Raw genomic sequence first — 144179 nt, 5'->3', positions numbered from 1 at the left:
TGTCATAGTATGACTCACTCTTATTGACACTAGGCAGGATCATATGTGCAGGCAGTCATCCGTCTTCAGTAGCACTCTCTTCCAGGGAAGACCCTTTCCTCTCATAAGACTAGTATCATTACTACGTCAAGACCAATGAATGTTAAATTTCTGCAATTAAGACTTTATCCTCCCTGCTCCTCCCTGCCCAATGCAGAATGCCCTCCAAGTTTACCTTTCAAGATCCATCTCTAATTCCTTCTTCCCATGATGCTTTTTTCAACTACTCCAGACAGTAGAGATCTCTCCAATTTCTCCTAGCTCATGGAATTTATTGTCAATATCACATGAGCTGATACTGTCAGTCTTACTGTCCCCACCCACTCTGCTCAAGTCCATTCTCTAATCATATCACTATGGCCATAGCTCAACTCCAAAACGAGTCTCTCAGAAAAAAATTGGGCTTGAAAGTCAGATTGATGTATCTTCAACTTAGGACTTCTCCACTTTCTACCTGTGAGGATAGTTTAAACACCTCTCTAAGTCTCTCTCAGTTTCTTGATCTAATAACAACAACGGTATCTATTTCTAAGGAGTGTGGGAGAACATTTGCAATATGGCACATAATAAGAAGGTAGTAAATAGTACATATGTATGTACTTCACAAACCACCACTCAGTGCAGAGCACATAATGGGTAAAAGATCATGAATTGATTCAGTAACACATTTTTAATGCAGTATCCCTGAGAATTGGATAATATAGTAATAATGGTAGAGTTATAAGGCTGGGAGAGGTTATTAAAAGCCATCTTACTAGAAGGTATTTATTGATATGGAAATATGTCCACTATCTATTATTAAGCCAAAAAGCCAGCTTCTGAAATAGGATATTTGCGGTCTGTATGTATTTGTGTGTGAGTAGTAGTAGTAGTAGTTTATTAAATCAGGAAATCCACATTAAAATGCTAATAGTGGCTATCCAAAAGATTCAGAGTTGTTATCTCTGATTGGTGAGATTATAGACAGTTTCAATTTTCTTTTTGATTTTCTATATTAATTTTTCTGTTATGAATATATGTTACTTCTGTAAATAAGGCATAAATTATTTTAAAACATAATATGTGTATATAATAAAAGTATGAATATGGATCAGGACTGGGAGGAAGGGAAAATGCAAAAATAGAAAAAAACAGGGTGATGGGACATGGGTATTTTTTCCCCAAAATTTGTTTTTTTGTTATGGTTTCATTATCATTAAAATAAAGTTTTTCGTTTATAAAAAATCATTTTTTATGCATTTATGCTGGTCAAATTTATTTCAGGTCAATAAATGATTAGGCTGTTCTTTTTTTTTTTTTATTGTTGTAAGTATTACAGATGCCACCCTTTTAAATCCATTGACCCCATTCTTACCCCTTCCACCCCCTCCTGCTTTCCCCAACCTAATGTCTGTGACCATTAGTTGTGCATATATGCATATAAGTACTTTGGTTTATCCCCTCTGAACCCTCCCATCCCCCATTCCTCTGAGATTAGCCAGTCTGATCCCTACTTCTATGACTAGATATCTTTTGGTCAACAGCTTATTTTGCTCATTATGTTCCATAAATAAGTGAGAGCATGTGGTATTTGTCTTTCTCTGCTTGGCTTATTTCACTTTGTTTTCTCAAAAGATAAGAGATCTTTCTTTCTTGCAGCTGCATAGTATTACATTGTGTAAATGTACCACACCTTTTTCATCCACTCGTCTAATATGGACACTTGGGCTGTGTCCAGATCTTAGCTATTGTAAATAGCGCTGCTATGAACACAGGGGTTCATATATTCTTCCTGATCGGTGTTTCAGGCTTCTTGGGGCCACTTGGTCAAATGGCAGTTTCATTTTTAATTTTTTGAGGTAACACCATAGTGTTTTCCATAGTGGCTGCACCAGTCTGCATTCTCACCAGCAGTATGCTAGAGTAACCTATTCTCCACACCCTTGACAACATTTGTTTGATGATTTGTTGATAGCAGCCATTCTGGCAGGTGCGAGGTGATATTTCATAGTCATTTTAATTTGCATCTCTCAGATGATTAGAGATGTTGAGCATTTTTTCATGTCTGCTGGCCATTTGTATGTCTTGTTTGGAGAGGGTCTATTCAGGTCTTTTCCTAATTTTTAATTGGATTTTTTTTTCTTGACTTGTATGAGGACTGTATATACTTTGGATATTAACTGCTTATCTGATGTATCATTGGCAAATATGTTCTCCCAGAGAGTCGGTTCTCTTTTTATTTTGATGCTCATTTCTCTTGCCACGAAGCTTTTTAGTTTGATGTAGTTTTATTTATTCATTTTTTCTTTGTTTCTCTTGCTGTAGGCAATGTATCAGTGAACATTCTGTTACATATGATGTCTGAGACTTTTCTGCCTACATGTTTTTCTAGGATTTTTATGGTTTCATGAGTTAAATTTAAGTCTTTTATCCATTTTGAGTTTATTCTTGTATATGGTATAAGTTGGTGGTCCAGTTCTATTTTTTTTTTTTTTTTTTGCATGTAGATGTCCAAATTTCCCAACACCATTTATGGAAGAGGCTGTCTTTACTCCATTGTATTCTCTTGCCTCCTTTGTTGAATATTAATTGTGCATACTCTTTTGGGTTGATGTCTGGGTTCTCTGTTCTGTTCCATTGATCTATATACCTGTTCTGTGCCAGTACCAGGCTGATTTGATTACGATGGCTTTGTAGCATAACTTGATACCTGGTATTGGGATCTCTCCCACTTTGTTCTTTTTTTTCAAAATTGCTGTGGCTCTTTGGGGTCTTTTATGGTTCTGTATAAACTTTTGGAGTATTTGTTCTAGATCTGTGAAGTACACCATTGGTACTTTAATAGGGATAGCATTTAATCTGTAGACTCTTTTGGGTAGTATGGACATTTTAATGATGTTGATTTCTCCAATCTATGAGCATGGTATATGTTTCCACTTTTTTATATCTTCCTCTACTTCTATTTTCAATGTCCTTTGGTTCTCTGAGAACAGGTATTTTACCTCCTTGGTTAAGTTTATTCTTAGGTATTTTCTTTTCTTTTTTGTTGCAATGGTGAATGTGATTGTTTTATTAGTTTCCCTTTCTGAGTGTTCATTATTGGTGTATAAGAATGTCATTGATTTATGGATGTTAATTTTGTATCCTGCTACTTTGCCAAATACATAAATCTAGTAGATTTTTAATGGAGTCGTTAATGTTCTCTATGTAAAATATCATGTCATCTGCGAATAATGACAGTTTTACTTCTTCCTTTCCAATTTGGATCCTTTTAATTTTTTCTTGTTGTCTAATTGCTATGGTTAAGACTTCCAATACTATGTTAAATAAGAGTGTCAAAATTGGGCATCCCTGTCTTATTCCTGTTCTTAAGGGAAATGCTTTTAGATTTGCCCATTGAGTATGATTTTGGCTGTAGGTTTTTCATATATGGCCTTTATTATGTTGAGAGATGATCCCTCTATTCCCACCTTGCTGAACATTTTTATCTGAAATGGATGCTGAATTTTGTCACATGATTTTTTCAGTGTGTATTGATTGCATCATATTTTTTTTTATCTTTCATTTTGTTTATGTGGTGTATCACATATATTGATTTATGAATAGTGTACCAGCCTTGCATCCCTAGGATGAATCCTACTTTGTCATGATGAATACTCTTTTAAATGTATTACTGAATCCAATTCACTAATACTTTGTTGAGGATTTTGGCATCTACGTTCATCTGGGATATTGGCCTGTAGTTTTCTTTCTTTGTAGTTTCTTTATCTTGTTTTGGAATTAAGATTATGCTGTCCTCATAAAAAGAGTTTGGAAGTCTTCCTTCTTGAATTTAATGAAATAATTTGAGGAGAATGGGTGTTAGGTCGTCTTTGAGAGCTTGTTTGGAGGTTCTAAGCAGTGGAGTGCAGCTACTCGTATACCTTTAACTAAAGACCGGTCCTCTCCTCTGTGGGGAAGGTTGTCCTCTTCGACCGGGCACACAGCTTCAGGAGCGGTGCACATGAATCAGTGATGGAGGATAGGGACACCCGCCTAACCAGACAGATCACCCAAATCAACCCTGGTGGTCCATGGGGTAACAGATGTCGCAGCCAGATCACCCTCACATCCTGTTGAATCTTGGGTAAAACTCCCCTATGAAGCCGTCTGGATCCAGGCTTTAGTTTGCTGGGAGTTTCTTGATTACATCTTCAATTTCCTTAGATTTTATTGGTCTGTTGAAGTTTTCCGTCTCTTCCCCATTCAGTTTTGGTAGACCATGTGATTCTAGAAAATTGCCCATTTCACCTAGATTGTCCAATTTTTTTGCATATAATTGTTCATAGTATTTTCTAACAATTCTTTGTATTTCTGTGGTATCCATTTTTACTTCTCTTTTATTTCTGATTGTGTTTATTTGGGTTCTCTTTGTTTTGTGTGTGTGTGTGTGTGTGTGTGTGTGTGTGTGTGTCTGGCTAAAGGTTCATCCATCTTGTTTATCTTTTCAAAGAAACAGCTTTTTGTTTCATTGATCTTTTGAATTTTTTTTTAGTCTCTATGTCATAGATTTCTGCTCTGACGTTTACTATTCATTTTATTCTACTTGCTCTGGGTTTTTCTTTTTGTTTACTTTTTAGTTCTTTAAATTGTAGTGTTAGATAATCTATTAGAAATTTTTCTTGTTTCTTGAGGTAGGCTTGTAGTGCTATGTACTTCCCTCTCAGGACTGCTTTTGCTGCATGCAATAAATTTTGTATTGTTGGGTCTTCATTTTCATTGATTTACAGGAAGTTTTTATTTATTCCTTATATCCTTGGTAATCCATTTATTGTGTAGTAACATGCTATTTAGCCTCCATGTGTTTGAATGTTTTTCAGTTTTTTTATTGTAATCAATTTCTAGTTTCATGCCCTTGTGATCCGAGAAGATGCTTGACATGATTTCAATATTCTTGAACTTGTAGAGACTTAGTTTGTGTCCTAACTTATGGTCTATCTTAGAGAATGTCCCATGTGCACTTGAGAAGAATATGAATTCTGAAGTTTTGTGGTGTAATTCTTTGTAGATGTTTATTAAATCCATTTGATCTAGTGCGTTATTTAGAGTCTCTGTTTCCTTGTTAATTTTTGTCTAGAGGATCTATTCAGTGATGTCAGCAGGATGTTGAAGTTCCTTGCTATGATTATATTGCTGTTGATTTCCTCTTTGAAGTCCTACAGAAGTTTTTATTCATAATCCTCACTCGAGGATACCTCTTCCATTTATTTTTAGTCAGAGTGGGAAGGAGGGAGGGAAGGGGGAGAGAGAGAGAGAGAGAGAGAGAGAGAGAGAGAGAGAGAGAGAGGTGAGAAGGACACATTGATCACACAACCCCGACTAGGACTGGGACCGAACCACAACTAAGGCTCATGCCCTTGACCAAAATTGAACCTGTGACTCTTTGGTCCACAGGCCAATGCTCTAACCGTGGAAACAAACTGGCCAGGGCCTCCAGAAGTTTCAAACTATATTTTGGTGTTCCTATATTGGGTGCATTTATGTTTACCAAGGTTATATCTTCCTGTTGGATAGATCCTTTCCATATTATGTAGTGGTCTTCTTTGTCTCTACTTATGGCCTTCATTTTGAAACCTATTTTGTCAGATGTGAGTATTGCTACCTCAGCTTTTTTTTTTTTATTTGTTTGGAAAATTTTTTCCATCCCTTCACTTTCAACCTGTGTGAATGTTTTGTTGTGAGGTGGGTCTCTTGTAAACAAGATATATATGAATCATCCTTTCTTATCCATTCAGCTACTCTGTGTCTTTGGATTGGAGTATTTAATCCTTTTACATTTGAGATTATTATTGATATGAGCTTATTTATTGCCATTTTTCTTTATTATGGCTATGTCTTTCTCTCTTTTTCTCATGCTTATTACAGCAGTCTTTTTAAGATGTCTTGCAGTGCTGGTTTGGTGTTAACATATTCTCTTACCCATTTTTTTTTTTATTGTCTGGGAAGCTCTTTATTTCACCTTCTGTTTTGAATGATAACTTTGCTGGATAGAGTAGTCTTGGATTCAGATCCTTGTTTTTTGGTACCTTGAATACTTCATGTCATTCCCTTCTGTCTTGTAGTGTTTCTGTTGAGAATTCAGCTAATTGTCTATGGGGTCTCCTTTGTAGGTAACCTGCTCCCTTTATCTTGCTGCTTTTAAGATTCTCCTTTTGTCTTTAATTCTTGGCATTTTAATTATGATGTGTCTTAGTCTGGGCCTCTTTTGGTTCTTCTTACTTGGGGCTCTCTGTGCTTCTTGAACTTGTATGCCTTTTTCCTTCACCAAGTTAAGGAAGTTTTCTGCCACTATTTCTTCAAATATATTTTTACCCTAACTCATTTTTTTCTTCTTCAGGAACTCCTATGGTGCAAATGCTGTTATGTTCATGTTGTCCCACAGCTCTCTTAAACTGTTCTTCTGTTCTTAATTGTTTTTTTCTTTTTTTCTTTTTGGTTCTTGGATTGGGTGATTTATTTCTACCCAGTCTTCTAATTTACTGATCTGATCCTTGGCATTCTCTTATCTGCTGGTTGTTCCTTCCAAAATGTTGTTTGTTTCTGCTATGTCATTTTTTTTATTTCCAGTTGGTGGTTTTTCATTTCCAAATGTTTGATTTTCCTTGTTTCTATATCTTTACTCATGCTGTTGAACTTCCTCATAATCATTACTCTAAAATCTACCTCTGGTAACTTGCTTAACTCCATTTCATTTATCCCTTCTTCTGTCAAATTCTCTTGTTCTTTCATTTGGGATTTGTTTCACCATTTTCACTGTCTTATCAGGGTTTGGAGCCTGCCAAATTTTCCCGGTGAGTATCAGTGTTCTGTTGATTGTGGCTCCCTCTGCTGGGTTTGGATGAGTATGGAAGGTGCCACACCAAACACTGATGTCTAGTCTTACTTTCCTGGGTAGAATTGCAGGCCAAACTAAGATTCAATCATTCCAGAGGTTTTTCCTGCAGGCTATTAGTCTGAGTTACTTACTGATCCTCAGATTGTAGTCTTCAGCTGAATGAAAAATCCCTCAGGTCGGCAGGGTAAGAGGATTTCCAATGGGTGGAGTAATTGCTTTCCCCTGGGCTAAAGTTACTTTGAGAAGAAAATGGTTTCTGCAGTGTGGGTTATGGATCAGTGCAGGAATCCAGGCCTCAGCCTTCACAACTCCATCTCCAGAACCAGGGCACCCAACACTGAGAGTCATGCCCCAGGCTCAAAGCCTTCATAATCTTGTCTCTTCCTACTGGCTTGCTGGTAGTCTCTGGCTGTTAATGAGCCACAGGTTGCACTTCTCTGGCCAAGTGGTGTTAAATTTCCAAGGGAGGGGCATTTGCTTCTCCCCCAGACGAAAGGCACTCTGATGGGGCTACTTGACAGAGATGGCTACTGAAGGATGGGGAAGTGGCTCAGCATAGAGACTCAGGCCCTAGCCTTTACAATTCAGACCCCAGAGCCAGGACCCCCAACACTGAGAGCCAGATCCAAACCATAAACCTTTGAGAGGCTTTTCTCTGCCTACTGGCTGGCAGGTAGTCTCTGCCTATTAATGAGCCTCAGGTTTCAGTTCTCTGGGCAGTGTTAAATTCCTGAGCTACAGCTGCCTTGGGAAGGAGCTTTTTGAGGAATATGGCTACTGTCCTGTGGGGGAGTCACTCAGCATACAGCTCCTGATGGCCTCCTTCCTAGCTCTTTCCCCAGGGCCAAGAACACCTCGACTCTCCTCACACAGTTCCAGTCCAGTCCACCCTCCCTCTGCTGGAGCCCTAGGTGAGTGGCTGTAGCTGATTTAGTGCACTGACCCTTCAGGGAAGTGTAAGTGTTCCCTGAGCCTCTCCTCGATGGACAAAACTTCTGTTCTGGTGATTTTTCTGAGCAAGGTGTTATGTGGGTGCCTTTTCCTGTTCCACCACTCTGTGCTGGGGAGCTGGCTTGGGGTTGTATCCCCTGACTTCTTAGAGGGAACTGCTCACAGCAAAGACAGCACTCAGATGTTGCCCATGGGCACCTAGCCAGCCTTCTTGAGCCTCCACAGCTCCTACCAGTCTCGATTGGGGGTCCTCTTTATGTCCCTAGTTATAAGGGTTCTCTCCAATTGCCCTTCACTTGGTGTTTCTAGATGACTTGTCTCTATTTTTGTTGTAATTCCAATTTTTCCTGGGAGACAGTCTGTGTAGCTACCAGTCACTGCCACCATTTTGGATCTCTAGGCTGTTCTTTTTTTTTTTTTTTTTTTTTTAATATTTTTTATTTAATTAATTTATTTATTTTTGTTACAAATGATTCTCCTTTTCCCCCCACTGATTCCACCTCCCCTTCCCTCCCCGCCCTGTACCCAGCTTTGTTGTCCATGTCCATTGTTCATGCACACATGCATATAAGTTCTATGGTTTATCTCTCCCCCACCACCCCCTCTTCTGGAGATTGTCAGTCTGTACACAATATGTTTTTATTAATTTTTAGAACGAGAGGAAGGGAGAGAGAGAGAAAAATTGATGTGAGAGAGAAACATTGATCAGCTGCCTCCTGCTCACCCCCTACTGAGGATCGAGCCCACAACCCAGGCATGTGCCAGGACCTACCAATTCATGGGATGACGCTCAATCCACTGAGTCACCAGCCACCAGTTAGGCTAGGCTGTTCTATTTTTTAAAAAAATATTTTTATTGATTTATAAATAGAGAGGAAGAAAGAGGGACAGAAAGAGAGAGAAAAATGGATGTGAGAGTGGAACATTGATTGCCTGCCTCCTACATGCCCCCTACCAGGGATTGAGCCCACAACCTGGGCATGTGCCCTGACTGGGAATGAAACTGGTAAACTTCTTGTGCATGGGACTATGCCCAATCAACTGAGCCACACCACCCAGGGCTGATTAGCTTGCTCTTGACAAACATTATTCCAAGAAGGGAATCTTTTTAGCTTCTAGAATTATCTAAATATATGAAATGGACTACCTATGTCTTGATCAATCTGTTAACTAGTTTCTTTTTGGTGAACACCAATTTTTTTGACTCTGGTACTCAGTGTCATTTGGATCCTGCCAAGACTTTGAATTGTTTTGTGGCTCAAGAAATTAAGAAGCTTTTGTCCTGGTGGCCAGGGTGGGGGTTCTGCTTGTGTGCATCAGCCAATTTGGGTTGTTCTTCTGTAAGGCTAGAAGCATAGTGTCTACCAGGGCTGTGAGTATCCTTGGGAGGTAGTCTGTCCTTTATCTCCATCATCTGCTTTCTTGGCAAATTTCCTGTCCTTGGCAGTGCCTCCTCCTCCATACCACCTTGTCATGGTGGCCAGCTAAGGACTGGGATGTGGAGCTCAAACCCACTTTCCATATTATCACACAACCTGGATTTGTGGCAGTGGTAGAAAAGTAAGTGGGGCCAAGACTAGGGGACATAAGATTGGAGGAGTCTTATTCCTTCCTCTGTTGGTTTTAAAAAATAGCTGAGCATATGCTTATAGTCATCACCTGGATTTTAAATTGATATTGCTTTCCAGTTAACAGAATAAACAGAAAGTATTTATTGAGTGCTTACTATGTGTCAGTCACTTATCCATGCCTTGGAACTCACCAGTGAGAAAAACAGATAAAATTCTTTCTAAAAACTTTATATACTCATTGGTGAGACTCTTTCAAACCTTATGATGCCTTTCCAATTCTGATCAAAAAGAAAATATGACAGATGAACTCTGAATTAAGAACCAACTGAGTGGGGAGTTCTGAAGATGGTGGCATAGGTAAATGCAGTATCGCATCCTCCCACAACCACATCAAAATTACAACAAAACTACAACACAACCATCATTCAGAACTGCCTGAAATCTAGCACACTGGAAGTCCTACAACTATGAAATTAAAGAAACCACATCGAGACTTGTAGGAGGGGCGGAGGAACAGACGAGCTGGACCCACACCCACGTGTGTGGGATAAAAATCAGGAGGGCCACCTCGACTAGGAAGGTCCTCTGTGAGGAGTGAGGAGACCCCGTCCCACACCAGGCACCCAGCTCAGTGTTCCAGTGCCGGGAAGAAAAGTCCCCATAACTTCTGGCTATAAAACCAGCGGGAACTGAGGCAGAGGGAGGCTGCGGCTGCAGAAGCCCCAGCAGTTCCTCTTAAAGGACCTGCACACAGACTTACTCAGACGTGCTCCCTCTGAACTCCGAGGGGAGGCAGCTTGAGGGGCACCAGAAAACAGGGAAGAACTGAGCTGTTTGGTCTCCAGATGAGGGCTTGAGGGGAAGCTTTCTCCTGGACAGATGTGCTGGTGGAGGCCGTTTTTCCTTTAGTGAGCCCTACCCACACAGGGCAAGCAGACAGCTGCCATATCTGAGACTCCAGCAACCTGGCTCACACTGTTGGCCCTGCCCTGGTGATTCCCTGAGGGCCCACCCTACCCAACTTTTGGGCCCACCCAAGCTGTTTCCAAAGGCTTTACCATAAGATTGGCCTGTCTTGGATCCTGCTTCAGAGTTTCTGAAAATCTCTGAAACAAGCAGCATCTGGTACCTGAGCCCACCAGTGCACCTGGCACCATTGGGCCAGTGGACACCCTGTGTCAACACAGACCAGGGCACAGTAGTGAAGCTGTCAAGGTGCTGGTTGCAGAAACGGCAAATGGCCGGGAGCCCAGCACCATCCCCCACAGTAGCAGCCTGATCAGAGTCAAGATATACCCCCAGCAACAGAGGCTGGGGAGCAGACATCCATCCCTAGGCAACAGAAGCACAGACCAGCAGCAGCAGAGAACTATCCCCTACAGCAAAGGCTGAGCATGAGCTGAGCCCCACTGGGCAGCAGCACTCCCCAGCCACCAGCAGCGAGGCTGGGGGCTCCATAGGTCCCTGTGTGACCCAGTGGCCCATAAGAGTGGTGCGGAGCTGGGGTTCAAGAGAAACCAGGCTCAGCGAGCCCATACCTCTCATTAATTGGCCCCAGGCCTGGCACTAGAAGCAGCTAGCCTTGGTTCACAACTTGGATTTTTCTGGACACCTCCAAGCCCAGCACAAGAAGCAGCCATCTGTAGTTCACTTTGTAGCTTATGCCAGGTGGCCCTGGATAGAGCACAGGCAGTGGCTGACCTTGCCCCAGAACCAGCACACCTGGTGGACAGCTTCAGACCACATCAAAACACAACCACCTCCACAAGTGACACACTCAATGGGTGGACTCGGTGGGTACCAGAGCCCTGCTGAAGTATGTTGCTCTGTGTGGTGGGCCCCTACACAGCTGATCCTCCAAGGTAGTGGCTAGTGGGCACAGCCAGTCCTTGCAGCTGACCAGCCTGAGTAAACCCTTCCCACTGATGTGCCAACAGCAATCAAGACTCAATTACAAGGGAAGGGTGTACAGTCCACACTAGGGGTACACCGTGAGGGCCCACTTGGGATGGCCAGGGATACTGTGCCACTGGATCCTACAGGACACTTACAAGAGTAGGCCACCCTACAAATCCTAGGAGGCATAGCAACTCTGCCTAATACATAGAAACAATCACAGGGAAGCAGCCAAAATAAGGAGACAAAGAAACATGTCCTAAATTAAAGAAAACAACAAAACTCCAGGAAAAGAACTAAACAAAATGGAGAAAAGCAATCTAACAGATGCAGAGTTCAGAACACAGGTAATAAGGTTGCTCAGGGAACTTGGTGAGACATCCAAGGGACTTAGTGAGACCTTCACGGAACTTAAGGAGACCTCTGAGGAAATTAGTGAGAACATCAACAACATAAAAAAGGGCCAGTCAGAAATTAAGGAAGCACTAACTGAAATAAAGAATAATTTACAGGGAATCAATAGTAGAGTAGGTAAAGCCAAGAAGCAAACCATTGATTTGGAGTATAAGGAAGCAAAAAACACTCAACTAGAACAGCAAAAAGGAAAAAGAATAAAAAAAAAAAAAAATGAGGATAGTGTAAGGAGCCTCTGGGAGAAGTTCAAGCGTGCCAACATTCGCATTATAAGGGTGCCTGAAGTAGAAGAGAGAGAGCAAGAAATTGAAAAAACTGTTTGAAACAATAATGACAGAAAACTTCCCTAACTTGGTGAAGGAAACAGACATACACGTCCAGGAAGCACAGAGAGTCCCAAACAAGTTGAACCCAAATTGGTCCACACCAAGTCATCATCATCATCAAAATGCCAAAGGTTCAAGACAAAGAGAGAATCTTAAAAATATTGAGAGAAAATCAGTCTGTTACCTACAATGGAGTTCCCATAAGACTGTCTGCTGATTTCTCAAAAGAAACTTTGCAGGCAAGAAAGGAGTGGCAAGAGATATTCAAGGTGATGAAAAGCAATGACCCACAACCAAGATTACTGTATCCTGCAAAGCTATCATTTAGAATCGATGGCCATATCAAGCCTTTCCCAGACAAGAAAAAGCTAAAGGAGTTCATCACCACTAAACCAATACTATATGAAATGTTGAAGGGTCTTCTTGAAGGAGAAGAAGAACAAAAATGTGAACAATAAAATGGTAATTAATACATATCTATCAACAATTGAATGCACAAACAAAATAAGCAAGCAAAACAGAAACAGACTCATAGATACAGAGAATTTTTTGTTGCTTGCCAGATGGGTGGGAGCTAGGGGGATGGGTGAAAAAGATAAAGGAATTAAGAAGTACAAATTGGTTGTTATACTGATGAACCTCAAAGGGAAAGGGGGAGGGAGGATAGGATGAGATAAACAAAAGAACTTCTATGCATATATGCATAACCAATGGACACTAACAATAGTGTGGGGAAGGCAGGAGGGGGTGGGAATGGGAAGGAGGGGGTCGATGGGGAAAAAAGGGAGAAACATCTGTAATACATTCAACAATAAAGATGAGTTAAAAAAAGTAAAAATAAAAAGAACCAACTGATTAAATTCCATATTTCTCAGTGGAGTGGCAGATCTCTGGGGACTTATCTCCTTTTTAAATTCAGATTGTATTTTCGCCAGGAAATAAACATTTTTATTATGAGCATTTGGTTAAATTTACTTTGCATGATCATTTCTGAAGGTAACTCCAGAGGACAAGAATTCAGCTTTTGGAATAAGGGTGAACACTAGGAATAGACATAATTCCTAACTTTAATAATGAAGTAAATGAAAGTGTAGTCCATCTTATTATATATAGGTATACTACAGGGAATACAAATTCTAATAACAGTAAAATAGAATGCCGTAGAAGTAAGATATACTGTCTTCTAAAGGATAATTATTTTATATAAAATGTGACTATGATATGACATGATTCTTACACAATGTTTTGATTATATTTATATCTTGATTTTAAGACTCCCAAAGAGTGTGGGAGTTTTCATTGGATATTTAGCTAAGATGATTTACAGTTTGGCTTGAAAAATGATGGGTCAAAAGGTATAGAGGTTCATCCATTGTTCAGTTTTCTTTGGTGATGGTGTGTGTATGTGGAGTCTCCAAGAATATGGAGAGTCATTTTGTTTAGAGAAAAGCCTGGATTTTATAACAAAGCCTTCACAAAGCTCCTGGCATTGGAATCCAAGCACTGATTTTTATTAAACTTTGGAGCACTGAGGTGAAGTAAGGGCCAATGAAGCACTGCCCAGCTTCATGCCTTAATAACCACAGCTTCTTACTATATGGTCTTAAAGGCCAGTGGAACCTCCTCCTCTTCCTCCCCACTGTGAGTGTCATTGCTTTAGAAATGCCTCAAAATGGCACTAAATGATGTGCAAACACACCAGATAGATTGCTAATCTCTTTTCAAGGCTTCCTTAATGGTACATTTATAGTCCCTTGGGACAAACTCAATTTCTCTCTGTGCACTATATTTCTACTTTTAAAATTCTATGAGAAATCATTTTGGCAGACATATTTTGTGACTTGGATGAGTGGTAATTTATATAATTGCTTACCTAATATGACAACGGGCAGCAACTCCAGTCACAAGAGAATGGATAACTATTTATCAGTCACAGCTGAGATACACAAAGGGACTTGGAGTTTTTTATGAAGCTTGAAGTCATTAACTTGGGCTATTTCAGGCAAATCATGTTTCTTTGGAGGGCGCAGGGTATAGAAAACAAAAATCAAATGTTTGCATCTTCACCTTTACAATGATCAAGCAATCTTACGAGAGCCTCAAATGAATCCAATAGAGAGAATAAATCTTGAATGATACAAATACCAAATGCCATGGATGGACACTGCCAGGTCATCTAGATGTACCATAATGTAGCTGTGGTCCTGATCTTTGTGGGTAATTAGGCAAATGAATAATGAGACATGATGATTTAACTCATTGACCCCTTTTGTCTTTTCTTTTTTTTTTTTTTTAACTTCTCGCCTGAGTATATGCTTTCACTGATTCAAGAAAGAGAGGAAGGGGAAAGGAGAGAGAAAGAGAGTCATCGATCAGTTGCCTCCCTTACATGCCCCGACTGGAGATGGAATCTGCAATCCATGTTTGTGCCCTGTATGTGATATATATCACATTAAAATCACCTGAGAAGCTTTTAGAATTCCCAAATGTCCAGGCCCACTCCATGTAGATTGTATCACAATTTGTAGGGGTGCTACCCATGAGCCAATATTTTTCTGAGCTCCCCAGGTCATTGCCATGCACAGCCAAGGTTGAGAACCACTGTTTTAAGCAATTAGGCTGTCAAAGGTAATGGGTCTCTTACTTTGGTACATATTGGAATCACCTGGAGAGCTTGGTATACTATAGATTCAGTAGGTCTGGGTTTGGGGCCTGAGATCTGTATTTTTAAGAGCTCCTAGGTGATTCTGAGGCTTGTGGCCCATGGACCACATGTTGAAAACTCTAGCTAGATAATTCTACTCTGGAAATGGCATGTTTCCCATGCCTCTTTTATTGTTTAATTTCACAATGGTCCTCTCCTCTCATACAACTCCCTCTTCTGCCAGCGCATATCTGGGAGGTTATGGTCCCTAGTAGTAATTAGGCTGATAAAGTCAGATACTTTACCTTGTCATCCTCAGAAGTACCAAATCAATAGATTAAAGAGATGCTGAAGTAGAGGGTGGAGGGTGGATGTGGACAGAGCATGAAGAGAGAAAATGGATTGCTTTATTCTTAGATAGCCAGAATTGGAATTATCAGGCTTGCATTATACCCCCTTAAAGGTAGGATACAGTCAACCTTGGCCTAGGAAAAGACATCTAGACCAATATTTCTTGTGTATGCCTCTTGAGTTGGTCCAAGCTATATTCATCTTTGCCCCCAAGCATCTCCTTCCTATACAGCCGCTACCAGTACAGCACTGTTTTCTTGCCTAGCCTTATGTTTTGCTGACCTCCAGGAAGTGAAGTATTGGTGCTGCTGAGTTACTATAAGATAAGGGAAAGTGATGGAATGAGAAGTAGCAGAGCAACACGAAAGAGATCTAAAGTGAATCTCCTAGTTGCCTATGCTCAGTTAGATAGTTGTCCATTCTCTCTACTTTACTCTCATTGTACAGACTCAACTGATGTGGAGTTGGAACACACAGCCTTTGATGTCAGGTAATAAGCACATTGTTACGTGGAAAGTGCATGGATTTTGCAGTTAGACTAGGACTCCAATCCCACCTCTGCCATTTAAGAATGATAGGGACTCCCTTTATCCCCTGTCCTATGGTAACATCTCTGTTGGTTAACACTGTTGGGGGTGGGGAGCATGACATTAGGGAAGATTTCAGAGAGGAGGGCATATACGCCTGGGCCTTGAAGGCTGGGGCAGGAATCCATAGGCACAGATAGAAGGAAATAACTTTATAGAAGGAGGCAATAATATGTATAAAAGGGGAAAGAGTGGTTGCTGTATTGTTTGCTGAATTTGATGCTGGAAGCAATTCTCATGGATGCTGTGAGTTACTTTGTTATTATTTACCAAGTTTGTTTTAAACTTGTAGTTTGCATTTAGCCTCCTTTGAAAAATCAGGAGACAGGAATGGGTTACTTTGTTGTTTACTTGTCTTGGACTTTCCAGAATATCTACAACCTTGGCACAAATGAAAGACCTCCCAGTATAAGCCTTGAGTACTTCCCATTGTGTCCAGCTCAGTGGCTAATTGATCCTAATGCCCCCAACAGTCCCTGCACCCCAGTTCTGATGTTTTTCCATATTCCCCACTCCATAACAGCAGGAGAGAGTTGATCACCTGTTGGAATGGGAAAAGGGGATCAGGGATGCTTAATGCAGGAGGCTTTGTTTGAGCTGGTTCCAGAGTGGTAGGCTTTGGATGGAAAGGACATTCCAGTAAGAGGTAACCACACAAAAGGCATGGTCATTTTAATATAGAAACCTAAAGCATAGGCATTGACACTAGAGAGTCATGAGTTCAAATGAGTCTGGCTATTTCCTAGTTCTTTCCATGATCCCATCCCTCAGTCTTCTCTTACCCCACACTCATCCTCTCTGTTGCATAAACAGTCTCCTACCTGTCCATGCTCAGTTAGTTTCCTGTTCTGTGTATCTGGTCTTCAGTGGCTCCAAAATCTTCCCACATCCCTCTTAAGGCACATAGTAAAAACAGTCAGACCATGACTTGCTATCTTTGAAGTCTTGGTTAAGTTGCTTAACTTTTGTGAACCTCAGTTTGCTTATTTGTAAAATGAGGATATTTAAAATGCTCCCTTATAGGGTTGTTGTAGGGATTAAATAAAATACCAAGTATAAAATTTTTAGCATCATGCCTAGAACATAGTAAAGTCTCAACATATTTTCTCACTATATTGTAAGTTTTGCTATTAAATTTTTACAATATGAGATAGATGCATTAAAGTTTGCATTACTCTGTGAAAAATAATTTGAAAACAAATTTTAAATCATTTAAATGTAGTAGGGTGCAGTTTTTATTTTTTTACATGCAATATTATTCTGTATTAGTTTCAGATGTACAGCATAGTGGCTAGACAATCTTGTATTTTAGAGTGGTCCCCCCACTGCTTCAAGTACCCACCTGGCCACATGCATAGTTTTCACAATACTACTGACTATATTCTCCATGCTGTAATCTAAATTTCTGTACTATTCTGTAACTACCAATTTTTACTGCTTAATAACTTCACTTTTTTCACCCAGCCTCCAATCCCCCTCCCCTCTAACAACTATTGATCTCTTCTCTGTATCTATGAGTGTTTCTATTTAGTTTTTTTATTTATTCATTAGATTCCACAAGTGATTATCTTTCTTTGACAATTTATTTCACTTAGCATAATACTGTCTAGGTCTATCCATGCTGTCACAAAAGGTAACATTTTGTTATTTTTTTTATGGCAGAGTAGTATTCCATTGTGTGTATGTACCACAGATTTTTTTATTCACTCATCTATTGATGGACAGTTGGGTTGCTTCCATAGCTTGAAATTATAAATAATGCTGCCATAAACATAGGGGTATTTTGATTTAGTATTTTGGGTTTCTTTGGATATATTCCCAGAAGTGGAATCACTGGGTAATAAGGCAATTCCATTTTTAATTTTTTGAGGAATCTCCACACTGTTTCCATAGTGGTTGCACAAATCCACATTCCCACCAACAGGCCCTAGGGTTTAGAGGCAGTTTTGAGAACTCTAAGGGTCAACCCATTTTATAATTAAGTTCTCACCTCTTATATTTATTCTGCAAATATTTGTGGAGGACCTATTCCATGCCAGGGATCGTAGTCATTGCTGGGAACATTATAAATAAAACCAAGTACCATCTTCCATCCACATGGAGCTTACATTCTAAAAGAGAGAGTCAATAAATCAGTAAATATACATTAAGTCTAGTGGCAACAAGTTTGAAGGAAAAATTCAAGCAAGGCTAGGTGGATGGGAATTTTGGGAGTTGGATGTGAAGTAGTCATGGAAGACCTAACACAGGAAGTATCATTTGAGCAGAGACCCGAAAGTTCGGAGAGTGTGAATGAGTCATGAAGATATTTGGTGAAAGAGCTTTCCATGCAGAAGGAATACCAAGTGCAGAGACCCTGAGGCTACAGAGTGCTTAATATTTCTGAGGAAAAGCAAGGAGGCCTTATCAGATTTGTAAACGCAGGTGTTTTCTTTTCTTTTTTTTTTATGAATTATGTATTTATTTTTTTGTTGCAGATATTTTACCTTTTTACCCCATTGGCACCCCCCACACCACCCCACCTCCGCCCTGTCCCCGGCTTAGTTGTCCATGTCCATTGGTCATGCATACATGCATATAAGTTCTGTAGTTTATCTCTTCCCAGCCCCCACACCCAGAACCCCCTCTTCTGAGGGATGTCAGTCTGTGCCCTACTTCCATGTTTCTGGGTCTACTGTATTCCTCAACTGTTATGTTCATTATATTCCGTATATAAGTGAGATCATGTGGTATTTGTCTTTTTCTGCTAGGCTACTTTCACTTAGGATAATATTTTCCAGGTCCCTCCATGTCATCTCAAAGGATAAGAGATCTTTCTTTCTTACAGCTGCATAGTACTCCATTATGTATATGTACCACAGCTTTTTTATCCATTCGTCTACTGGTGGACACTTGGGCTGTTTCCAGATCTTAGCTATTGTAAATAGTGCTGCTATGAACATGGGGGTACATATATTCTTCCTGATTGGTGTTGCAGGCTTCTTAGGGTATATTCCCAGCAGTGGGATCACTGGGTCAAATGGAAGTTCAATTTTTAATTTTTTGAGGTAGCACCATATTGTTTTCCATAGCGGCTGCACCATTCTGCATTCCACCAGCAGTGTACTAGAGTCCCCTTTTCTCCACACCCTCCACAACACTTGTTTGTTGATTTCTTGGTGGCAGTCATTCTGACAGGTGTGAGGTGATACCTCATTGTTGTTTTAATTTGCATCTCTCTGATGATTAGTGATGTTGAGCATTTCTTCATATGTCTTTTGGCCATTTGTATGTCCTGTTTGGAGAGGTGTCTATTCAGCTCCTCTGCCCATTTTTTAATTGGGTTCTTTGTCTTCCTTTTGTGGAGTTGTAGGAGCACTCTATATACATTGGAAATTAACCCCTTATCTGCTACATCATTAGCAGTGATGTTCTCCCATACAGTGGGTTGTCTTTCCATTTTGATGATTGTTTCTTTTGCTGTGCAGAAGCTTTTTAGTTTAATGTAGTCCCATGTGTTCATATTCTCCTTAATCTGTTGCCTTAGGTGATGTTTCAGTGAAAATTCTGCTCCATATGATGTCCGAAATTTTGTTGCCTACATTTTTATCTAGAATTTTTATGGATTCACGGGTCACATTTAAGTCTTCTTTCCATTTTGAGTTTATTTTTGTGTATGCTGTAAGTTGATGGTCTAGTTTCATTTTTTTTTTTTGCATGTAGCTGTCCAATTTTCCCAACACCATTTATTAAAGAGGCTGTCTTTACTCCACTGTATGCTCTTGCCACCTTTGTCAAATATTAATTGAGCGTATTGCCTTGGGTCCATTTCTGGGTTTTCAGTTCTGTTCCACTGGTCTATATGCCTGTTCTTGTGCCAGTACCAGGCTGTTTTGGTTACAGTTACTTTGTAGTATAACCTGATATCTGGTATTGTGATCCCACCTACTTTGTTCTTTTTTTTTCAAGATTGCTGTGGCTATTCGGGGTCTTTTTTGGTTCCATATGAACTTTTGAAGTATTTGTTCTAGTTCTATGAAATATGTCGTTGGTATTTTGATGGGGATTGCATTGAATCTATAGATTGCTTTGGGTAGTATGGACATTTTAATGATGTTAATTCTTCCAATCCATGAACAGGGTATGTGCTTCCACTTTTTTATATCTTCCTCTATTTCTTTTTTCAATGACCTGTAGTTTTCTGCAAATAGGTCCTTTACTTCTTTGGTTAAGTTTATTCCTAGGTATCATAATTTTTTTTTTTTTTTTTATCCTCACTCGAGGATATTTTTCCATTTATTGTACAGATAGAGTGGGAGGGAGAGAAAGGAAGGGAGAGAGAGAGAGAAACATCGACATGAAGGGACACATCGAGTGGCTGCCACCCGCACAACCAACAAGGGCCGGGGACAAACTGCAACTGAGGAACGTGCCCTTAGCGGGAACCAAACCCGGGTCTCTACGGACCGCAGGCTGATGCTCTAACCGCTGAGCCAAACTGGCCAGGGCGGTATCGTAATTTTTTTTGGTGCGATGGTAAATGGGATTGTTTTTTCAGTTTCTCTTTTTGTGAGTTCATCATTGGTGTACAAGAATGCCGTCGATTTCTTGACGTTAATTTTTTATCCTGCTACTTTGCCAAATTCATTTATTAAGTCTAGTAGACTTTTGATGGAGTCTTTAGGGTTTTCTATGTATAATATCATGTCATCTGCAAATAATGAAAGTTTCACTTCCTCCTTTCCAATTTGGATCCCTTTTATTTTTTCTTCATGTCTGATTGCTGTGGCTAAGACTTCCAGTACAATGTTAAATAAGAGTGGTGAAAGTGGACATCCCTGTCTTGTTCCTGTTCTTAATGGAAATGTTTTTAGTTTCTCTCTATTGAGTATGATGTTGGCTGTAGGTCTTTCATATATGGCCTTTATTATGTCGAGATATGATCCCTCTATTCCTACATTGCTGAGCGTTTTTATCAGAAATGAATGCTGGATTTTGTAGAATGCTTTTTCAGCATCTATTGATATGATCATGTGGTTTTTATTCTTCATTTTGTTTATGTGGTGTATCACGTTTATTGATTTACGGATATTGTATCAGCCTTGCATCCCTGGAGTGAATCCCACGTGGTCATGGTGAATAATTTTTTTGATGTATTGCTGGATCCGATTTGCTAATATTTTGTTCAGGATTTTGGCATCTATGTTCATCAGGGATATTGGCCTGTAGTTTTCTTTCTTCGTAGTGTCTTTTTCTGGTTTTGGAATTAGAATTATGCTGGCCTCATAGACGTGTTTGGAAGTCTTCCTTCTTCTTGTATTTTTTGAAATAGTTTGAGGAGAATGGGTGTTAGTTCTTCTTTGAATGTTCAGTAAAACTCCCCCTTGAAGCCATTTGGGCCTGGGCTTTTGTTTGCTGGGAGAGACTTGATTACCTCTTCAATTTCCTTAGTTGTTATTGGTGTGTTCAAGTTTTCTAACTCTTCCGGGAATAGTTTTGGGAGACTGTGTGTTTCTAGAAATTTGTCCATTTCACTTAGATTGTCGAATTTGTTGCCATATAGTTGTTCATAGTAGTTGTTAATGATCTTTTGCATTTCCGTGGTGTTGGTTGTTACTTCCCCTCTTTCATTTCTGACTTTGTGTATTTGGGTTCTCTCTCTTTGTTTCTTGGTGAGTCTAGCTAAGGGTCCATCAATCTTGTTTATCTTTTCGAAAAACCAGCTCTTTGTTTCATTGATCCTTTGAATTGCTTTTGGTCTCTAAGTCATTTATTTCTGCTCTGATCTTTACTATTTCCTTCCTTCTACTTGCTCTGGGGTTTTCTTTTTGTTTGCTTTCTAATTCTTTAAGTTGTGAGGTTAGACAGTCAATTAGAAATTTTTCTTGTTTTTTGAGGTAGGCCTGTAGTGCTATGAACTTCCCTCTCAGAACTGCTTTCGCTGCATCCCATAGATTTTGTTTGTTATGTGTTCATTTTCATTGGTTTCCAGGAAGTTTTTAATTTCTTCCTTGATCTCCTCGGTGACCCATTCATTGTTTAATAACATGCTATTTAGCCTCCATGTGTTGAAATGTCTTTGCATGTTCTTGTTGCAATTGATTTCTAGTTTCATGCCATTGTGATCTGAGAAGATGCTTGATATGATTTCAATCTTCTTGAACTTGTAGAGATTTAGTTTGTGTCCTATCATGTGGTCTATCTTTGAGAATGTCCCATGTGCACTTGAGAAGAATGTGTATTCTGTAGTTTTGGGGTGTAATTCTCTGCAGATATCTATTAAATCCATTTGGTCTAGTGCTTCATTTAGAGTCTCTATTTCCTTGCTAATTTTTTGCCTAGAGGATCTATCCAGTGCTGTCAACGGGGTGTTGAAGTTTCCTGCTATGACTGTATTGTTGTCGATTTCTCCTTGGAAGTCCTCCAGAAGATTTTTAATATATTTTGTTGCCCCTATATTGGGTGCATATATGTTTATCAATGTTATATCTTCCTGTTGGATAGATCCTCTCAATATTATGTACTGGCCGTCTTTGTCTCTAGTTATGGTCTTCATTTTGAAATCTATTTTTATCAGATATGAGAATTGCTACCCCAGCTATTTTTTGCTTTCCATTTGCTTGGAAAATTTTTTTCCATCCCTTCACTTTCAACCTATGTGAGTCTTTTGTTGAGAGGTGGGTCTCTTGTAAACAACATATAGATGAGTCATGCTTTCTTATCCAATCAGCTACTCTGTGTCTTTTTATGGGAGCATTCAATCCATTTACGTTTAAGGTGATTATTGATATGTACTTATTTATTGCCTTTTTTGTTTAGTGTGGGTCTATTTTTCTTCCCATTTCTACTGCTAATACCAGCAGTCCTTTTAACATTTCTTGCAGTGCTGGTTTGGTGTTAATGTATTCCCTTAGCCTTTTTTTTGTCTGGGAAGCTCTTTATTTGATCTTCTATTTTGAATGATAGCCTTGCTGGGTAGAGTAGTCTTGGATTCAGATTCTTGTTTTTCATGACTTTGATTACTTCATGCCATTCTCTTCTGGCCTGTAGTGTTTCTTGTGAGAAATCAGCTGAGAGCCTTATGGGGTTCCCTTTTTAGGTAACCTGTTGCTTATCTCTTGCTGCTTTTAGGATTCTCTCTTTGTCTTTAATTTGTGGCATTTTAATTACTATGTGTCTTGGTGTGGGCCTGTTTGGGTTCTTCTTACTTGGGACTCTCTGTGCTTCTTGAACTTGAATGCCTTCTTTCTTCACCAAATTAGGGAAGTTTTCTCTCACTATTTTTTTGAATATATTCTCTATCCCTTGCTCATTTTCTTCTTCTTCGGGGACTCCTATGATGCGAATATTATTACGTTTCCAGTTGTCCCATAGTTCTCTTAAGCTGTCTTCCTGTTTTTTAATAGTGTTTTCCTTTTGTTTTTCTGATTGGTTGATTTTTTTCTACCCTGTCTTCTAATTCACTGATCCGGTCCTCAGCTTCCCCTGCTCTGCTTTTTAAACCTTCCAATGTGTTTTTCATTTCTGATATGTCATTTTTTATCTCTTCTTGTTGGTTTTTAATTTCCAATTGGCTTATTTTCAGTGTCTATGTCCTTACTCATGCTGTTCAGCTTCCTCAAGATCATGGCTCTGAATTCTAGCTCTGTTAACATGCCTAATTGCTCCACATTGATCTCATCTTCGGTGGAGGTCTCTTGCTCTTTCATTTGGCTTCTGTTTCTGTGTTTCACCATTTTGGCTATCACTGTGGGCTTTGGAGCCTGTCAAGTTTTCCCTGTGGTTGTTGGTGTTCTGCTATTTGTGGCTCCCTCTCCTGTGTTTAGATGAGCGAGGGAGGACCCACGTTGAACACCACTGTCAAGTCTTACTTTCCTGGTTAAAGTTGCTAGCCCAGGAAAGGTACTGTTATCCTCTAGCTTTTTGCCTGCAGGCTAGCAGTCTAGGTTACTTGATGAGTTTTGGGTTGTCAGTTGATTGAAAGGCTCCCTCTGGTCCTTAGCACAAGGGGATTTCCCGAGGGTGGGGCAGATGCTGGTCGTTAGTGAGCCTCAATTAGCACTTCAATGGCCCACAGGGTGGGGTTGGATCTCCGAGGGAGGGGCTGCTGCCTCTCATGAGAGCCCTGGAAAGGAGCAATGTGGCCACTGTCCTGAGTGGCTGCACTCAGCCAAAGCTCTGAGCGCCCCCCCAAATCTCTAGTGTCCCCACAGAGTTCCAGTCCAGTCTGCCCTCCCTCTGCCGGAGTCCAAGGTGAGTGGCTGTGGCTGTTTTAGCCTTTTTCCCGGCTCTACCCTGTGGAGGCGCTTGGGAGTGTAACCCGAGGGCGCTGCTCCCAGCTAAGGCCGCTGCCAAGCTGCTGACCATGGGTTCCCAGCCCCCGTCTCGCGCCTTTGCAAGGCGGAGTCAGTGTCCCTGGTTATATGGTCCTCCAGGCTGCTTTTCTGTTGGTTTTTCCCGTCGATTTGTCTGTGTTTTAGTTGTAATTCCAGTTTGGTTCTGGGAGAATGTCTGTGTAGCTTCCGTTCATTCCGCCGCCATATTTTCAAGTCCCCAGGTGTTTTCTTAAAGGTATACAAGGCTGTTGATATTTGTATGTTTATTTGAAAGTCTTAATACTAAAAGTCATGGAGAAGAAAGCTGATTGTGGAGTCTTATTATTATTTGTGGTTTCTCCAATCTCTGGCATAATGAGTGCTCTTTTCCTCTGCCATCAATCTTTGAGTCATGCCTGTCTTTGCTGTATGTATTTGGCCTAGAGTACTCTTAGAAGGTAGGAAGTTACTATAAGGCTAGGAATCCAAATTAATATATTGGATTTTTATGGGTCAGTGACTCACTCCTTTATTTATTCCTCCATTAAATAAAGTAAGCATTTACAGCTTACTATATTTAGGTATAACCATGCTAGAGTTCTGTGAAAGACAAATTATTCAAAGACAGTAGGCTCATCCATCCTGAAGCATTTTTTTTTTTTTTTAATATCTGGGATAAACCACAATTTTCTACAATTATGAAATCCCAGTGTTTAAGAATTAAATGGAGTAAGAAGGCATACATATATGAACAGGTAGTGAAATAGTGATTAGTGTTAATAGCAGCCCTAGGCAATTGTAGAAACATCACAATGCAGTAGATGATGACATGCTAGATAAGTTGTTCAAATAATGAAGACTATAGCAGTTGGTCAGAGAAAGTTTCCTGGAAGTAGAGAGGCTCAGATTGGGCCTTGAAATAAATGCAAAGGCAAAGAGGAAGAAAGAAGAATCAAGAGAGCAAAATGTCAACCCTTTTGACATGTATGCTAAATTAGTCTTGCTAGCCAGCCCCACTCCCTCTCTACCATGATAATCCGTAGTGTAGAGTTGATCTAACTTTTATAATACTTCCATTCTCTAGAGTCTTAAGTTTTTATATATTCCATGTAATAGGTGAACTCTCATTTGCAAAATAATAGTATCCCAAATTTCCTGAGAAACCTGGATCTACAATAACAATTGGCCTCAATCCTAATTTGCTTCTAGTTTATATAAATGATATCAAGTTATCATAGGAAGATGGATGGCCTTTTCCAGCTTGGATAGGCTTTGAAGGCAGAAGTGACTAGGGCATTTTTTCAAGTTTGAGCAGAAAAAAAATTTACAAAGGCCCATATAGCTAGGCCAAATGTATTTTATTGGCTTGATGAAGTTGTTTCTCTTGTTGACTTCCAAGCTTGGTGGGTGTAGTGGCTGTGTCTGGTGACCTCAGCTCTGGTTGCTTTTCTACAAACAACACAGCAATCTTGTCTCTTGGTCTAGGCTAGATATTTGTTTTTAATTACAACAGCATATTGAGAATTGAAACGATTCTTGCTTCTGCTTTTATGCTAACTCATACCATTCCTTTAGTTTCTTTCTCAGATCTTGTCCTAGCAGATACTTTTGAAAGTGTCTTCGATAGTACAAAGAGTATAGGTAGCTCATCAGTATTTGTCTTGTTAGTATTTGTGCCCAATGGTTTTTAACTACCCAGCCTGGGCAAGGAAGTCAGGATCTACTGATGACTCCTGAAAGTGAAATCTTAGTGCTGGAGAATCTGATCATGTTAATAAAATTAATGATAGCTGTCATTTGTTGAATTCTGACATGGCAGGAGGCTGTGTGCTTATCTGATCTTTCCAACAAGTCTGAGATATAGATACCATCATTATTCCCTTTGTATAGATAGGGAAACCTAGGGTCAGGGAAGCTAGGTGACTTGCCTAAGTTCTTATAGCTAGTAAGTAACAAACAGCCTTTCTAGTAGTTGGTCACATTTTAGGTCTGAGTCCTAGCTTGGTCATTCTAATTTATGTAACAGCTTCATCCCTTTTTCTGCAAAATTACGGTGTAAAGGCCCTACCTCATGAAGTGGCTATGAAGATAGAATTAGAGAACATTTGCCAAATGTCTCATGGAGCATGGCATGTAGTAAGTGCTTAGTATATGACAGTTGCCCTTATTAGGCTCTTGACCTTTAGGTTTGGAGACTTAGTGCCACAATTATCTCTATTCTAGACCATGTGCAGGTTTTGCTGAACTTCCAGAATGCACATCTGTTTGTATCATCTTCATTTGATGGCGCAGTGTGCATGCTCCAGTTCAAACACTATTTCTATTAACTTGGGTAAATTGGGCTGGAGCTCTTGACAATTCAAAATATCCTTGTAATATTCCTATTGGAATTTGTTGCATGTTTGCAAATTGGTCCTATGGAAATGTCATTTCTTCAGAAATCCAATGGTTGATACAAAGACACTGGGTTCTAAATAGCATTTGGTGATTCAGATTGTAGGCAAGAAAATGTTCCTAGCAATGAGATATAAATGCCTTTTCATATAACAGGTTTGGTTGCTTTGATGGATAGTATCTGGCCCACACAGTAATAGGCCTTTTTTCTTTTCCATGTCTCACTCCATCATGAAAAACCTGTTATGTGGCACATGGCACTTGTCTCCAGACCCATAATACAGTGAGTTTGCAATACAGCTAGTACTAATTCTAGAACTGTTGACTCTTACACACCATGGTGATTGGGGCATCAAACTCCTGTGCAGATGAAAATTTATGTATATCTCCCTGGAAAAGAGAATGAAGACTCACAATCACAGTTTTTCCTCCAGCATTGAGATCTCACATGATGAAAAACACGGGAGTGATCCATGAAACTGGGAAAAACAGAATGAATCATTGAAACCTTCTATTTATGATCTCGTCCTTCTCCTTGCTTTCTCCTCTTGACTAGTCTCTCCTTTATGTCAGGTACATTTTCCTAAAACACTCTATTTAACAAGTCATTGTTCTGTTCAAGAACTTTCAGTTGCTACATGTTGCCTCCAGCACCAAGTCCAAACACACCAGCCTATCTCTTTCTCACAATTGCACTCCCACCTCACCAACTAATTCATTATTTTTTTCATCAAGTGCACATTTATTGTGCACCTGCTGTGTTCCTAGCACTGGGATAGGTACTAGGGACATGCCTGTGAACCAGTCAGATGCTCTCACAGACATGTTGATTTAATAATCACGCTCTTCTGGTGTACGGGACAATGCTCCAACCAACTGAGCTGCCCAGCCAAAGCAACATTTTTTAAGTTTTTTTTTTATTTTTTTATTGATTTTAGAGAGAAGAAGGAAGAGGGAGAGAGAGATAGAAACATGGATGAGAGCCCTGGCTGGTTTGGCTCAGCGGTTAGAGCGTCAGCCTGCGGTCTAGAGAGACCCGAGTTCGGTTCCCACTAAGGGCATGTACCTTGGTTGCAGTTTGTCCCCAGCCCAGGTTGGGTCATGTGGGTGGCAACCACTTGATGTGTCCCTTTCTTTTCTTTTCTTTTTCTGATTTTACCTTTTTTTTTCTTTTTAATTTTATTTTATTTTTGTTACATATGTTTCTCCTTTTTTACCCGATTGACACCCTCCTCCCTATCCACCACCGTGCCATCCCTAGCTTTGTTGTCCATGTCCATTGGTTATGCATATATGCATATAAGTTCTGCGGTTTATCTCTTCCTTCCCCCCACCATCCCATCTTCTGGGGATTGTCAGATGGTACCCTACTTCTGTGTTTCTGGGTCTGCCCTAATCTTCAGACTGTTATGTTCATTATATTCCATAAATAAATGAGATCATGTCATATTTGTCTTTTTCTGCTTGGCTAGTTTCACTTAGAATAATACTTTCCAGGTCCCTCCATGTTGTCTCAAAGGATAAGAGATCTTTCATTCTTACAGCTGCATAGTACTCCATTGTGTATATGTACCACAGCTTTTTTATCCATTCATCTACTGATAGACATTTGGGCTGTTTCCAGATCTTAGCTATTGTAAATAGTGCTGCTACGTATATGGGGGTATATATATTCTTTCTGATTGGTGTTTCAGGATTCTTAGGGTATATTCCTAGAAGTGGGATCACTGGGTCAAATGGAAGTTCAATTTTTAATTTTTTGAGGTAACACCATATTGTTTTCCATAGTGGCTGCACCAGTCTGCATTCCCACCAGCAGTGTACTAGAATCCCCTTTCCTCCACACCTCACCAACACTCGTTTGATGATTTGCTGATGGCGGCCATTCTGACAGGTGTGAGGTGATACCTCATTGTTGTTTTAATTTGCATCTCTCTGATGATTAGTGATGTTGAGCATTTCTTCATATGTCTCTTGGCCATGTGTATGTCCTGTTCGGAAAGGTGTCTATTCAGCTCCTCTGCCCGTTTTTTAATAGGGTTCTTCCTTTTGTTGAGTTGTATGAATACTCTATATATTTTGGAAATTAACCCCTTATCTGGTGTATCTTTGGCAATGATGTTCTCCCATACAGTGGGTTGGTTGCCTTTTCATTTTGATGGTTGTTTCTTTTGATGTGCAGAAACTTTTGAGTTTGAAATAGTCCGATGTGTTTATTTTTTCCTTTGTTTCTATTGCCTTAGGTGATGTATTAGTGAAAATTCTGCTCTGTATGATGTCCGAAATTTTGTTGCATACATTTTCTTCTAGAATTTTTATGAATTCACGGGTCACATTTAAGTCTTTTATCCATTTTGAGTTTATTTTTGTGTGTGGTGTACGTTGATGGTCTAGTTTCATTTTTTTTGCTTGTAGTTGTCCAATTTTCCCAATACCATTTATTAAAGTGTCTGTCTTTACTCCACTGTATGCTCTTGCCACCTTTGTCGAATATTAATTGAGCATATTGCCTTGGGTCCATTTCTGGGTTTTCAGTTTTGTTCCACTGGTCTATATGCCTGTTCTTATGCCAGTACCAGGCTGTTTTGATTACAGTCGCTTTGTAGTATAACCTGATATCTGGTTTTGTGATAGTACCTGCATTGTCCTTTTTTTTTTTCAAGGTTGCTATTGCTATTCGAGGTCTTTTTTGGTTCCATATGAACTTTTGAAGTATTTGTTCTAGTCTGTGAAATATGTCATTGGTATTTTGATGGGGATTGCATTGAACCTATAGATGCTTTGGGGAGTATGGACATTTTAATGATGTTAATTCTTCCAATCCATGAAAAAGGTCTGTGCTTCCACTTTTTTATATCTTCCTTTATTTCTTTTTTCAATGTCCTGTAGTTTTCTGCAAATAGGTCCTTTCCTTCTTTGGTTAAGTTTATTCCTAGGTATCTTAAATTTTTTTTGCTGTGATGGTAAATGGGACTGTTTTTTTCAGTTTCTCGTTCTGTGAGTTCATCATTGGTGTATTAGAATGCCATCAATTTCTTGACTTCAATTTTGTATCCTACTACTTTGCCAAATTTATTTATTAAGTCTACTAGATTTTTGATGGTGTGTTTAGGGTTTTCTATGTATAATATCATGTCATCTGAAATTAATGACAGTTTCACTTCCTCCTTTCCAATTTTTATTTTTTCTTCATGTCTGATTGCTGTGGCTAAGACTTCCAGTACAATGTTAAATAAGAATGGTGAAATATTTTGTTTCTCTTCTTAACGGAAATGTTTTCCATTTCTGTCCATTGAGCATGGTGTTGGCTATAGTTCTTTCATATATGGCCTTTATTATATCGAGATATGATCCCTCTATTTCCACTTTGCTGAGTGTTTTTATCAGAAATGGATGCTGGATTTTGTTGAATTCTTTTCCAACATCTATTGATATGATCATGTGGTTTTTATTCTTCATTTTGTATGTGGTGTATCACATTTATTGATTTGCAAATATTGTACCAGCCTTGCCTCCCTTGGATTAATTCCACTTGGTCATGGTGAATAATTTTTTTGATGTATTGCTGGATCCGATTTGCTAGTATTTTGTTCAGGATTTTGGCGTCTATGTTCATCAGGGATATTGGCCTGTAGATTTCTTTCTTTGTAGTGTTTTTTTCTGGTTTTGGAATTAGAATTATGCTGGCCTCATGAAACAAGTTTGGAAGTTTTCTTTCTTCTTGAATTTTTTGAAATCATTTAAGGAGAATGGGTGTTAGTTCTTTTTTGAATGTTCGGTAAAACTCCCCCATGAAGCCATCTGGGCCTGGGCTTTTGTTTGCTGGGAGAGTCTTGATTACCTCTTCAATTTCCTTAGTTGTTATTGGTCTGTTCAAGTTTTCTCTGTCTGCCTGGTCAAGGTTTGGGAGATTGTGTGTGTTTCTAGAAATTTGTCCTTTTAGCTTAGATTGTCTAATCTGTTGTCATATAATTGTTCATAGTAGTTGTTAATGATCTTTTGTATTTCTGTGGTGCCAGTTGTTACTTCTCTTTCATTTCAATTTTGTGTATTTGGGTTCTCTCTCTTTTTTTCTTGGTGATTCTAGCTAAGGGTCCATCAATCTTGTGTATCTTTTTAAAAAACCAGCTCTTTGTTTCATTGATCCTTTGAATTTTTTTTTTTTTTTTAGTCTCTATGTCATTTATTTCTGCTCTGATCTTTACCATTTCCTTCCTTCTACTTGCTCTGGGGTTTTCTTTTTGTTTGCTTCCTAATTCTTTGAGTTGTGTGGTGAGACTGTCAATTAGAAATTTTTCTTGTTTTTTTTGAGGTAGGCCTGTAGTGCTGTGAACTTCCCTCTCAGAACTGCTTTCACTGCATCCCATATATTTGTGTTGTTGTGTGTTCATTTTCATTGGTTTCCAGGAAGCTTTTAATTTCTTCCTTGATCTCAATGGTAACCCATTTATTGTTTAATAACATGCTATTTAGTCTCAATGTGTTTGAATGTTTTTGCATGTTGTAGTTGCAACTGATTTCTAGTTTCATGCCAGTGTAATCTGAGAAGATGCTTTATATGATTTCAGTCTTCTTGAACTTGTAGAGACTTAGTTTGTGCCCTAACATGTGGTCTATCTGTGAGAATGTCCCATGTGCACTTGAAAAGAATGTGAATTCTGTAGTTTTGGGGTGTAATTCTCTGTAGATATCTATTAAATACATTTGGTCTAGTGCTTCATTTAGAGTCTGTTTCCTTGATAATTTTTTTGTCTAGAGGATCTATCCAGTGGTAGTGAAGGGATGTTGAAGTCCCCTGCTATGATTGTATTGCTGTCAATTTCTCCTTTGAAGACCTCCAGAAGATGTTCAATATATTTTGGTGCTCCTATATTTGGTGCATATATGTTTATCAAGGTTATATCTTCCTGTTGGATATATCCTTTCAATATTATGTAGTGGCCTTCCTTGTGTCTAGTTCTGGCCTTCATTTTGAAATCTATTTCATCAGATATGAGTATTGCTACCTCAGCTTTTTTTTTTCTTTCCTTTAGTTTGAAAGATTTTTTTCCTCCCTTCCCTTTCAACCTATGTGAGTCTTTTGTTGTGAGGTGAGTCTCTTGTAAACAACATATAGGTGAGTCATACTTTCTTATCCAATCAGCTACTCTGTGTCTTTTTATGGGAGCAGTCAATCCATTTACATTTAAGGTGATCATTGATGTGTACTTATTTATTGCCGTTTTTGTTTAGTGTGGTTCTATTTTTCTTCCTATTCTTCTACTAATTACAGTAGTCTTTTTAACATTTATTGTAGTGCTGGTTTGGTGCTAATGTATTCCCTTATTCTTTTTTGTCTGGGAAGCTCTTTATTTGACCTTCTATTTTGTTTTTTGTTTGTTTGTTTTTGTTCCCCAACTTGGAGTATTTTTATTTATTTTTTTTATTTATTTATTTTTTAAATTTATTTATTTTTTATTCATTAATTTTTCTTACAGATGTTTCTCCTCCCCCCCCCCACTGATTCCCCCCACCCCCTCCCTTCCTGCCCTGTCCCCAGTTTGTTGTCCATGTCCACTGTTCATGCATACATGCATATAAGTTCTATGGTTTATATCTCCCCCAATGCCCCCTCTTCTGGGGATTTTGACCTTCTATTTTGAATGACAGCCTTGCTGGGTAGAATAGCCTTGGATTGAGATCCTTGTTTTTCATGATCTTGATTACTTTATGCCATTCCCTTCTGGCCTGTAGTGTTTCTTGTGAGAAGTCAACTGAGAGCCTTATGGTGGTTCCTTTGTAGGTAACCTGTTGCTTCTCTCTTGCTGCTTTTAGGATTCTCTCTTTGTCTTTAATTTTTGGCACTTTGCTTGCTATGTGTCTTGGTGTGGGCCTGTTTGGGTTCTTCTTACTTGGGACTCTCTGTGCTTCTTGAACTTGAATGCCTTCTTTTTTCACCAAATTAGGGAAGTTTTCTGTCACTATTTTTGTGAATATATTCTCTAACCTTTGCTCATTTTCTTCTTCTTCAGGGACTCCTATGATGCAAATATTATTATGTTTCCAGTTGCCCCACAGTTCTCTTAAGCTGTCTTTCTGTTTTTTAATAATTTTTTTCTTTTGATTTTCTGATTGATTGATTTTTTCTACCCTGTGTTCTAATTCACTGTTCCGATCCTCTGCTTCCTCTACTCTGCTGTTTAGACCTTCCAATGGGTTCTTTATTTCTGATATGTCATTCTTAATTTCTTCTCGGTGGTTTTTAATTTCCAATTGGTTGATTTTCAGCATCTCTATGTCCTTACTCATGCCGTTGAGCTTCCTGAAGATCATGGCTCTGAATTATAGCTCTGTTAACTTGCTAAACTCCTCCATATTTTCTCAACTTTGGTAGAGGTCTTTGTTCTTTCATTTAGCTTTTGTTTCTGTGTTTCATCATTTTGGCTATCACAGTTGACTTTGGAGTCTGCCAAGGTTTCCCCGTGGCTGTTGATGTTCTGCTGTTTATGGCTCCCTCTTCTGGGTTTGGATGAGCGAGGGAAGACCCACGTTAAACACCACTGTCAAGTCTTTCTTTCCTTGTTAGAGTTACTGGTCCAGGAATGGTATAGTTATCCTCTAGTTTTTTTTGCCTGGAGGCTATCAGCAGAGGTAACTTGAAGAGTTTTCGGTTGTCAGTTGATTGAAAAACTCCCTCAGGTGCTCAGTGTAAGGGGATTTCCCGAGGGTGGGGCAGAAATTGGTCGTTAGTGACCCTCAATTTGCATTTCAATGGCCCACAGGGTGGGGTTGAATTTCTGAGGGAGGGGCCACTGCCTCTTTTCAGAGCCCTAGGAAGAAGCAAGTTGGCCACTGTCCTGCGTGGCTGCAACTCAGCAAAAGCTCTGCACCCCCTCTATATCCCGAGTGTCCCCACACATTTCCAGTCCAGTCCACCCTCCTTCTGCCAGAGCCCAAGGTGAGTGGCTTTTGCTATTTTAGCATCTGTCCTGGCTCTGCACTGTGGAACCGCTTGGGAGTTTAAGCCCAAGGGTGCTGCTCACAGCTAAGGCTGCTGCTGTATGTGGGATCCCAGCCCCCTCCCGTGCCTCTGCAATCCTATCAGGATCGAGTCAGTGTCTCCGGTTATATGTTCCTCACAAGCTACTTTTCTGTTGCTTTTTCCCGTTAATTTGTCTGTGTTGTAATTCCAGTTTGGTCCTGGGAGACGGTCTGTGTAGCTTCCATTCACTCTGCTGCCATTTTGGAATCCTCCGATGTGTCCCTTTCACGTCAATGTATCTCCCTCTCTCTTTCTCTCTCTCCCTCCCACTCTATCTGAACAAAAAATGGGAGAATGTCCTCAGGTGATGATTAAAAAAAATAAACATCGATGAGAGATAATATTGATTGGCTGCCTCCTATATGCCCCCCACTGGGGATTTGGCCCACAACCTGGGCAAATGCCCTGACCGGGATCTAACCAGCGACCTCTTGGTGCATGAGTTGATGCTCCACCACTGAGCCACACCAGCTGAGCAAGCTCTTCTGCTTCTTAACCTTCACCTGCTACCTGTTATTTTCCCACTGCATCTGTGCACACTACTGTCCTCTATGAAAAGTTTTTCCTCCTCCTCTCTGCCAATGTGTGCTTCTCACCACCTCTAAAACCTCTACTAGAATGCCAGCTTTACACATGCTCCATACCTAGAAGTAGTCAGCAGGAGCCTAGGAGGTCGTGCCTTGCACAGAAGGCTATAAAATCTGAAATCAGGAACCATATGTCTAAAACCTTTGTATGCAAGTGAAAGTAAAAAATTCCAAAGACCTTACAGGTACTAATTGATTTCATAGAGGGTCATAAAATAGGATGAGAAACCCAGTTGTAGGTAGCACAATCCCCGAAATGAAAGTATAGGAAGTACTGCAACATTTTTGTTATTATGTATTTCCTGTGTATCTTGGGGGTGGTGATGGGAATATGTGGGTTATATTGATTGACCAAAACTTTAGACATCTTTAGTATGCAATATTAGTGATGTGAATTTCTTTGAAATAAGTAGATAGGACTTAATGTAATAACATTTAGGTTCAGTAATAGAAATATAAATCTGAAATGAAAATAGCACGCTATGATATTTATTCAGCTGATTATGTATTGAATAGCTACTATAGGTCAGCCTGGCCTGCCCCTAACATGTGGGGCCTAGGGCAAATGTACAAAGGGAGTCCCACATACCATACATGTAAAGATTTACAAGTTATAAACTAAGTTCATATTGTTTAATAAAATGTGTTCTGTCCTCTTACCTTAACGAGTAAAACATATCATCGTAATGATCTGGAAGTCAGGTTTAAGTTTAAAATTCTTATTGTTTTTTAGTGTTTTGTGCTGAACATGACAGCAGAGATAAGTCAGCTGTAGGTCCCCAGTCCCCAGCCTGACCTCCTTACTCCTTTTCCCATGAGGGGCCTCGGTCATGTAGGTGGACTTCCTGGCCCTCATGTACAAGTGTTTTCACACTGGTAATATGTTCTACACTTAGGAGAATGGATGGACAGGAACAAGGCCACTTAGGTGGGAAATTCCTGGGCCCTGGGTATCCATAGTATTGGCTAGAAGGGAAAAATGTAGATTCTGGTTGGGCAAGTTTCTTTGGTCCAGTGTATTTCTGCTCTTGGGAAAGGTAGAGACAGAGGAGGGCCAGAGTGAAGTTCCTAAAGTGTGGGACCAGGTATCTGTCACATACTGGGTTTAAGATTATTGCCCTGGCCAGTTTGGCTCAGTGGTTAGAGCGTCAGCCTGCGGTCCAGAGAGACCTGGGTTCCGTTCCCACTAAGGGCGTGTACTTCGGTTGCAGTTTGTCCCCGGCCCTGGTTGGGACATGTGGGTGGCAGCCACTCGATGTGTCCCTTTCACGTTGATGTTTCTCTCGCTCTCTCTCTTCCTCCCGCTCTATCTGAACAAAAAATGGAGAAAAAGTCCTCGGGTGAGAATAAAAAAAAAAAAAAGATTACTAAAATATGCTCCCTGTCCTCCAGGAACTTACAACCTGGTAAAATAGGCACAGAGGCAAATAGCCCACTTTAATGTAGTGGGGCACATACAGGGTGGGGCAAAAGGAGTTTTACAGCTGTGAGTACACGAAACACAGAGGTTATACTTTTTTTTAATTTATTTTTTGTTACAGATGTTTCTCCTTTTTTACCCCATTAGCACCCCCTTCCCCACCCCACCCCCGCCCCATCCCCGGCTTTGTTGTCCATGTCTATTGGTTATGCATACATGCGTATAAGTTCTGTGGTTTATCTCTTCCCTCCCCCCACCCCCTCTTCTGAGGGATGTCAGTCTGTGCCCTATTTCCATGTTTCTGTGTCTACCATATTTCTCAGACTGTTATGTTCATTATATTCCGTATATAAGTGAGATCATGTGGTATTTGTCTTTTTCTGCTTGGCTTCTTTCACTTAGGATAATACTTTCCAGGTCCCTCCATGTCATCTCAAAGGATAAGAGATCTTTCTTTCTTACCGCTGCATAGTACTCCATTCTGTATATGTACGACTGCTGTTTTATCCATTCGTCTACTGATGGACACTTGGGCTGTTTCCAGATCTTAGCTATTGTAAAGAGTGCTGCTATGAACATGGGGGTACAGTTTTACTTTGGATTTGCATTTTATCAGTGCTTTTTAAAATCTGTGGTTCAGCCTGGCCGGTGTGGCTCAGTGGTTGAGTGTCAACCCATGCACCAAGAGGTCACTGGTTCCATTCCTGGTCAGTGTACATGCCCAGGTTGTGGGCCAAATCCCCAGTGGGGGGCATGCAGGACGTGGCCTATCAATGTTCTCTCTCATTAATGTTTCTCTCTCTCTCCCTCTCCTTTCCCCTCTCTCTAAAATAAATAAAGAAAAAAAATTTTTTTTTAAATCTGTGGATCATAATTTCCAATTGCTTCACTAGTTTCCAGAAAGAGGTATATAGCTCCTTAGATCTCTAATCAGATTTTCTTATTGAAATTCCTTTCATTCCTTCTAGATTTTCAAAGCCGTTCTTCTTTCTGCCCCTTTGAAATGTAGGAAAAAGTATCTGATTTTTCCCAAGCCTGCTTCTGCTTAGCCAGGACCATCAGAGGCAGCATGGATTTGGGTCTTCATGAGCCTCTTTCCAAATGAGCTGATAGTAGGACTGACAGTGAGGCTATTATACCTACAACCTGTAGTAGGTAAAGGGCTGTTTATAAGCATCCAGTGACAAGAGATCAACCACCACACACACTTACACACACACATGTGCATGTATGTATAAACTCGCAGAGAGACTAAACCTGAACTTATGAGGACTTTAATGCAGACACATCTATGCTTTAGGTAGCTTCAATGCAAAAATGATTAGCCACAGAAGCTTAATCAGAAAATTCAATTAATGGCAAGCCATTTAACTGCTGGATTACTGTCTATATGTTTTGTGTACCTCCCACACTCACCCTTCCCACCTCAACCCTATATTGTAATTCTGTTTACTTCATTTCCCAGAATATATTTGGGTTCACATTTTATGCGTTGGCTCATTAATGCTCCTCATAGTTGCATGTCACCAGATTAGAGTTTGCTCATAGGATATTTTCTACTTTAGAATAATATGATGGTCACACTGAAAACCTACTCATTTCTGGCCTGATTTTTCTTATCTGCCACCCAACACAATAGGTGCTAAAAACACAGTAGACTCTCACTATATACTTCTTGCTGGGTGGAGGCAAAATACTTAGGCCAAGAGGAAAACACAATAGACTGTCGATCCTTTGGAAATTTTTTCTTTCCCATTATACTAAAATTCTATCACTGTTTGCCAACCCAACAGCATCCCCAGCTTTTTTACATTTAATCCATATGTTTATAATGTATGTACGTTAAAATTACTAAAAGGCAGATTTAGAGGGGGGAATCAGTGGGGAAAAAAGGAGAAACATTTGTAACAAAAATAAATTAATAAATGTTTTTAAAAGGCAGATTTAGAGAAGCAATTCATTGTCAAAGATCCCTTGATATCCATCTTATTTAACTCTGAACCAGATGTTTCATTTTCTCCAGTAGGAAATAGACTTTAAACTTAAAAGTTTACATTCTGTTTTCTATTCATTTCAATATAGTGAGAAGATTTTAAAATTGGTCAAGTGAGCTTCTTCTCTCGAAGTGCAATGAAGCATGGTTTGCATTTGTGTGGGCTATCACTGGCATTGGGGTGTGAGTCAAGAAATGTGTTCTTGCCCTGGCCGGTTTGGCTCAGCGGTTGGAGCATCGGCCTGCGGTACAGAGAGACCGGGTTCGGTTCCCGCTAAGGGCACGTACCTCGGTTGCAGTTTGTCCCCGGCCCTGGTTGGTCGTGCGGGTGGCAGCCACTCGATGTGTCCCTTCACATCGATGTTTTTCTCTCTCTCTTCCTCTCTCTCCCTCCCGCTCTATCTGAACAAAAAATGGAAAAATGTCCTCGGGTGAGGATAAAAAAAAAAAGAAATGTGTTCTTCAAGTTCCCCTACACATTCAGGATGACCTCTAGGAAGTCACACCTTTTGGGGACTGTAGTTTCACCACCAGTAGAAAACCATTCCTTGACTATAATGTCATATGATAGAAAAGAAATCTGCAAAATGTTTTGAGCTTGCTGAGGGAAAGATAATCACATAACCCCAAAGTAGCATGCCATAACAGTAATTTGATTTTTTTAATTCCTTAAAATGAGTCCCTATGAGACTGAGCATACTTAAATTTGATTGTGTCCCATGCATTCAGATAGATTCGTATGGTATTAGAAGGATCTTTAGGGAGACCGTCTATCCCAACTGTCCATCTGGCCAGCAAACTTTTTAGTAGCCTCCTAACAGATAGACACAAGACCTCTGCTTGAACACTACCTGCCCAGGGAGATTAGTACTGCCTGAACAGCCCTTTTATTTGTTGAACCACTTTTGTCATTAGCAATGTCTTTCTTAAATTAAGCTAGAATCCATTTCTGTGTAACTTCTGCCTGCTGCTCCTAATTCTTTCCTTGGTAATCACAAAGATTAACTTTGTGTTTTCTTCCACAGGATGGCTCTTCAGATGTTTGAAGACAGCTATCATCAAGTCTTTTTTTCTGCAGAGAAAATTTATTTTCCTTAGCGTCAATTTCTACCCCATCCCAGAAACTCTTGCTGAGATGATAATGTCAGGACTCAGGAGACCTTGGACATGTTCCTTGATATCACACAAGGGGAGCTCAGAAATCTCATACAAATAATCTCACATATATAATCCTGAGCCAAAGGGAACAGAAGGTGAGCCACCTAGCAGGCCCTCCTTCAGCTCTCCTTCATGTACCCTGAAAGGCCAGGAGGATTTTGTGTTGACAACTTGCATTCTGTTTGAATCCTGTGGATTCCTGGGAATTCTTAAAATTCTTCTGAGGAGAAGTTAATAATGGCAGATATTAAAACAAAAGTTAAATTGATAACCAAATGAATGGCCACACTCTTTTTTTATTTATTTATTTTTATTTTTTTTTATTTTTATGAATTTTTATTTATTTTTTTGTTACAGATATTTTACCTTTTTATCCCATTGGCACCCCCCACCCAACCCCACCTCCACCCTGTCCCCGGCTTAGTTGTCCATGTCCATTGGTCATGCATACATGCATATAAGGTCTGAGGTTTATCTCTTCCCACCCCCCCACCCCCTATCCCCTCTTCTGAGGGATGTCAGTCTGTGCCCTACTTCCATGTATTTGGGTCTACTGTATTCCTCAGACTGTTATGTTCATTATATTCCGTATATAAGTGAGATCATGTGGTATTTGTCTTTTTCTGCTTGGCTTCTTTCACTTAGGATAATACTTTCCAGGTCCCTCCATGTCGTCTCAAAGGATAAGAGATCTTTTTTTCTTACCACTGCATAGTACTCCATTGTGTATATGTACCACAGCTTTTTTATCCATTCGTCTACTGGTGGACACTTGGGCTGTTTCCAGATCTTAGCTATTGTAAATAGTGCTGCTATGAACATGGGGGTACATATATTCTTCCTGATTGGTGTTTCAGGCTTCTTAGGGTATATTCCCAGCAGTGGGATCACTGGGTCAAATGGAAGTTCAATTTTTAATTTTTTGAGGTAGCACCATATTGTTTTCCATAGCGGCTGCACCAGTCTGCATTCCCACAAGCAGTGTATTAGAGTCCCCTTTTCTCCACACCCTTGCCAACACTTGTTTGATGATTTGTTGATGGCAGCCATTCTGACAGGTGTGAGGTGATACCTCATTGTTGTTTTAATTTGCATCTCTCTGATGATTAGTGATGTTGAGCATTTCTTCATATGTCTCTTGGCCATTTGTATGTCCTGTTTGGAGAGGTGTCTATTCAGTTCCTCTGCCCATTTATTAATTGGGTTCTTTGTCTTCCTTTTGTGGAGTTGTAGGAGCACTCTATATATATTGGAAATTAACCCCTTATCTGATACATCATTGGCAATGATGTTCTCCCATACAGTGGATTGCCTTTCCATTTTGATGATTGTTTCTTTTGCTGTGCAGAAGCTTTTTAGTTTGATGTAGTCCCATGTGTTCATTTTCTCCTTTATTTCTGTTGCCTTAGGTGATGTATCAGTGAAAATTCTGCTCCGTATGATGTCCGAAATTTTGTTGCCTACATTTTTTTCTAGAATTTTTATGGATTCACGGGTCACATTCAAGTCTTTTATCCATTTTGAGTTTATTTTTATGTATGGTGTAAGTTGATGGTCTAGTTTCATTTTTTTGCATGTAGCTGTCCAATTTTCCCAGCACCATTTATTAAAGAGGCTGTCTTTACTCCACTGTATGCTCTTGCCACCTTTGTCAAATATTAATTGAGCGTATTGCCTTGGGTCCATTTCTGGGTTTTCAGTTCTGTTCCACTGGTCTATATGACTGTTCTTGTGCCAGTACCAGGCTGTTTTGGTTACAGTCGCTTTGTAGTATAACCTGATATCTGGTATTGTGATCCCACCTACTTTGTTCTTCTTTTTCAAGATTGCTGTGGCTATTCGGGGTCTTTTTTGGTTCCATATGAACTTTTGAAGTATTTGTTCTAGTTCTATGAAATATGTCGTTGGTATTTTGATGGGAATTGCATTGAATCTATGGATTGCTTTGAGTAGTATGGTCATTTTAATGATGTTAATTCTTCCAATCCATGAACAGGGTATGTGCTTCCACTTTTTTATATCTTCCTCTATTTCTTTTTTCAATGACCTGTCGTTTTCTGCAAATCAGTCCTTTACTTCTTTGGTTAAGTTTATTCCTAGTTATCGTAATTTTTTTGGCGCGATGGTAAATGGGATTGTTTTTTCAGTTTCTCTTTCTGTGAGTTCATCATTGATGTACAAGAATGCCGTCGATTTCTTGACGTTAATTTTGTATCCTGCTACTTTGCCAAATTCATTTATTAAGTCTAATAGATTTTTGATGGAGTCTTTAGGGTTTTCTATGTACAATATCATGTCATCTGCAAATAATGACAGTTTCACTTCCTCCTTTCCAATTTGGATCCCTTTTATTTTTTCTTCATGTCTGATTGCTGTGGCTAAGACTTCCAGTACAATGTTAAATAAGAGTGGCGAAAGTGGACATCCCTGTCTTGTTGCTGTTCTTAATGGAAATGCTTTTAGTTTATACCCATTGAGTATGATGTTGGCTGTAGGTCTCTCATATATGGCCTTTATTATGTCAAGATATGATCCCTCTATTCCTACATTGCTGAGCGTTTTTATCAGAAATGGATGCTGGATTTTGTCGAATGCTTTTTCAGCATCTATTGATATTTGTCTTTGTTTGGCTTGTTTCGCTTAGGATAATACTTTGCAGGTCCCTCCATGTCGTCTCAAAGAATAAGATATCTTTCTTTCTTACAGCTGCATAGTACTTCATTGTATTTATGTACCACAGCTTTTTTATCCAATTGTCTACTGATGGACATTTGGGCTGTTTCTGGATATTAGCTATTGTAAAGAGTGCTGTTATGAACATGGGGGTACATATATTCTTTGTGATGGGTGTTTCAGGCTTCTTAGGGTATATTCCTAGAAGTGGGATCACTGGGTCAAATGGCAGTTCAATTTCTAATTTTTTGAGGTAACACCATATTGTTTTCCATAGTGGCTGCCCTAGTCTGCATTCCCACCAGCAGTGTACTAGAGTCCCCTTTTCTCCACACCCTCGCCAACACTTGTTTGATGATTGGTTGATGGCGTCTCTGCCCATTTTTAAATTGAATTTTTTGTCTTCCTTTTGTTGAGTTAGATGGGTCCTCTATATATTTTGGGAATGAACCCCTTATCTAATGTATTCTTGGCAATTGTGCTCTCCCATAGTGTGGGTTCCCTTTCCATTTTGATGCTTGTTTCTTTCACTGAACAAAAGCTTTTTAGTTGATGTAATCCCACTTGTTAATTTTTCCTTTGTTTCTCTTGCCTTAACATTATATTAGGGAAAATTCAGCTGGGTTTTATGTCTGAAGTTTTGTTACCTACATTTTCCTTTAGGATTTTTATGCATTCACGAGTTACATTTAAGTCTTTTATCTATTTTGAGTTCATTTTTGTGTATACTGTAAGTTGGTGGTCTAGCTTAATTTTTTTGCATGTGGCTGTCCAATTTCCCCAAAACCGTTTATTGAAGAGGCTGTCTTTACTCCACTGTATGCTCTTGCCTCCTTTGTCAGATATTAATTGAGCACAATTACTGGGTCAATTCTAGTTCTCTGTTCTGTTCCATTGATGTATCTGCCTGTTCTTGTGCCAGTACCAGGCTGTTTTGATTACAGTGGCTTTGTAGTATAACCTGATAACTGGTATTGTGATCCTTCATACTTTGTCCTTTCTTTTCAAGATTGCTGTGGCTATTCGAGATCTCTTTTGGTTTCATATGAACTTTTGAATTATTTGTTCTAGTTCTGTGAAGTATGTCGTTGGTATTTTGATGGAGATTGCATTAACTCTATAGATTGCTTTGGGTAGTATGGACATTTCCGATCCATGAACAACTTATATACTTCCACTTTTTATATCTTCCTCTATTTCTTTTTCCAATGCTTGGCAGTTTTCTGCAGGGGTACTTTACTTCTTTGATTAAGTTTATTTCTAGGTATCTTATTTTTTTGTTGTTGTTTCTTTTTCTGAAAGTTCATTGTTGGTGTATAAGAATGCCGTTGATTTCTTGACGTTAATTTTGTATCCTGCTACTTTGCCAAATTCATTTATTAAGTCTAGTAGATTTTTGATGGAGTCTAGGGTTTACTATGTACAATATCATATCATCTGCAAATGACAGTTTTACTTCCTCATTTCCAATTTGGATCCCTTTTATTTTTTCTTCATGTCTAATTGCTGTGGCTAAGACTTCAGTACTATGTTAAATAAATGTGATGAAAGTTGGCATCCCTGTCTATTTCCTGTTCTTATGGGAAATGCTTTTATATTTTTGCCAATTGAGTACGATGTGGGATGTAGGTTTTTTATATATGGACTTTATCATGTCAAGATATGATCCCTCTATTTCCATATTGCTGAGCATTTTTATTTTATTAATGATTTTGGCATCTGTATTCATCAGGGATCTTGGCCTGTAGTTTTCTTTCTTTTTAGTGTCTTTATCTGGTTTTGGAATTAGAATTATGCTGGCTTCATAAAGTGAGTTTGTTAGTCTTCCTTTGTCTTGAATGTTTTTGAATAGTTTGAGGAGAATTGGTGTTAGTTCTTCTTTGAATGTTTGGTAAAACTTCCCCGTGAAGCCTCTGGGCCCGGGTTTTAGTTGTCGGGAAATTTCTTGATTACATCTTCAGTTTCCTTAGTTGTTATTAGGCTGTTCAAGTATTCTATCTCTTCCCAGTTCAGTTTTGGAAGACTTTGTGTTTCTAGAAATTTGTCCTTTTCACGTAGATTCTCCAATTTGTTGGTGTATAATTTATTTATAATATTTTAAATAACGTTTTGTATTTCTGTGGTATCAGTGTTACTTCTTTTTCATTTCTGATTTTGTTCATTTGGGTTCTCTGTTTATCTTTCTTGTTGAGTCTAGCTAAGGTTCTGTCAACCTTGTTTATCTTTTCAAAGAACCAGCTCTTTATTTCATTGATCTTTTGAATTTTATTTTATTTTTTTACTTTCTATGTCGTTTATTTCTGGTCTGACCTTTAATATTTATTTCCTTCTGCTTGCTCTGTGTTTATCTTTTTGTTTACTTTCTACATCTTTAAGTTGTAGGGTTAGAAAGTCAATCAGGAATTTTTCTTGTTTCTTGAGGTAGGCCTGTAGTGCTGTGAACTTCCCTCTCAGGACTGCTTTCATTGTGTCCCATAGATTTTGTGTTGTTGTGTGATCATTTTCATTGGTTTCGAGGACTTTTTTTACTTTCTTCATTAATCTCCTTAACCCATTTGTTGTTTAATAACATGCTATTATCCTCCATGTTTTTGAATCTTTTTGTGGTCATTGATTTCTAGTTTCATGCCACTGTGATCTGAGAAGATGCTTGAAATTATTTCAATCTTCTTGAATTTGTAGAGACTTACTTTGTGTCCTAACATGTGGTCTATCTTTGAGAATGTCCCATGTGCACCTGAGAAGAATGTTGATTTTTCAGCTTTAGGGTGAAATTCTGTAAATATCAATTAAGTCCAACTGATTTAGTTTGTCTTGTAAGGACTCTATGTCCTTGGTAATTTTTTGTCTAGGAGATCTATCAAGTGGTGTCAGTGGGGTATTAAAGTCACCCACTATGATTCTATTACTACTGATCTCTTCCTTGAAGTCCTCCAGAAGTTTTTAAATATATTTTGGTGCCCCTGTATTTGTTGCATATATGTTTACCAGGGTTATATCCTCTTGTTGAATTGATCCTTTTACTATTATGTAGTGAATTTCTTTGTCTCTTATTATGCCATTGTTTTCAAGTCTATCTTATCAGATATGAGTATTGCTACACCAGCTTTTTTTTCATTTCCATTTGCTTGGAAAAAACTTTTTTCTTATCCCTTCACTTTTATCCTGTGTGAGTCTTTTGTTGTGAGATGTTTCTCTTGTAGACATGATATATATGGGTCATGTTTTCTTATCCGATCAGCTACCCTAAGTCTTTTGATTGGAGCAGTTACGTCATTTACATTTAAGGTTATCATTGATAGATACTTATTAGTTGGTATTTTTATTTTATACCTGTGTTCTTCTTTCTCTCTCTGTTTCTTCTCCTTACAATAGTCCCTTTAGCATTTCTTTTTTTTTTAATTTTTAATTTTTTTTTTTGTTACAGATGTTTCTCCTTTTTTACCCCATTGACACCCTCCTCCCCATCCCCCCCACCTCGTCCCCGGGTTTGTTGTCCATGTCCATTGGTTATGCATACATGCATATAAGTTCTGTGGTTTATCTCTTCCCACCCCCCCACCCCCTCTTCTGAGTCAGTCTGTGCCCTACTTCCGTGTTTCTGGGTCTACCGTATTCCTCAGACTGTTATGTTCATTATATTCCGTGTATAAGTGAGATCATGTGGTATTTGTCTTTTTCTCCCTTAGCATTTCTTACAGGGCTGGTTTGGTGGTGGTAAATTCCTTTAGCTTTTTTTTTTCTCCGTGAAGCTCGTTATTTTTTTCTTCATTTTTGAATGGCAGCCTTGCTAGAGAGAGTAGTCTTGGATTCAGATCCTTGCCTTTCATTACTTTGTATACTTCATGCCACTCCCTTCTGGCCTGCAGTCTTTCTATTGAGAAATCAGCTGTCAGTCTAATGGGAGCTCTCTTGTAGGTAACTTTCTGTCTCTCTCTTGCATTCTTTAAGATTTTTTCTTTGTCTTTAATGTTTGCCATTTTAATTATGATTTGTCTACCAGTGGTTCTTTTAGGATTCATCTTGCTTGGGCCTCTCTGTGTTTACTAGACTTCAGTGGCTTTTTCCATCACCAAATTAGGGGAGTTTTCTGTCATTATTTCTTCAAATAAGTTCTCTATTCCTTTCTCTAATTCTTCTCCTTCCAGTACCCCTACGATGTGAATGTTGTTACCTTTCATACTGTCCCAAAGCTTCCTTCACCTCTCCTCCTGCTTTTTAATTTTTTTCCTATTTGCTGCTCTATTTGGGTGTTTTTTTCTACCTTGTCTTCTAACTCACTGATTTGGTCTTTAGCTTCTTCTAATCTACTATTGAATTTTTCTAAGTTATTTTTTATAACTGCTATGTCATTCTTTATATCCTCTTGATTTTTATTCATACCTTCTACCCCTTTTCTTTAGGCTGATGTAGTTCCCACTGAGCTCTTCATAATTCTTATTAAGTTGCTTGTAGGTCTCACTAAATTGTTTGAACACCCTTAAAATCATTGCTTTGAATTCTCTGACAAGTTTTTTTTCTTTCTTTTCATGTAGTTCCTTTTCTGATGATTCCTTTTTTCTTTCATTTGGGTGTTGTTTCTTTGTCTCACCATTATAGCGATCTGGTAGGTCTAGGTCTAGGAGAAGGATGTTGGACTATGTAGGCAGCCTTATCAAATAAGGCTAGTGTGCCTCCAATACTGCTTTGGTGTGTGGCACCTCTTGCCTGCTGTGGGTCCTGGAGGATTGACAACTGGTGGCTGGTATTTGTCTGTTGTGTTAGGCACTCTTGGGGTGCGTGGGTCCAAGTGGTGTTCTGCTCAGGTTTGTGGGTCCTGCTGGCATGCTGCTGCGGTGTGTGGGTTTCACTGGTGTCCTACTGGGGTATGTGGGTCCCGATGGTTTCCTGTTGAGGTTCATGGGTCCTGCTTGTATGCTGCTGGGGTGTGTGGGTCCAGCTGTGGCACTGCTGTGGTGCATGGGTGATGGTGTTGTGTTGCTGGGGAGCACTTCTGCCTAGTGGGGCTCAGCTCCTGATCAGTCACTGCTGCGGGCAAGTGTCAGATCCCAGACTACACTATTACTGCTGCTGTTGTTGCCAGGGGGTTCTCTCAGCTCTCAATCTTCTGCTGTTGTTGGGAGCTGAGGATGCTAAGCTCCTGGGACTTTGCTGCTGCTGGAGGAGGGGCTCCACTCTAAATTTGCTGCTGCAGTTGTCAGGGGAAGGTCTCGGCTGCCCAAGTCTTGCTGCTGCTTGAGCTGGGGCACCGCTCTTGATCAGCCTCTGTTGATGCTGCTGGATATTTGTCTCAGCTGCCGATCTGTGTGCTGCTGCCTGGGGCTGGATGTCCGCTCCAGAGCCTCTGCTGCTGGGGGTGTATCTCAGCTCCCTAGCCTCAGCTGCTGTTGGGGGTGGGGCTCCACTCCAACCTAGTCACTGCTGCTGTGGGACAAGGTGCTGGGCTCCCAATTTGGTGCCACTGCTTCTGGGTGGAGGTGTGTTTCAGCTCCTGATCCTCAGTTGCTGTAGGGGATGGTGTTCGGCTGTGATCATGCTGCTGCTGTGAAGAATGGTGCTCAGATCCCAGACAGTTGCAGCTGTTGCAGTAGGCACCTTGATAGCACTGCTACTGTCCGCTGGTCCACGTTGACACAGTGGGGTCCACTGGTCCGATGGTGCAAGACAGTCTGGTGAACTCAGGTCACTTAGCCCTAGCCTCTCCCCACTGCCTCCTCCCAGAGAAGACCAGGGATCTTCCAAAATGGCGGGACCTACCAGCCATGCAGGAAGAAGCACCCTGACAAGCTACTTACCATGGTAGCGGGCTGCTCCCATCCACAGCACATGAACCCTCTGACTCACGTTTTTGCACTGCTCAAGGTTGTTCATCTATACTCACATCCACTCACACTCTCTCTCACACTCACTCCCACACATTTACCCTCCCTCTGGTCCTGCCTGTTGCCATCTCTAGTCTCAGTTATTTGATGAGCCTCAGGTTGGGCTCTTGCTTCTCATTAAATTGAGCTGTTAATAAGCCTAAATTTGCATTTCTCTTGCCTGGCCTGGTGGTGTTGGGTTCCTGCGGGAGTGGCCATTGCTTCTCCCCAGGGTTCTGGAAAGGGGCTCTTTGAATAATATGGCTACTGTCCTGTGAAGGAGTGATTCAGTACAGAACTCATGGCATCCACCCCTTTTGAGTCAGGAGCCCTGGAGTTTCTCCACTCAGTTCCAGTCCAGTGTGCCCTCCCTCTGCAGGAGCCCAAGGTGAGTGGCTATAGCTAATTGGCAGATGAGGCACTTGCTAGCTCATTAAATTGAGATGTTTATAAGCCTCAATTTGCATTTCTCTAGCCTGGCCTGGTGGTGTCCAATTCCTATGGTAGTGGCCATTGCTTATCCCCAGGACTCTGGAAGGGGTTCTTTGAGTAATATGGCTACTGTCCTGTGAGGGAATGATTCAGTAGAGAACTCCTGGCATCCACCCCTCCCTAGCCAGGAGCCCTGGACTTTTTCCACTCAGTTCCAGTCCAATCTGTCTTCCCTCTGCCAGAGCCCAAGCTGAGTGGCTGTATCTGGTTTGGTACTTTAAAAAAAACAACAACAACACTTTTTCAGTGGGAAGTGCACACCACTAATACCACTTTCTGCTTCTGTCCGTGGACTCCCTGCCTGCCTTCACATGCCTCCACAATTCCTACCAGGCTCAATTTGGCATCCCTGGTTGTACTGGTTCTGTCCGGCTGTTCCTTAGTTGGCTTTCCCTGATGATTTGTCTTTATTTTAGTTTTAATTCCACTTTGGTCCTGGGAGACAGACTGTGTAGCTTCGATTCACTCTGCCACCATTTTTCTAATCCAGGTCTAGTAAAATAATTTTAATTTAAAGTTTGATATTAATTACTTATCATCTATATTTTGCATTTTTATTTTTTAAATTTTGAATATTTAAGAAAAATATCTTGTTCAAAACATGAAAATGTTTTAAAATATTTTTATATTTTTGAGAAAAAAATATGTTCAAGTTTTGTACATTTCATGCAATTGCATCTTATTTTTAATCTTTTATCAGGGATTGACAAACTACTGTCCATGAGCAAACTGCATGGTTCTATAACTAGTTAAGATAGAGACCTTATGGTCTGTAAACCCTCAAAATTTTACTATTTAGACCTTAACAGAAAATCTTTGCTGACCCCTGCTTTAGATCATAACTAATAATTCCCCAAATTATATTTTAAAAATATTGAGTATAACATATAGTACAAATGGTGATTTTGTTGTAATGAAGACAAGAAAAATTAATTTTATGGAATAAGTACAAGATAATTCCTGAATTATTTAAATTCTTACATTATTATTCATCCAAATATTGTTAACCCATCAAAAGAACATTGACAGCCACATCATAATGAAATTCAGTTATCTTTGATATTGTGCTGACTTTCAAAAGTATAGAAATAGCCCAGCCAGTGTGTCTCAGTGGACTGAGCATCACACTATGGACTTAGAGGTCCTGGTTTGGTTCCTGGTGGGGGCACATACTGGGGTTGTGGGCTCAATCCCCAACAGGGTGTGTGCAGAAGATAGCCAATCAGTGTTTCTATTTCTCCCTTCTTCTCTTTAAAAAATCAATAATGACATATTTGAAAAAGTATAAAAATAATCACTTTACACATATTCATTGATTTTGTTGTTATAAAGGTATAGTTATCAAAATAGGATATAGAATATATTTTAATAGTTTATTGCCTTGACTCATACTTTTTAATTATTAGTCATATTGTAGATGGTTCTCTATTCACATTCTTGCTCTAGGCACCACAAGTATTAGTGGGGAAATGGAGAGGCTTGGTGGGTATGTCAACAATTAGATGTCAGGAGCTTTTTTTAAGTATACTGGGGCCTTGTTCTCTTAGCAGACTCTCTGAGAGGTTCTTCTAATGAGTACAGCAAAGCACATCTGTCTGCAACCACCACAGGGCACTGAGAGAGAACCCAGTGGAGCACCTGCTATGGACTGAATTGTGTCCACTCAAAATTCATATAATGAAGTTATAACCCCCATGTGACTGTATTAGGAAATGGGGCTTTTAGGAGGCCATTAAGTGACATCATTAAGGGTGGAGCATAAATCCTATAGGACTATGGCCTTATAAGGAGAGAAAGATCTCTCTCTCTCCCTCTCTCTATCTTGCTCCCCACTTCCCTAACTCTCTCCCTGCCTGATGAAAACACAGTGAGAATGCAGCCCTCTGCAAGGCAAGAAGAGGGCTCGCACCAGAAACCAACCCTGTCAGAACCTCAATCTGATACTTTTCAGTCTCCAGAACTGTGAGAAAATAAATTTATATTGTTTAAGCCACCAATCCTATGTTTTTATTTTTGTTTTTTGTTATGGCAGCCACAGCTGAATAAGACAACACTTCTGTGTGTGCAGGCTGAGGTGTATGTCCCTTTGCACATACGTACACATTGCCAGAGCTCAGCACTACAGGAAGATGGTGCAGAGTGCAGAATCCGGCCTGAAGAGTGAGAACTTATACAGCATGCTTATTAGATTATTAACACTCTGGGTAAATAGGCGCAGTTGAGCCTAGAGGTGGGAGCGAGAGAGGCTGACACTGGGACTCTGCTACTGCTAGGCTTTGTCTTTTTCTCTCTCTAGTTCTCTTTCTCACTGGCAATATGTGTAGTTTCCAAAGGGAAGTATCATGTGTGGCCTTAGTGTATTAATTATCCGGCAGCCCTTCTAATACATGATATTGTATGTTGTTAACTCCTTTTTCCCATCTCCACCCCACCATCCTTCCAGGAAGCCTTAGTACCGGTATTTGGATTGAGAGAAGAAAACTGAATTCTTCCACAGCAAACTTCTTGACCAGAAGATGAAGAAAGAATTTTTGCAGGAGCCCACATCCCATTTTTCCTCCTGGGACAATGGCTGAGAAGAAATGATAGATGGGCTTACAGGGACAAACACATCTGCTTCTCATCAGTCCCCTCTGAATGGTTAGAGGCTCCTAGCTTACAATCAGGGCTTGTCTACCCAGAAACTTTTTGCTACCTGAAGCAAGATGGGTATGTTTAATTATTTTTAAAATAGGAGGAGGAAGCTGTGATGGAATCTATGAGGATGTCATGGTGTGGTGAGAAGAAAGTAGGTCAGAATTTAAGTGGGGAGGTCTTGGTTCATCAGCAGGAGGAGATTGCACGAAAAGCACATTGAGCTGTTGCTTTTTTTGAGAACAGTCTCTCAAAATGGCATCTCTACAACCATATGCTGACCTGTCAGCAGTTAAAACTATGAGAAAGGGGCATAGAATAATCAGTGTAAAAGAAAGAATATCATACCCATAAGAGAGAACAGGCAGGTAATCACAATGAACATTGAGATACCACTTAATACCCAGTAAAATGGCTATTATTAAAAAAAAAATAAACAGAAAATAAGTGCTGGTATACATGTAAACTGGTGTAGCTGCTCTGGAAAATAGTATGGTGTTTCCTCAAAAAACTAAAATTAGTATTACCATATGATCTAGCAATTCCACTTCTGGGTAAGTATCCAAAAGAATTGAAAGCCAGGACTCAAATAAATATTCTACAGCCATGTTCATAACAGCATTACTTACGATAACCAGAGCTTGGAAGCAACCTAAGTGTCCATTAATGAATGGATAGCTAAGCAAAATGTGGTATATGCATACAATGGAGTATTATTCAGCTTTAAAAAAGAAGGAAAATCTGACTTATGCTACAGTATGAATGAAACTTGGAGATATCATGTAAAATAAGCCAGTCACTAAAGGACAAATACCCCATAATTCCAATTATATGAGATACCAAGAGCAGTGAAATTCATGGAGACATACACTAGAATGGTGGTTTTCAGGGGCTGGGGCGGGGGGCAGGGAATTGGGAATTATTGTTAATCGGTACAGAGTTTTAGTTTTGCAAGATGAAAAATGTTCTGTAAATGGATGGTGGTGATGACTGCACATGTACTTAACGTCATTGAACTGTTCACATCAAATGGTAAGTTTATGTTCTGTACATTTTAACACAATTTTTAAAAATTAACAGAAAAGAACTGTGTCTAGGTAGCTCCATTGGTTATAGTGTTGGCCTAATATGCCAAGGTTGTGGGTTCAATCTCTGGTCAGGCCACATAAGAGAAGTAATCAATGAATGCCTAAATAAGTGGAACAACAAATCTCTCTCTCTCCCTCAAATCAATAAAGAAAAAAAGAAAAGAGAGAGAGTGGATTGGCAGAGGAAAGAAGTACCTTTTTCACATGCCATAATACCCTCAGCTGGCTTCTCTTGATGTTAGAAGCTGCTGGAATCTTTGAGTTGAACCCTGATTACAGTCACCTGTGTAATTATTAAAAATACCAGTGATTATTAAATCAGAATCTCTGGAGTTGGATCCCTGGTCATTGATGTTTTTAAAAGCTGCCGAGGTTATTTTTATGTGCAGCCAGGGTGGAGAGCCACTGCTTTAGATATCCTCTACAGACCCACGCAAGTCAAATTTACTGATTTTAAAAAAAGGAAATATCTTTCTTTATTTTTAAAAAATTGTTTGTATTGATTTTTAGAGAGAGGAAGGAAGAGGGAGAGAGAGACGGAAACATTGATGAGACAGAAACATCGTTCGGCTGCCTCCTGCACACCCCCTATTGGGGATCAAGCCTGCAATTTGGGCATGTACCCTGACAAGTAATTCAACCAGCAACCTCTCAGGACATGAGTCAAGGTTCAACCACTAGGCCACATCAACTGGGCAATTTGTAGATTCTTTTGTGGTATAATATACACAACAAAGTTTATTTACCATTTAAACAATTGTAAAGTGTACAATTCAGTGGTACAAAGTACAGTGGTACAAAGTATGTGGAACCATCATCACTATCTAGTTCTAGAAATTTTCCATAACCCGAAAAGGAAACTTCAAGACCATTAGAAATCATTCTCTATTCACCCTCCCCCCAGTCCCTGGTAACCACCATTGTACTTTGTTTCTCTATGGAATTTGCCTATGCTAGATACTTCATATATGGGAAAAAATACAATATCTGCCCTTTTGTGTCTAGCTCATTTCACTCAATATAATGTTTCCAAGTTTGAACTGCAATGTAGATTGTATATTTCATTCATTCATTTTTATGGCAGAATAATATTCCATTGCATGAATGTACCATATTTTTATCCATTCATCCATTGATGGACACTTTGGTTGCTTCTACATTTTGGCTATTGTGAACAATGCTATAATGAACATAGGTATACAGGTATGTTTGAGTCTCTGCTTTTAATTCTCTTGTATTTATACTTCAGGGTGGAATTTCTAGCTCACATACTAATAGTAACTCTACATTAATCCTTTTGAGGAAACACTATGCTGTGTTCCACAGAGGTTGTATCATTGTATTTTATTTTATATTTTCATTTTTTTTTTATCTTCACTTAAGGATAGTTTTTTGCATTTATCCTCAGATAGAGCAGGAGGGAGAGAGGGAGGAAGAGAAAGAGAGAAACATCAATGGGAGAGAGACACATTGACTGGTTGCCACCCACACAACCCCAATCAGGATCTGGGACGAACTGCAACTGAGGTACTTGCCCTTAGTGGGAACCAAACCCAGGATTGTCTGGTCTGTGGGCCGATGCTCTAACAGCTGAGCCAAACCAGCCAGGGCGGTTGTATCATTTTATTTTATTATTATTTTTTATTTTTAAATTTATTTATTTTTGTTACAGATGTTTTTCCTTTTTCCCACACTGATTCCCTCCTCCCTCCACGCCCTGTCCCCAATTTTGTTGTTCATGTTCATTGTTCATGACTACATGCATATAAGTTCTGTGGTTTATCCCTCCGCTACCACACCCTCTTCTGGGGATTGTCAGTCTGTAACCCACTTCCACGTCTCTAGGACTACCCCATTCCTCAGACTGTTATGTTCATTATATTCCACAAATAAGTGAGATCATATGATACTTGTCTTTCTCTGTTTGGCTTGTTTCGCTTAGGATAATACTTTCCAGGCCCCTCCATGTCGTCTCAAAGGATAAGAGATCTTTCTTTCTTACAGCTGCATAGTACTCCATTGTGTATATGTACCACAACTTTTGTATCCATTCGTCTACTGATGGACATTTGGGCTATTTCCAGATCTTAGCTATTGTAAATAGTGCTGCTACAAACAGGGGGGTACATATATTCTTTCTGATTGGTGTTTCAGGCTTCTTAGGGTATATTCCTAGATGTAGGATCACTGGGTCAAATGGCAGTTCAATTTTTAATTTTTTGAGGTAACACCATAGTGTTTTCCATAGTGGCTGCATCAGTCTGCATTCCCACCAGCAGTGTACTAGAGAACCCTTTTCTACACACCCTAGCCAACAATTGTAGTTTGATGATTTGTTGATGGTGGCCATTCTGACAGGTGTGAGGTGATACTACCTCATTGTTTTACTTTGTATCTCTCTGATGATTAGTGATGTTGAGCACTTCTTCATATGTCTCTTAGCCATTTGTATGTCCTTTTTGGAGAGTTGTGTATTTAGTTCCTCTGCCCATTTTTTAATTGGGTTCATCTTCCTTTTGTTGAGTTGTATGAGCACTCTATATATTTTGGAAATTAACCCCATATCTGATGTATCGTTGGCAATTACACTCCCCCATAGAGTGTGTTGCCCTTCCATTTTGGTGGTTGTTTCTTTTGCTGTGCAGAAGCTTTTGAGTTTGATGTAGTCCCATGTGTTCATTTTCTCCTTTGTTTCTGTTGCCTTAGGTGATGTATTAGTGAAAATTCTGCTGCATTTGATGTCTGAAATTTTGTTGCCTACATTTTCTTCTAGAATTTTTATGGATTCACGAGTCACTGTCCACCGTCCTTTGTGGCCACAACTCAGCAAAAACTCTAGTGCCCTCCAAATCCCAGGTGTACCCAAAGAGTTCCAGCCCAGTCTGCCCTCCCTCTGCTGTAGCTCCGAGGTGAGTGGCTGTGGCTATTTTAGCCCTCTGTCTGGGCTCTCTGAACTGTGGAGTGCACTTGGTCTTTATTCCCCAAGGGTGCTGTTCACAGCTAAGACTGTTGCTGTCCCTGGGCTCCCAGCCTGCCACCCTCTCACACCTCTGCAGCTCCTACCAGTGTCCCTGGTGATATGGTCCTGTCCTGCTGGTTTACTGTTGCTTTATTCTGAGGATTGGTCTTTATTTTAGTTGTAATTCCAGTTTGGTCCTGGGAGATCTTCTGTGTAGCTTCTGTTTTCTCCGCCTTCATTTTCACATCCTCAACGCCTATCTTGTTTGCAGCTGGGTGGCACAGGCCTCTCTGGTGCTTCAGCACCCTGCAGGGCCACGGGTAACTGGATGGCACAGTCCCTGCTAGGTCGCACAGGCCTCTCTGTTGCCCCTGCATCCTGCAGGTCCAGTGGGCAGGCAACTGTATCTCACCACTCCCTCTTGGGCTCCAGCTTCCCACTGCTCTTGTGAGTTGCTGGACTACACAGACCTCTGTAGAGCCCCATGTCCCACTGCTGGTGACTGGGTAGTGCTGTTGCCCCCTGGGGCTCAACTCCTGCTTAGCTTTTGCTGAAGTTTTTGGGGATGGGTCTCAGCTGCTGGTCTGTGCTTCTGTTGCCTGGGGATGAATGTCTGCTCCCCAGCCTCTGTTATTGGGGGTATCTCTGCACTTTGATCGGCCTGCTACTATGGGGGATGGTGCTGGGCTCCCGCCTATCCATGGCTTCTGCAACCAGCACTTTGGCAGCTCCACTATTGTGCACTGTTCTGTGTTGACACAGAGTGTCCACTATTCCAATGGTACCAGGTATGCTGGTGGGCTCACGTTGCTGGGCCCTAGCCTCTGCCACTGCCTCCTCCCAGAGAGGACCCAGGATCTTCCGAAATGGTGGGACCTCCCCAAGGCGCAGGGAGAAGTGCCCTGAAGGGCCACTTACCACGATAACTGGCTGCTCCTGTCAACAGCCCAGGAACTTTCTGCTCCGCATCTCTGCACTGCAGGAGTTTGGTCGCCCACCTACACATTCACTCACACTATCTCCCACACTCCCTCACTCTTTCACACACTCACCCTCTCTCCGGTCCTGCACGCCACCATCTTTGGTTGTACCATTTTAAATTTTCACCTAAGATGGCTTTGATTAGTCCTGGGAGAAAAGAAGGCACTAACAAGGTCACCTGTTTATAGGAAAAGAAACTAACTGTTACTTATTTTTGATCCAGGTCCCCTGTATTCTGTCTTTATACTTTAATGAATTGTGCTGATAAACAAGCCCCCCCCTTTTTTTTTTACCAAGGCTTACCATGGTGACCCCACCTTGGAAGCCTTTCAATCCTTAAAATATTTCTGAGGAACCTCATGGTGCTGAGAAAGTTGCTCCACACATGTGAGGGCCATGTCAGCCCCACTTGTTAGACTCTTACTCAAAGAAAGGGCAGACTCTGTGTTGCCATGGTGCTCAGCCTTTCACCTAGCTTCCCTTTGATACTGGCAGTGAAAGCATCTGAATGAACTGTCTCCCAAGGCCTGGAACAAAGTCTTCCCAGTCAAGTGCACCTGGCAGCCCTAGAAGACACCTCCTCTGACCATCAGGCCTCAGAATATGCTTTGCTTTAAAATACCCATTTTGGCTGTGCCTTTGAGTCAGTTTTCAGGGAACTATAAAATATGAGCCATTAACATGTGGTCCATGGACATATAGTGGATTGAAAAACAATTACAATTCATTCATTTCAGGCCCTTTGGACACTTTTTCCCCCACACACTAGCATTGCCTGCAGTGATGTGTGTCCGGGTTCCAGCTCCATCACTAACTGAAGGCATAATTTTAGCAAATTCTTTCTCCTCTATGAGCTCAGTTTCTCTATATAATAAATGAGTAGAGAGTCTCCAAGGAGCTCTTCCAACTCTAAATATTTTATGATTAATATTCAGATAGAGCTTGGCTTTAACAAACACACTGCACATCCACTCTGTGCAATAGAATCATGGGGAACACTTTGAAAGATATTTTCTTTCCTGGGTGAAATAGTATAAAACATTTTCCTTTATAATGATACCAGTTTCGAACTCTCCAAAACCTAGCTCCACCTTTGGATATGTTGAAGGACAAGGTTTTATTTGCAGAATTTTAGTGTGACCTTTTCTGAGACAGAACATTGTGCTGCGGGGGGCAGGGGAAGGAGAGTTGTAAACAGGGGTGGGACATGCTAGATTGTGATTAACCAGATAATGAACTCCATCTGCTTTTAATCAACCCCTTCCTGTTCTCCCAGACCTCTAAACTTTTAATATTAATGGAAACAGATTTGAATTCTGGAAAGAGCTATTCTTGAAAATAATTGGATATTTACTAGGTGAAAAGTGAAATTGCGCAGGCATTTCATAGGGTTTGGTATTTGACAGGTGCCATTTTTCTTTCCTTTGTGTTGTGTGTCTATGTTTTATAAACCAATATGGATAGTGGTATAAAAGGATTACAGATTTACATTGTGGCAAGGCCTGGGAATATGTTTTCAGGTTTGGGGGCTGTTGGTGAGCAGAGAGAGAGGCAACTTTAATTGGGGACAAGGCTGAAGTGCTTGAATTTGGAGGGCATAATTATTTGAAAGCAAAGAATGGTATGTCCTTTAAAAAAATAGAGCCATGTATATAAAAGGAGATTGAGCTCAGAGAAAGAGAGAGATATTACCTCTGGAAATAAGCTGTGGAACTCTGACTCCATCTAGGAAGGTAACACCTCCCTTGGCTTCTAAAAGGACTTTGTAGTTAGAAGAGGTAGGAAGGCCCTGGAAGGGAGTGGAGAACTTTTATTAAAACAAAGCACAGACCCCTCCTGGGTTGTAGGCAAGCAGAACAAGGTGTAGACATATCTGTTAGGTGGGAAAGAGTGCTGTCCCTGTTGGTTGAGTCAGTCCCCTCGGTTTCTTTCCCTGGAGGGCCTCTCTCATCATAGCAGTTGTTACTTCTATAAGAATCATGATCCCCACATGTTCCTTTTTTAATGGTCTGGCCCTAGTGTGAACAGAACACTTCTTGAGGAATTTTTCTAGATAATTGAAATAGGCAGATACTTTTATAATTATTTTTCTCGACATGACGAAGAAAACAAAAAAGAAATATTTTACAAAGAATACAAGCAACATTTAAAACAGGCTTTCCAAGTAAATATTTTCCTGATGCTGCCATAGTTTACTTGTAGTCCCAAATAACTGGTCTAGTTTCACCAGAACCTTAGTTACTTTTTGGCTCTACCAGCTCCCTGTTATACTCCACATGGCAGTCACCATCTGATTTTTCACCCAGAGAGTGGGAGCACCCAGTCATCTTTTCCTTTCCAGCCAAAAAGGGGAAGAGCTTGTTTTCAAGGTCTATTTTTTTTCTCCCTCAAATTGCTAGTTCTGGTTTTCAATCTGAAGGATGCTCCTTGTTTACCATCAATTGGTAAGATGAAGTGTGCCTTTTATCTGTGAATACAATGTTGATCACAGGTAATGATAGGGGGAAGGGCACATAATAGAATAGGACCATGGTTGTTTAATGATTATTCACTTTACTGACTATAGAGAAGAAGTTTTCTTATAGACCCTGGGAAACGGGAAGCTGTGCTGCAAGAAGTCAAACAGGGATAGAAAAAAGATAAGTTGCCTCAAAGCCCAGATAGGTCCATTACTCAGAAAAGAAAATATATTTTGAGAACAAAGGACAGAACATACTTTGATTTGGTTGCTGTGCCTGGACCTTGATTCCCTCCAGGAGTTTGCTTTAGGACTTCTGACCATTCTCCAGTCCCAGGAATGGGCAAAGCTGTTTTTAACATCATGGAAAATCCTGGAAAGAGACACACGGACCATGGACCCTGCAGCCATTACTCTGTCCTCCTTCCCCCTTTGCACACAGCCCCTTTCTTACTCATCCTTATATAACCAGCCAACTAATAGGAGGTGTTAAAGCAGAATTTACAGGGTAACCTGCTTCTAACTTCATACTGCTGGCATTATTGGAATAAACACTCATATATGATTCGACCCTGTCTCTGCTTAATTTGGCTCAAGTAGTGATAGGAGGCCCTGGACACATTGTGTCCACTATCAGTTAGGATGAGTAGGAAAGTCTGGATTGCCCAGTGCAAACTGAGCCACTGCTGGGAGAACAATGGAGCCCCACACCTATTGATGAATTAGATATTTAGGTTCCAAGGGACAGACAGAATTACTCTGAACCTTATTCATGTCTTTTAGGGAGGATACTCTAGGAACATTAGAGAAGTATCTCAATTATATAAAAGGCTTTATTTTTTTAAATCATTTTTATATTCCTTTTTATATGAATTTATTTTTGTTACAGATGTTTCTCCTTTTTTCCCCATTGACACCCTCTTCTCATCTCCCCCATTCCATCCCCAGCTTTGTTGTCCATGTCCATTGGTTATGCGTACATACATATAAGTTTGTGATTTATCTCTTCCCTCCCTCCACCCCTTCTGAGGGTTGTCAGTCTGTACCCTACTTCCACGTCTCTGGGTCTATCCTGTTCCTCAGACTGTTATGTTCATTATATTTCACAAATAACAGATTATGCGATATTTGTCTTTCTCTGCGTGACTTGCTTTGCTTAGGATAACACTCTCCAGATCCCTCCATGTCATTTCAAAGGATAAGAGATCTTTCTTTCTTACAGTTGTACAGTACTCCATTGTGTATATGTACCACAGATTTTTAACCATACGTCTGCTGATGGACACTTGGGCTGTTTCCAGATCTTAGCTATTGTAAATAGTGCTGCTATGAACATGGGGGTACATATATTCTTTCTGCTTGGTGTTTCAGGCTTCTTAGTGTATATTGCTAGAAGTGGGGTCACTGGGTCAAATGGCAGTTCAATTTCTAATTTTTTGAGGTAAAACCATAATGTTTTCCATAGGGGCTGCACCAGTCTGCATTCCCACCAGCAGTGTACTAGAGTCCCCCTTTTTCCACACCCTCACCAGCACTTGTTGTTTGATGATTTGTTGATGGCGGCCATTCTGACAGGTGTGAGATAATACCTCATTGTTGTTTTAACCTGTATCTCTGTGATGATTAGTGATGTTGAGCATTTCTTTATATGTATCTTGACCATTTGTATGTCCTGTTTGGAGAGGTGTCTATTTAGTTCCTCTGCCCATTTTTTAATTGGGTTCTTTGTCTTCCTTCTGTTGAGTTGTATGAGCACTCTATATATATTGGAAATTAACCCCTTATCTGATATATCATTGGCAATTATGCCCTCTCATAGAGTGGGTTCCCTTTCCATTTTAGTGATTGTTTCTCTTTGTGTGCAGAAGCTTTTTAGTTAGATGTAGTCTCATGTGTTCATTTTTCCCTTTGTTTCTGTTGCCTTAGGTGATATATCAGTGAAAATTCTGCTGCGTATGATGTCTGAAATTTTGTTGCCTGCATTTTCTTCTAGGATTTGTATGGATTCATGAGTCACAGTTAAGTCTTTTATCCATTTTGAGTTTATTCTTATGTATGGTGTAAATTGATGGTCTAGTTTAATTTTTTTTGCAACACCATTTATTAAAGAGGCTGTCTTTACTCTATTGTATGCTCTTGCCACCTTTGTCAAATATTAATTAAGTATAATGTCTTGGGTCAATTTCCGGGTTCTCTGTTCTATTCCACTGGTCTATATGCCTGTTCTTCTGCCAGTACCTGGCTGTTTTGATTACAGTAGCTTTGTAGTATAACCTGATATCTGGTATTGTGACCCCACCTACTTTGTCCTTTTTTAAGATTGCTGTGGCTATTCAGGGGCTTCTTGGTTTCATATGAACTTTGAAGTATTTGTTTTAATTCTGTGAAATATGCCATTGGTATTTTGATGGAGATTGCATTGAATCTATAGATTGCTTTGGGTAATATGGACTTTTTATATTTTTTATTTTTTTTATCCTCACCCAAGAACATTTTTCCATTTTTTGCACAGATAGAGTGGGAGGGAGAGAGAAGGAGAGAGAGAGAGAGAGAGAGAGAGAGAGAGAGAGAGAGAGAGAGAGAGAGAGAGAAACATCGATGTGAAAGGGACACATCGAGTGGCTGCCACCGCACGACCAACCAGGGCCGGGGACAAACTGCAACTGGGGTACATGCCCTTAGTGGGAACCGAACCTGGGTCTCTCTGGACCGCAGGCCGAGAGACCGCTGAGCCAAACCAGCCAGGGCAATATGGACTTTTTAATGATGTTAATTCTTTCAATCCCTGAACAAGGTATGTGTTTCACTTTTTTATATCGTCCTATATATATTTTTTAAATGTTCTGTAGTTTTCTACAAATAGATCCTTTACTTCTTTGGTTAAGTTTATTCCTAGGTATCTTAATTTTTTTTTGCTGTGATTGTAAATGGGATTGATTTTTAGTTTCTTTTTGTGTGAGTTCATCATTGGTGTATAAGAATACCATCGATTTCCTGATGTTAATTTTGTATACTGCTACTTTGCCAAGTTCATTTGTTAAATCCAGTAGATTTTTCATGGAGTCTTTAGGGTTTTCTATGTATAATATCATGTCATCTGTGAATAATGAGAGTTTCATTTCCTCGTTTTCAATTTAGATACCTTTTATTTTTTTCTTCATGTCCGATTGCTGTGGATAAGACTTCCAGTACTATGTTAAATAAGAGTGCCAAAAGTGGGCATCCCTGTGTTGTTCCTGTTCTTAAGGAAAATGTTCTTAGTTTTTGCCCATTGAGTATGATGTTGGCTGTAGGTCTTTCATATATGGCCTTTATTATGTCTAGATTGATCCCTCTATTTCCACATTGCTGAGCGTTTTTATCAGAAATGCATGCTAAAATTTGTTGAATGCTTTTTCAGCATTTATTGATATAATCATGTGGTTTTTATCTTTCATTTTGTTTATGTGGTGTATCACATTTATTGATTTGCGAAAATTGTACCATCCTTGTATCCCTGGGATGAATCCTATTTGGTCATGGTGAATAATTTTTTTGATGTATTGCTGGATCAGATTTGCTAGTATTTTGTTCAGGATTTTGGCTTCTATGCTCATCATGCATACTGATTTTTAGTTTTCTTTCTTTGTAGTGTCTTTTTCTGGTTTTGGAAGTAGAATTATGCTGGCTTCATAAAATGTGTTTGGAAGTCTTCCTTCTTGAATTTTTTTGAAATAGTTTGAGGAGAATGAGTGTTAGTTTTTTTTTTCAATGTTCGGCAGAACTCCCCCGTGAAGCCGTCTGGCCTGGGCTTTTGTTTGCTGGGAGAGTCTTGATTACATCTTCAATTTCCTTAGTTCTCATTGGTCTGTTCAAGTTTTCTATCTCTTTCTGGTCAGTTTTTGGAGACTGTGTGTTTCTAGAAATTTTTTTTCCATTTTGCTTAGATTGTCCAATTTGTTGCTATATAATTGTTCATAGTATTTGTTCACGATTCTTTGTATTTCTGTGGTGTCAGTTGTTACTGCTCCTCTTTCATTTCTGATTTTGTGTATTTGGGTACTCTCTCTTCGTTTCTTGGTGCGTCCAGCTAAGGGTCCATCAATCTTGTATATCTTTTAGAAAAACCAGCTCTTTGTTTCATTGATCCTTTGAATTGTTTTTTGGTCTTTATGTTGTTCATTTCTGCTCTGATTTTTACTATTTCCTTCCTTCTACGTGCTCTGGGGTTTTCTTTTTCTTTTCTTTTTTTTTTTGCTTTCTAGTTCTTTAAGTTGTGAGGTTAGATAGTCTATTAGAATTTTTTCTTGCTTCTTGAGGTAGGCCTGTAGTGCTATGAACTTCCCTCTGAGGACTGCTTTCACTGCATTCCATAAATTTTGTGTTATTGTGTGTTTATTTTCTTTGGTTTCCAGGAAGATTTTAATTTCTTCCTTGATCTACTTGGTAACCCACTTATTGTTTAATAACATGCTATTTAGCCTCTATGTGTTTAAATATCTCTCCCTGTTTTTTTTTTTTTTTTGCAATTGGTTTCTAGTTTTATGCCATTGTAATCTGAGAAGATGCTTGATATGATTTCAATCTTCTTGAACGTGTAGAAACTTAGTTTGTGTCTTAACATGTGGTCTATCTTTGAACATGTCCCATGTGCACTTGAGAAGAATGTGAATTCTGTAGTTTTGGAATGTAATGTTCTGTTAATAGATATCTATTAAAACAATTTGGTCTAATACTTCATTTTGAGTCTCTGTATCCTTGTTAATTTTTGTCTTGAGGATCTATTCTAGTGATGTCAGCATGGTGTTGAAATCTGCTGCTATGATTGTATTGCTCTCAATTTCTCCTTTGAAGTCCTGCAGAAGATTTTAAATATATTTTGGTGCTCCTATATTGGGTGCATATATGTTTACCAAGGTTATATCTTCCTGTTGGGTAGATTCTTTTAATATTTTGTAGTGACCATTTTTGTCTCTATTTTGGCCTTCATTTTGAAATCTATTTTATCAGATATGAGTATTGCTACCACAGCTTTTTTTTTTCCTTTTTGTTTGCTTGAAAGATTTTTGTCCATCCCTTCATTTTCAACCTATGTGAGTCTTTTGTTGTGAGGTGGGTCTCTTGTAATCAATATATATGTGAGTCATGCTTTCTTTTCCAGTCAGCTACTCTGTGTCTTTTTATGGGAGCATTCAAACCATTCACATTGAAGGTGATAATTGATATGCACTTATTTATTGCCATTTTTGTTTAGTGTGGTTCCATTTTTCTTCCTGTTTCTTCTACTAATTACAGCAGTGCTTTTAGCATATCTTACAGTGCTGGTTTGGTGTTAATATATTCCTTTATCCTTTTTTTTTTTTTTTTCTGGAAAGCTATTTATCTGACTTTCTATTTTGAATGATAGCCTTGCTAGGTAGAGTAGTCTTGGATTCAGATCTTTGTTTTTCATGACCTTGTTTACTTCATGCCACTCCCTTCTGGCAGTGTTTCTGGTGAGAAGTCAGCTGAGAGCCTTATTGCGTTTCCTTTGTATGTAACCTGTTGTTTATCTCTCGCTGCCTTTTGGATTTTCTTTTTCTTTGATTTTTTTGCATTTTAATGACTATGTGTCTTGATGTGGGCCTGTTTGTGTTCTTCTTACTTGGGCCTCTCTGTGTTTCTGGAACTTGAATGCCTTCTTTCTTCACCAAGTTAGGAAAGTTTTCTGTTACTATTTCTTTAAATATATTCTCTAACCATTGCCCTCTTTGGTACTCTTTGGGGACTCCTAAGATGTGAATGTTATTATGTTTCCAGTTGTCCCATGGTTCTCTTAAGCTATGTTACTGTTTTTTAATTGTTTTTTTTTTTCCTTTTGGTTTTTTAATTGGTTGATTCTCTTCTACCCTGTCTTCTAATTCACTGATCCAGTCTTCAGCTTTCTCTACTCTGCTGGTTAGTCCTTCCAATGTGTTCTTAATTTATGCTATGTCATTCTTCATTTCCACTTGGTTGGTTTTCAATGTTTTTATATCTTCACTCATGGTGCTGATGTCCTTACTCATTTTGTTGAGCTTCCTCAAGATCATGGCTCTGAACTCTACCTCTGAGAATTTGCTTAACTGCATTTCATTTATCTCATCTTTGATAGAGTTCTCTTGTTTTTTCATTTGGGATTTGTTTCTTTGTTTCAATATTTAGGCTATGTCAGTGAGTCTTGGAGCCTGCCAAGTTTTCCCTGTGGGTTTTGGTGTTCTGCTGTTTGTGGCTCCCTCTATTAGGTTTGGATGAGCCTGAGTGGGCCCACGTTAAACACCACTGTCAAGTCTTACTTTCCTGGGTAGATTTCCAAGCCCAGGAAAGGTTCATTTATCCTCTAGCATTTTCCTGTTGGCTAGTAGTCTCAGTTAATCAGTGGCTTGGAATATAGCCCTTGTGTTCTGCATAAGAAAATTTCCAGAGGGTGGGATAGATGCTCATTATTAATGAGCCTCAATTTGCATTTCTTTGTCTCACCTGGGAAAGTATGAATCTCCGAGGAGGGGTCTTGCTGCTTTTCCCCACAGCTCTCAGAAGGAGCACACTGGCCACCTTTTTTTTGTAGCTGCAACTCAGCAAAAGCTCTGAGTGCCCTACAAATCCTTGGTGTCCCCACAGAGCTCCAATTCAGTCTGCCCTCCCTCTGCCATAGCCTCCAGGTGAGTGGCTGTGGCTATTTTAGTGCTCTGTTCTGGTTCTCTGTGTTGGAGCGGGTTTGGTTTTTATTCCCCAATGGCGCTGCTCACAGCTAAGACTGCTGCTGTTCTTGGGCTCCCAGCCTGTCAACCTCTTGTGCCTCTGCAGATCCTACTGTTGTTCCTGACTGTTACTTTTTTCTGAGGATTTGTCTTTATTTTAGTTGTAATCCTCATTTGGTCCTGGGAAATTGTCTGTGTAGCTTCCATTCACTCCGCCTCCATTTTCACATTCTATGCTTATCTTGTGTGCAGCTGGGTCTCACAGGGCTCTCTGGTGCCCCCGCACCCTCCATTCTTATGGGTAACTGGATCGCACAGTCCCTTTGGGGACCGGGCTCTATGCCTATGTTATGGACTGCTGGGTTGCACAGTCCTCTCTGGTGCTTCAGCACCCTGCAGGTACCATGGGTAACTGGATCACACAGTCCCTGCTGGGTTGCACTGGCCTCCTTGATGCCCCTGCACCCTGCAGGACCTGTGGCCAGGAAGCTAGATTGCACTGGTCCCTCACGGCCCCAGGCTTTCCACCGCTGTTGTGGGCTACTGGGTAGCACAGGCTTCTCTGGTGCCCCAGTACCCCGCAGGACCCACAGGCAGCTGGATCGCACCAGTCCCTCTAGGGCTCTGGCTTCCCACTGCTCTTGTAAACTGCTGGACTGCACAGGCCTCTGTGGAGCCCCAGGTCCCACCACTGGTGACTAGGGAGTGCTGCTGTCCTATGGGGCTCAACGCTTGCTCAGCTTTTGCTGTAGTTTTGGGATATGGGTCTCAGCTGCTTGTCTGTGCTTCTGTTGCCTGGGGATGGATGTCTGCTCCCCAGCGTCTGTTGCTGGGGGTATATCTCAACTCTGATTGGGCTGCTACTGTGGGGGATCGTTCTGGCCTCCAGGCTGTCTGCGGCTTCTGTAACCAGCACCTTAGGAGCTCCACTACTGTGCACTGGTCTGTGTTGATTCATAGTGTCCATTGGTCCAATGGTGCCAGGTGCACTGGTGGGCTCAGGTTTCTGGGCCCTAGTTGCTCCCATTGCCTCCTCCCAGGGAAGGCCTGGGATCTTCTAAAATGGTGGGGCGTCTCTGTGATGCAGGGAGAAGTGCTCTGAAGAGCTGCTTACCATGGTAGCTGGCTGCTGAAATCCACAGCACAGGAACCTTCTGCTTCGTGGCTCTGCACTGCTCTGGTTTGGTCATCCTCCTTCACATCCACTCACACTCTTTCACACACTAACTCACTCTCTCACTCACTCACTCACCCTTTTTTAGGTCCTGCCCGCCACCATCTTCTCTACGGTCTTGATTTGTCCATATTTTAGTTGTAATTTCAGTTTAATCCTGGGAGATGGTCTGTATAGCTTCCATTCACTCTGCCGCCCTTTTGGAATCTTCAACAAGAATCAATCCGTTTTTTATATTTTAATTACAGTTGATATACAATACATATTGTATTAGTTTTAGATGTATAACCCAGTGATTAGACATTATATAACTTACTAAGTAATTGTAAGTCTTGGATGGCCTTATGTGGAGTTTAGCCTTTTCAATTTTTAAAAAATATATTTTTATTGATTTTAGAGAGAGAGGAAGTGTATTGGAGAGAGAGAAAAACATTGATGTAAGAGTGAAACATCAATCGGTTACCTCCCATTTGCACTCTGGCCAGGGTTTGAACCTGCAACCTGGGTATTTGCCCTGACTGGGAATCAAACTGGTAAACTCTTGATGTATGGGGTAACCCTAAACCAACTGAGCCACACTGGCCAGGGCTTCAATATTTTAGGTGGTTACTTGGAGCAAATTATTAAATGTTTTAGCTTCCGCAAATCCATGAAGTTTATAGTGCACTTTCAGCTTATTTTGAAAACTAGATATTTTAGAGCACTTTTGTTGCAAATGAGAAAACTGAGGCCCATATAGGGGAAGGAATTTATCAAAGTCACTTAGTAAATCATTAACAGAACCGTGACTAGTTTCTTCTTTTTTAATCCTCACCAGAGGATATTTTTGCATTTATCTTCAAATAGAGTAGGAGGGAGAGAATGAGGAAGAGAGAGAGAGAAACATTGATGTGAGAAACATCAACTGGCTGCCACCCAAACAACCCCAACCGGGGCCCGGAACAAACTGCAACTGAGGTACATGCCCTCAGTGGGAACCAAACCTGGGACTCTCTGTTCCTTGGGCTGAGGTTCTAACTGCTGAGCCAAACTGGCCAGGGCTCCATGACCAGTTTCCAGGCTGCTTGCTTGCCAGGGCAGTTCACCATGAGGTAAAAAACTTTGGAGAATCAAATTAAGACAATGGAATTAAGCAACCTGCCTCATACACAGATCAAACTGAGGACCAAGGACATTTTATTATTGCTTTCTAATGTAAAATTCTAAAGGGCCCCATCTGGGACAAGAATTTTTAGCAAGAAAATATCTACTTATGGCAACAAATTCGACAATCTAAGCGAAATGGACAAATTTCTAGAAACACATAGTCTCCCAAATCTGGACCAGGAAGAGATAGAAAACTAGAACAGACCAATAACAACAGAAGAAATTGAAGATGTAATCAAGACTCTCCCAGCAAACAAAAGCCCAGGCCCGGATGGCTTCACGGGGGAGTTTTACCAAACATTCAAAGAAGAACTAATACCCATTCTCCTCAAACTATTTCAAAAAATTCAAGAAGAAGAAAGACTTCCAAACTCGTTTTATGAAGCCAGCATAATTCTAATTCCAAAACCAGAAAAAGACACTACAAAGAAAGAAAACTACAGGCCAATATCCCTGATGAACATAGATGCCAAAATCCTGAACAAAATACTAGCAAATCGGATCCAGCAATACATCAAAAAAATTATCCACCATGACCAAGTGGGATTCATCCCGAGGCTGCGAGGCTGGTACAATATTCACAAATCCATAAATGTGATACACCGCATAAATAAAATGAAGAATAAAAAACACATGATCATATCAATAGATGCCGACAAAGCCTTTGACAAAATCCAGCATCCATTTCTGATAAAAACGCTCAGCAATGTGGGAATAGAGGGATCATATCTAGACATAATAAAAGCCATATATGAAAGACCTACAGCCAACATCATACTCAATGGGCAAAAACTAAAAGCATTTCCCTTAAGAACAGGAACAAGGCAAGGATGCCCACTTTCACCACTCCTATTTAAAATAGTACTGGAAGTCTTAGCCACAGCAATCAGACAGGAAGAAAAAATAAAAGGGATCCAAATTGGAAAGGAGAAAGTGAAATTTTCATTATTTGCAGATGACATGATATTATACATAGGAAACCCCAAAGACTCCATCAAAAGTTTACTAGAATTAATAAATGAATTTGGCAAAGTAGCAGGATACAAAATTAACGTCAAGAAATCGATGGCATTCTTATACAACAATGATGAACTCACAGAAAGAGAAACTAAGAAAACAAACCCATTTACCATTGCGGCAAAAAAGTTAAGATACCTAGGAATAAACTTAACCAAAGAATAAAGGACCTATTCGCAGAAAACTATAGGTCATTGAAAAAAGAAATAGAGGAAGATATAAAAAAGTGGAAGCACATACCCTGTTCATGGATTGGGAGAATTAACATCATTAAAATGTCCATATTACCCAAAGCAATCTATAGATTCAACGCAATCCCCATTAAAATACCAACGGCATACTTCACAGAATTAGAACAATTACTTCAAAAGTTCATATGGAACCAAAAAAGGCCTCGAATAGCCACAGCAATCTTGAAAAGGAAGAACAAAGTTGGAAGGATCACAATACCAGATTTCAGGTTATACTACAAAGCCACTGTAATCAAAACAGCCTGATACTGGCACAAGAACAGGCATATAGAACAGTGGAACAGAACAGAGAACCCAGAAATGGACCCAAGGCAATATGCTCAATTAATATGTGACAAAGGTGGCAAGAGCATACAGTGGAGTAAGGACAGCCTCTTTAATAAATGGTGCTGGGAAAATTGGACAGCTACTTGCAGAAAAATGAAACTAGACCATCAGCTTACACCCTACACAAGAATAAACTCAAAATGGATAAAATACTTAAATGTAACTCATGAATCATAAAAATCCTAGAAGAGACTGTAGGCAACAAAATTTCAGACATCATACGCAGCAGAATTTTTACTGACACATCACCTAAAGCAATAGAAACAAAGGAGAAAATGAACACATGGGACTACATCAAACTCAAAAGCTTCTCCACAGTGAAAGATACAATCATCAAAACGGAAAGGCTACCCACTGTATGGGAGAGCATAATTGCCAATGATTATCAGATAAGGGGTTAATTTCCAATACATATAGAGTGCTCATACAACTCCACAAAAGGAAGACAAAGAATCCAATTAAAAAATGGGCAGAGGAGCTGAATAGACACCTCTCCAAACAGGACATACAAATGGCCAAAAGACATATGAAGAAATGCTCATCATCACTAAACATCAGAGATGCAAATTAAAACAACAATGAGGTATCACCTCACACCTGTCAGAATGGCCGCCATCAGCAAATCATCAAACAAGTGTTGGTGAGGGTGTGGAGGAAAGGGGACTCTAGTACACTGCTGGTGGGAATGCAGTCTGGTGCAGCCACTATGGAAAACAATATGGTGTTACCTGAAAAAATTAAAAATTGAACTTCCATTTGTCCCAGTGATTCCACTTCTAGGAATATACCCTAAGGAGCCTAAAACACCAATTTGAAAGAATATATGTACCCCATGTTTGTAGCAGCACTATTTACAATCGCTAAGATCTGGAAACAGCCCAAGTGTCCATCAGTAGACGAATGGCTAAAAAAGCCATGGTACATATACACAATGGAGTGCTATGAAGCTGTAAGAAAGAAAGATCTCTTATCCTTTGAGACTACATGGAGGGACCTTGAAAGTATCATCCTAAGTGAAATAAGCAAAACAGAGAAAGACAAGTTTCATATGATCTCACTTATTTGGGGAATATAATGAACATAACAGTCTGAGGAACGGGGTAGTCCCAGAGACGCAGAAGTGGGGTACAGACTGACAATCCCCTAAAGAGGAGAGTGGTGGGGGAGAGATAAACCACAGAACTTATATGCATGTATGCATGAACAGTGGACATGGACAACAAACTGGGGACAGGGTGGGAAGGGAGGTGGAGGAGGGAATCAGTGGGGGGAAAATGAGAAACATCTGTAACAAAAATTAATTAATAAAAAAATAAAGAAAGAAATAAATGGGCAGAGGAACTAAATAGACACCTCTCTAAACAGGACATACAAATGGCTAAGAGACATATGAAGAAATGCTCAACGTCACTAATCATCAGAGAGATGCAAATGAAAACAACTATGAGGTATCACCTCACACCTGCCAGAAGGGCCACCATCAACATATCATCAAACAACAAGTGTTGGTGAGGTTGTGGAGAAAAGGGGACTCTAGTACACTGCTGGTGGGAATGCAGACTGGTGCAGCCACTATGGAAAGCAATATGGTGTTACCTCAAAGAATTAAAATTGAATTGTCCTTTGACCCAGTGTTTCCACTTCTTGGAATATACCCTAAGAAGCCTGAAACACCAATCAGAAAGAATACATGTACCCCATGTTCATAGCAGCACTATTTACAACAGCTAAGATCTGGAAACAGCCCTAATGTCCATCAGTTGATGAATGGTTAAGGAAGCTATGGTACACATACACAATGGAGCACTATGCAGCGGTAAGAAAGAAAGATCTCTTATCCTTTGAGGTGACATGGAGGGACCTGAAAAGTATTATCCTAAGCAAAACAAGCCAAACAGAGAAAGACAAGTATCATATGATCTCACTTATTTGTGGAATATAATGAAAATAACAGTCTGAGGAACAGGGTAGTCCCAGTGATGTGGAAGTAGGGTACAGACTGACAAACTGCAGAAGAGGGGGTGGGGGGGAGAGAAATGAACCACAGAACTTGTATGCATGTATGCATGACCAATGGACATGGACAATAAGGCTGGGGACTGGGTGGGGAGGGAGGGGGAGGAGGGTGTTAATGGGGGAAAAAGGAGAAACATCTGTAACAAAAATAAATAAATTAATTAATTAAAAAAAAAAAAGAAAAGATCTCTTTATTCTACCAGGTTCAGTCCCATCACCTAGTCTCTTTGGATATAGCTAAAAGCTATTCCATGGTAGAGAATTCTTGTTTTTTATCTCCCAATTATTGCTTTCACTCCTCTAAACTTATGCCAGACATTGTGTTTGCTCCATGAAATTCACAGATGGTATATCTGAAGTGAAAGGGGTAGAGGAAGAAAGGAGAGGGAGTAGAGGGAGAGGATAGGTTTTCTTGAAATCCATGGATCAAGCTCAGCCCAACCTCATACAATACCTTGGGCTATATCTCCTGGGGAGTGCTCATCTTCAAGACCTGCTGTTGACAAGATACCCTTCAAGAACCACCTTCCATAGACTGCAACATTCTTGCTCTGCAAAAACCTAGCTGAAGAAACTTCCACCCATTTTACAGCTTGAATAGTGTTACAGTTTAATTATATGTCAAGGATTCATTTTGTGGGACATATATGACAACGATTTCTTACAGTTGGTGAAATTTATGTAACATTAAATTAACAATTTTTCAGTGAACAATTCAGTGGCATTTAGAATATTCATGATATTGGGTAATCACTACCTGTGTATAGTTAACAAAACGTTTTCAACCTCAAGAGGAAACCCCCCCTATTAAGCAATAACTACTTATTCCCCTCTTTCCCAAGCTGCTGGCAACTACCAATCCTTATTCTTTCTCTATTGATTTACCTATTTTGGATATTTTATATTAATTAGATCATACAATATGTGACTGTGAGTGTCTTACTTCTTTCATTTAGCATAAAATCTTCAAGGTTCCACACAAATTGTAGCATGTATCAATACTTGTTGCTTTTTATCGCTGAATAATATTTGATAGTTTGGGTATATCACAATCTGTTCATTCAGACATCCATTGATGGGCCTTGGGGTATTTCCATCTTTTGGCTATTATAAATAGCGCTGCTTATGAATATGTGTGTACATGTGTTTTTTAAGTATCTGTTTTCAATACTTTGGGTATACATCTAGTATTGGAATTGCTGGGTCCTATGGTAAATCTGTTTAAACTTTTGAGGTAATTTATGCAAAATTTTTCCTGTCAATCCTCACCAGAGGATATTTTTTCATTGAATTTTATTTTTTTGCAATTTTTATTAATTTATTTTTGTTATAGATGTATCTCCATCTTCCCCCCTAGAGCCTCTCCTCTGGTTCCCGCCACCCCCAGCATAGTTGTCTATGTCTATTGGTTACGCATACATGCATATAAGTTCTTTGATTTATCTCATCCCTCCTCCTTGCCCCCCTCTTCTGAGGTTTGTCAGTCTGAACCATACTTCTTTCTATGTTTCAGGGTCTATTTTGTTCATCAGATTTTTTTGTTCATTATATTCCACAAATAAGTGAGATCAGGTGGTATTTGTCTTTCTCTGATTGGCTTATTTCGCTTAGCATAATGCTCTACAAGGTACCTCTATGTTGTCTCAAAGGATAAGAGATCTTTCTTTCTTACAGTTGCATAGTGTTTCATTGTGTATATGTACCACAGCTTTTTTATCCACTTGTCTACTGATGGACACCTGGGCTGTTTCCAGATCTTACCAATTGCAAATAGAGCTGCTATGAACATAGGAGTACATATATTTTTTATGATTAGTGTTTCAAGCTTCTTAGGATATATTCCTGGAAGTGGGATCACTGGATCACATGGCAGTTCAATTTTTAATTTTTTGAGGAAACACCATATTGTTTTCCATAATGACTGCACCAGTCTGCATTCACACCTGCAGTGTACTAGAGTCCCCTTTTCTCCACATCCTCACCAGCACTTGTTGTTTGATGATTTGTTGATGGTAGCCAATCTGGCAGGTGTGAGGTGATACTTCCTATTTGCTTTAATTTGCATCTCTCTAATGATTAGTGATGTTGAGCATTTTTTTTTGTATGACTTTTGGCCACTTGTATGTCCTTTTTTGGGAAGGTGTTTATTTAGGTCCTCTGCCCATTTTTTTAATTCAGTTCTTGGTCTTTTTTTGTTGAGTTGTATGAGTAGTTCATATATTTTGGAAATTAATCCCTTATCTGATGAATCGTTGGCAATTATGCTCTCCCATAGAATGGGTTCGGTTTCCATTTTGATGCTTGTTTCTTCTGTTGTGCAGAAGCTTTTGAGTTTGATGTAGTCCCACGTATTAATTTTTTCCTTTGTTTTTCTTGCCTTAGGCGTTGTATCAGTGAAAATTCTGCTGCGTGTGATGTCTAAAAATTTGTTGCCTGTATTTTGTTCCAGGATTTCTATGGATTCACGAGTCACATGTAAACATTTTATTCATTTTGATTTTATTTTTGTGTATGGTGTCAGTTAGTAGTCTAGCTTCATTTTTTTTTTTTTGCGTGTAGCTGTCTAATTTTCTTAACACCATTTATTGAAGAGGCTGTCTTTTCTCCATTGTATGCTCTTGCCCCTTTTGTCAAATATTAATTGAGCATAATGACTTGGGTCAATTTCTGGGTTCTCTATTCTGTTCCATTCATCTATATGCCTATCCTTATGCCAGTACAAGGCGGTTTTGATTACAATGGCTTTGTAGTATAACCTGATATTCAGTATTGTGATCTTTTTTCAAGATTTCTGTAGCTATTTGAGGTCCTTTTTGGTTCCATATGAACTTTTGTAATGTTTGTTCTAGTTCTGTGAAATATGTCATTGGTATTTTGATGGGGATTGCCTGAAATCTATAGATTGATTTGGGTAATATGGACATTTTAACGATGTTAATTCTTCCAATCCATGAACAAGGTATAAGCTTTCACTTTTTATATCATCCTCTATTTCTTTTTTCAGTGACCTGTAATTTCCTGTGAATAGGTCCTTTACTTCTTTGGTCAAGTTTATTCCTAGGTATCTTAATTTTTTTGCCATGATGGTAAATGGGATTGTTTTTCCAGTTTCTCTTTCAGTGAGTTTGTTGTTGGTGTACAAGAATGCCATCACTTTCTTGACATTAATTTTGCATCCTGCTACTTTTCCCAAATCATTTATTAAATCTACTAGATTGTTGATGGAGTCGTTAGGGTTTTCTATGTACAATATTATGTCTTCTGAAAATAATAACAGTTTCACTTCCTCCTTTTGAATTTGGAATCCTTTATGTTTTATTCATGTCTAATAGCTGTGGCTAAGATTTCCAGTACTATGTTAAATATGAGTGGTGAGAGTTGGCATCCCTGTTTGGTTCCTGTTCTTAAGGGACATGCTTGTAGTTTTTGCACATTGAGTATGACGTTGGCTGTAAGTTTTTCATTTATAGCCTTTATTATGTCGAAATATGATCCCTCTATTGCTAAGCATTTTTATCAGAAATGGGTGCTGGATTTTGTTGAATTCTTTTTTAGAATCTATTGATATGACCATGTGGTTTTTATCTTTTATTTTGTTTATGTGGTGTATCACATTTATTGGTTTACAAATATTGTAGTAGCCTTGAATTTCTGGGGTGAATCCCACTTGGTCATGGTGAATATTTTTTTTGATGTATTGCTGGATCCCATTTCCTAATATTTTATTAAGAATTTTGGCATCTATGTTCATCAGGGATATCGGACTGTATTTTTCTTTCTTTGTAGTGTCTTTATCTTGTTTTGGAATTTGAATTATGCTAGCCTCATAAGATGAGTTTGGAAGTCTTCCTTCTTTTTGATTTTTTGGAATAGTTTCAGAAGAATGTGTGTTAGTTCTTTGAATATTTGGCCAAACTTTCCCGTGAAGCTGTCTGAGCCTGGGCTTTTGTTTCCTGGGAGAGTCTTGATTACATCTTCAATTTCTTTAGTTGTTTTAGGTCTGTTTAAGTTTTCTATCTATTCCTGGTTTAGTTTTGAGAGATGAAGTGTTTCTAGAAATTTGTCCATGTTGCTTAGATAGTCCAATTTATTGGCGTGTAATTGTTCATAGTATTTGTTACAGATACTTTGTATTTTTTTTATTGTTGGTTGTCACTACTCTTCTTTTGTTTCTGATTTTGTTTATTTGGTTTCCCTGTATTTGTTTCTTGGTGAGTCTAGCTAAGGGTTCATCAGTCTTGTTTATCTTTTCAATGAACCAGCTATTTATTTCATTGACGTTTTGAATTGTGTTTTTTCTCTATGCCATTTATTTCTGCTCTGATATTTACTATTTCTTTCCTTCTACTTGCTCTGGATTTTACTTTTGTGTGTGTGTGTGTGTGTGTGTGTGTGTGTGTGTGGTATGTGTTCCTAATGGGAACTGAACCTGGGACTATCTGGTCCGCATGCCAACATTCAACAGCTGAGCCAAACTGGCCAAGGCTGGATTTTTCTTTTACCTTCTAGTTCTTCAAGTTTTGAGGTTAGACAATCAATTAGAAACGTTTCTTGTGTCTTGAGGTAGGCCTGTAGTGCTGTAAACTTCCCTCACAGGACTGCTTTCACTGGGTCCCATAGATTTTGTGTTGTGGTGTGTTTATTTTCTTTGGTTTCCAGGAAGGTTTTAAGTTCTTTCGTAATCTCCTTGGTAACCCAGTCATTTTTTAAGAACATGCTATTTAGCCTCCATATGGTTAAATGTCTTTCTCTGTTTTTGTTGCAGTTGATTTCTAGTTTCATGTCATTTTGATCTGAGCAGATGCTTGATAAGATATCAATCTTCTGGAACTTGTAGAGACTTAGTTTTTGTTCTAACATGTGGTCTAACTTTGAGAATGTCTCATGTGCACTTGAGAAGAATGTGAATTCTGCAGTTTTGGGGTGTAATTCTCTGTAGATATCTATCAAATCCATTTGATCTAGTTAATTAATTAGAGTCTCTGTATCCTTGTTAATTTTTATTTATTTATTTATTTTTAATTAATTAATCTATTAATTAATTTTTGTTACAGATGTTTCTCCTTTTTTTCCCACTTATACTCCCCTCCCACTCCCTCTCCTCCCAGCCCCAAGCTTTGTTGTCCATGTCCATTGTTCATGCATACATGCATATAAGTTCTGTGGTTTATCTCTCCGCAACCCACTCTTCTGGGGCTTGTCAATCTGTACCCCATTTCCACAACTCTGGGACTACCCCATTCCTCAGAATGTTATGTTTATTATATTCCACAAATAAGTGAGATCATATGATATTTGTCTTTCTCTGCTTGGCTTGTTTCGCTTAGGATAATACTCTCCAGGCCACTCCATGTCCTCTCAAAGGATAAGAGATCTTTCTTTCTTACAGCTTCATAGTACTCCATTGAGTATATGTACCACAGCTTATTTATCCACTTTTCTACTGATGGACATTTTGGCTGCTTCCAATCTTAGCTATTGTAAATAGTGCTGCTGCGAACATGGGGGTACGTATATTCTTTCTGATGGGTGTTTCAGGCTTCTTACGGTATATTCCTAGAAGTGGGATCACTGGGCCAAATGGAAGTTCAATTTCTAATTTTTTTTGGTAACACCATATTGTTTTCCATAGTTTTGTTTTAATTTGCATCTCTCTGATGATTAGTGGTGTTGAGCATTTCTTCATATGTCTTTTAGCCATTTATATGTCCTGTTTGGAGAGGTGTCTATTTAGTACTTCTGCCCATTTTTGAATTGGGTTTTTTGTCATCCTTTTGTTGAGTTATATGAGCCCTGTCTATATATTGAAAATTGACCCTTTATTAGATGTATCAGTGGCCATTATGCGCTCTCATAGAGTGGGTTGCCTTTCCATTTTGGTGGTTATTTCTTGTGCTGTGCAGAAGATTTTGAGTTTCATGTAGTCCCATGTGTTCATTTTCTCCTTTCTTTCTGTTGCCGTAGGTGATGTATCATGTCATCTGCGAATAATGACAGTTTCCTTCCTCCTTTTCCATTTGGATCCCTTTTCTTTTTTTTCTATGGGAAAGAGCCCAAATGTCCATCAGTAGATGAATGGATAATAAAGCTGTGGTACACATACACAATGGAGTACTATGCAGCTGTGATAAATCTCTTATTCTTTGAGACGACATGGAGGGACCTGGAAAGTATCTTCTGAAGTGAAACAAGCCAAACAGAGAAAGACAAGTATTATATTATCTCACTTTTTTCTGAAATATGATGAACATGACAGTCTGAGGAATGGGGTAGTCCCAGAGACCTGGAAGTGGGGTACAGACTGACAATCCCCAGAAGAGGTTGTGGTGGGGGAGAGACAAAACACGGAACTTATATGCATGTGTGCATGAACAGTGGACATGAACAACAAAGCTAGGGACACGGCGGGAAGGGAGGTGGGGGGAATCAGGGGGGAAAAGGAGAAACATCTGTAACAAAATAAATTAATTAAATTTAAAAATATAGTATAACCAGAAAAAAAATGCATGAACTTAAAAAAGAAGAAAAGAAAACCCCAGAGCAAGTAGAAGAATGGAAATAGTAAAGATCAGAGCAGAAATAAATAACATGGAGACCAAAAATACAATTCAAAGGATCAATGAAAGAAAGAGCTGGTTCTTTGAAAAGATAATCAAGATTGATGGACACTTACCTAGACTCACCAAGAAACAAAGAGAACTCAAATATACAAAATGGGAAATGAAAGAGAAGAAATAATAACTGATACCCCAGAAATACAAAGGATCATTAACAAATATTATGAACAACAAATTTGACCATCTATGTGAAATGGACAAATTTCTAGAAACACATCATCTCCTAAAACTGAACTGGGAAGAGATAGAAAACTTGAACAGACCAATAAGAACAAAAGAAATTGAAGATGTAATCAAGACTCTTCCAGCAAACAAAAGCCCAGGCCCGAATGGCTTCAAGGGGGAATTTCACCGAACATTCAAAGAAAAACTAATACCCATTCTCAAACTATTTCTAAAAATTCAAGAAGAAGGGAGACTTCCAAAGTTGTTTTATGAGGCCAGCATAATTCTAATTCCAAAACCAGAAAAAGACACTACAAAGAAGGAAAACTACAGAGTAATATCCCTGATGAACATTGATGCCAAAATCCTGAAAAAAATACTAGCAAATCGAATTTAGCAATACATTAAAAAAATTATTCACCATGATCAAGTGGGATTCATCCCAAGGATTCTAGGCTGGTACAAGTTTTTCAAATCAATAAATGTGATACACCACATAAACAAAATGAAAGATAAAAATTATATGATGATATCAATAGATGCTGAAAAAGCATTCAAGAAAATCCAGCACCCATTGCTGATAAAAATGCTCAGCAATGTGGGAATAGAGGGATCATATCTCAACCTAATAAAGGTCATATATTAAAGACCTACAGCCAACATCATACTCAATGTTCAAAAATCAAAAGCATTTCCCTTAAGATCAGGAACAAGACAAGGATGCCCACTATTGCCACTCTTATTTAACATAGTACTGGAAGTCTCAGCCACAGCAATCAAGTAGGAAGAAAAAATAAAAAGGATCCTAATTGGAAAGCAGGAAGTAAAACTGTCATTATTCACAGATGACATGATACTTTACATAGAAAACCCCAATGACTCCATCAAAAATCTACTAGACTTAGTCAATGAATTTGGAAAAGTAGCAGGATACAGAATTAACATCAAGAAATTGATGGCATTCTTATACACCAATGATGAACTCACAGAAAGAGAAACAAAAAAACAATTGGTTGGTTTTTAATGGTTTTATATGTTTACTCATGCTGTTGAGCTTCCTCATTATCATTGCTCTGAACTTTATCTCTGATAACTTGCTTAACTACATTTCATTTATCTCTTCTTCAGTAGAATTCTCTTGTTCTTTCATTTGGGATTTGTTTTTTGTTTCACCATTTTAGTTGTCTCAGTGGATTTTGGATCCCGGCAAATTTTTTTGTGGGTGTTGGTGTTACACTGATTGTGACTCCCTCTACTGAGTTTGGATGGGTATGGGAGGACCCACTTTAAACACCAGTGTCAAGTCTTACTTTTCTGGGTGGATTTGTAAGCTGAGGAAAGATTTAGTTATCCTCTAGCTTTTTGCCTGGATTGATTTCCCAGCTGAAGAAACGTTTAATTATCTTATAGCTTTTTGCCTGGAAGATATTAGTCTCAGTTACTTGATGAATCTTGGGTTTAGCCTGCAACTGAATGAAAAAAATACCTCAGGTGTTCAGGGTAAGAGGATTTTCAGAGGGTGGGGTAGATGCTTGCTGACTGTTAAGGAGCCTCAATTTGCAATTCTGTGGCAGGGCCTGGTGGTTTTAAATTCTTGAGGGAGGTTGGCCCAGTGGGTGTGGCTCAGTGGTTGAGTGTAGATTCATGTACCAAGAGGTCACTATCCCAGCTTGTGGGCCAAATCCCCAGTGGAGGGCATGCATTAGGTGGCCAATTGATATTCTCTCTCATTAATATTTCCATTTCTTTCTCCCTCTCACTTTCTTTCTCTCTGAAATCAATAATAATAAAAAAATCCTGATGGAGAAGCTGTTGATGATCCCTGGGGCTTTGGGAAGGGCTTTTTGAGTACGATGGCTACTGTCCTGTGAGGGAGTGATTTAGCAAAAAGCTCCCATTGCCCTCCCAGCTTTCCAAGCTCCCAAGTCTCCACACAGTTCCATCCCAGAGTGGCTGTATCTATTTTAGTGCTCTGTCCCTGCACTCTGTGCTCTGGAGCTGGCGTGGGATATTAACCTCAAGGGAATTGCTCACAGCTAAAACACATGCTTTCCATGGGCTCCCAGGTTGCCCTCTCATGTCTCTGCAGTTCCTACCAGGCTTGGTTTAGTGTCATTTTCTTGTTCCTGGATATATGGGTCCTCTCCAGCTGCTTTTCTGTTGTTTTTTTCCCAGCGATTTGTCTTTATATTAGTTGTAATTCCAGTTTGGTCCTGGGACATAGTCTGTGTAGCTTCCATTCACTCTACCATCATTTTGGAATCCAAAAGTCTATTCATATTTGCATGTTTTTTCTGTAGCTCTGGGGGTTGGAAGGCCACAATCAGGTTGCCAGTGTGGTGAGATCCTGGTGAGAGCTCTCTTTTGGTTCACAGATGGCTGATACCTTGTTTTATCTTTCTATTGTAAAAAGAGTGAGGTAAACTTTTATATTAGCTTGACTCAGGCAACAGAGAGCTGAAAGCCCCCTGATGTTAGAGTTGGTTGCCAGGAAATGAAAATACCAGTGTTCAGTGAGCAAGAGGATCTCTCTTTCCCAGGCCACAGAATGGTGTTCACCACTGTCCTTAAAAGTGTTGCCTTTACCATGACAGGAGGTAATGCCCCAATGGTCCTCAGAGTATCTAAAGCTGAAAAGTGTAGCCTTGCCCAGAGTGAGAGCTCTCACATAGTCCTCATGAATTTTTGGTATTTGTAGTATAAATGTCTTCTCACCATAGTTGCTTCACCATAATTTTTTGATAGTCCTTATGCCAAAGAGACATCATTTAGGGTGGCCAATTGTGCCCCCTTTCACTTGGTTACTTTTAATTTTTTAACCTCCCTTCATTAATTAGGCTAGGAAGCTATTGTATTGGAGTACAACATAAACTTTGTGGTCAAACAGTTTGGGGATTGAATCCCAGTTCTGTCCCTTAATAGCTGGGTAGTGTTAGGGGAGGTCCTACTGTCCTTTGAGTCCTAGTTTCCTCTGAAAAATAAGAAAAGTTTCGGAGAAGATTTAACATGAAATTATACATAAACCAACTGGTACATAGGATGTTCCAAAAATATCAGGTGAGGAAAGAAAAGGTAATGATTTTGTTGTTCACTTAAAAGGAAAAAAAATCACTTGGAAGAGGTAGTCTCTCTGGCTCCTACAGCATTGACTCTTGGGGTTTTTATTAAATTTTTAATGGAAGCATTTTTCATATATGTTAATCAACAAACACATTTACACATGAGGAGAGTACAAGTATCTTCACTGGTCTTACTGGGGTCTCTGTAACTATTGTTTTCCTCCACATTATAGATTAACTTAGATTTTATGTGGAAATATGTTTTTATATTGAATAAAACATTTCTGCCCAGGTTGGTTCTTTGATTCATTCTAAACAACACCAGCAGATGAAACACTACGTTGAGAGTAGCATTTCCCTAGTCACTAGAGTCTAGTGCTCCCACTGCCCACCAACTTCATAACTTCACAGCCTGGCATTCAAGACCATATGTGGGACTGTTATAGTTTTGTCTTATATTGCCATATCCTAAGGGATCACTAAATGGCTAACAGCTAAAGTAGCCCTTTTGTTATTTCCTATATAAAGCATGTGTTTTCCTAGAAAGTGCTTTAGAAGGGAAGGATAGAAAAGAGGAAGGAGAACTACTATGGGGTTTTCAATTTGTGTGCATGCAAATATGTATGTGTAAGCACATGCATGTACATATGGGTGTATGTGTATGTGCACAACCCAGCCAATATTTTTCACTCTCAAAGAAGGACTTCTGCGATGAAAAGATAGCTGGAAAGAGCCACCCATCCTCATCTCCATCTATGAAAATCCTACCCAGCCCCCCAGGCCAGGTTCAATTTCCACTTCCATTTCATGTTCATTCCTTCTCTTTTGAGTTCTTTACATACTGCACATACAATGTAAATTTCTTCTAACCCTGTATTTTAGTGGTTTGTGCTTCTTCCCTGACCGAAGAGCTTCCAAATACAGTTGTTCCTGTTATGCTCTGAATTAAGGTGCCTGGCTGTGGGGGCAGATAGGGGCTGAAATTCACCTGACAAGCCATGGTTTAGAGGGAGCACCTTTCTAATTTGCATTTAGACAAAGTGTATGCTAGCTTGTGAGATTAACAGCTCGTTGAGGACAGGAACTAGATCATGAACACCTTCGTGTCTCCCTTGCACTTTGACCATTACTTGTTGGAAGCCTCATTCTGAGTATCAAATGAGATGTCTTACTCTATTTCTCTCTCTTCCTCTCTTCCTCTTCCTCTCCCTCTCCCTCTGATGAATAATTTTATGTGTCAATTTCACTGGGATAAGGGATCACCCAGACAGCTGGTAAAACCTTATTTTTAGGTATTTCTGTGAGGGTTTTTCCAGAAGAGATTAGAATTCTAATTGTGGAGATTAATAAAGAGAAACCTCATTTACATTGAAGCTGGGAGGGCCTGTAGGAGGAACTCTCACACCTTTCCACCCATCATCAATTACCCCAAACAGGAAGAGACCAACTGTCCATCTCCAACAAAAAGATGGTTTTCTACTCAACTACTTGATAAGGAAGGAAATCTCCCAAACCTGCAACCACTCAGCCAATGAAAAGTCACTACACTTCAAATTCCCAATTTCCTCTAATGGACTATTTGTTTACAACAGCCTCTCTGAACTCCCTCTTTCCTCCATGAAAGAACATTTTTGTTCTTTGTTCTCTGAACTTGCACATGGTTCATCATTAGATCACATATCTAGATTGCAATTTTTTATTGTTCCCGAATAAACCCATTTTGTTGGAAAAATATCTGACTGTCTATTTGTTTAAGGTCAATAGAATCAGTAGACTGAGTAAAGAAGATCCATTCACAACCCAATCAAATAAGGGTCTCAAAAGAACAAAAAGGCAGATAAGGGTGAATTCTCTCTCTTTCTTCTTGAGCTGGGATGTCCATTATCTCCTGCCCTCAGACATTGGAGCTCTTGGTTCTTGGTCTTTTGGATTTGTATTATACCACCAGCTTTCCTGGTTCTCTAGCTTGCAGACAGCATAGCATATCTCAGCCTCCATAATCACATGAGCCAATTCCTATAATAAATCTCCTCTTATATATCTATATGTATCCTATTAGTTCTGTTTCTCTGGAGAACTCTAAAACACTTTCTCACCCACTATATCTGATTAATCACACTGTCTTGTTGATTCTACCTCTTAAATAATCTCTCTAATCTACTAACCTTCTCTCTCTATTTTCCTGGCTGCCTGCCTAAGGTCAATACCATCCTGCTTATAAATCAATACAAATTCAATAGAAAAAGTTTCTTAGCCTCCTCTCTTGTTTTCTTCCTATATATTCTCACATCTACCAGGTAATTGAAAATAAAAAAAATGATCATGTCTCACCCTATTATCATGCCGCCATGATATGTTTCTGTTCCAGCTTTATCTCTCATTTCCCTCACCCTTCCCTTCCCTACCCTGCATTGCCTAATCTTTCCATTCCTTGATGACCTTATATTCTCTCTCTCCTTTTTTTTTTTCTTGGTCATTACTTTTCTTTCAGTTTGGAATTTCTTGCTGCCAGCTCCTGCCTTTCACTGGATAACTCCTAGTCATTTTTTTTTAAATCTTTACCCAGGGACATGCTTAGAGAAAGGAAGGGAGGAAAAGAGAAACAGAAACATTGATGTGAGAGAGAAACATTGGTTTGTTGCCTTCCATACACTCCCGGATGGGCGATCAAACTGGCTACCCAAGTATATACTCTGGGAATTGAACCAGCAAACTTTGGGTGCATGGGGCAATGTTTAACCAACTGAGCCATACTGGTCAGGCAGTCCTATTCATTTTTAGGGTTCTATCCTCTCTCTCTCTCTCTGTCTCTCTGTCTCTCTCTCTCTCTCTCTCTCTCTCTCTCTCACACACACACACACGCAGAGTAGTTTCCCTATTACATTGTATTGCAATTGCCTTTTATGCCTATCTCCTCCACCAGACTGTGAGCTCTTAGAGGGATGGAAACATGCCTTTCTTATTCATAATTATTTTTCTCTCCCATTTATTCCCACTTTGACTATACACAGCAGAAGCCCATTATTGTTTGTTGAATGAATACTTGAACTCCAGGGGTCCATTAGCTTTCATTCAAGGAGATCTTTTTAAACACAAAAATCAGATGGTACCAGTGGTAAATTTAACTTTATACTAAAGAAGAATGATTTTTAAAGGATTGGCTATTTTTCACCACCAGTGAGTATAATAATGTATACTTGGTTGCACCAATTCAGATATACAGATTTAAATGAAGAGTGTGTGTTTCAGGAAAAAAGAAAAACAAACAAAACATTCCTGCATTATTTGAATTAAGACAGAGGATTTAGAAAATCCCCCACCCCCCATTTCACCATTCCGTTAACTTGTTTATACAGTGGCTATGGTTTTTTTCTTGATTTAGTGGTGGTTATTTTTACCCCCCGTGGTTTGAAATGTTTTCAGCCAAAGTAGCACTTATGAAAACCCTCAATCATACATGTTTGCTCCATAATCTGAACTTTTCCACAGCCTCTTAAGTGGTTCTCATCATACCTACTGTTACAATTATGAGGTTACACATGTCCCATTTTGTTCAACATCTTGAGGACAAGGACTATCTTTGATTTTTGCAGTCCAAGCTCCTAGCAAAATGCTTAAGATGTAGTAGTATCTAGGGCATACTTATTGAAAGAACAGATGCAATAGACTAAAGGATTCATCTTGAGAGTAGAAAGTCTCATTTGTAGCTCAAGCATAGGCCAGGACTAACCAACTTCTAATGCATTGTACAGGATATAGTCTCTAGTCTGCTATTCCCAGCAGTCATTTTTATCTAAGTGTTTTGAATAACCCATTTTTTGTCTAATTAGAACTTAAACAGCTGCACCAAAAAATGAATATAGATAAATTGGTCTTCATTAAAATTAAAAACTGTGTGCTACAAAGATCACAGTCAAGAAAATGAGACTACAACCCACGGAGTGGGAGAAAATATTTGTACATAATTCATCTGATAAGGATTGAACATCCAGAGAACATAAAGAACTCTTATAATGCAACAATAAAAAGACAACCCACCTGTCCTGGCCAGTGTTTCTCAGTGGTTTGAGCTTCAGCCCGTGCAACAAAGGGTAATGGATTTGACTCCCAGTCAAGGGCACATACCTGGGTTGCAGGTTCAGTTCATAGCCCCTACTGGTATGAGTGCAGGAGGCAGCCAATCGATGTTTCTTTCTCTCTCCCCCTCCCTCCTTCTCTAATTTCAATGAAAAAAAAATCCTTGATTAAAAAAAAAACAGGCCTGGCCAGTGTGGCTCAGTGGTTGAGTGTCAACCCATGCCCCAAGAGGTCACTAGCTCCATTCCCTGTCAGGGCACATTCAGGGGGTGCCAATTGATGTACTTTCTCATTGATGTTTCTATCTCTCTCTCCCTCTCCCTTCCTCTCTCTCTGAAATCAATAAAGAAAAAAGAAAAAAGAAAAGAAAAAGACAGCCTACCCAATTAGATTAATACATGAGCAAAGGATGTAAATAGATATTTCTCCAAAGATATATAGATGGTCAACAGACACCTGGAAAGAAGTTCAACATCATTAGCCATTAGGAAAATGCAAGTAAAAACTACAATAAGATACCACTTCACACCTACTAGAATGACAATAATAATAATAATAATAATAACAACAACATAATAAATGTTGGCAACAATGTGGAGAAATTGGAACCATCCTAAACTGCTGGTGAGAATGAAAAATGGTGCAGCTGCTTTGGGAAACCGTCTGGCAGTATCACAGATGATTAAACAGAGTTATAACTTGGAAATTCCATTTCTAGTTACATATCCAAGAAAAGTGAAAACATATTTGCACAAAAATTCATATGTGAATGTTTATAGAAACATGATTTATAATAGCTAAAAAGTGGAAATAATTCAATGTATATAAGGAAATCATGCAATTCAACAGCAAAAAATCAAATAACTCAAACAATGGGCAAGGACCTGAACAGACATTTCTCAAAAATGCAAATGGCCAATAGGTATATGAAAAGGCACTCAACTTAACTAATCACCAGAGAAATGCAAACAAAACCACAATGACATATCACCTAATACCTGTTATAAATTCCATAATCAGAAAGACAAAAGAAAATAAGTGTTGGGGAGGATGTAGAGAAAAAGGAGCTCTTGTGAACTGTTGTTGGGAATGTAAATTGGTAGTGCTATTATGCAAAACAGTATAGAGATTTTTAAAAAATTAAAAATAGAACTAATACATTATCCATCCATCTTACTTCTGGGTCTATTTCAAAACAAATGAAATCAGTATCCAAAAGAGATGTTGGCAATAATATGTTCATTTCAGCATTGTTCACAACAGCCTAGGCTATAATTCAAAATGGGTCAAATAAAGAGCTTCCCAGACCAAAAAAGAAAAAAAAAAAAAGTCTAAGGGAATATATTAGCACCAAACCAGCACTGCAAGAAATGTTAAAAGGACTGCTTTATTTAGTAGAAACAGAAAGAAAAATATAACCACAGTAAACCAAAATGGCAATAAATAAGTACATATCAATAATCACCTTAAATGTAAATGGATTGAATGCTTCTATCAAAAGACACAGAGTAGCTGATTGAATAAGAAAGCATGGCTTATATATATGTTGTTTGCAAAAGACATACCTCACAACAAAAGACTCACATAGGTTGAAAGTGAAGGGATGGAAAACAAACTGTCAAGCAAATGGAAAGAAACAAACAAACAAACTGGGGTAAAATAGACTTCAAAATGAAGGCCATAACTAGAGACAAAGAAGGCCAATACAAAATATTGAAAGGATCTATCCAATAGGAAGATATAAACTTGATAAACATATATGCACCCAATACAGGAGCACAAAATAAATTAAAAATCTTCTGGAGGACTAAAAGTAGAAATCAATAGCAATACAAACATAGCAGGGGACTTCAACACCCCGCTGACATCATTGGATAGATAGATCCTCTACAAAAAAATTAACAAGGAAACAGACTCTAAATGAAGCACTAGATCAAATGGATTTCATAGATATCTACAGAGAATTACACCCCAAAACTGCAAAATTCATTTTTTTCTCAAGTGGGCATGGGACATTCTCAAAGATAGACCACATGTTAGGGCACAAACTAAGTTTCTACAAGTTCAAGAAGATTGAAATCATATCAAGCATCTTCTCAGATCACAATGGCATGAAACTAGAAATCAATTGCAACAAGCACATGCAAATACATTTGAACACATGGAGGCTAAACAGCATGTTCTTAAGCAATGAATAGGTTACCAAGGAGATCAAGGAAGAAATTAAAAACTTCCTGGAAATCAATGAAAATGAACACACAACACACAAAATCTATGGGATGCAGTGAAAGCAGTTCTGAGAGGGAAGTTCATAGCACTACAGGCCTACCTCAAGAAGCAAGAAAAATCTCTAATTGATTATCTAACCTCACCACCTAATGAACTAGAAAGCAAACAAAATAAAAACCCCAGAGCAAGTACAAAGAAGGAAATAGTAAAGATCACAGCAGAAATAAATGACATAAAGACCAAAAAAAAAAAAAAAATTAAATGGATCAATGAAATAAAGAGCTGGTTTTGTAAAAGATAAACAAGATTGATGGACACTTAGCTAGACTCACCAAAGAGAGAGAACCCAAATACACAAAATCAGAAGTAAAAGAGAACTAACAACTGACACCACAGAAATACAAAGGATAGTTAACAAATACTATGAACAATTATATGGCAACAAGTTAGACAATATAATCAAAATGGACAAATTTCTAGAAACACAGTTTCCCAAAGCTGAACTGGGAAGAGATAGAAAACTTGAACAGACCAGTAATTGCCGCAACCTGCATGACCAGTCTAACCAGACCTGAGGAGTGGTGACAGGAGACTAAAAAGACACATAGACATTACAGATAGAAAAGCTGGGGCCAGGTGGGACACTGCTCTCTGGTGGAGAAACAGTAACCCCGAGCTAGCTCAGCAACTTTATTATATAGCCAATTGAAGGGGAAGAAGGTTGAAAGTTTCATTGTTTTCAGACACCAGATATTTCCATTGGCCTCTTAGCTCAAGGTCCAGACTGTTGATACATTCTTGCCCAGGGCTCAGAAGACTCCTGCGTGGGCCTTGGCAGCATGCAGGGTCAACAAGTGGCCTTGAGACTAAATGTTCCTGGGCGAGTTTGTGCAAACACCACAGGCACAAGAGGCCCTGGCTCAGCGGCCTTCTATATCTCCCCCTTTTTGTTTTTTGTTTGTTTGTTTTTCAAATCTTCCCCCTTTTGTTGTCTTTAAATGCATGAGGTGAACACCTACTCTGACTCTTTTGAGTTGGGTTAGGAAGATGTGGCAGCTGACTGACAGGAGACAAAACAGAATTATCAGAGCAATAACAAATCCAAACAAGTACCATGCAGTATGTTTAAGAAGATTGAAAGGGTTGAAACCTTTACGCTTACCTAAAATTTCTTTAGCCAGTTGTGTTGGATTAACAATATCATCGTGGCTATTTTGAATATTCTGTATATGTCTATGCAGTTGCTGCAAATGAAGACTGATATTATGAGTCTATATTCCTTACAGATGTAACTTAACTCTGTCCCAGTTCCACTGGGTTTTATTATATGGGACTGAATTAACACAGATAAAACTGTAAGCAGCATGGCAAAGCAAGCTTTGTTTAGCTTTGATGCTCTCAACTTGATTTCCTAGCCCAGTAAATGCAGCTTCCAAGGCATTTAATTTTGTTTTTAATTAGGTGTCAATATTTATTTGATTGTGTAAAGCAGAACAGGTATTTTGAGCTAAATTATTAGTAAAAACAGGCACAGACCCTCCATCCCAAGTAGCTGAATTTATTATAGGAGGGTCTGGGAAACATGTCCAATAGGAATTTGCCCCAACTATACTTACCTAGCTGGAAGTCTTTCCAGTACAAAAGCCTTGTTGAAGCCTGCACCTGGGTTGCCTGATGGCACTCAGCAGCAGTAAGGCCATTGGCATCACAATTTAAAAAGTTTAAAGTATATAAGGTATGGTTCAGTTGATTTCGGGGAATAAGACATATACTGTATCTCCCTATTTTTTTTATTATAATTTAAAAGTTTTGTTAGCTCTTTCTACTATTGCTTGTCCCTGAGGGTTATAAGGAATTCCTGTTTTATGTCGAATTTTACATTGCAAGCAAAATTTTTAAAATTAATTAATTTATTTTGTTACAGATGTTTATTTTTTTTGTCCCCACTGCTTTCGCCCTCCCCTCCATCCCCGCCCTGTCCCCAGCTTTGGTGTCCATGTCCATTGTTCATGCACACATGCATATAAATTCTGTGGTGTATCTCTCCCCCATTATCCCCTCTTCTGGGGATTGTCAGTCGGTACCCCACTTCCACGTCTCTGGGACTAACCCATTCCTCAGACTGTTATGTTCATTATATTCCACAAATAAGTGAGATCATATGACACTTGTCTTTCTCTATTTGGCTTTTTTCGCTTAGGATGATACTTTATAGTTCCCTCCATGTTGTCTCAAAGGATAAGAGATCATTCTTTCTTACAGCTGCATAGTACTCCATTGTGTATATGTACCACTGCTTTTTTATCAATTTGTTTACTGATGGACACTTGGGCTGTTTTCAGATCTTAACTATTGTAAATAGTGCTGCTACAAACATGGGGGTACATATATTCTTTCTGATTGGTGTTTCAGTCTTCTTAGGGTATGTTCCTAGAAGTGGGATCACTGGGTCAAATGGAAGTTCAATTTGTAATTTGTTGAGGTAGCACCATATTGTTTTCCATAGTGGCTGCACCAGACTGCATTTCCACCATCAGTGTACTAGAGTCCCCTTTTCTCCACACCCTCGCCAACACTTGTTGTTTGATGATATGTTGATGGCGCCCATTCTGACAGGTGTGAGGTGATACCTCATTGTTGTTTTAATTTGCATCTCTCTGATGCTCAGTGATGTTGAGCATTTCTTCATATGTCTTTTAGCCATTTGTATGTCCTGTTTGGAGAGGTGTTTATTTAGTTCCTCTGTCTATTTTTAAATAGGTTCTTTGTCTTCCTTTTGTTGAGCTGTATGAGCACTCTACATATATTGGAAATTAACCCCTTATCTGATATATCACTGGCAGTTAGCCTCTCCCATATAGTGGGTTGGTTTCCATTTTGATGATTGTATCTTTCGCTGTGCAGAAGCTTTTGTGTTTGATGTAGTCCCATGTGCTCATTTTCTCCTTTGTTTCTGTTGTCATTTAATTTATGTGGTGTATCACATTTATTGATTTGCAAATATTGTACCAGCCTTGCATCCCTGGGATGAATCCCACTTGGTCATGATGAATAATTTTTTTGATGTATTGCTGGATTCGATTTGCTAGTACTTTGTTCAGGATTTTGGCGGTTATGTTCATCAGGGATATTGGCCTGTAGTTTTCTTACTTTGTAGTGTCTTTTTCTGGTTTTCGAAATAGAATTATGCTGGTTTCATAAAACGAGTTTGAATGTCTTCCTTCTTCTTGAATTTTTTGAAATAGTTTGAGAAGAATGGGTGTTAGTTTTATTTTTGAATGTTCAGTAAAACTACCCCGTGAAGCCATCTGGGCCTGGGATTTTGTTTGCTGGGAAAGTCTTGATTACATCTTCAATTTCCTTAGTTGTTGTTGATCTGTTCAAGTTTTCTATCTCTTCCTGGTCCAGATTTGGGAGACTATGTGTTTCTAGAAATTTGTCCATTTCACTTAGATCATCAAATTTGTTGCCATATAAGTGTTCATAGTAGCTGTTAACAATCTTTTGTATTTCCGTGGTGTTGGTTGTTACTTCTCCTCTTTCATTTCTGATTTTGTGTATTTGGGTTCCCTCTCTTTGTTTCTTGGGGAGTCTAGCTAAGGGTCCATCAATCTTGTTTATCTTTTCGAAAAACCAGCTCTTTGTTTAATTAATCCTTTGAATTGGTTTTTTTTGTTGTTGTTGTTCTCTCTGTCATTTATTTCTGCTCCAATCTTTACTATTTCTTTCCTTCTACTTGCTCTGGGGTTTTAATTTTGTTTTCTTTCTAGTTCATTAAGTGGTGAGGTTAGATAGTCTATTAAAATGTTTTCTTGTATATTGAGATAGGCCGGTAGTGTTATGAACTTCCGTCTCAGAACATCTTTTGCTACATCCCTTAAATTTTGTGTGTTCATTTTCATTGGTTTCCAGGAAGTTTTTAATTTCTTTCTTGATCTCCTTGGTAACCTATTCATTGTTCAATAACATGCAATTTAGCCTCTATGTGTTCTAATGTCTTTGCATGTTCTTGTTGCAATTAATTTCTAGTTGCATGCCATCTTGATCTGAAAAGATGCTTGATATGATTTCTGTCTTCTTGAACTTGTAGAGACTTAATTTGTGCCATAACATATGGTCTATCTTTGAGAATGTCCCATGTGCACTTGAGAAGAATGTAAATTCTGTAGTTTTGAGGTGTAATTCTCTGTAGATATCTATGAAATCCATTTGATCTAGTGTTTCATTTAGAGTCTCTGTTTCTTTGCTATTTTTTTTTTGTCTAGAGGATCTATTCAGTGATATGAGTGGGGTGTTGAAGCCCCTAGCTATGATTATATTGCTATTGATTTCTCTTTTAAAGTCTTCCAGAATATTTTTCATATATGTTGGTGCACCTACATTGGGTGCATATATGTTTATCAAGGTTATAGCTTTCCGTTGGATAAGTCCTTTCAATATTATGTAGTGGCCTTCTTTGTCTCTAGTTGTGGCCTTTACTTTGAAATCTATTTTATCAGATACGAGTATTGCTACCCCAGCTTTTTTTCCCTTTCCGTTTGCTTGAAAGATTTTTTTCCATCCCTTCACTTTCAACCTATGTGAGTGTTTTGTAGTGTGGTGGGTCTCTTGTAAACAACAAAGAGATGAGTCATGCTTTCTTATCCAATCAGCTACTCTGTGTCTTTTTATGGAAGCATTTCATCCATTTACATTTAAGGTGATTATTGATATGTACTTTTTTATTGCCATTTTTGTTTAGTGAGGGTATATTTTTCTTTCTATTTCTCCTGCTAATTACAGCAGTCCTTGTAACATTTCTTGCAGTGCTGGTTTGGTGCTAATGTATTCCCATAGACTTTTTTTTTTGTCAGGAAAGGTCTTTATTTGTCCTTGTATTTTGAATGATAGCCTTGCTCAGTAGAGTAGTCTTGCATTCAGATCCTTGTTTTTCATGGCCTTGATTACCTCATGCCATTCCCTTCTGGCCTGTAGTGTTTCTGTTGAGAAGTCAGCTGAGAACCTTATGGGGATTCCTTTGTAGGTAACCTGTTGCTTCTCTCTTGCTGCTTTTAGGATTCTCTCTTTGTCTTTAATTTTTTGCAGTTTGATTTCTGTGTGTCTTGGTGTGGGCCTGTTTTGGTTATTCTTACTTGGGGCTCTCTGTGCTTCTTGAACTTGAATGCCTTCTTCTTTCACCAAATTAGGGAAGTTTTCAGTCACTATTTCTTCAAATATATTCTTGAACACTTGCTCATTTTTTTTTCCCTTGGGGGACTCCTATGATGTGAATATTATTATGTTTCAAGTTGTCCCACACTTCTCTTAAGCTATCTTCCTGTTTTTTAATTGTTTTTTCCTGGTGGTTTTCTGATTGGGTGATTTTTTCAACCCTGTCTTCTAATTCACTGGTCTGGTCCTCTTCTTCCTCTACTCTGCTGTTTAGACCTTCCAATGTGTTCTTTATTGCTGATATGTCATTCTTTATTTCTTCTTGGTGGTTTTTAATTTCCAACTGGTAGATTTTCAGCATTTCTATGTCTTTACTCATGGTGCTCATGTCCTTACACATGCTGTTGAGCTTCCTCAAGATCATGTCTCTGAATTCTAGTCCTGTTAACTTGCTTAACTGCACCTCATTTATCTCATCTTCAGTAGAGGTCTCTTGTTCTTTCATTTGGCATTTGTTTCTTTGTTTCATCATTTGGCTATCTCTGTGGGCTTTGGAGCCTGCCAAATTTTCCCTGTGGGTGTTGGTGTTCTGCTGTTTGTGGCACCTTCTACTGAGTTTGGATGAGCATGGGAGGACCCATATTAAACACCACTGTTAAGTCTTACCTTCTTGGGCAGAGTTGCAAGCCCAGGAAGAGTTCAGTTATTCTCTAGCTTTTTGCATGGAGGCTATTAGTTGCAGTTACTTGAAGAGCCTTGGTCTCTCAGTTGAATGAAAAACTCCCTCAGGTGTTCAGCATAAGGGGATTTCCAGAGGATGGGGCAGATGCTGGTTGTTATGAGCCTCAATGGTCACCAGTGGGGTTGAATTTCCAAGGGAGAGGCCATTGCCTCTCCCCAGAGCCCTGGGAAGGAGTAAGATGACCACTGTCCTCATGGCCACAACTCAGCCTAAGCTCTGTGTGCCCTCCAAATTCCAAGTGTCCCCACACAGTTCCAGTCCAGTCCACCCTCCCTCTGCTGGAGCCCAAGGTGAGTGGCTTTGGCTATTTTAGTGTCTGTCCTGGCTCTGCGCTGTGGAACCACTTAGGAGTATAAGCCCGAGGGTGCTACTCACAGCTAAGGCCACTGCTCTCTGTGGGCTCCCAGCCCCCCTCTCATGCCTCTGAAATCCTACCAGAACTGAGTCAGAGTCCCTGGTTATATGGTCCTCCAAGCTGCTTTTCTGTTGCTTTTTCCTGATGATTTGTCTTTACTTTTGTTATAATTCCAGTTTAGTCCTGGGAGATGCACTGTATAGCTTTCATTCACTCTGTCGCCATTTTGGAATCCCCCGCAAGCAAAATTTTGAGAGGCAGAATTGGGGTAAGGTGGTTCATTGTCAGTTTTTATTTCCTGGGGTTTCCCCAGTCTAGCAAAAGTGACCAGACGATGGTTTATAATATGCTTAACATTTTCCCCAGACTGAACTGTTGCAACGGGAGATAGTATTCACAGATACGTCAACCCAGCGCTGTTTACCAAATTCAGGAACATGAGTAACATCCATTCGCCAAATTTGATTTGGTTTTAATCTTCGAGGGTTAATTCCAGATGACTGTACTGGTAGATGAATTACACATGCTGGGCATTGTTTTACTATTTTCTTAGACTGCTGTCTAGAGATTTTAAATTCTTTATGCACCACTGCTGCATTCTGATGGTTCAAAGAATGAGAATGCTGAGCTAAGGCTAGAGGATTGGAAATTGTAGTGTGCACCTGCAAGTGATCAATAGCATCATTCCCTTCAGCTAAAGGTCCCGGGAGTCCAGAGTGGGCATGAATATGGCCGATACAGTATGGGTATTTTGGTGACTAGATGACCTCCCTTAATTTAGTAAATAGATGATATAACTCTTCATTACTAGTTAGAATTTATTTTCCTTCTAAAAAAATCTATTAGGCTTCATTTGTTTTTTCTTCAGACACTTGCTCATTATCCTCACTTACTTTCTATTCTAAGCTGCTCACTTGATTTACAGCTCTATCATTCTTTACAGCACCTTCAGTTTCTGTTCTTTCTCCCTCAGACTCTGCCTCTTTTCCTTACTCTTCCTCCTTCTCTACTTCCTCCTCATCATCATCCACTTGTATTTTTTTACATTCTTTTTCTTCCGTGAGTTCTTCTATCTCTTTATTCTCCTCCTCTTCTACATAATCCTTCTTCAACTTGCATAGACCCTCTACAACTTTCCTACTCCCTCCCCTGACATAAACCTGAGAGCTTGCTCAATCCACCTACTGTCTGCACATACCCCAGCTTTCCTTCTGTCTACCAGTGAAGAGAACTTCTTTCAAAGCCTCAGCAACTACAGCCCCCTGTATCTGGAAAGACCCAATATCTGAAAAATGCAGATGAATTCAGATATATTAGCTTTTTCACAGTAAGGGTGCAGCACCTCCCTACAGGGATTATTAGCATTCTCATAGGCAAGCTGTTTAACTATTAATGTGCCAGCCTCTGAATCACTTATTACTCTGTCAACTGCCTGTAGCAACTGAGCTACAAAAATATTAATATGGCTCTTCAGGTCCTTGCCTTATGGATGTAAGATCTAGTGATTTTTCCCCCTTTTGTTGGGAGCTCTTTCCAGGCCTTCAAAGCACAAATATTAATCTGCTGATATGCCTGGAGAGCAAACTGCAGCTTATCCTAAAGAGCCTGACATTTCTCTCTACCCGTGAGCATTTCCAAGGAAATGGGCACTCCATGCTGTGGATTCCATGTGGCCTGCTCACCACTAATCTCCACCCAGTTAGTTTTCCACATCAGATGCCAAAATCCTGAACAAAATACTAGCAAATCGGATGGAGCAATACATTAAAAAAATTATTCACCATGACCAAGTGGGATTCATCCGAGGGATGCAAGGCTGGTACAATATTTGCAAATTAATAAATGTGATATACCACATGAACAAAATGGAAGATAAAAACCATATGAATATATCAATAGATGCTGAAAAAGTATTCAACAAAATCCAGCACCCATTTCTGATAAACATACTCAGCAATGTGTGAATAGAGGGATCATATCTCAACATAATAAAGGCCATATATGAAAAACCTACAGCCAACATAATACTCAATGGCAAACATTAAAAGCATTTTCCTTAATATCAGGAGGAATACAGGGATGTCTACTTTCACCACTCTTATTTAATATAGTACTGAAAGTCTTAGCCATAGCAATCAGACATGAAGAAAAATAACAGGGATCCAAATTGGAAAGGAGGAAGTGAAACTGTCATTATTCACAGATGACATGATATTATACATAGAAAAGGCTAAAGAATCCATAAAAAATGTGCCATATTTAATAAATAAATTTGGCAAGGTGGCAGGATAGAAAAACAACATTAAGAAACTGATGGCTGCCCTAGTCAGTCTGACTAAGCAGTTAGAGTGGTGACCTGTGGTCCAGAGAGACCTGGGTTTGGTTCACACTGAGGGCACGTACCTCGGTTGAATTTTGTCACTGGCCCTAGTTGGGCCACGCAGGAGGCAGCCACTTGATGTGGCCCTTCCACCTCTCCTTCTCTCTCTCTCTCTCTCTCTTTCACTGTCTTCTTCCCACTCTATCTGAACAAAAAATAAAAAAAAATATCCTTGGTTGAGGATGAAAACAAACAACAAAAAGAAATCGATGACATTCTTATACACCAATAATAAACTGATGAAAGAGAAACTATAAAAGAAATTCTATTTATGATTGCAGCAAAAAATTAAGATATCTAGGAATAACCTTAACCAAAGAAGTAAAGGACCTATTAGCAAAAAAAAACAGGACATTGAAAAAAGAAATAGAGGAAGATGTAAAAAAAGTGGAAACACATACCTTGTTCATGGATTGGAAGAATTAATATCATTAAAATGTCCATACTACCCAAAGCAATCTATAGAGTCAATGCAATCCCCATCAAAGTACCACTGACATACCTTACAGAACTAGAACAAACACTCCAAAAGTTTATATGGAACCAAAAAAGACCCTGAATAGCCACAGCAATCTTGAAAAAGAACATCAAAGTAGGAGGGATTACATTACCAGATTTCAGGTTATACTGCAAAGCCACTGTAATCAAAACATCCTGGTACTGGCCCAAGAACAGGCAGATAGATCAATGGAACAGAATAGAGAACCCAGATATTGACCCAACATAATATGCTAAATTAATATGTAACAAAGGTGGCAAGAGCATACAGTGGAGTCAAGACAGTCTCTTTAATAAATGGTTTTGGGAAAATTGGACATCTATTTGTAAAAAAATGAAGCTAGACCACCACTTTACACCATGCACAAGAATAAACTCAAAATGGATTAAAAAAACTTAAATGTAACTCATGAATCTATACAAATACTAGAAGAAAATGCAGGCAACAAAATTTCAGACATCACACGAAGCAGAATTTTTACTGATACAACACCTAAGGCAAGAAAAACAAAGGAAAAAATGAACACACGGACTACATCAAACTAAAAACCTTCTGCACAGCAAAAGAAACAACCATCAAAATGGAAAGGGATCCCACTATATGGGAGACCATAATCGCCAATGATGCATGAGATAAGGAGTTAATTTCCAAAATATATAGAGTGCTCATACAACTAAACAAAAGAAAGACAAAGAACTAAATTAAAAAATGGGCAGAAGACCCAAATAGACACTTCTCCAAAAATGACATACAAATGGCCAAGAGAAAGGAAGAAATGTTCAATGTCACTAATCATCATAGAGATGCAAATTAAAACAACAATGAGGTATCACCTAACACCTGTCAGAATGGCCGCCAGCAACAAATCATCAAATAACAAGTGTTGGTGAAGGTATGGAGAAAAGGGGACTCTAATACTCTGCTGGTGGGAATACAGACAGGTGCAGCCACTGTGGAAATCACTATGGTGTTACCTCAAGAATTTAAAAATTAAACTGTCATTTGACCCAGTGATCCCATGTCTAGGAATAGACCCTAAGAAGCCTGAAACACCAATCAGAAAGAGTATATGTACCACCATGTTTGTAGCAGCACTATTTACAATATCTAAGATCTGGAAACAGCCCAAGTGTCCATCAGTAGACGAATGGATAAAAAAGCCATGGTACATATACACAATGGAATACTACGCAGCAGTAGGAAAGAAAGATCTCCTATCCTTTGAGACTACATGGAGGGACCTTGAAAGTATCATCCTAAGTGAAATAAGCAAAACAGAGAAAGACAAGTTTCATATGATCTCACTTATTTGTGGAATATAATGAACATAACAGTTTGAGGAACGGGGTAGTCCCAGAGACGTGGAAGTGGGGTACAGACTGACAATCCCCTAAGGAGTGGTGAGGTGGGGGAGGGATGAACCACAGAACTTATACGCATGTATGCATGAACAGTGGACATGGACAACAATCTGGGGAAGGGGCAGGGAGGGAGGGGGAGGGGGGAATCAGTGGGGGAAAATGGAGAAACATCTGTAACAAAAATTAATCGATAAAAAAATAAAATAAATAATTAATCAAAAAAATGATTTCCCTCTTCTGTAGCCGGGGTAAAAATATCAGTGCATTTTCATGTTCTTTTTAAAAAAAGATTTTTTATTAATTAAAAAAATTATCTTTATTGTTGGAAGTATTACAGATGTCCCTCCTGTTTTCCCACAATGACCCAATGACACCCTCCTTCCTGTTCCTGCCACTGCCACACCCCCACTGCCTTCACCTCACTGTTGTCTGTATCTACTGGTTATGCATATATGCATATAAGTTCTTTATCTCTTCATTGATATTTTAAGAGAGAATAAAAGGGAGAGGGAGAGAGAGATAAATATTGATGTGAGAACAAAACATAGATTGGTTGCCTCCTGCATGCCCCCAACCTGGGATCAAGTCTGCAACCAGGGCATATGCCCTTACTGGGAAGGAAACAGGCAACTTTTTGGTGCACTGGACAATGCCCAACCAACTGAGCCACACTGGCCATGGCAGTGCATTTTCTTCTTGATGTTTTTACTATATTTAAGTCTTTCAATTATCTAGAATTTACTTTACTTTATGATTTAATATATAAATCTGTGATACTTTTACCCATACTAAAATCCATTAATTAAGAAGTTATTTATTAATCAATTACTCTGTTGTTTCTGGTTTGCCATATATTGAGTTATAATTCTATTAATGAATATTAATATTTCATGACCATTTAAAAACCAAATATATAATATAGTTTGGATAATTTGTTTAAAAATCTTAAAGAATGAGTCTACAATAACTGTATTCTTCCAGGAGACTTGTTTAACAACTTGTCAAAATCTGTGAAGGTTCTAAGTGGCTTTCATTTGTTCATTAAATTTATGTGTAAACCTAGCTATCTTTACAGTATTTGTTATCTCTAGTATTTTTTTCTTCTCAGCAAATAGCATAATTTATGCATGTCTCCCTCTACTTTTTCTACTGATGTTTCAAATTTTTCTTTCAATATTTTCTCTCAAATTAAGTGAATAACCAATATTTAATATTTTGTCATTATTGTGACAAAATACAATATATTTTCATTATATTGTCTAGCTTTGTGTCACTTATTAAAGATACAACTGACTTTTGTCAGTTATATTATACTACTTTGCTCAACATATTTATTTTTAATGAATTCTATGTTGGTGACTTAGCCTTCTTTATATTATCCTGTCATTTGAGTGAAGTGATATTTCTATTTCTTCCACATGTTTATAACTCATTTCTTTTTCTTCTTCAATATTATTTTATTATGAAATTAATTTAGAGTGATGAGAGAGACATCTGTGTCATATTTATGTATTTAATAGAGTGTCCCCAGTGCCTCTCACTCTTGATTTTAGGTATGTATATTGATTCTGTTAAGAACAAAACTCTTGCTCGGCCAGTGTGGTTCAGTCATTGAGCATTGACCCATGCTCCAAGAGGCTGCCGATTTGATTCCCGATCAGGGCACATGCCAAGGTTGTGGGCTCAGTCCCCAGTGGGGGGCATGCAGGAAGCAGCCAATTGATGTTCTCTCTCATCGATGTTTCTACCTCTCTCTCCCTCTCCCTTCCTCTTTCTCACATCAATAAAAAAAATATTTTTTTTAAAAAAAGGACAAAACTCTTCCAAGCCTTTGTATTTTGTTTAACCAATGGACGGTTTAAATTTTAAGAAATGTCTTCTCACCATCTTTTGAAAAGTAGACATCAGCTCAAACATCCCTAGAGAGGCTTGTTTTGATATCCTTATCTAATGTGACCACTCACCTCAGGTCACACACACTCTCTTGTCTCACTCTGTCTTATATTCTTCTGAGCACTTGTCACCATATGAACCTATTCTTGTGAGTTATTGCCTTACTACCTCTCTCCCCCATGAGAATGAAAACTCCAAAAAAGCAGGGCTTTTTGCCTTTCTCATTCACTGTTATTTCCCTAGTGCCTAGAATAGCATCTGATGCATACTGGGCACTCAACCCATATTTTTGAAGACATAAATGGATATAACTTTTAGGCTTTATCTGTTAATGTGATCTTTTATGTTAAAAGTCTTTCTAAGTTTATAACATTTTTGTATTAATGTGATCTTTTATGTTAAAAGTGTTTCTAAGGTTATAACATTTTTGTATCTAGTTCACAGTAGTTTTGTTGTGTTATATTCTTTTTGTTACCATATTGTTTAGTATTTTTGTGTCCATATTCATAAAACTAACATATAATTTTCTTTCTTGATTCTATTGTTTTTGAACATTTAAATAAAAACATATTTGCTTCATAAAACAAGTTTGGTAGTATACCCTTTTCTGTATTTTTGGACAGATTTCTGATTTAGAAGGATTGTTTCTCAGCAAAATTCTTCAGTGTATAAATCAGGTGCATGATTTTATATTATTTTATTAATTTCTTCTTTCAGTATTATTCAGGTATAATTGACTACATTATTATTATTATTATTATTAATCCTTACTTGAGGATATTTTTGATTGATTTTAAGATAGAGTGGAAGGGAGAGAGGGAGAGAGAAAAACATCAATATGAGAGAAACACATCAGTTGGTTGCCTCCCGCACTACCTTGCCCAGGGCCAGGGATCAAAACTGCAACCCAGGTATATGCTCTTGACTGGAATAGAAACCCTTCAGTCTGCAGGCTGACAGATGCTCTAACCGCTGAGCCAAACCAGCCAGGGTGACTATATTATTTTAATAGTATTATATATATCTGTATATATAAATCCTCATTCATAGCTATCTACTCAGTTATCTCTTTCTTTAGCTTATAGATGAGAATGATAACTTACTTAATTCAATCACGTAATCATTTGCCAAAATATTTTTTGAATCATTGCTCCTGGGTCTGATGGTACAAAAATGAATAAGACATAGTCTCTGTTTTCACGGACGCCATATTCATATTGTAAAGGTGTGGGTTATTCTCTGTGGCCCCCTTAGCTCCACCCCAATTCATACTCTGCTCTTCTCTGCACTGCTCTGTGCCTTGGGAGTCTGACTATATGGACTCTATCACCAAGGCTGCCCTGCCTTCTGGTTTCAGGTAAGAGCCTATCTTTGGAAGGAATACCAGGAAATTATAAGTCCTGAGGTATGAGAAATTGGCATGTTTATTCCCCTGGATTCCTGCCTCCTAGGCTGTGTTTGGTGGTGGCTTCTACCTATTGCCACAGCTCCTTTCAGGAAGCCCTTCTCTCACAGCTCTAGTTCTTGTCATGTTCCTCTAACACCATTTCTTCTCCTTGTCCATTAGTACTCGGAAGGTATTGACTTCTTGCTGTTGGTAGCCAAAGTGTGCTTCAGCCTTCCTTGTTGGTTCTCTTAACCCTGCAGGTATTATTGCAAATAACTCCTTTATTAGTCCTTTCAATAAGACCTTTTGGAGTGTGCCATCTGTTTCCTGCCAGGAGCCTGGCTAATACAATCAGACAGACAGATAAATATCTAATTAACATATAGCACAAGAAAACTCTTCATAGAGATATACACAGTATGCTATAGAAACAGAGAAGAGGGGCATAAAACCCCAAGTGTTATGAATTTCTCTCCTAGTCATTGTTAAATCTCTTTTTCATCCCTGACTTGCAGTTTTTTTGGTGTTTTTCTTTTTTTGTAAGTCATTCAGCCAAAAATTCTGCTAATATTTCAAAGGAACAACTATTAGTTTGTTTATGAAATCTTCCTTTGTGTATTTTCTTTTTTGTTGATTTTTATTTGTTTTTTCTATTTCTATATTGGGGGGGGGGTGCTTTCCCTTTAAAGGGATTTAAAGATTAAAGTTGTTATATTTCTCTCACTATCTCCTTCTTACTTATAAATATACAGGTATTTACCAATGGTAAATTCTCCTTTATTCCATACATTGGCAGCATTTCGTATATTATGAAATTCTTTCTTTGTATTTTCATTTTAAAATATTCTCTCATTTTCTCCCTGCCTTGGGAGTAACTTAAGAGCAATTTTAACATTCTACATTGTTGTTTATTATCTAGTTTCATTCTTGCTGTATATTTTTAATGTTATTTCATTGCGGTCTGATAATGTGCTACCTAGAATTTTTTATATTTACAAATTTATTTTTTGTATTTTCTGTATGTGACTAATTTTGTGAAATTTCTGTATTAACTAAAAATAGTGTCTTCTATAGCCTGATCATGAAATTGTTTCTATGTGCTAATGCTGTTCAGGCCAGCGCTGGTCCTTTAGAAAGCCATTCCAGCCCTGGCTGGTGTGGCTCAGTTGGTTGGGTGTTGTCCTGTGTACCAAAAGGTTGCTGGTTTGATTTCCAGTAAGGGCATATGCTTTGGTTGTAGGCTCAATCCCCGAAGTGGTGTGCAAGGGGCAGCTGATCAATACTTTGCTCTTGCATTGAGGTTTCTCTCTCTCTCTCTCTGTCTCTTCCTCTCTCTCTAAAAAAATTAAATTAAAAAATATTTTTAAAAAGTCATTCCCCGGGGTAGTCCCAGAGACATGGAAGTGGGGTACAGACTGACAATCCCCAGAAGAGTGGGTGGTGGGGGAGAGATAAGCCACGGAACTTATATGCATGTATGCATGAACAATGGACATGGACAGCAAAACTGGGGACAGGGCGGGGAGGGAGGGTGAGGGGGGTTAGGGTTAGGGTGAGGTGCCCACATGACATCTGGCTGTAAAAATCAGTGAGGTTTCTGTCTGCCAGGGAGAGACAAGAGTCTGTTAGAAATGAAGGCGCCCTCTTAAATTGCCAGAGCACAAAATCTCATTTGCAACCACTCACTCTGGGCTATGGTGGAGGGAGTGTGGAGTGGAATAAAGTCCTGTGAGGAGAGACTAGGGTTTATGGCTCCTGGGAGAGAGCTAAATAGATACCCATCAGATTTGCTGTGCTGAGGCTATTTCCCATGACTCAGATGCCATCTTTCTTGGGTTAAACACTCCCCTCCATATGACATCAGCCTGAGGGAATGCAATAGTCTCACCCTCCAGATTCCGTGTGGCCCCACCCAGTAGAGCTCATGCCCTGTGTATGAGTCAGCTGTCTGGACCTGGGGTATAAAGTCTGGGAGGACTCTGAGGTTCTCATTGACTGAGTTGTGTCACTCTGGGGTGGGAGCCATGTCTCCCACCTTCCTGTGAGCCTAACTGGGGCCACCCCCTTACAGAGATCCATTAGTCTTACCCTGCAGACTCCTGGTCTCCCCACCCTCCAGACTCTGAGCAGCCCTACCTCCCAACTCCTGGCAGTCCCATTCTGCTGACCTATGGCCTTCCAGGAGGTTTGGACAGAGTACAGGATAGACTGAGTGATGTGGCACTATGGCAGGGATGATTATTTCCTCATATACCTAATTAGTGCAGAACCCTTCCTTTACACAGCCAAATTTTGGTCTCTTTGAGCTTGTAAAATTCTGCTGGCCTCACCTTGATGATTCTTTGAAACTCTGTGCCACCACAAAGATCTGTGCACACCTGGCACATGATAGCTAGCTTTGGTGTGTCCTGGGACTTTTGCAGAGTGGCCTCAAACATAGCATTGGCACCGAGATTGAACCTGTATCAACCTGGTGAATACCACTTGCCCCTACCTGGTGACTGACTGAGAATCTACATCATGCAACTCAAATCCTGCCACAGGCTCATTCAGTGAATGAGTCCAACAGGCATCCAGAAAGTGGAGGCAAAGGGAGGTAGATCTCAAGGTACCTGGGGACTTTTGCTGACCTGCCCCCAGGTTGGTGTTGTTGAAAGCTGGTCATGGCGTGCGGCTTGGTCCTTTCCCCACACACCAGTTCCAACAGAGGTAACCACAAACTGTGGATCACTTTATAGCTATGAACAGGTTAGCTAGGGGCAGAAACAGTCAGTATTTATTGGTATGCACCAGAGTGTCTGCCAAGAAGCCCTGGAAAAAACAGTGGGCATTTCTTTTTTCTTTAAAAATAATTTGCTTTCTTTTGCATGCCACAGGACAGATTTCTAGTTTCAAAACAGGGTATAACAAGAACAAAAATATTCCTCCTCCCCAACCATTTTTATTTTCACCAATACAAGAAATCCTTCTGGAAACAAAAGCAAGTGACTAGACAGGTATTGAACCACTGAACCTACAAGTTCATACATAATCTGTTATGGCAGAATAACCAATAATTTCTCCCAAAGGAAGATTTTAATTTTCCAAATATAAAAGAGTCTAAGGGGATCATATGCAAACAAAGAAAAATCTCTTATTTCAGGTTTTATGGTAAAGATGGATAAAACACTGGCAGCTGAAGAAAGCCAAAACTCCTACTAATAAATAGATCCAAATTAAGAATCTCTACAACATTTCTTTAGAAAAGAGAACCAGAATTCCTTTTGTAAAAATGATGATCCTGTGGAATGCCTTTACTTCCATATTCATAAAATGTTGTAACAGTAAAACAGACACACGCGTGTTGATATGACAGTTCAACAAAGCTGGATACAGGGAGTTTACATGGACACTTTGGTTTAAAAGTCCTACAGGTTTATTGACTAAGGCTAGACAGCAAGTCATGGTCATATTTGGTGCTTTTTCTACTGTGGTCCAAGACCATTATATGGATACAGCCAAGGACTGGGCCCCAATTTTCAGGAAAAAAGACCACAAAGAAGAAAATCAGGGTGGTTATCTGGAACCCCCCAGTTGATTGTTTGTGTCCTGGAACTGGAAAAACAAAAGGTAGAAAACACAGACTGCCAACGAGTTAAGGGAGCTGGAAAATGTTGGTGGTGGTCACTGGGCTTGGGGTGCCAGGGTGCTGCACAGGACTAAGTACTTGTAATGTCTTGTGGTGTCATTCCCTCACCAACTTTAGAATATCTGTATGCAGTAATAAATAGATCAGTTATGTAATAAGGCAGTGTGTTGAATATGCATTTTTCCTGTGGAATGAATCACCACAGATACATGAAAACATACACATTCTTTAAGTTTTCTTGTGTTGTGTTTGATTTGTTTTCAAGGATATCCAGGCAAACTCTTCCCAGGGATGTCCTTGGAGAGAAGAGTGGTCCGCTGAAGCTGGTTTGCTTAAACTCTCCTTGATCAAAGATAATCCAGATCAGTTGATCGAAGAGACTTTTCTACTGCATTCCACAGAACACCTATAACATAAGGACACCCTACCAAGTCTGAGAGACATAAAAGATATACCTAATATGCAGAAACAAACACAAACAATCAACCAACATAGGAAAACAAACAAACAAACAAAAAAACATGCCCTAAATGAAAGAACAGGAAAAAGCTCCAGAAAGAGAGCAAAATGAAATGAAGGCAAGTAATCTACCAGATATAAAGCAAACAAAACAAAACAAAACAAAATGGTTATAAGGATGCTCATGGAACTTAGTGAGAACTTCAACAGTATATAAAAGGACATAAAACCATGAAAAACAACCAGTCAGAAATGAAGAATACAATATATGAAATGGAGAATACAATAAATGGCCAAAACAGTAGGTTAGATGAAGCAGAGGATAGAATCAGTGATTAGGAAGATAGGGTAGCAGAAAACACCCAATCAGAACAGCAAAAAGAAACAAAAATGATTATAGTTTAAGGGACTTTTAAAACAATATGAAGTGCAATAGCAGCCGCATCATAGGGACAATAGAAGGAGAAGAGAGAAAACAAGGAATTGAGACCCTAGTTAAAGAAATAATGACTGAAAAATTTCTTACCTGGTGAAGAAAAAACAAGTCTGGAAAGTGCAGAATCCAAAACAAGACGAACCTTAATAGGCCCACACCAAGACACATCATAATTTAAAAGGCATAGGTTAAAAACAAAGACAGAATCTTTAAAGCAGCAAGAAATAAATAGTTGCCTGCATGGGAATGGCCATAAGACTGTCAGTTGATTTCTCAAAAGAAACATTTCAGGCTAGAAAGGATTGACACAAAATATTCAAAGTGAAGAACAGTAAGGACCTATAACCAACACCGATTTACCCTGCAAAACTATCATTTAAAACTGAAGGAGACCCCTGGCCAGTTTGACTCAGCAGCTAGAGCATCAGCCTGTAGTTCAGAGAAACATGGGATTGGTTCCTGCTAAGGGCACGTATCTTGGTTGCAGTTTGTTCCTAGCCCTGGTTGATCGTGCGGGTGGCAGCCACTCAATGTGTCCCTTTCACGTCGATGTCTCTCTCTCTCTCTCTCTCTCTCTCTCTCTCTCTCTCTCTCTCTCTCCCTCATACTCTATCTGAACAAAAAATGGAAAAATGTCCTCGGATGAGGATAAAAAAAAAAACAAAAAAAACTGAAGGAGAAATAAAGAGCTTTTCCATTCTCCCAAAAAGAGTTGGTACCCAAACCAGTTTTACAAAAAATGTTTAAAGGTCTTCCTTAAGAAGAAGAAAGAAAAAAGAGGAATGTAATTATAAAAAATAAAATAGAAAAAAATATATGCTTATCAAAAATCACTTTAGAAATGGCGGTGGAGTGAATGGAACTACACAGACCATCTCCCAGGACCAAACTGGATTTACAACGAAAATAAAGACAAATAGGAAGGAGCAACCGAAAGGCAGCCTGGAGCACCACATAACCAGGGACACTGACTCAATCCTGGTAGGCTTGCGAGGACGCGAGAGGGGGCTGGAAGCCCAAGGCCCGCAGGGGCCTGGGATGGGACCAGCAAACTCGGCTGGGGCCAAGGGACTCGGCGGGAAGCTGATGCCGCCTCAGCTGCGACCTCGGCTAAGTCCTGCGAACTCGGCTGAGTGCTACGCCCTTGGCTGGTGCCGCAGACTCGTGGCCCTTAGCTGGGAGCAGCGCCATTGGGTTAAAAGTCCCAGTCGGCTCCATGATGCAGAGTCTGGACAGAGGCTAAAGTGGCAGCAGGCACTCAACTTGGGCTCCAGCAGAGGGAAGGCAGACTGGACTGGAACTGTGTGGGGACACTCGGGATTTGGAGGGTACTCAGAGCTTTTGCTGAGTGCTGCCACACAGGACTGTGATCATTTTCGTCCTTCCCAGGGCCCTGGGGAGAGGCGGCGGCCCCTCCCTCAGAGATTCAACCCAACCATGTGGCCATTAAAATGCTAATTGAGGCCCATTAACAACCAGCATCAGCCCTACCCTCTGAAAATCCTCTTAAACTGAGCACATGAGGGAGTTTTTCAGGCAACTCAGAAACCAAGGTTCTTCAGGTGACCTCCACTAATAGCCTCCAGGCAAAAAAAAAGCTAGAGGAAAGTTAAGACTTGACAGTGGTGGTTAAAGTGGGTCCTCTCTGCCTCATCCAAACACAGCAGAGGGAGCCACAGACAGCAGAACACCAACACCCACAGGAAAATTTGGCAGGCTCCAAAGCCCACTGTGATAGTCAAAATGATCAAAAACAGAAACAAAAGACAAATGAAAGAACAAGAGACCTCTACCGAAGATGAGATTAATGAAGTGCAGTTAAGCAACTTAACAGAACTAGAATTCAGAGCCATGATCTGGAGGAAGCTCAACAGCATGTGTAAGGACATGAGTTAGGACCAGATCAGTGAATTAGAACACAGGGTAGAAAAAATCAACCACTCAGAAAACCAAAAAAAAAAAAAAAAAAAAAAAAGATTAAAATACAAGAAAACAGATTAAGGGAACTGTGGGACAACTGGAAAAATAATAATATTCACATCATAGGAGTCCCCTAAGAAGAAGAAAATGAGCAAGGGATAGAGAATATATTCAAAAAAATAGTGACAGAAAACTTTACTAATTTGGTGAGTGAAGAAGGCATTCAAGTTCATGAAGAACAGAGAGTCCCAAGTAAGAAGAACCCAAACAGGCCCACACCAAGACACACAGTAATCAAACTGCCAAAAATTAAAGACAAAGAGAGAATCCTAAAATCAGCAAGAGAAAAGCCACAGGTTACCTACAAAGGAAACCCCATAAGGCCCTCAGCTGACTTCTCACAAGAAACACTATAGGCCAGAAGGGAATTGCATGAAGTAATCAAGTTCATGAAAAACAAGGATCTGAATCCAAGACTACTCTACCCAGGACGGCTATCATTCAAAATGGAAGGTCTAATAAAGAGCTTCCCAGACAAAAAAAAAAAAAAAAAAGGCTCAGGGAATACATTAGCACCAAACCAGCACTGCAAGAAATGTTATAAGGACTGCTGTAATTAGCAGGAGAAATGGGAAGAAAAATAGAACCACACTAAACAACAATGGCAATAAATAAGTACATATCAATAATCACCCTAAATGTAAATGGAGTGAATGCTCCCATAAAAAGACAGAGAGTAGCTGATTGGATAAGAAAGCATGACTCATCTATGTGTTGTTTACAAGAGACCCATCTCACAACAAAAGACTCACATAGATTGAAAGTGAAAGGATGGAAAAAAATCTTCCAAGCAAATGGAAAGGAAAAAAGATCTAGGGTAGCAATACTCATATTTGATAAAATAGACTTCAGATTGAAGGCCATAATTAGAGACAAAGATGGCCAATACGTAATATTGAAAGGATCTATGCAACAGGAAGATATAACCTTCATAAACATATATGCACCCAATATAGGAGCACCAAAATATATTAAAAGTCTTCTGGGGGACTTCAAAGGAAAAATCGATAGCAATACAATTATATCAGGGGACTTTAACACCCTGCTGACATCACTGGATAGATCCTCTAGAAAAAAATTAGCAAGAAATCAGAGACTCTAAAGGAAGCACTACACCAAATGAATTTAATAGTTATCTACAGTGAATTACACCTCAAAACTACAGAATTTACATTCCTCTCAAGTGCACATGGGACATTCTCAAAGATAGAACACATGTTAGGGCAAAAACTAAGTCTCTACAAGTTCACGAAGACTAAAATCATATCAAGCATCTTCTCAGATCACAATGGCATGAAACTAGAAATCAATTGCAAGAAGAACATACAAAGTCATTTGAACATATGGAAGCAAAATAGCATGTTATTAAAAAATGAATGGGTCACCGAAGAGATCAAGGAAGAAATCAAAAAGTTCATGGAAACCAATGAAAACGAAGACACAACAACACAAAAACCTAAGGGATGCAGTGAAAGAAGTTCTGAGAGGGAAGTTCATAGCACTACAGGCCTACCTCAAAAAACAAGAAAATTATTGAATAGAATATCTAACCTCACAACATAAATAAGCAGAGAGCAAACAAAAAGAAAACCCCAGAGCAAGTAGAAGGAAGGAAATAGTAAAGATCAGAGCAGAAATAAATGACATAGAGACCAAAAAAACAATTCAAAGGATCAATGAAACAAAGAGTTCGTTTTATGAAAAGATAAACAAGATTTATGGACCCTTAGCTAAACTCACCAAGAAAAAAAGAAAGAGAACCCAAATACACAAAATCAGAAATGAAAGAGGAGAAGTAAGAACTGACACCACAGAAATACAAAAGATCGTTAATAACTACTATGAACAATTATATGGCAACAAATTCGACAATCTAAGCGAAATGGACAAATTTCTAGAAACACATAGTCTCCCAAAACTGGACCAGGAAGAGATAGAAAAGTTAAACAGACCAATATTAAAAGAAGAAATTGAAGATGTAATCAAGACTCTCTCAGCAAACAAAAGCCCAGGCCTGGATGGCTTCACGGGGGAATTTTACAGAACATTCAAAGAAGAACTAATACCCATTCTCCTCAAACTATTTCAAAAAATTCAAGAAGAAGGAAGACTTCCACACTCGTTTTATGAAGCCAGCATAATTCTAATTCCAAAACCAGAAAAAGACACTACAAAGAAAGAAAACTACAGGCCAATATCCCTGACGAACATAGATGCCAAAATTTTGAACAAAATACTAGCAAATAGGATCCAGCAATACATCAGAAAAATTATTCAACATGACAAAGTGGGATTCATCCCAGGGATGCACGGCTGGTACAATATTTGCAAATCAATAAACATGATACACCACATAAATAAAATGAAGAATAAAAACCACATGATCATATCAATAGATGCCGAAAAATCCTTCATCAAAATCCAGCATCCATTTGTGATAAAAATGCTCACCATTGTGGGAATAGAGGGATCATATCTCGACAGATTAAAGGCCATATATGAAAGACCTACAGCCAACATCATGCTCAATGGGCATAGCTAAAAGCATTTCTCTCAAGAACAGGAATAAAGCAAGGATTCCCACTTTCACCATTCGTATTTAACATAGTACTGGATGTCTTAGCCACAGCAATCAGACAGGAAGAGAAAATAAAAGGTATCCAAATTGGAAAGGAAGAAGTGAAACTGTCGTTATTTGCAGATGACATGATACTATATGTAGAAAACACCAAAGACTCCATAAAAAATTTACTAGAATTAATAAATGAATTTTGCCAAGTAGCAGGATACAAAATTAACGTCAAGAAATTGATGGCATTTTTATACACCAAAGATGAACTCACAGAAAGATAAACTAAGAAAAGAATCCCAATTACCATTGTGGCAAAAAAAATTAAGATACCTAGGAATAAACTTAACCAAAGAAATAAAGGACCTATTCACAGAAAACTACAGGTCATTGAAAAAAGAAATAGAGGAAGATATAAAAAAGTGGAAGCACATACCCTGTACATGGATTGGGAGAATTAACATCATTAAAATGTCCATATTACCCAAAGCAATCTATAGATTCAATGCAATCCCCATCAAAAAACCAATGGCATACTTCACAGAACTAGGACAAATACTTCAAAAGTTCATATGGAACCAAAAAGACCTCAAATAGCCACAGCAATCTTGAAAAGGAAGAACAAAGTTGGAAGAATCACATTACCAGATTTCAGGTTATACTACAAAGCCACCGTAATCAAAAGAGCCTGGTACTGGCACAAGAACAGGCATATAGACCAGTGGAACACAACAGAGAACCAAGAAAGGAACCCAAGGCAATATGCTCAATATTTGACAAAGGTGGCAAAAGCATACAGTGGAGTAAGAACAGCCTCTTTAATAAATGGTGCTGGGAAAATTGGACAGCTACATGCAGAAAAATGGAACTAGACCATCAACTTACACCCTACACAAGAATAAACTCAAAATGGATAAAAGAATTAAATGTGACTCATGAATCCATAAAAATCCTAGAAGAAACTGTAGGCGACAAAATTTCAGACATCATATGCAGCAGAATTTTCACTGACATATCACCTAAGGCAATACAAACAAAGGAGAAAATGAACACATGAGACTACATCAACACATGAGACTACATCAAACTCAAAAGCTTCTGCACAGCAAAAGATACAATCGTCAAAACGGAAAGGCTACCCACTGTATGGAAGAGCATAATTGCCAATGATATATCAGATAAACAGTTAATTTCCAAAATATATTGAGTGATCATATAACTCATCAAAAGGAATACAAAGAACCCAATTAAAAAATGGGCAGAGGAGCTGAATAGACACCTCTCCAAACAGGACATACAAATGTCTATGATACATATGAAGAAATGCTCATCATCACTAATCATCAGAGAGATGCAAATTAAAACAACAATGAGGTATCACCTCATGCCTGTCAAAATGGCCGCCAGCAACAAATCATCAAAGGACAAGTGTTGGCAAAGGTGTGGAGAAAAGGGGACTCTAGTACACTGCTGTTGGGAATGCAGACTGGTGCAGCCACAATGGAAAAAAATATGATGTTACTTCAAAAAATTAAAAATTGAACTGCCATTTGGTCCAGTCATCCCACTTCTAGTAATATACCCTAAGAATCCTGAAGCACCAACCAGAAAGATTATATGTACCCCCATGTTTATAGCAGTGCTGTTTACAATAGCTAAGATCTGGAAACAGCCCAAGTGTCCATCAGTAGACAAATGGATGAAAAAAGCTGTGGAACATATACACAATGGAGTACTACACAGCTGTAGGTAAGAAAGACCTCTTATCCTTTGAGACTACATGGAGGGACTTTGAAAGTGTCATCCCATGTGAAACAAGCCAAACAGAGAAATACAAGTATCATATGATTTCACTTATTTGTGGAATATAATGAACATAACAGTCTGAGGAATGGCGTAGTCCCAGAGACGTGGATGTGGGGTACAGACTGACAATCCCCAGAAGAGGGCGTGGAGGGCGAGAGATAAACCACAGAACTTATATGCATGTATGCATGAACAGTGGACATGGGCAACCAACTGGGTACCGGGCAGGGGTGAATCAGTGGGGAAAAAAGGAGAAACATCTGTAACAAAAATTAATAAACTCACGCTTCTGATAAAAAATAAATTTAAAAAAAATAAAAAAAAAGAAAGAGAGAGACACATCAACTGGTTGCCACACACAGGACCCCAGCTGGGGCCGAAGACAAACTGCAACCGACGTACATGCCCTTAGCAGAAACTGAACCCAGGACTCTCTGGTCTGCAGGGCCAATTGTCTAACTTCTGAGCAAAACCAGCCAGGGCTATTTATAATTTTATTACTTATAGTTTGCAACCTATAAAATTGTATTCTGTAGTTTTTAAGTTTATATACTTTACACACAAAAAATCTTTCTCTATAAAAATAATTTTACAAAATGTCCATACTACCCAAAGCAATCTATAGATTCAATGCAATCCCCATCAAAATACCAATGGCATACTTCACAGAATTAGACCAAGTACTTCAAAAGTTCATATGGAACCAAAAAAGACCTCGAATAACCACAGCAATCTTGAAAAGGAAGAACAAAGTTGGAGGGATCACATTACCAGATTTCAGGTTATACTACAAAGCGACCATAATGAAAACAGCCTGGTACTGGCACAAGAACAGGCATATAGACCAGTGGAACACATCAGAGAACCCAGAAATGGACCCAAGGCAATATGCTCAATAAATATTTGACAAAGGTAGCAAGAGCATACAGTAAAGTAAGGACAGCCTCTTTAATAAATGTTGCGGGGAAAATTGGACAGCTACATACATAAATATGAAACTAGACCATCAACTTACACCCTACAAAAGAATAAACTCAAAATGGATAAAAGACTTAAATGTGACTCATGAATCCATAGAAATCCTAGGAGAAACTGTAGGCGACAAAATTTCAGACATCATATGCAGCAGAATTTTCACTGATACATCATCTAAGGCAATAGAAACAAAGGAGAAAATGAACACATGGGACTACATCAAACTAAAAAGCTTTTGCACAGCGAAAGATACAATCATCAAAATGGAAAGGCTACCCACTGTATGGGAGAACATAATTGTCAAAGATATATCAGATAAGGGGTTAATTTCCAATATATATAGAGTGCTCATACAACTCCACAAAAGGAACACAAGAGCCCAATTAAAAAATGAGCAGATCAACTAAATAGACACCACTCCAAACAGGACATACATATGGCTAAGAGACATATGAAGAAATGTTCATCATCACTAATCGTCAAAGAGTTGCAAATTATAACAACAATGAGGTATCACCTCACACCTGTCAGAATGACCGCCATCAGCAAATCATCAAACAAGTGTTTGCAAGGGTGTGGAGAAAAGGGGACTCTAGTACACTGCTGTTGGGAATGCTGACTGGTGCAGCCACTATGGAAAACAATATGGTGTTACCTCAAAAAATTAAAAATTGAACTCCATTTAACCCAGTGATCCCATTTCTATGAATACACCCTAAGAAGCCTGAAACACCAATCAGAAAGAATATATGTACCCCCATATTTGTAGCAGCACTATTTACAATAGCTAAGATCTAGAAACAGCCCAAGTGTCCATCAGTAGACGAATTGATAAAAAAGCTGTGGTACATATACACAATGGAGTACTACGAAGCTGTAAGAAAGATAGATCTCTTGTCCTTTGAGACTACATGGAGAGACCTGGAGAGTATCATCCTGAGTGAGGCAAGCCAAACAGAGAATAACAAGTATCATATGATCTCACTGATTTGTGGAATGTAGTGAACATAACAGTCTGAGAAGGTGGTTACAGACTGACAATCCCCAGAAGAGGGGATGGTGGGGAGAGATAAACCACAGAACTTATATGCATGTATGCATGAACAGTGGACATGTACAACAAACTGGGGAAAGGCGGGGAGGCAGGGGGAAGGGGAATCAGTGGGGGGAAAAGGAGAAACATATGTAACAAAATTAATTAATAAAAAAGTAAAATATAACAAAATATATAAATCATTGGGATATAAAAAATAACTTTAAATGTAAATTGGCTTAAATGCTTCAAGGAAAGACATAGGGTAGTTGAATGGATAGGAAAGCAAGACCCATATATATGCTGTATACAATAGATACACCTCAGAATTAAAGATACACACACAAAAATAAAGGGATGAAAAATATATTTCATACAAATAGAAATTTAAAAAGCTAGGATGACAAGACAGGACATCACATAATGATTAAGGAGTCAACAACACAAGTGGATATAAGCACTTGTTAACATTTATGCACCCAACACAGGAGCACCTACATATATCAAGCAAATCTTTTTTTATACTCATCTGAGGATAAGTTTATTGATTTTGGAGAGAGGGAGGGGCGGAGAGAGAGAGAGAGAGGGAGAAACAGCAAGAGACATCAATGCGAGAGACAGACATTAATCAGTTTCCTCTTGCAAATCTCCACCAGAAATAAAACGGGCAACCTAGGTATGTGCCCTGACCTGAGATTGAACCCACAATCTTTTTTCCCCCTTAAATTTTCAACTGAGGATATTTTTCCATTTATTTTCAGACAGAGTGGGAGAGAGAGGAAGAGAGTGAAGGAGAGAAGAGAGAGACATTGTTGTGAAAGAGACAAATTGATTGGTTGTCCCACCTGACCCAAACCAGGGCTGGGGACCAAACTGCAACTGAAATATGTGCCCTTGTCTAGAATCAAACCCATGACCTTTTGGTCCACGGGCCAACACTCCAACCATTGAGCCAAAATAGCCAGGACAAACCCACAATCTTTGATGAATGGGTTGGTGCTCTACCCAACTGAGCCAAAGAGCCAGGGCTATGAAACAAATCTTGATGGACATAAAGAGATATAGACATTAACCCCTTATTGGATGTATCATTGGAAAGTATATTTTCTCAGAGGGTAGGTTCCCTATTCATATTTTTTCTTCAATGGAAATATTTATTAATAGTTCTTATACTAATAAATCATAAAAATTATTATATGACTAGATGCCTAAAAGGCATTTTCTAAAATTCAGCAGTAATTTCTAATAACAGCTGTATATGGATAAAAAGGAAATACCACACATGTGATAAATCTTATCCCAAACACTAAAACAAATGGATTTTATGCAGCAGAAAACATTGACTTCATTTATTTATTTTTTAGTGTGGTTTCTTATAGGTGACTTTTATTTATTGTGTTTTTTAAAATTAATTAATTATCTGTGAATAGGTCCTTTATTTCTTTGGTTAAGCTTATTCCTAGGTATCTTAATTTTTTTGCCGCAAAGGTGAATGGGATTGTTTTTTTAGTTACTCTTTCTGTGAGTTCATCATCAGTGTATAAGAATGCCATCAATTTCTTTTTTTTTTTTTTAATGAATTTTTATTTATTTTTTGTTACAGATATTTTAACTTTTACCCCATTGGCACCCCCCCCCCTACCCCCCCCCCTGTTGCCGGCTTAGTTGTCCATGTCCATTGGTCATGCATACATGCATATAAGTTCTGTGGTTTATCTCTTCCCACCCCCCCACCCCCCATCCCCTCTTCTGAGGGATGTCAGTCTGTGCCCTACTTCCATGTGTCTGGGTCTACTGTATTCCTCAGACTGTTAGGTTCATTATATTCCGTATATAAGTGAGATCATGTGGTATTTGTCTTTTCTGCTTGGCTTCTTTCACTTAGGATAATACTTTCCAGGTCCCTCCATGTCGTCTCAAAGGATAAGAGATCTTTCTTTCTTACCGCTGCATAGTACTCCATTGTGTATATGTACCACAGCTTTTTTATCCATTCGTCTACTGGTGGACACTTGGGCAGTTTCCAGATCTTAGCTATTGTAAAGAGGGCTGCTATGAACATGGGGGTACATATATTCTTCCTGATTGGTGTTTCAGACTTCTTAGGGTATATTCCCAGCAGTGGGATCAATGGGTCAAATGGAAGTTCAATTTTCAATTTTTTGAGGTAGCACCATATTGTTTTCCATAGCGGCTGCACCAGTCTGCATTCCCACCAGCAGTGTATTAGAGTCCCCTTATCTCCACACCCTCGCCAACATTTGTTGTTTGATGATTTGTTGATGGCGGCCATTCTGACAGGTGTGAGGTGATACCTCATTGTTGTTTTAATTTGCATCTCTCTGATGATTAGTGATGTTGAGCATTTCTTCATATGTCTCTTGGCCATTTGTATGTCCTGTTTGGAGAGGTGTCTATTCAGCTCCTCTGCCCATTTTTTAATTGGGTTCTTTGTCTTCCTTTTGTGGAGTTGTATGAGCACTCTATATATATTGGAAATTAACCCCTTATCTGATACATCATTGGCAATGATGTTCTCCCATACAGTGGGTTGCCTTTCCATTTTGATGATTGTTTCTTTTGCTGTGCAGAAGCTTTTTAGTTTGATGTAGTCCCATGTGTTCATTTTCTCCTTTATTTCTGTTGCCTTAGGTGATGTATCAGTGAAAATTCTGCTCCGTATGATGTCCGAAATTTTGTTGCCTACATTTTCTTCTAGAATTTTTATGGATTCACGAGTCACATTTAAGTCTTTTATCCATTTTGAGTTTATTTTTGTGTATGGTGTAAGTTGATGGTCTAGTTTCATTTTTTTGCATGTAGCTGTCCAATTTTCCCAACACCATTTATTAAAGAGGCTCTCTTTACTCCACTGTATGCTCTTGCCACCTTTGTCAAATATTAATTGAGCGTATTGCCTTGGGTCCATTTCTGGGTTTTCAGTTCTGTTCCACTGGTCTATATGCCTGTTCTTGTGCCAGTACCAGGCTGTTTTGGTTACAGTCACTTTGTAGTATAACCTGATATCTGGTATTGTGATCCCACCTACTTTGTTCTTCTTTTTCAAGATTGCTGTGGCTATTCGGGGTCTTTTTTGGTTCCGTACAAACTTTTGAAGTATTTGTTCTAGTTCTATGAAATATGTCGTTGGTATTTTGATGGGGATTGCATTGAATCTATAGATTGCTTTGGGTAGTATGGACATTTTAATGATGCTAATTCTTCCAATCCATGAACAGGGTATGTGCTTCCACTTTTTTATATCTTCCTCTATTTCTTTTTTCAATGACCTGTAGTTTTCTGCAAATAGGTCCTTTACTTCTTTGGTTAAGTTTATTCCTAGGTATCGTAAGTTTTTTGGCGCCATGGTAAATGGGATTGTTTTTTCAGTTTCTCTTTCTGTGAGTTCATCATTGATGTACAAGAATGCCGTCGATTTCTTGACGTTAATTTTGTATCCTGCTACTTTGCCAAATTCATTTATTAAGTCTAATAGATTTTTGATGGAGTCTTTAGGGTTTTCTATGTACAATATCATGTCATCTGCAAATAATGACAGTTTCACTTCCTCCTTTCCAGTTTGGATCCCTTTTATTTTTTCTTCATGTCTGATTGCTGTGGCTAAGACTTCCAGTACAATGTTAAATAAGAGTGCCGAAAGTGGACATCCCTGTCTTGTACCTGTTCTTAATGGAAATGTTTTAATTTCCGTCCATTGAGTATTATGTTGGCTGTAGGTCTTTCATATATGGCCTTTATTATGTCGAGATATGATCCCTCTATTCCTACATTACTGAGCGTTTTTATCAGAAATGGATGCTGGATTTTGTCGAATGCTTTTTCAGCATCTATTGATATGATCGTGTGGTTTTTATTCTTCATTTTGTTTATGTGGTGTATAACGTTTATTGATTTGCGAATATTGTACCAGCCTTGCATCCCTGGAATGAATCCCACTTGGTCATGGTGAATAATTTTTTTGATGTACTTCTGGATCCGATTTGCTAATATTTTGTTCAGGATTTTGGCGTCTATGTTCATCAGGGATATTGGCCTGTAGTTTTCTTTCTTCGTAGTGTCTTTTTCTGGTTTTGGAATTAGAATTATGCTGCCCTCATAGAATGTGTTTGGAAGTCTTCCTTCTTCTTGAATTTTTTGAAATAGTTTGAGGAGAATGGGTGTTAGTTCTTTTTTGAATGTTCGGTAAAACTCCCCCATGAAACCATCTGGGCCTGTGCTTTTGTTTGCTGGGAGAGTCTTGATTACCTCTTCAATTTCCTTAGTTGTTATTGGTCTGTTCAAGTTTTCTATCTCTTCTGGGAATAGTTTTGGGAGACTGTGTGTTTCTCGAAATTTGTCCATTTCGCTTGGATTGTCGAATTTGTTGCCATATAGTTGTTCATAGTAGTTGTTAACGATCTTTTGTATTTCCGTGGTGTTGGTTGTTACTTCTCCTCTTTCATTTCTGATTTTGTGTATTTGGGTTCTCTCTCTTTGTTTCTTGGTGAGTCTAGCTAAGGGTCCATCAATCTTGTTTATCTTTTCGAAAAACCAGCTCTTTGTTTCATTGATCCTTTGAATTGTTTTTTTGGTCTCTATGTCATTTATTTCTGCTCTGATCTTTACTATTTCCTTCCTTCTACTTGCTCTGGGGTTTTCTTTTTGTTTGCTTTCTAATTCTTTAAGTTGTGAGGTTAGACAGTCAATTAGAAATTTTTTTTGTTTTTTTGAGGTAGGCCTGTAGTGCTATGAACTTCCCTCTCAGAACTGCTTTTGCTGCATCCCATAGATTCTGTGTTGTATGTTCATTTTCATTGGTTTCCAGGAAGTTTTTAATTTCTTCCTTGATCTCCTCGGTGACCCATTCACTGTTTAATAACATGCTATTTAGCCTCCATGTGTTGAAAAGTCTTTGCATGTTCTTGTTGCAATTGATTTCTAGTTTCATGCCATTGTGATCTGAGAAGATGCTTGATATGATTTCAATCTTCTTGAACTTGTAGAGATTTAGTTTGTGTCCTATCATGTGGTCTATCTTTGAGAATGTCCCATGTGCACTTGAGAAGAATGTGTATTCTGTAGTTTTGGGGTGTAATTCTCTGTAGATATCTATTAAATCCATTTGGTCTAGTGCTTCATTTAGAGTCTCTGTTTCCTTGCTAATTTTTTGCCTAGAGGATCTATCCAGTGCTGTCAACGGGGTGTTGAAGTCCCCTGCTATGATTGTATTGTTGTCGATTTCTCCTTGGAAGTCCTCCAGAAGATTTTTAATATATTTTGGTGCTCCTATATTGGGTGCATATATGTTTATCAAGGTTATATCGTCCTGTTGGATAGATCCTTTCAATATTATGTAGTGGCCGTCTTTGTCTCTAGTTATGGTCTTCATTTTGAAATCTATTTTATCAGATATGAGAATTGCTACCCCAGCTTGTTTTTGCTTTCCATTTGCTTGGAAAATTTTTTTCCATCCCTTCACTTTCAACCTATGTGAGTCTTTTGTTGAGAGGTGGGTCTCTTGTAAACAACATATAGATGAGTCATGCTTTCTTATCCAATCAGCTACTCTGTGTCTCTTTATGGGAGCATTCAATCCATTAACGTTTAAGGTGATTATTGATATGTCCTTATTTATTGCCATTGTTGTTTAGTGTGGTTCTATTTTTCTTCCCATTTCTACTGCTAATTACAGTAGTCCTTTTAACATTTCTTGCAGTGCTGGTTTGGTGCTAATGTATTCCCTTAGCCTTTTCTTGTCTGGGAAGCTCTTTATTTGATCTTCTATTTTGAATGATAGCCTTGCTGGGTAGAGTAGTCTTGGATTCAGATTCTTGTTTTTCATGACTTTGATTACTTCATGCCATTCTCTTCTGGCCTGTAGTGTTTCTTGTGAGAAGTCAGCTGAGAGCCTTATGGGGTTCCCTTTGTAGGTAACCTGTTGCTTATCTCTTGCTGCTTTCAGGATTCTCTCTTTGTCTTTAATTTGTGGCATTTTAATTACTATGTGTCTTGGTGTGGGCCTGTTTGGGTTCTTCTTACTTGGGACTCTCTGTGCTTCTTGAACTTGAATGCCTTCTTCCTTCACCAAATTAGGGAAGTTTTCTCTCACTATTTTTTTGAATATATTCTCTATCCCTTGCTCCTTTTCTTCTTCTTCGGGGACTCCTATGATGCGAATATTATTACGTTTTCAGTTGTCCCACAGTTCTCTTAAGCTGTCTTCCTGTTTTTTAATAGTTTTTTCCTTTTGTTTTTGTGATTGATTGATTTTTTCTACCCTGTCTTCTAATTCACTGATCCGGTCCTCAGCTTCCCCTACTCTGCTTTTTAAACCTTCCAATGTGTTTTTCATTTCTGATATGTCATTTTTTATCTCTTCTTGTTGGTTTTTAGTTTCCAATTGGCTTATTTTCAGTGTCTCTATGTCCTTACTCATGCTGTTCAGCTTCCTCAAGATCATGGCTCTGAATTCTAGCTCTGTTAACATGCCTAATTGCTCCACATTGATCTCATCTTCGGTGGAGGTCTCTTGCTCTTTCATTTGGCTTCTGTTTCTGTGTTTCACCATTTTGGCTATCACTGTGGGCTTTGGAGCCTGTCAAGTTCTCCCTGTGGGTGTTGGTGTTCTGCTGTTTGTGGCTCCCTCTCCTGTGTTTAGATGAGCGAGGGAGGACCCACGTTGAACACCACTGTCAAGTCTTACTTTCCTGGTTAAAGTTGCCAACCCAGGAAACGTACTGTTATCCTCTAGCTTTTTGCTTGGAGGCTAGCAATCTAGGTTACTTGATGAGTTTTGGGTTGTCAGTTGATTGAAAAACTCCCTCTGGTGCTCAGCCAAGGGGCTTTCAGGAGGGCGGGGCAGATGCTGGTTGTTAGTGAGCCTCAATTAGCACTTCAATGGCCCACAGGGTGGGGTTGGATCTCCGAGGGAGGGGCTGCTGCCTCTCCTCAGAGCCCTGGGAAGGAGCAATAAGGCCACCGTCCTGAGTGGCTGCACTCAGCAAAAGCTCTGTGCGCCCTCCAAACCCCAAGTGTCCTGACACAGTTCCAGTCCAGTCCGCCCTCCCTTTGCCGGAGCCCAAGGTGAGTGGCTGCGGATGTTTTAGCCTCTGTCCTGGCTCTGAGCTGTGGAGCCGCCTGGGAGTGTAACCCGAGGGCGCTGCTCCCAGCTAAGGCCACTGCCGAGCTGCCGACCCTGGGCTCCCAGCCCCGTCTCGCGCCTTCACAAGCCTACCAGGATGGAGTCAGTGTCCCTCGTTGTATGATCCTCGCAAGCTGCTTTTCTGTTGGTTTTTCCCGTCGATTTGTCTGTGTTATAGTTGTAATTCCAGTTTGGTTCTGGGAGACGGTCTGTGTAGCTCCGTTCTCTCCGCCGCCATTTTTTTCCTCCCTGCCATCAATTTCTTGACATTAATTTTGTATCCTGCTACTTTGCCAAATTCATTTATTAAGTCTAGTAACTTTTTGATGGAGTCTTTGGGGTTTTCTACATATAGTATCATGTCATCTGTAAATAATGAGAGTTTCACTTCCTCCTTTCCCATTTGTATCCCTTTTATTTTTTCTTTCTGGGAAACAACCCAAATGTCCATCAGTAGATGAACGGATAAAAAAGCTGTGGTACATATACACAATGGAGTACTATGCAGCTGTGAGAAAGAAAGATCTCTTATCTTTTGAGACTACATGGAGGGACGTGGAAAGTATCATCCTAAGCAAAACAAGCCAAACAGAGAAAGACAAGTATCATATGATCTCACTTATTTGTGGAATATAATGAACATTACAGTCTGAGGAATGGGGTAGTCCAGAGATGTGTAAGTGGTGTACAGACTGACAATCCCCAGAAGAGGGGGTGGTTGGGGAGAGATAGACCACAGAACTTATATGCATGTATGCATTAACAATGGACATGGACAACAAAGCTGGGGACAGGGCAGGGAGGGAGGGGGAGGAGGGAATCAGTGGGGGAAAAAGGAGAAATATCAGTAACAAAAATAAATTAATTAATTAATAAAAATAAAATATAAGGGAAAATTCTAAGCAAAAATAAATTAATAAATTAATTAATAATTAATTCATTAATTTATTTTTGTTACAAATGTTTTTCCCTACCTCCCACAGACACCCTCCTCCCATTCTGGCCTGCCTTCCCAAGAATTTTATTTATGTCAAGTTGTTACACATACATGCATATAAGGCACTTGGTTGATCTCATCCCTCTTTTGCTGCCCACCTCCTCAGAAGTTTGTAAGAACTGTACTCCTTTCTATGTCTCTGGGACTATTTTGTCATCAGCTATTTTTGTTTATTATATTCCACAAATAAGTGAGATCATGTGGTGTTTGCCTTTCTCTGATTGGCTTAATTCCCTTAGCATAATACTCTTCAGTTCCCTTCATGTCATCTCAAAAGCTAAAAGATCTTTCTATTTTTACAGCTGCATAGTATTCCATTGTGTACATGTACCATGGCTTTTTTATCCACTCATCTACTGATGTACACTTGGGTTTTTTTCTAGATCTTAACTATTGTAAATAGTACTGCTATGGACATAGGGGTACATATATTCCTTCTGATTGGTGTTTCAGGCTTCTTAGGATATATTTCTAGAAGTGGGATCACTGGGTCAAATGGCAGTTCAATTTTTCTTTTTTTTGATCCACATCAGAGGATATTATTTTGTTTTTTGTTCAGATAGAGTGGGAGGGAGAAAGAGGAACAGAGAGAAAGAGAGAAACATCGACGTGAAAAGGACACATCGAGTGGTGTCCACCCGCACGACCCAACCAGGGAGGGGTACAAACTGCAACCTAGGTACATGCCCTTAGAGGGATCCTACCCATGTCTCTCTGTACCGCAGGTTGATGCTCTAACCGCGGAGCCAAACCGGCCAGGGTGGCAGTTCAATTTTTAACTTTTTTAGATAACACCACAGTGTTTACCATAGTGGCTACAACAGTCTGCTTTCCCATCAGCAGTGTACTAGAGTCCACTTTCCTTCACACCCTCGCCAACACTTGCTGTTTGATGATTTGTTGATGGCAGCCATTCTGACAGGTGTAAAGTGATACCTCATAGTTGTTTTAATTGTATCTCTATGATGATTACGATGTGTAGCATTGTTTCAAATGTCTCTTGGCCATTTGTATATCCTGTTTGGAGAGGTGTCTATTTAGGTTTTCTGCCCATTTTTAAATTGAGTTCTTTCTCTTCCTTTTGTTGAGTTGTATGTGTACTCTATATATTTTAGAAATGAACCCCTTATTTGTTGCATCATTGGCAATTATGGTCTCCCATGAAGTGGGTTCCCTTTCCATTTTGATGGTTGTTTCTTTTGCTGTACAGAAGCTTTTCAGTTTGGTGTAGTTTCATGTGTTCATTTTTTTCTGTTTCTGTAGCCTTAAGTGTTTTATCAGTGAAAATTCTGCTGTGTATGATGTCTGAAATTTTGTTGCCTACATTTTCTTCTAGAATTTTTATGGATTTACAAATTACATTTAAGTCTTTTATCCATTTTGAGTTTATTCTTGTGTATGGTGTAAGTTGGTGGTCTAGCTTCATGTTTTTGCAAGTACAATTTTTCCAACACCCTTTATTGAAGAGACTGTCTTGACTCCACTGTATGCTCTTGCCAACTTTGTCAAATATTAATTGACCATAATGTTTGTTTCAATTTCTGGGTTCTCTTTCTTGTTCCTTTGATCAATCTGCCTGTTCTTGTGCTAGTATCAGGCTGTTTTGATTACAGTGGCTGTATGTTCATTTTCATTGGTTTCCAGGAAGTTTTTAATTTCTTCCTTGGTCTCCTTGGTAACCCACTCATTGTTTAAGAATATGCTATTTGGTCTTCATATGTTTGAATGTTTTTGTTGTAATTGATTTCTGGTTTTATGCCATTGTGTTCTGAGAAGATGCTTGACCTGATTTCAATCTTTTTGAATTTGTAGAGATTTACTTTGTTTCCTAAAATGTGGTCTGTCTTCAAGAATATGCCATGTACACTTGAGAAGAATGTAAATTCTTCACCTTTGGGGTACAATGTTTTGTAACTATCAATTAATTCCAGCTGACCTATTTGATCTGGTGTGTCCCTGTTAATTTTTTATACAGAAGATCTGTCCAGTGGTGTCAGTGAGGTGTTAAAGTCACCCACTATGATTGTATTGCTATTAATCGCTACCTTGAAGTCTTCCAGAAATTTTAAAATATATTTTGGTGCTCCAGTATTTGGCGCGTATATGTTTACCAGGGTTATATCCTTTTGTTGGATTGCTCCTTTTAAAATTATGTAGTGACCTTCTCTGTCTCTTACTATGGTCCTAGTTTTAAAGTCTATCTTGTCAGATATGAGTATTGCTATACCAGCTTTTTTCTCATTTCCATTTGCTTGGAAATTGTTTTTCCATCCCTTCACTTTCATCCGGTGTGAGTCTTTTGTTGTGAGGTGGGTCTCATGTAGAAAGCATATATATATGGGTCATGTTTTCTTAACCAATCAGCTACCCTATGTCTTTTGATTGGAGCATTTAAGCCATTTACATTTAAGGTAATTATTGATAAATAGTTATGAGTTGCCTTTTTAATTTTATGCCTGTACTCCTCTCTCTCTCTCTCTCTCTCTCTCTCTCTCTCTCTCTCTCTCCCTCTCTCTCTCTCTCTCTCCCTCTCTCTCTCTCTCCTTCTTTCAATTGTCCCTTCAGCATTTCTTGCAGTGCTGGCTTGGTGGTGGTAAATTTATTTAGCTTTTTTTTTTTTTTTTTTTTTTAAATCTATGAAGCTCTTTATTTCTCCTTCAATTTTGAATGATAACCTTGCTGGATAGAGTAGTCTTGGATTCAGACCCTTGTCTTGCATTACTTGTACACTTTATGCCAGTCCCTTCTGGCCTGCAGTGTTTCTATTGTGAAACCAGCTGACAGCCTAATGGGAGCTCCCTTGTAGGTAACTTTCTGTCTCTCTCTTGCTTCCTTTAAGATTATTTCTTTGTCTTTAATGTTTGTCATTTTAATTATGATGTGTCTAGCTGTCAGTCTTTTTGAGTTCATCTTTCTTGGGGCTCTTTGTGTTTCCTCGACTTGTGTGACTTTTTCCATCACCAAATTAGGGAAGTTTTCTGTCATTATTTCTTCAAACAGGTCCTCTATTTCTTTCTCTGATTCTTCTCATTCTGGTATTCCTATGATGTGAATGTTATTATATTTTGTGATGTCCAAAAGCTCCCTTAAACTCTCTTCCTGTTTTTAAAAATCCCCCCCCCCCAATTGCTGCTCTATTTGGGCATTTACTTCTACCTTGACTTCTAACTCACTGATTCAGTCTTCAGCTTCTTCTAATCTACTATTGAATCCTTCTAAGGTATTTTTCATATCAGCTATGACATTCTTTCTTTCCTCTTGATTTTTATTCATAGCTTCTACCTCTTTATTTAAGCTGATGTGGTTCCTGCTGAGCTCTTATTTGTCTCCCCATTTTATCTGCATGTAGTCCTAGACCAGGTGAGGGATGTTGAGATGTGTAGACAGGTCAGTGTGTATCAAATAAGGCTGCTGTGCCCCCAGATTGTTCTGGTGCATGTCATCTCTTACCTGCTGTGGGTCCTGGAGGATTGAATACTAGCAGCTGGTATTGGTATGTCTTGTTAAGTGCTGCTGCTGGATTGTGGGCCCCACTGAAGCTGTGTTCCCCGCTGGTACTGTGGGCAGCTGGATCACTCAAGCCCAGCTGGAGCTTTGGATTTTACTGCTGGCAGCTGTGGAGTGCTGCTGCCTGGTGGGGCTCAGCTCCTGCTCAGCCTGTGCTGAAGATTTTGGGGATGGGTCTCAGCTGTAGATTTGTGCTGCTGTTGCCTGGGGATGAATGTCTGCTCCCGAGCCTCTGTTGTTGGGGTTGTGTCTTGGCTCTGATCAGGCTGCAAATGTGGGGGATGGTGCTGGGCTCCCAGCCGCTTGAGGCTTCTGCAGCAGACACTGTGATGGCTACACTACTATGCACTGGTCTGTGTTGACACAGAGTGTCCACTGGTCTGATAGTGCCAGGTGCATTGGTGGAATCAAGTTTCTGGGCCATAGCTAGTCCTGCTGCCTCTTTTTAGAGAAGACCAAGGATCTTCCAAAATGGCAGGGCTTCCTGGTCATGCAGGGAGCTTCCTGAAGAACTGCTTATTGCAGTAGCTGGCTGCTCCCTGTCCACAGCACAAGAACCTTCTGCTCTGCATTTCTGCACTGCTCAAGGTTGTTTGTGCATACTCATGTCCATTCACAATCTTTCTCATACTCACTCATTCTCTCATGCACTCACCCTCCCTCTGGTCCTGCCCACTGCCTTCTTCTCACTTGGGTTTTAAACCACAGACTTTGTAGGGGAAACTACTCACAGCAAAGATAGCCTTCAGTTATTATCTGTGGGAGCTCAGCCAGGTCTTCCACACCTCCACATCAATTTACCAGAGTCAATTTTTAAAAATTAATTTATTTTATGTATTATTTATTTCTCTTTTTTTATTAATTCATTTTTGTTACAGATGTTTCTCCTTTTTTCCCCATTGATACCATCCTCTCCATCCCCCACACCCCATCCCCAGCTTTGTTGTCCATGTCCATTAGTTATGCGTACATGCATATAAGTTCTGCAGTTTATTTTTTCCCTCCCCTCACCCACTTATCTGAGGGTTGTCTGTCTGTACCCTACTTTCACGTCCCTGAGTCTACCCTGTTCCTCAGATGGTTATGTTCATTATGTTACACAAATAAGTGAGATCATGTGATATTTGCCTTTCTCTGCTTGGCTTGTTTCACTTAGCATAATACTTTCCAGGACCCTCCATGTCATCTCAAAGGATAAGAGATCATTCTTTGATTACTTCATGCCATTCCCTTCTGGCCTATAGTATTTCTGTTGAGAAGTCAGCTGAGAGCCCTTATGGGGGTTCCTTTTTAGGTAACCTGTTGCTCATCTCTTGCTTCCTTTAGGATTCTCTTTGTCTTTAATTTTTAGCATTTTAATTACTACGTGTCTTGGTGTGGGCCTGTTTGGGTTCTTGTTACTTGGAGCTCACTGTGCTTCTTAAACTTGAATGCCTTTTTCCTTCACTGTTAGGGAAGTTTTCTGTTACTAGTTCTTCCAATATATTCTCTAACCCTTGCTCATTTTCTTCTTCTTCATGGACTCTTATGATGTAAATATTATTACATTTCCAGTTGTACCACAGCTCTCTTAAGCTGTCTTCATGTTTTATAATTTTTTTTTTTTGGTTTTATGATTGGTTACTTTTTTTCTTTTCAAATCTTTATTGTTGGATGTAAAATGTATTACAGATGTTCCACATTTTTCCCCCATTGACCCCCTCCTCCCCACTCCTGGCCCCCTTCCACCTTTTCCCAAACTATTGTCTGTGTCCATTGGTTATGCAGATAAGTTCTTTGGTTTATTTCTTCCCACCCCCCCAACCCCTTTCCCTTTGAGGTTTGTCAGTCTAGCAATGAATTTGTGCTTCTTAATCCCTTCACCTTTTTCACCCATTCCCCCAACCCCCTTCCCAACTGGCAACCAACAAAATGTTCTCTGTATCTATGAGAATGTTTCTGTTCTTCCTGTTCCTTTTGTTTGTAGATTCAATTGTTGATAGATATGTATTCATTGCCATTTTGTTTGTTCATATATTTTATCTTTTTCTTCAAAAAGACCCTTCATCATTTCATATAATAACGGTTCGGTAGTGATGAACTCCTTTAACTTTTTCTTGTCTGGGAAAGTTTTTATATGTCCATCAATTCTAAATGACAGCTTTGCAGGATAGAGGAATTTTGGTTGTAGGTTCTTGGTTTTCATCACTCTGAATATTTCTTGCCACTCCCTTCTGGCCTGCAAAGTTTCTTTTGAGAAATCAGCTGACAGCCTAATGGGAACTCCCTTGTAGGTAACTAGCTGCCTTTCTCTTGCTGCTTTTAAGATTCTCTCTTTGTCTTGAACCTTTTGCATTTTGATGATGATGTGTCTTGGTGTGTGCCTCTTGGGGTTCATCTTGTTTGGGACTCTCTGTGCTTTCTGGACTTGTATGTCTGTTTCCTTCACCAAGTTAGGAAAGTTTTCTGCCATTATTGTTTCAAATAGGTTTTCGATTTCTTGTTCTCTCTCTTCTCCTTTGGGCACCCCCAAGATGCGAATGTTGGCACGCTTGAAGTTGTCCCAGAGGCTCCTTTCACTATCCTCATTTTTTTGGATTCTTTTTTCTTTTTGCTGTTCTGATTGGGCATTTTTTGCTTCCTTATATTCCAAATCGATGGTTTGCTCCTTGGATTTACATACTCTATTATTGAAGCTGTGTAAATTATTCTTTATTTCAGTTAATGCCTCCTTGAATTCTAACTGTGTATCCATGATTTCTAACTGGTTCTTTTTCATGCTCTTGAGGCCCTCCCTAAGTTCACTGAGGTTCTCACTAAGTTCATTGAGCATCCTTATAAGCAGTAGTTTGAACTCAGTATTTATTAGGTTGCTTATCTCCCTTTCACTTAGTTCTTTTCTTGGGGTTTTGTTCTGTTCTTTCATTTGGGACCTGTTTCTTTGTCTCCTCATTTTGGCTGCCTCCCTGTGTTTGTTTCAGTGTATTACTTAATGAGAGATATGGGGCTCGCTGAGACCGATGCTGCTCGTTTGAAAGAATTTAGGAAAAACCTGAAGCAGGATCCAAGACCGGCCAATCCTATGGTTAAGCAAGTGGCAACAGCTTGGGTGGGCTTGAAAGTTGTGTGGGGTGGGGCGGGGCCTCAGGGAGTCAGCAGGGCGGGGCTACCAGTGTAAGCCAGGTTGCTGGAGTCCCAGATATGGCTTCTGTCTGCCGCCCCCGGGAAGGGCTCACAAAAGGAACAAAGGCCTCTTACAGCATGTTTGTCCCCGAGGAAGCCACCTCTCCAGCCCAAACAGCTCATTTCTTCCCTGTGTGTCTCTGGCGCCCCTCGAGCTGCCTCCCCTCCAAGTTTAGAGGGAGAGAGTTCGATAAGTCTGTGCGCCGGCCCTTTAGGGAGCTGCCTGGGGCTCCAGCCAGGTCAGCTTCTCTGAGCCTTAGTTTCCGCTGGTTTTTCCAGCCAGAAGTTATGGGGACTTCTCTTCCTGGCACTGGAACCCTGAGTGGGGCACCTGGTGTGGGACGGGGACCCTCAGTCCTCAGGAAGGTCCTTCCCAGCCGTGGGAGCCTCCTGATTTTTATCTGACACGCTTGGGTGTGAGACCAGCCTGTCGCGCCGCCGCCACGTCGCCCCCCTCGCGCCGCCGCTTCTCTTACCAGTCTGGATGTAGCTGCTTTATTTTATTTTTAATTCTGTAGTTGTATGACTTCCATTCAGCTTGATTTCAGGTGGTTTTGAATGATGGTTGTTCTGTAGTTTAGTTGTAACTTTGATGTGGTTGTGGAAGGCCGTGATATCGCGTTTACCTATGTCGCCATCTTCCAAACAATCTCTGGTTACTTTTTTTCTACCTTGTATTCTAATTCAGTGATATGGTCCTCAACTTTCTCTACTCTGCTGTTAATTCCTTCCAATGTGTTCTTTATTTCTGATATGTTTTTCTTCATTTCCACTTGGTTGGTTTTCAATGCTTCTATATCTTTACTCATGGTATTGAGGTTCTTACTCATGCTATTGAGCTTCCTCAAGATCATGGCTCTGAATTCTAGTTCTGTTTACTTGCTTAATTGCACCTCATTTAGCTCATCTTCAGTAGAGGTCTCTTGTGCTTTCATTTGAGATTTGTTTCTTTGTTTTATTATTTTGGCTATCTCAGTGGGTTTTGGAGCCTGCCAAATTTTTTTCTGTGGGTGTTAGTGTTCTGCTGTTTGTGGTTCCCTCTATTGGGTTAGCATGAGTCTGGGTGGGCCCACATTAAACACCACTGTCAAGTATTACTTTCCTGGGTAGATCTGCAAGCCCAGGAAAGGTTCAGTTATCCTCTAGCTTTTTGCCTGGTGGCTATTAGTCTTGGTTATTTGAAGAGCCTTGTGTTCTCAGTTGAATGAAAAACTCCCTCAAGTGTTGAGCAGTAAGAAGATTTTCTGAGGGTGGGGCAAATGCTGGTTGTTAATGAGCCTCAATTTGCATTTCTTTGGCCCACCTGGGTGGTGTTGAATCTCCAAGAGAAGGGCTGCAGCCTCTCCCTAGAGCCCTGAAAACAAGTAAAATGGCCACCATCCTACATGGCTGCAACTCAGCAAAAGCTCTGAGCACCCTCCAAATCCCGGTATCTGCAGAGAGGTCCAGTCCAGTCTGCTCTCCTTCTGCTGGAGCCCAAGGTGAGTGGCTGTGGCTAATTTAACATTCTGTCTTGGCCCTCTGCACTGTGGAGATGGCTTGTGATTTTAACCCCGAGGGCACTGCTCATAGCTAAGACTGCTGCTGTACATGGGATCCTAGCCCTCCTCTCACACCTCTGCAGTCTTACCAGGATCGATTTAGTGTCCCTGGTTATATGGTCCTTTCAAGCTGTTTTTCTGTTGCTTTTTCCTGATGATTTATCTTTTTGTTTATCCTCACCTGAGGACACTTTGCATTTATCTTCAGATAGAGGGGGAAAGAGGGAGGGAGGAAAAGAGAGAGAGAAACATCAATGTGAGAAAGAAACATCAAGGGGCTGCCATGCACACTACCCCAACCAGGGAATGGGACAAACTGCAACTGAGGTATGTGCCCTTATCAAGACCTGAACCCGGGACTCTCTGGTCTGCAGGCTGATGCTCTAACCACTGAGACAAAACAGACAGGGCAAGATTTGTCTTTTTTAGTTGTAATTCAAGTTTGATACAGGGAGATGGTCTGTGTAGCTTCCATTCACTTTGCTGCCATTTTGGAATCCATAATTAATTTATATTTGTAACAGATGTTTCTCCTTTTTCTTTCTATTGATACCTTCCTCCCCTCTCCACACCACACCATCCACAACTTTTTTGTCTTTGTCCATTAGTTACGCATACATGCATATAAGTTCTATGGTTTACCCCTTCCCTCTTCCCCTTCCCCTCTTCTGACAATTGTCAGTCTGTACCCTACTTCTATGACTCTGGGTCAATTTTGTTCATCAGATGTTAGTTCATTATATTCCACAAATAAGTGAGATCATGTGACTTTTGTCTTTCTCTGCTTGGCTTGTTTCACTTAGAATGATTCTTTCCAGGTCCCTCCATGTCAGCTCAAAAGATAAGAGATCATTCTTTTTTTAAATGTTTGTTTATTTATTTATTTATTTATTTATTTATTTATTTATTTATTTATTTTAGTTACAGATGTTTTTCCTTTTTTCCCCGATTGACACTCTCCTCTCAATCCATCCCCCTCCCCTTCAGCCTTATGGTCTATGTCTTTGTTTACACATATATGCATATAAGTTCTGTGGTTTATCTCTCCCCCACCACCCCCACTACTGGGGATTGTCAGTCTGTACCCCACTTCCATGTCTCTGGTACTACCCCATTCCTCAGACTGTTATGTTCATTATATTCCACAAATAAGTGCGATCATATGATACTTGTCTTTCCTGTTTGGATTGTTTAACTTGGCATGATACATTCCAGGACCCTCCATGTAGTCTCAAAGGATAAGAAAGCTTTCTTTCTTACAGCTGCATAGTAAGATTTTATGGATTCATGAGTCACATTTAAGTCTTTTATCCATTTTGAGTTTATCCATATTGTTTTCCATTGTGTATATGTACCACAGCTTTTTTATCCATTTGTCTACTGATGGACACTTGGTCTGTTTCCATATCTTAGCTATTGTAAATAGTGCTGCTACAAACATGGGGGTACATATATTCTTTCTGATTGGTGTTTCAGGCTTCTTAGGGTATATTCCTAGAAGAGGGATCACTGGGTCAAATGAAAGTTCAATTTTTAATTTTTTGAGGTAACACCATATTGTTTTCCATAGTGGCTGCACCAGTCTGCATTCCTACCAGCAGTTTACAAGAATCCCCTTTTCTCCACACCCTCACCAACACTTGTTGTTTGATGATTTGTTGATGGCGGCCATTGTGATAGGTGTGAGGTGATACCTCTATGTTGTTTTAATTTGCATCTCTCTGATGATTAGTGGTAATGACCATCTCTTCATATGTCTCTTATCCATTTGTATGTCCTGTTTGGAAAGGTGTCTATATAATTCCTCTGCCCATTTTTTAATTGGGTTCTTTTTCTTCCTTTTGTTGAGCTGTATGATCACTCTCTATATATTGGAAATTAACCCGTTATCTGATATAGCATTGGCACTGATGTTCTCCCATACAGTGGGTAGCCTTTCTGTTTTGATGATTGTATCTTTCGCTGTGCAGAAGCTTTTGAGTTTGATATAGTCCCATGTGTTCATTTTCTCCTTTGTTTCTATTGTCTTAGGTGGTGTATCAGTGAAAATTCTGCAGTATATGATGTCTGAAATTTTGTTGCCTACAGTCTCTTCTAGGATTTTTATGGATTCATAAGTCAGCTTTAAGTCTTTTATCCATTTTGAGTTTATTCTTGTGTAGTGTGTAAGTTGATGGTCTAGTTTCATTTTTCTGCAAGTAGCTGTCCAATTTTCCCAGCATCATTTATTAAAGAGGCTGTCCTTACTCCACTGTATGCTCTTGCCACCTTTGTCAAATATTAATTGAGCATATTGCCTTGGGTCCATTTCTGGGTTCTCTGTTGTGTTCCACTGGTCTATATGCCTGTTCTTGTGCCAGTACCAGGCTGTTTTGATTACGGTGGCTTTGTAGTATAACCGGAAATCTGGTAATGTGATTCCTCCAGCTTTGTTCTTCTTTTTCAAGATTGCTGTGGCTATTTGAGATTTTTTTGGTTCCATATGAACTTTTCAAGTACTTGTTATAATTCTGTGAACTATGTCATTGGTATTTTAATAGGGATTGCATTGAATGTACAGATTGCTTTGGGTAATATAGACATTTTAATGATGTTAATTCTTCCAATCCATGTACAGGGTATGTGCTTCCACTTTTTTATATCGTCCTCTATTTCTTCTTCCAATGACCTGTAGTTTTCTGAGAATAAGTCCTTTATGTCTTTGGTTAAGTTTATTCCTAGGTATCTTAATGTTTTTGCCGCAATGGTAAATGGGATTGTTTTTTTAGTTTCTCTTCCTGTGAGTTCATCCTTGGTGTATAAGAACGCCATCGATTTCTTGATGTTAATTTTGTATCCTGCTACTTTGCCAAATTCATTTATTTAGTCTAGTAAATTTTTGATGGAGCCTTTGGGGTTTTCTACGTATAGGATCATGTCATCGGCAAATAATGACAGTTTCACTTTCTCCTTTCCAATTTGGATCCCTTTTATTTTTTCTTCCTGTCTGATTGCTGTGGCTAAGACTTCCAGTACTATGCTAAATAAGAGTGGCGAACGTGGGAATCCTTGCCTTGTTCCTGTTCTTAAGGGAAATGCTTTTAGTTTTTGCCCATTGAGTATGATGTTGGCTGTAGGTCTTTCATATATGGCCTTTATTATGTCGAGATATGATCCCTCTATTCCCACATTGCTGAGCGTTTTTATCAGAAATGGATGCTGGATTTTGTTGAAGGCTTTTTCGGCATCTATTGATATGATCATGTGGTTTTTATTCCTCATTTTATTTATGTGGTGTATCATGTTTATTGATTTGCAAATATTGTACCAGCCTTGCATCCCTGGAATGAAACCCACTTGGTCACGGTGAATAATTTTTCTGATGTATTGCTGGATCCGATTTGCTAGTATTTTGTTCAGGATTTTGGCATCTATGTTCATCAGGGACATTGGCCTGTAATTTTCTTTCTTTGTAGTTTCTTTTTCTGGTTTTGGTATTAGAATTATGTTAGCTTCATAAAATGAGTTAGGAAATCTTCCTTCTTGAATTTTTTGAAAAAGTTAGAGGAGAATGGGTGTTAGTTCTTCTTTGAATGGTCAGTAAAACTCCCTGTGAAGCCATCCAGGCCTGGGCTTTTGTTTGCTGGGAGAGTCTTGATTACATCTTCAATTTCTTCTGTTGTTATTGGTCTGCTCAAGTTTTCTATCTCTTCCTGGTCCAGTTTTGGGAGTCGATGTGTTACTAGAAATCTGTCCATTTCGCTTTGATTGTGAAATTTGTTGCCATATGATTGTTCATAGTAGTTGGTAACGATCTTTTGTATTTCTGTGGTGTCAGTTTTTACTTCTCCTAATTTCTATAATTTTGTGTTTTGGGGTTCTTTCTCTTTGTTTCTTGGTGAGTCTAGCTAAGGGTCCATCAATCTTGTTTATCTTTTCGAAAAACCAGCTCTTTGTTTTAATGATCCTTTGATTTTTTTTTTTTTATTTCTGCGTCATTTATTTCTCTTCTGAACTTTACTATTTCCTTCCTTCTACTTGCACTGAGATTTTTTGTTTGTTTGTTTGTTTGCTCTCTAGTTGTTTAAATTGTGAGGTTAGATAGTCTATTAGAGATTTGTTCTTGTTTTTTTGAGGTAAGCCTGTAGTGCTATGAACTTCCCTCCCAGAACTGCTTTCACTGCATCCAATAGATTTTGTGCTGTTCTTTCTTCATTTTCATTTGTTTCCAGAAATTTTTTAATTTCTTCCTTAATCGCCTCTGTAACCCATTCATTGTGTAATAACATGCTATTTAGCCTCCATATATTCAAATGTCTTTGCATGTTCTTTTTGCAATTGATTACTAGTATCTTGCTATTGTGATCTGAGAAGATGCTTGATAAAATTTCAGTCTTTTTGATCTTGTAGAGACTTAGTTTGTGTCCTAACATGTGGTCTATCTTTGAGAATGTCCCATGTGCATTTTAAAAAAATGTGAATTCTGTAGTTTTGGGTGTAATTCTCTGCAGATATCTGAAATCCATTTGGTCTTGTGCTTCATTTACAGTCTTTGTTTCCTTGCTAATTTTTTTGTCTAGAGGATCTATCCAGTGATGTCAGCGGGGAGTTGAAGTCCCATGCTATGATTGTATTGCTGTCAATTTCTCCTTTGAAGTCCTCTAGAAGATTTTTAATATATTTTGGTGTTCTTATATTGGGTGCATATATGTTTATCAAGGTAATATCTTCCTGTTGGATAGATCCTTTCAATATTACATAGTGGCCTTATTTGTCTCTAGTTATGGCCTTCATTTTGAAATCTTTTTATCAGATATGGGTATTGCTACATCAGCTTTTTTTTTTTTTCCTTTCTGTTTGCTTGGAAGATTTTTTCCATCCCTTCACTTTCAACCTATGTGAGTCTTTTGTTGTGAGGTGGGTCTCTTGTAAAGAACATATAGATGAGTCATGCTTTCTTATCCAATCAGCTACTCTGTGTCTTTTTATGGGAGCATTCAGTCCATTTACATTTAAGGTGATTATTGATATGTACTTATTTATTGCCATTTTTGTTTAGTGTGGTTCTATTTTTCTTTCCATTTCTCCTGCTAATTACAAAAGTCCTTTGAACATTTCTTGTGGTGCTGGTTTGGTGTTAATGTATTCTCTTAGCCTTTTTTTTTTTTTTTTGTCTCGGAAGCTCTTTATTTGACCTTCTATTTTGAATGATAGCCTTGCTGCGTAGAGTAGTCTTGAATTCAGAACTTTGTTTTCAATGACCTTGATTACTTCATGCCATTCCCTTCTCGCCTGTAGTGTTTCTGTTGAGAAGTCAGCTGAAAGCCTTATGGGGTTTGCTTTGTAGGTATCCTGTTGCTTCTGTCTTGCTGCTTTTAGGATTCTCTCTTTGTCTTTAATTTTTGGCAGTTTGATTACTATGTGTCTTGGTGTGGGCCTGTTTGGGTTCTTCTTACTTGGGGCTCTCTGTGATTCTTAAACTTGAATGCCTTCTTTTTTCACCACATTAGGGAATTATTCTGTCACTATTTCTTCAAATATTTTCTCTAATTCTTGCTTATTTTGTTTTTCTTTCGGGAGTCCTATGATGCAAATATTATTATGGTTTTAGTTGTCTCACAGGTCTCTTAAGGTATCTTCCTGTTTTTTTAATTGTTTTATTTCTGGTGGTTTTCTGATTGGTTGATTTTTCTACCCTGTCTTCTAATTCACTGGTCTGTTCCTCTGCTTCCTCTACTCTGCTGTTTAGACCTTCCAATGTGTTCTTTATTTCTGATATGTCATTTTTCATTTTTATTGGTGGTTTTTAATTTCCAACTGGTTGATTTTCAACATTTCTATGTCTTTACTCATGGTGCTCATGTTATTACACATGCTGTAGAACTTCCTCAAGATCATGGCTGTGAATTTTAGGTCTGTTAACTTGCTTAAATGCACCTCATTTATCTCATCTTCGGTAGAGGTCTCTTGTTCTTTCATTTGGAGTTTGTTTCTGTGTTCACCATTTTGGCTATCACAGTGGGCTTTGAAGCCTGCTAAATTTCCCTGTGGGTGTTGGTGTTTTGCTGTTTGTGGCTCCCTCTCCTGGGTTTGGTTGATGCAGGGAGGACCCAGTTTAAACACCACTGTCAAGTCTTCCTTTCATGGTTAGAGGTGCTAGCCCAGGGAATGGTAGTTATCGTTTAGCTTTTTTGCCTGGAGGCTATTAGTAGGGGTCACTTGAAGAACCTTGGTTTCTGAGTTGAATGAAAATCTCCCTCAGTTGGTCAGTGTAAGAGGATTTCCCGAGTGTGGGGCAGATGTTGGTTGTTAATGTGCCTCAGTTAGCATTTCAGTGGCCACCGAATAGGGTTGAATCTTGGAGGACGGGGCCACTGATTCTCCCCAAGGCCTTGGGAAGGAGTAAGATGACCACAGTCTTGCGTGGCTGCAACTCAACAAAAGCTCTGAGCACCCTCAAAATCTTGAGTGTCCTCAAACAGTTCCAGTGCATACTGCCCTCCCTCTGCTGGATCACAATGTTAGTGGCTATTGCTAATTTAGCCTCTGTCCCAACTTTGTGCTGTAGAGCTGATTGGGACTTTAACCCGAGGGCGCTTCTCCCAGCTAATGGCGCCACTCCCAGCTAAGGCTGTTGCTCTGGCCAAGGCTGTGGCAGCTCCCAGCCCAGGACGTAACACCTAACTGAGGGCGCAGCCCTCAGCTGAATTTGCAGGTCCCAGCCATGACCACAGTTCCCAGCTGAGACCGCCGCAGGTCCCAGCTGAAGCCTCAGGTCTTAGCCGAGGCCACGGATCCCAGCTGAGGGCCCAGCTCCCAGCTGAGGCCACAGGTTCCAGCTGAGGGCACAGGTCCCAGCCGGGGCCACAAATCCTAGCCGAGAGCACAGCTCCCAGCCGAGAGCACAGTTCCCAGCCAATGTCGCTGCTCCCAGCCCAGACCACTGTGGACCATTTGCTCCCAGCCCTCTCTCCCATCTTCGCAAGCCTACCAGGTTTGAGTCAGTGTCCCAGGTTTTGTGTTCCTCCCAGCTGCTTTTTGGTTGCCTTTTCCTGACAATTTGTCTTTATTTCCATTGTAATTCCAGTTTGGTTCTGGGAGATGGTCTGTGTATCTTCCATACACTCTGCCACCATTTTTCTCTCGCTGGACAAATCTTTTAAATGTAAGTTAGGAAACCATAAAGATCCTAGTTGAAAACGTAGGCAGCAAAATCTCAGACATCACATGTAGCAAAATTTTTATGGATACCTCACCAGGGGCAAGAGAAATAAAGGAAAAAATTAATAAGTGGGACTACATCAAACTATAAAGCTTCTGTACAGCAAAATAAACCAGCATCAAAATGAAAAGTGAATCCACTTTATTGGAGAACATATTTGGCAATGATACATTGGATCAGGGGTTAATTTCCAACATATATAGAGTCCTCTTAAGAATCAACAAAGGGAAGACAAACAATCCAATTAGAAAATGGGCAGAGGACCTGAATATACAATTTTCCAAAGAGGACATACAAATGAAAAAAATGGTCATCATCACTAATCCTCAGAGAGATGCAAATTAAAATGACTATGAGGTATCATATCACATCTGTCATAATGGCTGCCATCAATATATAATCAAACAACAAGTGCTGGCAAGGATGTAGAGAAAAGGGTACCGTAGCACACTACTGGTGTGTATGCGTACTAGTGCAGCCAATATTAAAAACAATATAATATTTTTTGAAAAAGTTAAAAATTTCACTGTCATTTGACTCAGTGATTCCACTTCTTGGAATATATCCCAAGAAGCCTGACACACCAATCAGAAAGAATATATGCACCCCTGTGTTCATAGCAGCACTATTTCCAATAACTAAGATCTGGAAAAGCCCTAGTGTCCATCAGTAGATGAGTGGATAAAAAAAGGTGGTATAATGGGGAGAAAAATGACTGTGGAGTGAATAGAAGCTACTCAGACCATCTTCCAGGGCCAAACTGGAATTACAACTAAAATAAAGATAAATCATTAGGAAAAGCCAACTGAAGAACAGCTGGACATATTGAGTACAAATAGGGACACCAAATTGAGCCTGGTAGGAATTGTGGAGGTGCATATGGTGGACTGGGAGTCTACAGACAGCAGTGAGAGCTGTATTAGCGATATGCACCTACCACTAAGAAAGCGGGGGTTTTAAAGACAAATCATCAGGAAAAGCCAACTGAAGAGCATCTGGATAGAACCAGTACAACCAGGGATGCCAAATCAAGACTGGTAGGGCTTGGGGAGGCATGCTGGGGTGGGCTGGAGCCAATGGACATCAGTGGAGATCTGTATTAGTGGTGTGTGCTTTGAGCTGAGAAAGCGAGATTTTTTTTGTTAAAGCACCAAATCAGCTACAGGCATTCACCTTAGGCTTCAAAGGAGGAAGGGCAGACTGGACTGAAACTGAGTGAAAAGAGGGCACCTGGCTCCAGAGGGGTGGACACAGGGAGCTCTGTGCAGAATCACTCATTCACAGGACAATATGCCTATTACTCAAAGAGCTCCTTCCCAAATCCTTGGGGAGAAGCAATGGCCCCTCCTTCAGTAATTCAACACCACCATGCCAGGCCAGAGAAATGTAAATTAAGGCTCATTAACATCTCAATTTATTGAGCTAGTAATGGTCTTACTGGCAAATCAGTTATAGCCACTCACCTTGGGCTCTGGCAGAAGAAGGGTGGACTGGACTGGAACTGAGTGGAGAAAGTCTAGAACTTTCAGCTCAGGATGGTTGGACACCAGGAGTTCTATACTGAATTACCCCCTCACAAGACAGTAGCTCTCTTATACACAAAACCCCTTCCAAAAGCCCTGGGGAGAAGCAACTGCTTCTGCCACAGGAATTCAACACCACGAGGCCAGACCAGAGAAATGCAAATTGAAGCTCATTAACATCTCAACTGAATAACCTAGCAAGATCCCCACTGGAGGCTCATCAAGCAATGGACACTAATAGCCTCCAGGCAAGTAGTTGGAAGATAACTCACTTTTTCCTTGGCTTTCAAATCTATCCAGGAAAGTAAGACATGACAGTGGTGTATTTCTTTATATCCTCACCTGAGGACACTTTTTACATTCATTTTCAGGTAGGAGAGAGGGAGGGAGACAGAGAGAGAAACATTGATGTGAGAGAGACACATCAACTGGCTGTCACCAACATGATCCCAGTAAGGGCCAAGGACAAACTGCAACCGAAGTATGTGCCCTTAGCGGGAACTCAACCCGCATCTCTCTGGACTGCAGGATGACATTCTAACCACTGAGCCAAATCTACCAGAGTGACAGTGCTGTTTAACATGAGTTCTACCAAATAATCCAAGCCCAGTAGAGGGAGCCACAAGCAACGGAACACCAACACCCACAGAAAAAAAAATATGGCAGGCTCTAAAACCCACTGAGACAGCCAAAATGATGAAACAAAGAAACAAATCTTAAATGAAAGAAAAAGATAATTCTGCAAGATAAGACATAAATGACACAAAATTAAGCAAAATCTCAGAGGAAGAGTTCAGAGCAATAATCATGAAGTTCAACAGTATGAGTAAAAGCTCAATAGCATAAACAAAGATATAGAAATATTGAAAACCAACCATTTGGAAATGAATAATGACATAGCAGAAATAAAAAACACATTGGAAGGACTATCCAGCAGAGTAGATAAAGCCAAAGACTGGATCAGTGAATTAGAAAGGAGAAGAAAATAAACTACGAAAACACATGAATTCCAAAATGGCAGCAGAGTGAATGGAAGCTACACAGACCATCTCCTAGGACAAAATTGTAATTACAAGGAAAATAAAGACAAATCGTCAGGAAAAAGAAACAGAAATCAGTTTGCGAGGACCATATAACCAGGAACCATAACTCGGTACTGGTAGGTTTGCAGAAGTGGGAGAGGGGGCTGGGAGCCCAGAGACTGCAGCAGCATTAGCCGAGAGCAGCACCCTTGGGTTAAACTCCCAAGCGGTTCCACAGCGAAGAGCTGGGACAGACGCTATAATAGACACAGCCACTCACCTTGGGCTCCAGCAGAGGGAGGGCGGACTGGACTGAAACTGTGTGGGGACACTAAGGATTTGGAGGGTGATCAGAGCTTTTGCTGAGATGCAGCCACACAGAAGTCATCTTACTTCTTCCCACGGCTCTAGAGAAAGGCAGTGGACCCTCCTATGGATATTCAACCCAACAGGTAGCCATTGAAATGCAAATTGAGGCCAATTAACAACAATCATCTGACCCACCCTCAGGAAAACCCCTTATGCTGAACACCTGAGGGAGATTTTCCACTCAACTGTGAGGCAAAGGCTCTTCAGGTAAATGCTACTGATAGCCTCCAGGCAGAAAGCTAGAAGATAACTGTACCATTCATGGGCTAGAAACTTTAAACAGGAAAGGAATACTTGACAGTGGTGTTCAATGTGGGTCCACACTGCCTCATCCAAACCCAGGAGAAAGAACCACAAAGAGCAGAACACCAACACTCACAGGGAAAATTTGGCAGGCTCCAAAGTGCACTGTGCTAGCCAAAATGGTCAAACACAGAAACAAAAGCCAAATGAAAGAACAAGAGACATCTACCAAAGATGGGATAAATATTGTGCAGTTAAGCAAGTTAAGAGAACTAGAATTGAGAACCAAGATCTTGAGGAAGCACAATAGCATGTGTAATAACATGAGCACCATGAGTAAAGACATAGAAATGTTGAAAATCAACCAGTTGGAAATTAAAAGCGACCAAGAAAAAATGAAGAATGACATATCAGAAATAAAAAACACATCGGAAGGACTAAACAGCAGAGTAGAAGAAGCTGAGGACTGGATCAGTGAATTAGAAGACAGGGTAGAAAAAGTCAACCAATCAGAAAACCAATGGGAAAAAAACAATTAAAAACCAGGAAGACAACTTAAGAGAACTGTGGAACAACTGTAAATGTAACAGGAGTCCAAGAAGAAGAAGAAAATGAGAAAGGGTAAAATAATTTATTTGAAGAAATAGTGACAGAAAACTTTGATAATTTGGTGAAGGAAGAAGGCATTGAAGTTCAAGAAGCACAGAGAGCCCCAAGTAAGAAGAACCCAAACAGGCCCATCCATACCAAGACACATAGTAATCAAAATGCCAAAAGTTAAAGACAAAGAGAGACTCCTAAAAGCAGTAAGAGAGAAGCAACAGGTTGGCTTGTCCCAACACCCAAATGTGGCGGATAAAAATCAAGAGGCTCCTGTGGATGGGAGGTCCTTGCTGAGGACTGAGGGGTCCCTGTCCCACACCAGGTGCCCCGCTCAGGGTTCCAGTGCCAGGAAGAGAAGTCCCTATAACTTCTGGCTGGAAAAACCAGCAGGAACTGAGGCTCAGGGAAGCTGATGCTGCTGGAGCCCCAGGCAGCTCCCTAAAGTGCCCGCGCACGAACTTATTGGACTCTCTCCCTCTAAGCTTGGAGGGGAGGCAGCTTGAGTGGCACCAGAGACATACAGGGAATAACTGAGCTGTTTGGCACTGGAGCGAGGGCTGGAGAGGGGGCTTTCTTGGGGACAAACTTGCAGTAAGAGGCCTTTGTTCCCTTGGTGAGCCCTTCCCCGGAGCGGCATACAGTCGCCATATCTGGGACTCCAGCAATCTGGCTCACACTGGTAGCCCCGCCCTGCTGACTCCCTGAGGCCCCGCCCCACCCCACACAACTTTCAAACCCACCCAAGCTGTTGCCACTTGCTTAACCATAGGATTGGCCTGTCTTGGATCCTGTTTCAGGTTTTCCTAAATTCTTTCAAACAAGCAGCATCTGGTCTCAGTGAGCCCCATACCTCTCATTAAGTAATACACTGAAACAAACACAGGGAGGCAGCCAAAATGAGGAGACAGAGAAACAGGTCCCAAATGAAAGAACAGAACAAAACCCCAATAAAAGAACTAAGAGAAAGGGAGATAAGCAACCTAACAGATACTGAGTTCAAAATACTGCTTATAAGGATGCTCAATGAACTTAGTGAGAACCTCAGTGAACTTAGGAAGGGCCTCAAGAGCATAAAAAAAGGACCAGTAAGAAATCATGGATACACAGTTAGAATTGAAGGAGGCATTAACTGAGATAAAGAATAATTTACACAGCTTCAATAATAAAGTATGTAAATCCAAGGAGCAAACCATCGATTTGGAATATAAGGAAGCAAAAAATGCCCAATCAGAACAGCAAAAATAAAAAAGAATCCAAAAAAAATGAGGATAGTGTAAGGAGCCTCTGGGAGAACTTCAAGCATGCCAACATTTGCATCTTGGGGGTGCCAGAAGGAGAAGAGCAAGAACAAGAAATCGAAAACCTATTTGAAACAATAATGGCAGAAAACTTTCCTAACTTGGTGAAGGAGACAGACATACAAGTCCAGGAAGCACAGAGAGTCCCAGACAAGATGAACCTCAAGAGGCCCACACTAAGACACATCATCATCAAAATGCAAAATGTTCAAGACAAAGAGAGAATCTTAAAAGCAGCAAGAGAGAGGCAGCTAGTTACCTACAAGGGAGTTCCCATTAGGCTGTCAGCTGATTTCTCAAAAGAAACTTTGCAGGCCAGAAGGGAGTGGCAAGAAATATTCAGAGTGATGAAAACCAAGAACCTACAACCAAGATTACTCTATCCTGCAAAGCTGTCATTTAGAATCGATGGACATATAAAAACTTTCCCAGACAAGAAAAAGTTAAAGGAGTTCATCACTACCAAACCGTTATTATATGAAATGATGAAGGATCTTTTTGAAGAAAAAGATAAAATGTATGAACAAACAAAATGGCAATGAATACATATCTACCAACAATGGAATCTACAAACAAAATGAACAGGTAGAACAGAAACATTCTCATAGATACAGAGAACATTTAGTTGGTTGCCAGTTGGGAGGGGGGTTGGGGGAATTGGTGAAAAAGGTTAAGGGATTAAGAAGTACAAATTCATTGCTAGACTGACAAACCTCAAAGGGAAAGGGGTTGGGGGGTGGGAAGAAATAAACCAAAGAACTTATCTGCATAACCAATGGACACAGACAATAGTGTGGGAAAAGGTGGGAGGGGAGGTGGGAGTGGGGAGGAGGGCGGTCAATGGTGGGAAAATGTGGAACATCTGTAATAAATTTTACATCCAACAATAAAGATTAAAAAAAAAAACACACACACAAAGTAGGTGATTGCATAATAAAGCATGACTCATCTATATGTTGTTTACAAGAGACCCACCTCACAACAAAAGACTCACATAGGTTGAAAGTGAAGGGATGGAAAAAAATCTTCCATGCAAACGAAAAACAAAACAAAACAAAAAATCTCAGGTAGAAACACTCATATCTGATCAAATGGATTTCAAATTAAGGCTATAACTAGAGACAAAGAAGGCCCCTACATAATATTGAAAGGATCTGTCCAACAAGATGTTATAACCTTGATGAACATATATGCACCCGATAAAAAATCACCAAAATATATTAAATATCTTCTGTCAGACTTCAAAGGAGAAATTGATAGCAATACAATCATAGTAGGGGACTTCAACACCCCTATGGCTTCACTGGATAGATCCTCTAGACAAAAAAAAATTAGCAAAAAGACAGAGACTCTAAATGAAGTACTAGACCAAATGTATTTAATAGCTATCTGCTGAGAATTACAACCCAAAACTACAGAATTCACATTCTTCTCAAGTGTAAATGCGACATTCTCAAAGATAGACCACATGTTAGGACAAAATCTAAGTCTCTACAAGTTCAAGAAGAATTGAAATCACATCAAGCATCTTCTCAGATCACAATGGCATGAAACAAGAAATCAATTGCAACAAGAACATGCAAAGACATTTGAACACAAGGAGGCTAAATAGCATGGTATTAAACAATAAATGGGTTACCAGGAGATCAAGGAAGAAATTATAAACTTTCTGGTATCCAATGAAAACTAACACACAACAACACAAAACCTATGGAATACATCGAAAGCAGTTCTGAGAGGGAAGTTCATAACCCTACAGGCCTACCTCAAAAAGCAAGAAAAATCTCTCATAGACTATCTAACCTCACAACTTAAAGAACTAGAGAGCAAACAAGAAGAAAACTCTAGAGCAAGTAGAAGGAAGGAAATAGTAAAGATAAAAGCAGAAATAAATTACATGAATACCAAAAAAAAAACAAATAAAAAAATCACTGAAACAAATAGCTCGTTTTTCTCAAAGATAAACAAGATTGATAGACCGAGAGCTAGACTCACCAGGAAACAAAGAGAGAGAACCCAAATACATAAAATCAGAAATGAAAGAGGAGAAGTAACAACTGACACCAAAAAAATACAGAGGATGGTTAACAACTACTATGAACAATTATATGGCAACAATTTTGACAATCTAAGGAAAATGGACAAATTTCTAGAAACCCATAGTCTCCCACAATTACAATGGGAAGAGATAGAAAACTTGACCAGATGAATAACAACAAAAGAAATCAAAGATATAACCAAGAATCTCCCAGCAAACAAAATCCCAGACCCAGATGGCTTCACGGGGGAGTTTTACCGAACATTCAAAGAAGAACTAACATCCATTCTTCTCACAGTATTTCAAAAAATTCAAGAAGAAGGAAGACTTCCAAACTTGTTTTATGGGGCCACCATAATTCTAATTCCAAAATCAGAAAAAGCCATTACAAAGAAAGAAACTACAGGCCAATATCCCTGATGAACATAGACACCAAAATCCTGAACAAAATACTAGCAA

The sequence above is a fragment of the Molossus molossus genome, unplaced genomic scaffold, assembly GCF_014108415.1.
Source record: "Molossus molossus isolate mMolMol1 unplaced genomic scaffold, mMolMol1.p scaffold_m16_p_2, whole genome shotgun sequence".
Classification (NCBI taxonomy): domain Eukaryota; kingdom Metazoa; phylum Chordata; class Mammalia; order Chiroptera; family Molossidae; genus Molossus; species Molossus molossus.
The sequence above is the reverse complement of the archived record's forward strand: the minus strand, read 5'-3'. Positions refer to the sequence as shown.